Here is a 144,179-nt window from a genome sequence, read left to right as displayed (position 1 = left end):
GCGGGGCAGAGAGGGAAGTCTCTACTGCGCATTTGCGAGTGAGTACAGTCACTCGCCGTTTATATGTTTGATATTGGATTTGGACAACCTTATTCATGATGCCATATTTTTCAGGCACATGCATGCTGAAATATTGACAGATTTCACACCATCAATGTACAACACTTTTTTTTTTCTTTTTGCTGAATTGATGTAATGATTTAAAAATACATTGAAAACCATTCCAGGTTAGGTAAGCCTCAGTGGGGGGATTGATGCTAATGGCTACAGCAAAGACCAAATGTAGAAAAGATTTCACCTCTATAAAGGAGGATGGGAAAATAGCAAATGTAGCAAAATAGCCCCCAGTGGTACTCAGTGAGGTTGCAAAATCAAAGTACAAATGTCTTCCTTGAAAAGCACTTAAACATAATTGCACTAAAGTGTACAGAAGACTTTTAAAATTCTTCAAGTAAGCCTTGCTTTAAGCATAGGCCATCTGGTGATTTTTGACTCCTAGTGCTCGGTCCTTGGATACACACTAGTTTATGATACCTGTAAACGAGAGCACTCATTCACTCACACCTTCACAACTGACAAAGTGAGATCTTCTCTGTGTTTGCCTAGAATTATTTAAATTGCAGAAGCTCAGTATTAATTAAACTGCAGAAGTTCAGTATTAATTTTCGCCTTCACATAGCCCTTTCATTAGCCACTAACTTTCTGTTTAACTCTGCATGGCACAATACATGCACCACATGTTTTGATTTGACTTTTATAGCAGCACATTAGATGGAATATTCCAGTACTGACAGATTAAGGCTTATTTTCAAAGCACATAGACTTACAAAGTTACATAGGTTAATATTGGGCTCATTTTCAAAAGAGAAGGGCGTCCAAAAAGCGACACAAAAGGCACATGGGCATCCCTGTGAAAGAAAGTCATCCAAATCCAATAATCGAAACAGGTCCCTAAAGACGTCCTCAGCGAGAGGACGCCCATCTATGGACGTCCCCACAGGGGGCGTGTTAGAGGCATGCTATGGGCGGCGTTATGAGATGGGCGCCTCCATCGTATAACGGATAGCGAAATGGTCTCACGTGGGCAAGAACATGGGCGTCCTTAGTTAGACCTGAAATAAAAGCAACCAGGGTAAGGGGGAAGTCGTTTTTAGACCCATTAGCGATTTTGTGAAGTTGGAGAGTGGCGAGATCGTTTGAAGAGAAAGTTGAAAGTTTTTCAGTGCCCTCGTACCTTTGTCTGTGTCCCTGGTTTGCTGCTCTATCTGCCCTTCAGTATGCTGGGGCTGGTGCCCACTAAGACCAGCTTCTGTGTCTGACTGGTGTCATCACTAGCATAGCAAAAGGGGGGGGGGGGTGTTGCTCAAAATAACCCGGTTTTGTTTTGCACCATTCATATACATAGGCCCACATGTGATGATCCAGGAAACAGATGGTGAAGAATGGCATTAGCAGGCAATCACAGAACTGACTGTAGATGGTACAGAGCTGAAGACGAGGAGTACAGTGCACTTTAGAGACTGATGTGCAAGAGAGCCACACAGGCAGGTGAGTACACATAGAACTGTTGAAGGAGTGCAGAGGACACAGTGAAATTATCTTTGCGGGTGGGTGACTGTTTTGGTGCCATTCTGACAATAGGATGCAAAAGTTCGAAAATACTGAGAAGGACATCCCATGTAAGAGCGGGATGGGCATCCCCAAGATGGACATCCTAATTTCGATTATGGGCAAAATCCCTAAACGTCCCCAGCTGCTCTGGCAATTTGGGCATCCTCATTTCGCATATGGGTGGGAACTATGGACGTCCCCAGCTGCTCTGTGTTTTGCACGCCCTAAATTCCATTATGGGTAAAAATGATAAACGTCCCCAGCTGCTCTTCTGGTTTGGAAGTTTTCATTCTTTTTATTGGCGCCTCTTTAAAACGGCTTTCTCTGTGCTTGCACTTTAGAGGTTTTTCTTTAGATTATGGGGTGGTATTTCTAAGTGTTTTACCTTCAGTTATAGTAAACCTTGTTTTTGCCACTGTATGCTTTTGTACACCTGTTTGTTTTTTTCCGGGTTTTTTTTTTTGGGGGGGGGGGGACACCCTTTTGCCAATTCTTAAAAGATAATTGGTGTGTCGGCTGTGTACCTTTCCTTTCAAAAAGTTTCTGACTGGGTGTTAGCTGGCAGCTTAGCATATACTCTGCATTTTCTGCATCTGACCAACTCTCCATCCTTTACCCTCCAGGAGCTGCTTGCTGTGTTTGATGCAGTCCCTCACTGACCCCCATTCTCTCTGCTTAGTTGAGGCAGCCAGCCTCTGGCCCCTTGGAGCCAACAGATTGGTGTTCCTTTTGGCAATTTCTGGCACCACAAGTTCAAGGTAAGCTCATACCTCTCAGCCACCTCTTCTCCTTCTGCTATGCACTGCAGCTTGTCAACAGGATTACAAGGGACAGTGCATTGGACTTTAATACACTGGACTGATAGTAATGATTGTTTCTACCCAATTCATTGTACAAATGTCTTGTTCTCTATTGGACACACTCAGTTGTGTCTGCCTGTGGAGTGGGGGAGGGGAAGAGCACCTGAGAATGGATGTGTGATTCCCTCATGGTCAAGGGCTCACCATTTTCTGTATGTTCTCTGCATTCAAATCTTACCTCTATTTTCACCAGGTTTACTGGTAGTTGCTGTGCAGTGGTGGAAGGAGACACCACTTGTTCCTGCATCAGAGCTTTACTGTGTGCTTGCAGGTCACGCCGTAACCCCTCGATGCTGTGCTCCAGCTGTTGGAGCTGCTGTACCGCTTCCCGTTGGGCCTGTACCGCTCCCCAGTAGGTTCCATCCTTCTTTATGTGGTGAACCCCAGTCCCCTTTTATGAAGTGCCCACCCATTCTCAAGGTTGTTGGGGTGGGGAGGGGGGAAGCATATATGCACCGAATGTCTTTTCCACATTATTGAACACAGTTTTACAATCCTTCATAATTATGGAACAACAACTTTTTAAAATTCTATCCTGCAAACTATTTTCTAGGTGGCCACAGGTGCGTGCTTACCACAGCCTTGAGCCCTTAAGTCATGGTGAGGGAGAGAGGTTCTCGTTACAGTTCCCATTCTAAATTACCTGCAGGTGGCTACAGCCTGGTGCCTATATAATTCCCCTAGCCTGTGCCCTTCTGTACCTGATGTATTATATTGCAATTGTGATGAAGCAAACATCCATCTAATGCTTTTACTGCTGTTTTCCCTTTTCTCCTTAGCACTATAAACCATTGCTGATACATTGAATGTGGAAAGATGACCCAGCTGTTTGTAGCTCCTTCCTGGCCCTCACCAATGTGGTTTGGTTGTGGGCAAGGGTGTCTGCCGATCACAGAGCAAACAGTCTAGGTACTACCTATGGTAATCTGCAAGTTTGTACTTCGCAGATCACTAGTGCTAGACTACATACCTATTATTTACCAAACTCTGTGCTGTGGGGTTCTATGGTAAAAGGGGAGAGGCTGGATGAGCATTTCTGTTCCTGAACAGAAATGCCCCCCCAGCCTCCCTCCCCCCCCCACCAGCCATGCAGTTTGGAAGAAACAGGTTGCCTTCTATATGGCCATACTTTGACACATGTGTACCAAAGTTTCTCTGTCACAGTTGACCTGTCATGCCACCCAGATTGCTGACTCCTCTCACATCAACCCTGGCATTTGATAATACCACATATGTAGTGGACAAAGTACAGACACAGACCCTGGTAGTTGAAAAAAGTGTAACATTATATTATATATTAACAAAAAAAAAAAAAAACTATGTACAAGAATTCAATGCGACCTGTGCTCTCCCTCCATGACCCTTCTAACAAGTTCAATCAGCACCAGCACAAGACGGCTGTGCGTGTCTTGATGCTGTTCTACAGAGCACCACAGTGCTGCCACCTCCTGCAGCAACTGGTTTACTGCAGCAACCAGTTGCTGCAGGAGTTGCAGTACTGCGGCACTGTTGTCCATTGGTGCTGCTGGGGCTGATGGTGGTGTTGCTGGGGCTAGTGGGGCTGGTGGGTGCTGCTCCCGCTCCTCCTCTTCCTCCTCCTCCCCCTCCAGAGGAGGCATATCAGCCCATTGGTCGGGTGCCACCTCCCATTCCCCACCTTCCCCAACCTCCTCTTCCTCCTACTGCTGCACAGCCTTCTCCTGCTCCTCCTCTGTCTCTGGTGCTGCGGCCGCCACCTCCTCCTCCTCCTGCTGCTGCTGCCGCCCTGTGTATGTAAAAGGATTGTCCTTGAGATCAGCACATCTAACATGGCTTGCAAAGTGCAGGAGCTGGCTGGCATGAGGTGGGGGATGGGGAAAGATGTGGTCAGTGGTGAGCCCTGGGCTATACACCCGGGGTGTAAGATGCATGAGATGGCATGACAGGGAACCCTGGAAGCTGGTCTGACACAGAGTACAGAGGATGTTTTGGCAGGGCACACTCATTCCTCAGCAGCATGTTTGCATTTTGAGTTGTGACTATGGTTGGATGACCAGATTTTTTGGGGGGTGGGGGAGGGGGAAGCACTATTTGTTTACATTTCTTTAATATGATGCTATGACATCCACTAAGAGTAGGACCTCAGGCAAGAATACCATGAAACAGTATTCACCCCAGAAAGGGGGATACAGAAGTGAGGCATGTCATCTCATTCATCTCAGAGGAGGTTAGTTGGAAGTTGTAGCCACACTCATGGGAGGGTAGCTGCAACCTCAGGCCCTGATCTGAGACAGAAGTGTTATGACTTACTAGTTGCCTATTAGCCACATGGAAACTGAACATGAAATTTGCATTATTCAATAAATACATTTACAAAGGAGTACAGGTGCCCTGTTTATAATACTTACATCAAGCCCTGAGGTGCCGTTGCACACTCCTTATGATATCGGGGTGGTCCCACTGTATGCGGCGGTACCTTCGCCTCAGGGACTCGAGCTTCCTCCTAATGCCAAAACGTCTGTAAGATACAAGTTTGTACACCAGGAGTCAGGAGATGGCCCTTTTTGCCTTCACAACATAAAATCTTGTAGAGACACACAACACTGATGATGGGGGGGGGGGGGGGGGGGGGGGACATGACATTGGTACAGGTGATGTCATTGAGATGGTCATGAGTACTGTTTGAGTTCAGTATTGTTGGGAAGTGAGAATGTTTTTCCTTTCTAGTACATTGATTCTATTAATGAAAGTGCTTGTGCACATAATGATTACCCTTGAATGCAGACTACAGTTAGTGCTTACATTGCTGGGGGGAGCTCTTATATGTGTAGCTACAGGAGGGGGACCTGATAGGCCAAGACTGGGTGGGGAGGAGAAACAGTTACCTTTCCAACCTGTCTCTTATATGAGTCCAGGCTCGTATACAGACAGTCCTGGGGGGCAGGTGGTGGTGGTGCATGAAAAGTGAGCGATGGTGCCTCAGGCACAGCTCGATGAGGCATAGATTTTCAGTGATGCTGAAATTTGGCTCTCGGCGCAAAGACATGTTTCTCAGTGAATAACCGTTGGAAAACATGCATTGCCTTATATGGAAGTCCATGCATGATGGACGTCCTTAATGCACAGTTCCATATATGGATGACCATCCCATATATGGACAGGTCAGCACATGGACGTCCTGGCATATACAGTGGGGGAAATAAGTATTTGATCCCTTGCTGATTTTGTAAGTTTGCCCACTGACAAAGACATGAGCAGCCCATAATTGAAGGGTAGGTTATTGGTAACAGTGAGAGATAGCACATCACAAATTAAATCCGGAAAATCACATTGTGGAAAGTATATGAATTTATTTGCATTCTGCAGAGGGAAATAAGTATTTAATCCCTCTGGCAAACAAGACCTAATACTTGGTGGCAAAACGCTTGTTGGCAAGCACAGCGGTCAGACGTCTTCTGTAGTTGATGATGAGGTTTGCACACATGTCAGGAGGAATTTTGGTCCACTCCTCTTTGCAGATCATCTCTAAATCATTAAGAGTTCTGGGCTGTCGCTTGGCAACTCGCAGCTTCAGCTCCCTCCATAAGTTTTCAATGGGATTAAGGTCTGGTGACTGGCTAGGCCACTCCATGACCCTAATGTGCTTCTTCCTGAGCCACTCCTTTGTTGCCTTAGCTGTATGTTTTGGGTCATTGTCGTGCTGGAAGACCCAGCCACGACCCATTTTTAAGGCCCTGGCGGAGGGAAGGAGGTTGTCACTCAGAATTGTACGGTACATGGCCCCATCCATTCTCCCATTGATGCGGTGAAGTAGTCCTGTGCCCTTAGCAGAGAAACACCCCCAAAACATAACATTTCCACCTCCATGCTTGACAGTGGGGACGGTGTTCTTTGGGTCATAGGCAGCATTTCTCTTCCTCCAAACACGGCGAGTTGAGTTCATGCCAAAGAGCTCAATTTTTGTCTCATCTGACCACAGCACCTTCTCCCAATCACTCTCGGCATCATCCAGGTGTTCACTGGCAAACTTCAGACGGGCCGTCACATGTGCCTTCCGGAGCAGGGGGACCTTGCGGGCACTGCAGGATTGCAATCCGTTATGTCGTAATGTGTTACCAATGGTTTTCGTGGTGACAGTGGTCCCAGCTGCCTTGAGATCATTGACAAGTTCCCCCCTTGTAGTTGTAGGCTGATTTCTAACCTTCCTCATGATCAAGGATACCCCACGAGGTGAGATTTTGCGTGGAGCCCCAGATCTTTGTCGATTGACAGTCATTTTGTACTTCTTCCATTTTCTTACTATGGCACCAACAGTTGTCTCCTTCTCGCCCAGCGTCTTACTGATGGTTTTGTAGCCCATTCCAGCCTTGTGCAGGTGTATGATCTTGTCCCTGACATCCTTAGACAGCTCCTTGCTCTTGGCCATTTTGTAGAGGTTAGAGTCTGACTGATTCACTGAGTCTGTGGACAGGTGTCTTTCATACAGGTGACCATTGCCGACAGCTGTCTGTCATGCAGGTAACGAGTTGATTTGGAGCATCTACCTGGTCTGTAGGGGCCAGATCTCTTACTGGTTGGTGGGGGATCAAATACTTATTTCCCTCTGCAGAATGCAAATAAATTCATATACTTTCCACAATGTGATTTTCCGGATTTAATTTGTGATGTGCTATCTCTCACTGTTACCAATAACCTACCCTTCAATTATGGGCTGCTCATGTCTTTGTCAGTGGGCAAACTTACAAAATCAGCAAGGGATCAAATACTTATTTCCCCCACTGTATATAATGGGTCCGCACGTGGATGACTGTCATGCATGGACATCCATGATGTGCATGGACCGTCGTCACACGTGCGGGGCCTTATATGGATGAATACGTGTTCCATATATGGATTATTATCAAGTGTGCGAACCTCTTCATATATACACAATAAAATATGTATGTTCCCTATATTTCCCATAGCTGCATGTTCCGCAAATACAGTACATGTAGTTGTGGACATCCAGGTACAGGAAATATAAGGAAAATTCATAGCGATAAGTACAGTAAGAAGGACGTGTTTCTCACAGAACTACCGAAGGACGTCTATCTTACATGCCCGCCATCCTTTGGCGGGCCTGTAAGATGGACGTCCTTCGGCAGTTCTGCAAGAAACACGTCCTTCTTACTGTACTTATGAATGTTCCTTATATTTCCCGTACCTGGATGTCTACAACTAAATGCACTATACTTGCAGAACAACCAGGTACATCAGAGAAGTCCAAAGTATAGTAATAAGGATGTCTTTCTTGTAGAACCGCCGAAAGATGTTCATATGACAAATGTTGGCAAGTACAGTGAATGTCTTGGGAATGTTCTTTGGCGGTTCTGAAAGATGGGCGTCCTTTTTTACTATACTTTGGACGTCCCTGATTTGGACGTTTCACACTGCGATAATGAAATGTCTAAGGCCGTCCATACTATTTTTCGATTATACCTACATGATTTTGGACAACTTCTTGAGGACGTCCTAATTCAGACTTGGACAACCTTTTGAAAATGCCCCTCTATTTAACTTTGTAAGTCTATGTGCTTTGAAAATGAGCACCAAACATTTCTATCCCATAAGATTGCTCAGTATTCAATCAGTCTGGATTTGTAATCATACTCAGGTCCTATAAGACCAGCCTGATGCTCCATTGCAGCCTTTACACTGGGGAAAATTATCAAGAACAAGAAAACTCCAATGAGATTTTTTTTTAAAATGCAAGTATGGGGACATTAAGGGGATAATTATTAACCTGGGTTAAGGGAATATCACACAATATTTGACTCAACATGCATTTAACAGCAATACTGCGTATTATTTTTCTGTAATGCTCATATAAGGTAGTGGGCTATAAGTATGCAAATGCATGCAAAGCATCTTATTATTATGCAAATCAAATAACAAGGTTGTGTTGAAATCACAAGTTGCATTATTCAAAGCAAAGTCATGCCAGTATTAAGCTGCCATTCATTTTATTCACTGGAGTATTAGGCTACTAATATGTAGAGAGCATTTTTAAGGGAACAATGCTGAGGTATTTATCTATGAATGTGTTTGGACCACTCCATTCCCTAGCCCTAAAGGCATCACTCATTGCCAATCAAGCACCTCATGCCAAGCCCCCGAAGATATCACTCACCCCCCAATCAAGCCTCCTAATCCCTACTACCCCCTCCTCACTCAACTTTCTATCGGGGTGTTGTCTGATGTCTAGAGGTTAAGGGCAGAAGTGAACCCCAGTCACCCCTGCCCACTCCAGTGTTGGGCTCAAAAATGGTACCAGTTAACCCTTATAGGTAGGCATCAAACAGAAAAATATGGAGAAAATGTCCTTATTTGGCAACTTAACCTCTAGTTGTAGTACCATAACACTACTTATAGGGACTATTTTGAACCTAGTATTGCAGCAGGTAGGAGAGACAAGGAGTTGGGAGGGGGCTGAGTGATGCCTTTGGGAAAAAGGTGGCTTTACTAGGGGTGAGGAATTCTTTAGAACATAAGAACATAAGCATGGAATATTGTCACTATTTGTGTTTCTGCCAGGTACTTGAAATCTGGCTTGGCCACTGTTAGAAACAGGATACTGGGCTAGATGGACCTTTGGTCTGACCCAATATGGCTATTCTTATGTCCTTCAGGAATGGAGAGTGGGGGATTGAATGGAAGGTAAGTGATGCCGTTGGGGAGCATGACTAAGGGATAAATGATGCCTTTTGGAGGTGGAGGTGGGTGGGAGCTTGACTGGTAGTATGAGCAATGCCTTCATGGTGGGGGATATATTTCTTGACTAAGGGGATGAGTGACATATTTGAGGGGGTGAAGATAGGAGGCTTGACTGGGTGGAGTGAGTAATGCTTTGGGGGTGGGAGAGGGGGTGGCCTATGAACCTGTACAATATACCTTGACAATGACTCCTTTGAGAATACTCTCTGGAGTACTGGACTGCATGTTAGCTGCTCAGTGCTCCAGGAAGAAAAATAATGCAGCTTGCAATGTTGATCTCAAGCTATGTTATTTATGTATTGTGGAAATTACTAAGCTAGGATACAGTGCAAACCTTTACCACAGCTTATTTACAAGCCCCTAAATCTAATGCTGTAGGTACTGTAGCAAGGTACAGGGAGAAGTAATAGTTATTGTTATATAGTCCTCTAGTCTGTCACTACCTTTACAGTTTAAGGTCGATTACACACAAGAAAAAGACCGGCTCAAAATATCCGATAGTTATAATATCAGAACATAATAGTAAATTATTGTTGGACAATCCTGCATTTTAGTAATGGTTATAATGTCTTCATAAAAGTAATCAAGTTTTTCTTTCACTTAATGCAAATTTTCAATAACTAGGCCTCTGAGAGCAGCAGCTGTTCAGCAGTGTTAAATACACCACCTTTGTATCACAACTTTCTGAATCTGAAGAAAACCTTACTTCAGCTTGTACACTCATGAAATAAGCTTTCTGTCTTCAGTACTTTTTAATCACCAGCATTGATTTTTTTTTCCCTTTTACCCACTGTATAACTTTTCTCAACTTATTGGCAGATGTAGGCATTCACTACTTGACATGTTATGAACAGTATCTACTCTATTCACCTACTCTTTAATTGGCTCAGTGCCTTCCTTATATGCTCTTGCTTTCAGCCTTGATGATTGACACTACAGCTCACAAAGTTTCAAGCTTGCTTTATATGTCTGTTATCATGCACCCAAAATATGCACACACATTTTTCTGAACAACTTGCCCATGAATAATGCTAGGCATCAAGCGAGAATTAAAGTACATTAAAAAACTTAGACTTTAGGCCCAGGAAGAACAAAACTGAAATAAAGGTCACAGTTCAATTCAATTATGCAAAAGGACTAGGGGGCCAATTTGACCAATGAATATCTCTATTTAGATGCCCTGATAATGCGGGGTGAGAGTCTGTTCTGTATGGACACTTGCAGGCTCATTTTTGAAAGAGAAGGACGTCCATCTTTTGACATAAAACGGAAAATGGACGTCATTCTCCAAGAGACGTCCAAATCGGTATAATCGAAACCCAATTTTGGACATCTCCAACTAAAGTCCGTCACAAGGATGTCCAAAGTTCAAGGGGGCATGGTGGAGGCGTTGCAAAGGCGGGACTTGGGCGTGCCTAACACTTGGACGTCTTTGACCCATAATCGAAAAAAACAAGGACATCCCTGATGAACACTTGGACGTTTTACCCTGGACCTGTTTTTCTTACGACTAAGGCACAAAAAGGTGCCTGAAATGACCAGATGACCACCGGAGAGAATCGGGGATGACCTCCCGTTACTCCCCCAGTGGTCATTAACCCCCTCCCATCCTCAAAAAACATCTTTTTTTTTTTTAATTTTTAGAAGTCTTTATTGAACATTAATAATACAGAACAAAAAGTACTCAGCACAATTCAGCACAGAATGGCACAATTATCCTAACTGTAACACAGAGTACCTTCCTAAACAAATATTTTGAGTAATTATCCATGCCAATTATATTTTTAAGTCACTTCAAAACTTTTTAATTTTTAATTGTTAAACTTCCAACACAAGGTACCTAACCCCTAATCCTACAGTTCCCTCCCTTCTAAACCCAAAGCCACCCCTCCATAACCTTATACCTTTCATCCAACACACGCATTCAAAAATGGTTTCCAAGCCTTTTCCCACATTGGCACTGAGTTGTTTTTAATGGCTGTCAGTCTCTCCATCTCACAGATATACCGCACCTTCGTAATCCAATTCACAAGTGAGGGGACCCGCACCGCTTTCCACTGCTGAGCCAAGTTAATGCGGGCAGCATGTAGTGACCCCCTTACCAGGGCCCATTGGCTGGCTGTAAGACCCTCCGGTCTCCAGCCCAGAATGAAAATCAGAGGATGCCACTGCACAGTTCTTCCCGTCCAGGCCTGAAGCCGTGCATGCACACTTTTCCAGTATGCCTTCGCCTTGGGGCATGTCCACCAAATGTGCCCCATTGTTCCCATTCCCCCACAATTTCTCCAGCAATCTTTCGCCACATTAGCATACATGTGGTGTAATCTTATCGGCGTAAGGTACCATCTATAAAATATCTTAATTGCATTTTCCTTCATGGCTACAGCCCGAGAGGATTTCAAAATCATCCTCTCCAGCCTCCGCCATTCTACTTCTGACAATGTGAAATTTAATTCCTGTTCCCACCGCTTCCGGTGCAAAGTGTATGGCTTAAGACGGGCGGCCAGAAATTCATACAAATAGGTGATCATGCCTCGCGTAGACCTTGTGTCTATACACACCTCTTCTAGGGGGTGAATCTCTCTTTTCATACATTCTACGTAGGTTGGTCCCTGCAGGAAATGTTGTATTTGTGTATATGCATACCTGTCCTCAGTCCTAAGGCCATAGTCCTCTATTAGTCCATCAAATGGTATCATGTCTGTTCCCACATGCAGCTGCCCACACATATCTAGCCCCACTTCAGCCCACCTGCAAAATGTGGTATTCCCCACTCCCGGACCAAACCTCGGGTTATCTACTATGGGCACCAATCCGGACACAAGGGGCTGACACTCCTCAAACATATGGTCCCAGTAGTGGAATGTAACCTGTACCGCAGGAGGGAATTTGTCTATCTGTCCTCTATATTTGCTCGGTAACCACATCAAGTGTCCTAGTGTATGAGACCCGACCATAGCTTGTTCAATGTGCACCCATGTTTTATGGTCTTCCTTCCGGAACCATTTCACCGCTGCTCTCGACTGTGCAGCACAATAGTACCAATACAAGTTGGGGACCCCCAAGCCCCCCTCCCTCCTGCTTTTGTATAGTACCGTTCACGGTAAATGCGGTCTTTTGTTATTCCAGATAAAACAAATAAGACTGTTCTGCAGTCCCGACAAAAAGGTTCTAGGCAGTCGCAATGGAAGTACCTGGAATAGGTATAGAAGCCGAGGCAAAATATTCATCTTGACAGCCGCGACCCGTCCCATCCAGGATAGCCCCATTGGCATCCATCTCTCCAGGTCTCGCCGTATAGCCTTTTGAAGACCCGGGTAATTAACTGCAAAAACTTCTGACCAGTCTTTAGGAATCTTTACCCCCAAATATTTTAATTCCATCTCCTCCCATTTAAATGCAAAGGATGTTTTTAAAGTGTCCATAAGACCCCCAGGGACTCCAATAGCTAATCCAACCGACTTACTCGCATTAAGTTTATAACCTGACACTCTAGTGTATCCCCCAATCTCCCGCCTCACATTAGGCAAGGATATCAACGGCTTGGTCAACGACAACAGGCCATCATCTGCGAATAATGCGATTTTATGTTCTTGTCCACCCACCTTGACCCCTGTAATATCGACATTCTCCTGAATGACCTCCGCCAAGGGTTCTATTGCTAAGATGAACAAGAGGGGGGACAATGGGCACCCCACCTCGTACCTCGTCCCAGCTTAAATGTCCCAGAGATCCCTCCATTGACTCTCACACAGGCACTTGGGGATGAGTAGAACGCTCGAATCCAGGACCTATAAAACTGTCCAATCCCCACTCTCTGTAAGACCTTATCCAGATATCCCCAGTGAACCCGGTCGAAGGCCTTTTCCGTGTCTAGACCCAACAGCACCATCGGGCTGGCCTTCTTTCTTGCCTGAAACACTAGATCCAGCGTTCTTCTTATATTGTCTCCTGCTTGTCTTCTAGCCACAAATTCAACCTGATCCGGGTGTATCAAATGTGGGAGCACCTTTTCCAGACGATTCGCCAATACCTTTGCCAAAATTTTGACATCAGCATTAAGTATTGAGATTGGTCTGTACGCTGCACAGTCAGTGCTATCTTTACAGGGTTTCGGTATGACTGCTACCCATGCCTCCATCATGGTCTTTGGTAGAGGAGCTCCCTCTCTCACCGAGTTAATAACCAGCGTTAGGTAAGGGGCCAGTATCCCCCCGAATGTTTTAAAAAATTCGTTAGTGAAGCCATCTAGGCCCGGCACCTTTCCTGTTGGCAAAGTTTTAATAACCTGAGTCACTTCGTCTACCTGCACCGGGGCTTCCTGATCCCTCTTTTGCTGTTCCGTCAAAACTGACAGTCCTCTTTGCTGCAAATATCTGTCAATCTCCCCTGTCTGTACAGCAGCATCCTCCGAGTACAAGGATTCATAGTACTGTTCGAATCTTTCCCTAATCTGTGTTGAGGAGTGCAGCATAGTCCCCTTATCACCCTTCACTCTCAAAATGTGCCTGTCTGCTCTCATCTTTCGTAATTTGTTAGCCAATAACTTTCCAGGTTTATTTGTGGACTCATAATATACCTGTTTCAGACGAATTTCAAGCTCTCTTCATGCATATCTGCTATCTCCAGCCGCATCTCTTGAAGCTTTCGGTAGTCAGACACCGAACCTGTGGCCCTGTATCTGGCCTCCAAGGCTCCCAATCGCTCCATGCATTTAGCCATCCTTTCCTTATGTATTCTATTCCTCTGGCTAGCACATTTAATAAAATAACCTCTTGAGACCGCCTTAAAGGCATCCCACACTGTGTCAAGACTAGGCCCTGAGTCCATATTTAGCTCAAAGTATTCTTGTAGTATTGACATAAATTTAGCTACAATAGTTGGGTCTTGCAGTAAACAATTATTTAGAGTCCATCTCTTATCTCTTACTTCCTCTCTCAAAGAGGGGAGGACAATCCACGTCGGAGCACGGTCCGAGATAGTAATATGACCTATATGAGCTCCCCCTCCTCCCTCCGAGAGAGTTTTGTTGACAAACAGATAATCCAACCTGGAATAAGAAAGGTGCACATGAGAGTAATAAGTATAGTCCCTCCTTCTAGGATGCCCCACTCTCCACCCATTGCATAGCCCCATCTCATCCACAAAATTTTTCAAGGACCGAGATATTTTATAGTCCATTGGAGCTGGAGGAGCTGACCGGTCTAATCCAGGCTGCATGGTGGCGTTAAAGTCTCCGGCCACTAATAGCTTCCCTCTGGCAAAAGCCTGTAGCTCTCTCTGGAGTCACCCAAAAAAGCGCTCCCGTCGCTCATTGGGAGCATACACATTCACCAGAGTATATTCCTCCTGCTCCAAAAGAACATGCAAGAATAGATAGCGTCCCTCCGCATCCCTTCTCACATGTAATGTCTGGACCTGTACATCCCTGTCAAACATGATAGCCACCCCTCTCTTTTTAGCTCCTTTCGCATCTGAAGCCAAATACACTGTCGGATATTGCCTAAAAGAGAGGTATTTCTCATGTGTTTTTTTGGAAATGGGTTTCTTGCAAGAATACCACGTGTGGATGCATCATACGCAGTTCCCTCCCCAAGGCATGCCGTTTATATGGGGAGTTGAAGCCTTTTACATTATAAGTAAGAAATTTATAGTCAGCCATTCAACTCTTTTAATAAATAGCACTTTATTGATGAAAGGTTTGTGTTGTTCCCATAGTCCCTTTTCTCTTGCCTTCCCCTCTCCCCTCCCCACTACTCTATTTATCCCCTTAACCTTACCCCTATCACCTCCCTCTACCTGCTCCCCTCCTCCCCAGTCCCCATTCCCATACCCATCAACTAGTGCTATCCAGCACCACTTGGGATCCAAGAGAAAGCTAACCCCAGCTACCGAACCAAGATTGAATTAAGATTACTGAAAACCCCCCTGATCTTCCCACTTAATCCCCTCCCCCCGCCTCACTCCCCCCAAATTACATCATATTTCAATTAACTGCGAACCTCCCCCCACTCCAGTTACAACCCTTTTTTTATCCTCTCTCTTAGTTCTTACTCCCCACCAAACTTTTCAGGTAAGCAAAGACCAAGGTAATTTAACCAGTCCAGGTTACAGTCTGTCATGTCTGTTTCACACTCCTCTTGCCTGCTTTTTCCACCCGTTTCCACTTCTGCATCCGGATCTTTGTAGCGGATGCCATTCCCATAGGCACGGTCTCTGTCGGGGCCAGTCCCACCTCATACAATGATTTCCAAGCCATCTCCACCTTTCTGCATCTGATTTGTTCACCTTTAAGTTCAAAACACAGAGCGAATGGGAAATTCCATCTGTATGCTATTTTTTCTTTAAGCAGGATCTCTATAGCTGGTTTCATTGCTCTTCTCTGGGTAAGAGTAAATATAGATAAGTCCTGATAGATCCATACTCGTGCCCCATTAAACTCCAATGTGGGGTTCTGGCGTGCCTTCTGCCATATCTGCTTTTTACTGACATAGGAGGTGAATCTGACCACTATGTCCCGTGGTCTGTTTTCTCTGACTTTACCCAGCGCTCTGTGGGCTCTATCTATGCCCATTGCTGAAGCATCAAAGTTCTCTCCCATCAATTGCACACATATAGTTCTCACCACTGTCTGGACTTCCTCCGTGCCCCCACTCTCCGGGACACCGCGGAATCTGAGATTTTGTCTTCGCCCTCGATTTTCAATATCATCTATCTGGAACTGCAGCTCCTCTGCCCTGTCATCGAGTTTGTTCAATCTCCTCTCCACCACTTCGTTTTATTCCTCCTGTTCATCCGCTTTTTCCTCCAGCGCTTCCACCCTGCCCCCCAGCTCCCTCAAGTCCACACTCAGCGCATCAACGTGCTCTAGAATTTCATCTTTGGAAGCCCGAATTTCAGCACGGATTACCTCGATACATTTCGTCAGTTCAGCTGGAAGGGCTGGTGTTGGGGCAGGGTCACCACCCCCGTTGCAGGAACAGGTCGCATCCAACTCCGATGTCGATGAGCCTCGTGGCTTAGGAGAGGCTGGCTGCGACAGGCCCCACGCCAGCTGCCGTGTGGATAACCGATCGTTATCCTGTGAGGGAACAGAACTTTTTTTGCTCATGTTGGCGGGTAGGTATTCACCTTCACGATACTGCCGTTTCCAGCGGGAAGAGAGTTTATTACCGCAGTTGTTGCCTTTAAGCCAGTGGGGGATAGCGGAGCAAGCGGATCAGGTATCCATTCGGCTTCGTGACATCACTTCCTCCCTCCCTCAAAAAACATCTTTAAAAATATTTTGTGCCAGCATCTATGCCAGCCTCAGATGTCATACTCAGGTCCATGACAGCACATGAAGGTCCCAGGAGCAGTTTTAGTGGGTACTGCAGTGCACTTCAGACAGGTGGACCCAGGCACATACCCCCCTACCTGTTACATTTGTGGAGGAAACAGTGAGCTCTCCAAAACCCACCAGAAACCCACTGTACCCACATCTAGGTGCCCCCTTCACCCGCAAGGGCTATGGTAGTGGTGTACAGTTGTGGGTAGTGGGGTTTGGGGGGCTCCACACACATAAAGTAAGGAAGCTATGTTCCTGGGAGCATTTTATGAAGTCCACTGCAGTGCCCCCTAGGGTGCCCGATTGGCGTCCTGGCATGTCAGGGGGACCAGTGCACTACAAATGCTGGCTCCTCCCATGACCAAATGGCTTGCATTTGGATGTTTTTTGACATGGACATCTTTGGTTTTGAAAATCGTCGAAAGTCAGAAACGTCTATGTCTAGGGACGTCCAAATCTAGGGATGTCCAAAGGATTTGGACGTCTCTGACGGTATTTTCAAAATGAAAGATGGACGTCCATCTTTTTTCGAAAATACGGTTTTCCCCGCCCCTGGATTTCACCGTTTTGCAAGAATGTCCAAATCGCAACTTTGACATTTCTTTCAAAAATTCCCCTCTTGGACACCTAAGGGCTCCTTCTACTAAAGTGCGCTGAAAAATGGCCTGCACTAGTTTAAGCATGTGTTGTAGACACGTGCAGACCCATTTTTCAGTGCAATTGTAAAAATGCCTTTTAAAAATTTTGACCAAAAAAGGACGTTCGGAAAAATGAAAAGTGATGTAACTGCGCAAGAGAGGCTCCTGCTTAGTTAAATTGCCTGTACGGGGCTATCAAGAGATTCTCAGCATCACTTAACTGGATAGTGCCACTGAATATCCCTTCTGTCAAAGCCAAAGCAAGCTAGAGGCAGAGTCTGGGCAGAATGGTTAATTGTCAAGATTCAGCACTTAACCAGAAAATAACCAAACAAACTGGACTGCATAAAATGTCTGTTTTCCGTTATCTAGTTAAGGGATGCTGGCCATCTGCACATATTCAGATACTCAATGCCGGTGCCCAGACATAGCCCTGCACCGAATATCTGGGCAAAAAGCTGGTGACAGCTAAAAAAAATCGCTTCCCACTGTTGGTTGAATATGTACCCCAGGGAGATCCTGCAAGGCATAATTTTGGGAATCTTTTCCTACACAGGTTTATGACGGTGATTGAAGCGTAAATGCATGCGCACACATGCACACACCTTCTACAAATCTCTCATCAAGAACCTTCTCTCCATCTCTCAATCCCAAAAGTAAATCAAGAAGACCCTCCAACCCCCTGGAGACTACCCTGACATCCTCCCACTAGTTTTTTTTTCTGGTGCCTAAGATCAAAGGGCAGGGGTGATCCCCAGCTGTTTCTTGTCCTTTGCAGCTATAGGAGCCAACTTTTCAAGAACAATTGGGGGTGCTAAACTCCTGATCACTATCAAGGAGTTTGCTTAATATCAGGAGTGCTCAAGCACCTATAACACCCACAAAACTGACTCCTATGTTTCTAGCACTGGATATAAAATGGAGGCTATAACACTTAACACTAGCCCTGCAGTAGTACCACTAGGGGCAATCTGCCAAATAAGGCTTAATGCTCTTTAATTGCCACATTGAACCCCAGCAATAGCACTTGACAAACACTAGGAGTCATAGTTGCCATTTTGAACCTAGTACTGGAAAGAGCAGGAGTAACTGGGGATCATTCCTGCCTTTAGACCCTAGACATCAGGGAACCCCCTGGTAGGTACTTGGGGGGAAAAGGTGATCCTGATGCGCTTTGGAGTGGTGGGAGGAAGAGTGGGTTCTTGATGACATGCTTCAGGGAGGGTCTTGATGATGTGTTTTGGGGGCGAGATCAATTGATGTAAGGGGGTTGGGCAAGTTATTTTATTGCATATGGAGCAGTGGAATACATATCTCAGATGGTGCCAAATCACCTGTGCTATTTGCCAATGCATTTACCATGTGGTATGTGTCTGCACTGTGTGCTAAATGCAGAGCATATGCTTGCCATGCCCGCAACACTTACCATACAGGCTTTGCACTTCCCATACCTTGTTTTGCACTTAAAGGGGTGAATTCTTTATATGGTGAAAAAAAACCCATTGGCACTGAAAAACAAAATGTGCTTAGGACTATTCTATAAACTTCACCTAAAATTAGGCACAGTTTATAGAATTTGCAGAGCATCTGTTCTTGCGACTAAAATTTATGTATGACCATTTATGCCAACTAAAACCTGGTGTAAATGCCAGTGGCTAACTTGCTATGCTATGCTATTAAGGCCTTTCATCCCATAAAATTCCTATAAAAGCTGGTTCAGAGCGGGTTACAATCATAAAAAAAGACAAAATAACAAGAAACAAAAAGCATACAACACAATATTTTTAAGTGCATTCAAAAAGCCAGGTCTTCAAATTCTTCCTAAATACACTATAAGACAGGCTTTGATGAATACTCAGTGGTAAAGCATACCACAGAGTAGCCACAAAATAGCAATATGATCCAACATAAATGTCCTTAAACAGTATACCTCTACTATATGGAAAAAATAACAACAGACGCTCCTTACTATGGTAAACTTGAGTCCTAGACTGGGTGCCCAAAACATTGATCAATAAAGGAAAATTGTCAGGAACCTCACCAACCAGTGTTCTAAAAGCTAAACAACAGATTTTTAAATCTAATTTGAGCACCAACCATCAGCAAATGCAGCTCTGCCAGTAAAGGGGTCACATGATCAAACTGAGATTTATGATAAAAGAGTCTAGCTGCTGTATTTTGAATTATACACAATTTTCTTATAACCTTAGTGGACAACCCTGTATATAATGCATTTCCACAGTCCAGAATCAACAAGATCACCGCCTGAACCAACACCCTAAAATGTTCTTTATGAAAACTGGATTGAATTAATGACAATTGTTTCAAACTTAAAAAATACTTTCTAACTACTGAATTTACTTGAGGTTCAAAAGTCAAAGATGAATCCAATAAAACACCTAGTACTCTTAGGCACTGATCAGGCATATTCTATAAAAGTGCATGTAGTTTTTAGGAATGTCCATGACCCATGCATGCCCCTCCTATGACCACACCCCTTTTTGACATCCGCACATTAGAATTTATGCCACTACATTACAGAATATGCTTAGAAAGTTGCACATGTATTTTTTTTTTGTTACATTTGTACCCCGCGCTTTCCCACTCATGGCAGGCTCAATGCGGCTTACATGGGGCAATGGAGGGTTAAGTGACTTGCCCAGAGTCACAAGGAGCTGCCTGTGCCTGAAGTGGGAATCAAACTCAATTCCTCAGTTCCACAGGACCAAAGTCCACCACCCTAACCACTAGGCCACTCCTCCACCCCATTGCTTGTCAGTGCCATTTATCAGTGCTGATTGGCTTGTTAATCAATTATGTTGCATGCACATTTTGACCACACTGCCAAATTTGTGCACGGAACTTTAGGCGCTATATATAAAATCTGTGGGAAAGTGCAGTAAGTGCTGAAGCTTGCCACAGTTCATGAAACAGGTCCCTAAGGGGACTTTTACTAAGCTACAGTAAAAGGGAGCCTGCGCTAGCGTCAGCTCGTGTTTTTGATGCACGCTGAGCAGTGGCGTAGCCAGACTGCCAATTTTGGGTGGGCCTGAACCCAAAGTGGGTGGGCACAAAATTTTCTCTCTACCCCACCCCCCCAGCAAAATGTAGTCACACTCAGATGCATTTGTCACACAGGGTAAAGTGCTGTTCAGTGCATCAGATTTCAGACAATTTATTTAATAGCCTAATCCTTTTCAGTGAGCTTTCAGAGGCCAAAACCTCCTGCCTCAGGTCAGTATAATGCTGTTACGGTATCCTCTCCTGACCTAAGGAAGGAAGTATTGGTCTCTGAAACTTTATTAACACCATATTACTTTATCCCAAATTAAAAATAAAATTATTTTCTTTACCTTTGTTGTATGGCCATTTACTTTTTCTCATTGTGTTGCTCCCAGTCTCTAGATTCTGCTTTCCTTCGTTTTCGCTTAACTCTTCTGCCAGGGTTTCCTGTCCATTTGTCATTTTTCTCTCCTTTTTCTTTGCTTTCTTCAATATTTTTCTGCCTCTCTCTGTGTCCAGATTTAATTCATTCTTACTATCCATTCTTTAATTTCCTTCATCTACTTATGGCTTTTCATCTTTTTCTCACCCTTGTTCTCCCCATGCCCCTTCCTCTTATTCTCCAATCTTTCACTACTCCCCCTTTCCATGCAGCCTCTCCTCTTTCTCTCCCCATCCTTCCAGTGTCTCCCCTCTCTCTCCCCATCCTTCCAATAGTCTCCCCTCTTTCTTTCTGCATCCTTCCATCCAGTGTCACCTCTTTCTCCCTACCCTTCCATCCAGCGTCTTCCCTCTTTCTGTCCACATCCTTCCATTTTCCCTCTTTCTCTGCCATCCTCCCATCTGTTTTTCCTCTCTCTCCCCATCCTGCCATCTGTTTTCCCTCTTTCTCTCCCCATCCTTCCGTTTCCCCTCTTTCTCTGCCATCCTCCCATCTGTTTTCCCTCTTTCTCTCGCCATCCTTCCATTTTCCCTCTTTCTCCCCATCCTGCCATCTGTTTTCCCTCTTTCTCTCCCCATCCTTCCGTTTTCCCTCTTTCTCTGCCATCCTCCCATCTGTATTCCCTCTTTCTCTCCCCATCCTTCTGTTTTCCCTCTTTCTCTGCCATCCTCCCATCTGTTTTCCCTCTTTCTCTCCCCATCCTTCCATTTTCCCTCTTTCTCCCCATCCTGCCATCCATTTCCCATTCAGGCTCACCAGCCCCAGCTCCCATTGCCGGCCACTGCTGCTTTTCCTGATGAGCAGCAGGGCCGGCGCTACAAAAAGAAGAAGCGCTCAGCTGACTGAGCTGAGCGCCAACGCGTCGCTAACCCGACGAAGAAAAAATGTTTTAAAAAAACGCGGCACTGCACGCAGCCTCGAAGCATTGGCTGCTGGCTCTGCAGGCTCCTTCCGTCTCTTACGTCACTGCCCCTGCTTCGCTATAGGGGCAGTGATGTAAGAGACGGGAGGAGCCTGCACAGAGCCAGCAGCCAATGCTTCGAGGCTGCCTGCGGTGCCGCATTTTTTTAAAAACATTTTTTCCTCTTCCTTAGCGACGCGTTGGCGCTCAGCTCAGTCAGCTGAGCGCTTTTCTTTTTGTAGCGCCGGCCACTGCTGCTCATCAGGAAAAGCAGCAGTGGCCGGCAATGGGAGCTGGCGCTGGCGCTGGCGCTGGGCGGGCCTGGACTGAAATTGGGTGGGCCTGGGCCCACCCAGGCCCACCCGTAGCTACGCCCCTGACGCTGAGGCCCCCTTTTTCTGCAGCGGGTAAAAGGCTATCTTTTTTTTTAGGAAAAGAAATGGCCATGTAGTAAGTGAAACACTTACCATGCAGCCATTTTGGGGGGATCCCTTACCAGCACTCATTGAGATGGTGGTAAGGGCTCCCACGCTAACCTGGTAGTAACTGGGCAGTGCATGGCACTGTTCAATTACCACCAGTTAAGTTCTTGTGCTACAAAAATAGATCATATTTTTGTAGCCCCAGAAATGACACACACTAGAGGTGGGAACTACCATGATCTCCTGCGGTAATTCCGGATTGGCACGTGGTGAGCCCGCATTGGGCTTAACACTGCTTAGTAAAAGAGCCCCTAAGTGAATTTGTGTCCTTTTTCTGGAATTATTGTTTTTAGAGACAGGTAGAAGTCAATCCCTTTAAAATTGTTCTTTCCATTTGTTTGAAACCATAGAATTGGGATACATTGCTTCTCCTTTTGAGTCCAATGGAAACAATATATAGTAAAGGAACAACACACAATATACATGTTGCAAAAATTAACAAAATAAATGAATACAAAAGCACAAAACAACATTTTAGTGCATGCATATTTCTATCACCCAATATTCACTGCATCATGATGGTGATTGGGCGCTAGCATTGCTGAGCATGGAAAAGAGAAGTCCAGTAGAATGCTTGTGTGAAGAAACAGTGTGTTTTAGGCCTGTAAAATGTATTGGGTATTTTCCTGTCTGAAGTGTATTTCTACTGTTTGGCCAGCAGATGGTGCATGTTTGTGCTTAAAGCTGTTACAGAGGACTGACTTCTTTTTCTTTTATTTGGCACACAGATAATAGAAAGTGCTTGTAACCAGTTTTTATTTGAAACTTGACTATTCTAGGCTCTGAATGACCTGGAATTTTGACATTACCCAGCAGTGGCTGGTTGTTGCTTCAGTTTCAGCTCGGGAGGAAAGAGAGCCTTTTAGCTGAGGCTCGGTGAATTATATGTCCTGACCTTCCCAGGTACTGTTTAGACAGTATACAGATCTTTAGTTAGTGTTATAATTGATCTATATTTTAGTTACCTGTTATTGTTTGCTATTTACACTATTTTGTTCCACTGTTCAATATTTTTTAAGAGAATAAACATAATTGTTTATTCACCCTGTTTGTCTGGACTGATAAAGAATCCTGGTGGTTTGTATGTTGGGTCTGTGAGTGCTTTCTGAGAACTGTGAAAACACTGGGAGTGTGACTCCAGTAACCTAGAAACTCACCCAGAGGCGGTTGTGACACAGTTGGTGGGAGGAGGGTGCTAGTGTACAGTACGAGTGGCAGGTGCAGGTGGACTTGAGCTGTGCTGGGATAGACCCTCTAAGTAGCCACGGGGTAACCCCAGGTGGGTGGGTAGGTGTTTCGTGACAGCTTGAATGCAATTTTAAGCAGTCTGCAGCCTCTTCACACAGGCACTTTCTCACAAACTGAGGGAGAGATTTAGCAAACAAGTGAGCACATGTGTGCTGCCATCTGTTGATGAATTATGGAGGTAGAGGCATTACTTTACATTTAGCCCTTGTATTAAGGGAGCACACAGCCAAAAAAAAATATATGGTTAGTTGTCTTTTAAACAAAGTTTTTGTGATTTTTGTGTTTTCCTGTTTGTGTTTGCACAATTTGGGCCCAATTTAAGGGTGCTTTTTACCAAACAGTGGTAAAAAATGGCCTTAACATGCCCTTACATGGGTCTTTCCCACACACTAAGGCCAATTTTACCACTAGGGTAAATTGGCCGATTTGGGGGATTTTTCAATAATAGCCACATGCTAATGTTCCCATTAGCATATGGCCATTAGCGCGTGAGCCTCTAACTGCCACCTATTTTGTAGGCAGTAGGTACTCCACTAAACTTGTGCTAATTGGTTAGCGCAGAACATAGTCACTCTCCCCAAGACATACCCACTGCACTAAAAATAAAAAAGTATTTTTTTAGCATATAGGTAGCACATGCTTATGACAAAATTACCAGAGGACACCTCAGCGTGCCCCATGGTACGCCATTTTTTGCTACAGTAAGCACACATTAGTGATTACCATAGCTTTGTAGAAAGGGCCCCTATATTTTTTAGACAGTCATAAGAACCAACTGTGCACTCCCAAATGCTTTAGCGTGTATGAATGTATGTTATAAAGTATGCACGGTACTATCAATGTGTATAGTTATTTGTGCATATACAACTGCATGATTTTAGAAAAGCATCTTTTCTGTGTGTAAAAGAGGATTTGCATACTGCAAAGCCATTCTTAAATAACCTCCAGTAATTATGTGCAGTTCACCAATGGAACAAAAAATTAGCCAATCACCAGGACATAAGACTAGCCATACTGGGTCAGACCAATGGTCCATCTAGCCCAGTATCCTGTTTGCAGCAGTGGCCAAGCCAGGTCACAAGTACCTAGCAGAAACAAAGATCATGGCAACATGCCATGCGACAAATCCCAGGGCAAGCAGTTGCTTCCTCATGTCTGTCTCAATAGCAGACTATGGACTTTTCCTCCAGGAACTTGTCCAAACCTTTTTTATACCCAATTATTCTAACTGCTGTTACTACATCCTCCAGCAAAGAGTTCCAGAGCTTAACTATTTGTTGAGTGAAAAAATATTTGCTCCTATTTGTTTTAAAAGTATTTCCATGTAACTTCCTTGTGTGTCCTCTAGTCTTTGTACTTTTGGAATGAATAAAAAAATTGATTTACGTAAACTCATTCTACACCACTCAGGATTTTCTAGACCTCACTCATATCTCCTCTCATCCATCTCTTTTTCAAGCTGAGAAGCCATAACCTCTTTAGCCTTTCCTCATATGAGAGGAGTTCCATCCCCTTTATAATTTTGATTGCTCTTCTTTGAACCTTTTCTAATTTCACTATATCTTTTTTGAGATACAGAGACCAGAACTGAATGCAATACTCAAGGTGAGGTCGCACCATGGATCAATGCAGAGGCATTATAGTATTCTTAGTCTTATTCGCTATCCCTTTCCTAATAATTTCTAGCATCCTGTTTGCTTTTTTGGCCCCCACCTCATATTGAGCAGAAGATTTCAGCGTATTATCTACAACACCTTGATCATTTTCTTGAGTGCTGACCCCCAAGGTGGACACTAGCATCCGGTAACTATGAATCGGATTATTCTTTCCAATGTGCATTGTCTTGCCTTTGTCCACATTACATTTGATCTGCCATTTGGATGCCCAGTTTTCCAATTTCCTAAGGTCTTCCTCCAATATTTCACAGTCCACATGTGCTTTAACAACCCTGAATAGTTTTGTGCCATCTGCAAATTTAATCACCTCACTGGTTGTTGTGATAAACATCAGGCTTAGTCCAGGGCCAAGAAGAAATTTTAACTCAGAACTTGTTCCCCTGAAACGCAATAGAGCAGCATTACTAAGCAGCTAATTCAGCCTGTTTCAGAACCATGTCCCAGTCACACCTTACTTATGCCCATAGTAAAGAAGCAGGAGCTAGGAAAGGATCTCTGTCCAGCTGCTAACTACATAGTAAGTCAGTCATCATTCACTCAGAAGTGACCATGAAAAACTGGGAATGTGGGGGCTCAGACGGTAGGTGAGAATGGATAGCTGATTCATTCTGACTGTGGCTGCAGTCCAAGGCAATTGAAGGAGCAGTTTAGTGCTTTAGTTGACGAGATGGGGATGATGGATCATGACACATTGCAATACCCTATTCAGAACTCAACATAGCTAGAGATGTGGTGAAAGGCAAAGGGCAAAGCAAACATTCTGGGACTGATTTATAAGGCATTTTTCCCCCTGCATTCTGGATTTCCACAATAGCCATCAAATCTATCTGCCAGAATGTATGTAATTCAGCAAGAGGACTCCACACTGGTATAGATCAGGTCACATGTCAGAATAAGAAATTCATTAAAATTCCTAGTGCCTTTTAAAATGCTGAACAGTCTACATTGCATGCATGAATCAACACAATGAGGTAATTGTTGGCAAATGATAACTTTAATAAATGTATCAGATTTTAGGAACAAAAGACAATTATTTATATAGTTCTCATCTGACATACCAGCTGGTTACAGGTCAGAATTTCCTCCCTGTCTTCCAAGACTGAAGACATTTATACTTTTTGAAAGGGGAATCCTAAGTTCACCTCATTAGATGTGATAAGAAGTCAAGTTTCTGCTCATTGTTATAGCCTCATTATAGCATCTGAAGATTCTTCCATGCAATGCAAATGTTCCATTATAGGACACCTATAACAAAAAATAAGGAAGTCATTTTAGAATCATCTAGACAAGTAAATGGCAAGCTTTACATGCCTAGATTGCATACACCTGCAAAAAGTGAATTTTGAAAGCAGCTACCCACATGTATGTTTATATCCCATGTAGTGGTGTGCTGGTAAATGTTTACCAACAGGCTCTCTCTCTCTCTCTCTCTCTCTCTCTCTCTCTCTCTCTCTCTCTCTCTCTCTCTCTTTCCTTCTTTTTTTTTTTTAATTTCTCTTTATTGTTATCAGCAACATCAAAGATAAAACAAATACAAATTAAGTAAAATAAAACTGAATAAAAAGCACCTGTAGATATGTATGTAACTCTATTATACATTTTATCAGTGCAAATGATATGCGCTGGCATTATTTCTAGTAGCGTCATAGTTAACTTGATGAACTGATGGAATCTGGAGGCACTGGTCATTCATTGAGCACAGAACACGAGAGGGGCAGTAGGGATGAATAAGTGAGGAAAGGTAAGATGGGACAGCAGAGATGGATTTGTAAGTGAGGATCAGAATCTTGAATTGAATACAGGATGAAATGGGTTGCTAGTGGTATTGAATGAACAGGGGTGTGATTCTATTGAAGCGGTTGGCATATGAAAGAATGCAAATAGCAGTGTTCTGAAGAATCTACAGTCTTTGAAGTTGATATTGAGAAAGACCGGAGAAAATGCTATTGCAATAATAATTTGGACATGAGTAGTGAAGAATAGTCTTTTTTGAGATGCCTTATCCAGTGGCGTAGATATGTGGGGCCATGGGGGCCTGGGCTCCCCAAATTTCCTCTGGGCCCCTGGTTTGGTTGACGGGGATCCCCAACCCTTGCCAGCTGAAGCATTGTCCAGCACTGGTCTTCGGTGCTGCCACGTTGCCTGCCCTGCTCTGTCTTCCCCTCATGTTTGACAAGCTCCTTTTAGTGAAACTGAACATGCTTGATTTCACTAAAAGGGCGTGCAGGATTTGAGGGGAAGACAGAGCAGGGCAGGCAACGCAGCGACGCTGGAGACTGGCGCTGTACAACACTTCAGCTGGTGGGGGTTGAGGACCCCCACCAGCTAAGATATTTGCTGGCAGTGTGGGGGGGGGGGGAAGCAGCAGTGAGGCAGGGGGGGGCAGTGAGGTGGCGGGGGGCTACGGCAGGGCAGCAGACTAAAATGTGGCCCTCTCCCACCGCGACTTTGATGCTGGCTGGACCCATGGGAAGAAGGGAGAGGAGGAGGATGGGGACTGGAGGGAAAGGAGACAGGTGCTGGCTGGATCTATAGGAAGAGAGGGCAAGTCACATGATATAACTTCTGAACTTTAAAATGAGCTACATAGAGGGTGGCTACCAACGAGGCTATATTTTGCACAGTACAGGAGTAAATGCATTTCTTTCTATATCTGTGGTATTGTAGTAGATAACAATTTGAGGCTTGTGCAGATGGGGGTCAGGGTTTGCAATGTTGGAGACGGAGCAAGGACAGAGCTCATGGGGACAGGACGGGGATGGGGCAAACTATGTCCCCATGTCATTCTCTAATCCTTAACACAACACAATAGGGTGGAAGTAAAATCAAGTCCAAATTACCAGCCCAAATAGGAAGTAAGAGCATCAAAACAAGTTTATTGGGAATCTTACAAGTCCGTGTTTCGGCGACAAGCCTTCCTCAGTGGTCACAATGTTTAAAGGTACAACATCGACGCAGCGAGCTTAAGAGCCCTAGAGGCACAAACATAAAATTCGAAAGTGCATCACCTCTTTGAGCGAAGCTTCACTGACTCCCCATCAAATAAAGAATACATTTCATGATCACCACAATGACCCACAAGATCATACACGGTGAATCCCCCGGCTACATGAGTGATTTGATCAACCTCCCTTCCAGAAATAGATCTATTTCCTCACGAACTTATCTGAACCTACACCTTCCCAATTGCAGAGGAATTAAATACAAGACCTACTATGCATCCAGTTTCTCCTTTTTGGGCAGCCATCTTTGGAATGCTCTACCAAGACCTATACGATTAATTAACGACTACTTGCCCTTTAGAAAAATGTTGAAAGCTCACCTCTTTAAGCAAGCCTACTCTAATGTTCCAACCTAATCTTACCAAATTCCATTCTCAATTCTGTTCTGACTTAGATACTGACCTCATCATTGGTTTTACTTACCCCTCCTCCCCATTCCCCCTCTTCGCATCCCATCCTTCTCTTCTCCATCTCCCCTTTATTATATCCTTCCTTACCCCTTTTCCCCCAACTTATACTATCTCATCCTGTCTACCCTATTTTATCCTAATCATACATTATCAAACTCAACTTATCATATATTATTCAAGCTCAACTTCATAATGTTTCACTACCGTTTTGAAATTTCTATTATAAGACTTTGTATTTTGAATTACTATGTAAGCCGCATTGAGCCTGCATTGTGTGGGAAAGCGCGGGGTACAAATGTAATAAATAAATAAAGAGCTGCGATGACAAAGTAAACGGTCTCATACACCTATGTAAGGAGAAGTGATTTGAATGTCACCCATTAACTACTAATGAGATCAGAGGTTTCCAATACATGGCTTCAATCCTTCCCAAATAATTCTTCCCAAATTCAAATTGTACACAGAAAGGATGTCCTATGTGAATACACCAGACCTCAGTCTTAAAAGTAAATGATCAACAACTCAGTCAGCAGTTACACAGACTGCCATATCTGGTCTATGACCAGTAAATACTGTTGTGACATACTGTTTTTCTACTGGTCTCAGGGGCCCTTTTACCAAAGGGTTGCCGCTCGGCAACCTGGAACTACTGCTGGCCCAGTGCGTGCCATTTTCAGCGCTAGTGGGAATATTTTAAAAATGTTTCCACAGGGGTTTACCCGGTGGTAATCAGGCAGTGTCACATGCTGCCCAGTTACTGCCAGGTTAGCGCTGGAGCCCTCAATGGGTGGCAGTAAATGCTCCTTCCAAAATGGCTGCACGGCAAGTGTGAACTTACCACACAGCCATTTCTTTATTTGGCCTTTTTCCTTCTGTGGTAAAAAGGGCCCTGGTGCATGGAAAAAATGGCCACCACTGCTAGTGCAGGACTCCTTTTACCACAGCTTAGTAAAAGGGCCCCTTTGTGTCCTCATACTTCAAGACTGTTCTTCACTTGGGAGTCCCTCCCTACCTTTCTACTTCTGTTGTTTCATACACACCAGCATGCACTCTGCACTCACTGGATTCAAATAGATTAGTTCTACCTAATCGAGACAAGCTCATCTGGAATCTATGTGTGGCAGGCAGCTTTTTATTTCTTTAGCTCCTAAGGTGTGGAACAACCTACCCCTTCATCTTCTTTAAGTATTTGGGTGTTATTTTAAGGAAAGGGGATGGGACTTATATACCACCTTTCTGTTGTTTTTTGCAACTACATTCAAAGCGGTTTACCATCCTATATAATAAAACTCACCCTCAACGTTCTGAGGACACTGACGTCAGTGTCACTTCCTTCGGGTTCAAAGTGGCGAAGCCACCGAAATCAATGCCTCTGGGCCCCGCCCTCGCGTCAAACGTGATGACATCAAGGGCAGAGCAATGGCGTCAGTGGTTTCACGACTCAGGAGATGAAGGTGGCATGCGTTGACAAGGTGCGGAGCAATGGCGGTCAGTGGCTTCACAACGCCAAAGGAGTGTGGGGGGGGGGGGGGGTTCGGGAGGAAAACCTTGCTAGCGCCCATTTCATTTGCTCCAGAAACGGGCATATTTTACTAGTAGTCTATAAGGTACTTACTTGTACCTGGAGCAATGGAGGGTTAAGTGACTTGCCCAGAGTCACAAGGAGCTGTAGTGGGAATTGAACTCAGTTCGCCAGGATCAGAGTCTGCTGCACTAACCACTAGGCTACTCCTCCACTCCAAGATCAATAGCTTTCTTTTGAGCAGAAAATCTCTGTTTTAGTAAAATCCTCCTTTTTCAATCTGAGATAGTTTAGGGCAATCTATTCTCTTCTCGCCTTTCCTTCCATCCCCTTCTCCCATGGGTCCAGCCAGTAATTTCTCCCTTCCTGTCCTCCTCCCTGTGCTAATACTGGTTAGAGTGTTGATAACCACAGATTTACCATGGTTTACTATAGTATATCCACAGTAACTGTAACCGTGTCATTCTCTAGCAAGGATGCCCACTCCCCTCTGTGCTCTTCACTCTTGCTATCAACCCCATAGCTATGGAAATTGGGTGGTTGGATACTATTCAGGGAATTGCACTGGTGGATGAAAAACATTCAGTGTCTTTATACACTGATCTCTTATTTTTCTAAAAAAAATCCCAGCTAGTCTATCTCTTCCCTTATGAGACTACTTGGTGAATATAGCAATTTGTTAGGCTTTTCCTAAATCACTGTTTATACCTTGTAATGTTGCTTCCAGACAAATTGGTGAAATGGAGAATCAAAGGCTTAAAGTGGAAACTATGAAGGCAATTCTACAATTGGTCATATTTGTAACATAGAAACGTAGAAACGTGACGGCAGATAAGGGCCAAATGGCCCATCCAGGCTCCCCATCCTCAGTAACCACTAATTCTTCCTTTTTCTTAGGGATCCCACATGCTTGTCCCACACTTTTTTAAATTCTGACACAGTCCTCATCTCCACAGCCTCTACTGGTAGGCCATTCCACGCATCCACCACCCTTTTTGTGAAAGAGTATTTTCTTACATTCCTCCTAATCCAATTTCCTCTTAACTTCATTGTATGCCCCCTCATTCTAGAGTTTTCCTTCATTTGAAAAAGGCTCGCCTCTTGTACATTAATGCCACTGAGTTATTTAAATATCTCTATCATATCCCCTCTCTCCCGTCTCTCTTCCAGTATATGCATGTTGAGGTTCATAAGCCTGTCCCTATATGTTTTATGACCGAGACCACTTACCAGTTTTGTAGCCGTCCTCTGGACCGACTCCATCCTGTTTATATCCTTCTGTAGTGCGGTCTCCAGAACTGCACACAGTACTCTAAATGGGGCCTCACCAGAGATTTAAACAAGGGCACTATTACCTCTTTTTTTCTTCTGGTCATCTGTCTCCTTATGCACACAAGCATCCTTCTGGCTTTGAGCATCGCTTTTTCTACCTGTTTGGAGACCTTCAGGTCATCAGTCATAATCACACCCAAGTCTTGCTCTTCTTTCATATATAGAAGCACTTCACCCATATTATACCGTTCCCTTGGATTCTTGTAACCCAAGTGCATGACCCTGCATTTGTTAGCATTCAGTCTTAGTTGCAAATTATTGGATCATTCTTTAGGTTTTGCTAGATCCCTCCTCATGCCATCCATACCCTCCAGGGTGTCCACCCTACTACAGTGTTTGGTATCATTCATAAACAGACAAACCTTGCTAAACAGCTCTTCCGCAATATCACTCACAAAGATGTTAAAAAGAGCTGGCCTGAGGACCAACCCCTGCGGTACACCACTGATAACATCCCTTTCCTCAGAGCAAGCTCCACTTACCACTACCCTCTGTCTCCTTCCATTTACCCAATTTTTAACCCAATCACTTGAGGTCCCATACCAAAGGCACTCAATTTATTTATCAGTCGCCTGTGCAGAATCGTGTCAAAGTGCTCCTCCCACGTCCAACTGTTTGGTCACCCAGTCAAAGAAATCAATCAGATTTGTCTGACACAATCTGCCTCTAGTGAAGCTATGCTGCCTCGGGGCCTGCAGTCCATTTGATTCGAGAAACCTCACGATCCTCCGCTTTAGAAGCATTTCAATTAGTTTACTGACCACCGAGGTCAGATTGACAGGTCTGTAATTCCCAACCTCCTCCTTACTTCTACTGTTGTGCAGAGGGACCACATCCACCCTTCTCCAGTACTCTGGGACCACTCCAGGCTCTAAGGAAACATTGGGGTGCACACAGGGGCAGAGCATAGACAAAACAAAGGATATAGTTTCTCACACTTACACCAGTTCTAAGGTTTGCATAAGTGTGAGCACCTGTATGTTAGGTGCATCGATACTGGTTTATGTTAATATTCTATAATGGAACCTAGAAAAGGCTCTAAACCATATACCATCGGGGCACCTAAATGGAGGCATCCCTTTATATGATTCACCCGCACAGAGCAGATGTGTCTCAGAGAGCAAAACTCCCCTTTGCTAAATCATTATTTGAGCAGACCAATCTGAAAGACCTATTAGCCTATCACTTAATTAATCTAACATTAGATCCCACACCTCATACATATGTCACCCAATGGCATAGTGATTTAGGTCCATTAGATTGAGAGCTGTTTAATATCTCCAGTGCTTTGTTGAGTATGCAAGTCAAATTGCTTATGAGGTATTATGTTGCATCATTACAACTTAAACCTTGAGGTCTATCTACCTAAATTATGCAGTCCCTGGCTAAATATCGGACTGGGACCTGCATCATTAAAAAAAAAAATTGAGCCTCTTCAAGCTTTTTCCAGGCCTCTCCCTGACAAAGCCCCTTCCCCCGCAGACAACAAGAAGGTTCAACACCCTCTGTCCCCAACCCCCCAGCCATTCAGGTAGGCTGTCCTAAATATCCCAGCATATCCCTGGGCTCCCTCTGTGCTGCCCCCAGTGCTGCCTCTGACCTGTCCACTTTTCAGTTGGATGGTCTATAGAGATATTCAGCAGCACTCTCTGGTTAAGTACTGCTGAATATCCCCACTTACACAGCTCCTGCCTACTTAAATCACTTTGAAAATCAGCTGGAGTGTGGCCAGATAGGTAACTTTCTACATCTATGGTGGAATTGTCCAAATAATTAGCCTTTTTGAAAACAGGTATCAACCTGCCTTTCACACATTATGGGAATAGATATCCCGCATACTACTACAAGCATTTTACTCAGTGATAATCATGTAGCCATCATACCACATGAATATGTTTAGGTAGAAAGGGGTTGTTGTTGTTAACTGCCAAAAATATAGTAGCTAGATTCTGAAGGAGATCTACTCCTCCTTACAGGCTATAAAAATCATAGAAAATATATAATATAAAATGGAAAATACAACATATGAAATAGAAGACCAAGTCCTGCAATTTGTCTTGGATTGGGTCCACTTTCTAGAATAGGTGAAACACCTGTAGGACTTATATGCAACTTCTCTAAGTACAGCCAGACCTCTTCTTATTTACCTATAACAAGCGGTGTTGGAATGTCTAGTTGATAATTTGATAATCTGGACTCATAAAATTCAGTGGGGGGGGGGGGGGGGGGAGAGAAGGGATATGAAAGAATAGGAAGAGAGAAATGTTGGGGGCACTTTATGCATTTTGTTAGAACTTGTATTGTCTAAATGGTATTTATTTATTATGTATTTATATTTTGTTCACACCTTTTTCAGTAGTAGCTCAAGGTGAGTTACATTCAGGTACTCTGGATATTTCTCTGTTCCAGGAGGGCTCACAATCTAAGTTTGCACCTGAAGCAATGGAGGGTTAAGTGACTTGCCCAAGATCACAAGGAGGAGCAGTGGGATTTGAACTGGCCATTTCTGGATTGCAAGACTGGTACTTTAACCACTAGGCCACTCCTTGCAATGTTAATCTCTTTCAGTGGTGTGCTGGAGCCGCTTGTTAAATTTTGACAGGTTTGCGAGCCAGTTGTTGTTAAGGGCAAGCCGGCTCCATTGCGGGAGGTAAGCATGGCAGGAGGGCCCATCACAGGCCATGCTTACCTCCCCTGCCGCTCCGAAGCATATCCAACCATGTCCTTCACTCCCACCCTCCCCTCCCGCTCCCCTCCGTCTTTTTTAAATTACCTCCATCAAAGCGTGCGCCATTTAAAGCCCTGCTGCATGCTGGCCGTCTCCAGGCTTCCCCTGCTTGCTTCGGATAATGTTCGTGCCTTAGTCCCACCTTCGCAAAAAAAGGAAATGACATCAGAATGAAGGCGGGACTAAGACACGAACATCATCCGAAGCAAGCAGGGGAAGCCTGGAGACAGCCAGCACACAGCAGGGCTTTAAATGGCGCGCGCTTCGATGGAGGTAATTAAAAAAAGATGGAGGGGAACGGGAGGGGAGGGTGGGAGCGAAGGACATCTTTGGACATGTTTCGGAGCGGCAGGGGAGGGAGGAGAATCGCTGGATTGGTAGAGGGGGGCAGGGGAGAGACCTGCTGGGCATGAGTGGGTAGAGGAGGGCAGGGGAGAGAATTGCTGGGCATGGGTGGGTAGAGGGAGGCAGGGGAGAGAAGAGAATTGCTGGGTATGGATGGATAGAGAGGGGCAGGGGAGAGAGGAGAGTTTCAGGACATGGATGGAGGGGAGAGCAAGAGACATTCTGGACATGGATGGAGGGGAGGGAAGGGAGAGAGAAGAAATGATGGACATGGAGGGAAGATAGAGGAAGGAGATTAGATGAGGGAAAAGGAAGTGAGGAGAGAAACTGCACATGGATGGAGAAAATAGGTAGAAGCTGGATCCACTGTACAATCAAGTATGCGGAGGACCAGAAATGAAGAAGAAAGGAAGAAAGAAAAGAAATAAATGGAAAGGAAGCCCTGGAAACGGAGTCAAGGGAACAGATAGAGAGCAGCAGAATCAGATACTAGACCAGCATGATCAGAGAAACAAAGTCACCAGACAACAAAGGTAGAAAAAAAATAATTTTATTTTCATTATAGTGTTTGGAATATGTCCACTTTGAGAATCAGGTGCTGAACGTTAAAAGTTTATATTTATTTACTTATTTATGGCATTTTATCCCATATTAAACATGAATTAGATTGGAACCTGGGATAATTTAATTTTTTTTTCCTGGAGAGAGTAATGTGTTGCCCCCCCCCCCCCCGGGTATAGCCAGCTGTGCAATTTTTTTGGGGGGGGGGCCGCAGAGGTGGGTGGGGGCGCAGGGGTGGACGGGGGGGGTGCACAGGTGGATGGGGGGGGGCGCAGAGGTGGGTGGGGGGGGGCGCCAAGGTGGACCAGGGAGAGAGCATGTTGTTAAAAATTTACCAGCACACCACTGATCTCTTTGCAAGACTCATATTTCTATTTAGTTCACTGTCTACTTTACAAATGATCTATAATTAGAGTATATCTTCCTCTAGGCTTATTGTTGGCTGATGTGTTTACTTTGTTCCTTTCTATAATTTAAAAACTTAATAAGCAGACTGTTTGTAATGTCTATGGATACAGTTAAATCCACTGAGACTCTTCTGGTTTACATTTATTTTAGAGCAAGATAAAGTATGGATTATCCAAGTTCTCTTTAGCAATTTGTCTAAAACATTATGGAATGTAAAGTTCCATTGTACTCTAATGTTTCTAAAGTGACCCATTGTGGTAGGAATGCTTTTTTTTTTTTTTAGAGCTAAAAAGTCACATTTATCAAAAATGGGAGCGTCTTTTATTTTGAGATATCCTACTAATTCTAATGTTTTGCATCATGAGGCTGAATATGTATTTTGGGAGCAGAGTTTATTTCTAAAAGGTCGATTAAAAATCCCTCTTCAAATGAGATCTCTCTCTGTTAAGCTCAGCTCTGCACCCTGACTATTGTATCTCTATATGGTTCTACTACAGATTCTGATGCTGTTTCCCCATGTCAATGCCATAGCAGGCTGTGAATGTGATGATGTTAGTTCTGCCCACTCCATACCTGCTACTGCTAGTATTTGATAAAGGCGTAGTGAAGGCAGGACTGGGGCATGCCTAACAGATGGGCGTCCTCAAGCGATAATGAAAAAAAAGAAGGGCGTCTATGATGAACACTTGGCTGACTTTACTTGGTCCTTTTTTTTTTTAGGACCAAGCCACAAAAATGTGCCCTAAATGACCACCGGAGGGAATTGGGGATGACCTCCCCTGACTCCCCCAGTGGACACTAACCACCTCCCACCCTGAAAATTTTTTTTGTCTTTTTTGTTTTTAGAGTATGGGTGAAGGATATCCTTCGCTATGCCTCTGTCCTGCGATGACAGTTGAGGATGTCCAAAATGTGGATGTTTCTGTGAGAAGGACATCCATGGTTTTGCTATGCCTCCAGCACTCCCTTTATTTATTTGGATTTTGGATCACAAGTAGCAGTGGAGTTTGAACTGGCCACCTCTGGATTGCAAGATCAGTGTTCTATCCACTAGGCCACTCTGTTATATTCCCTTGAAATTTGGCCTTCCCTTGAGGGGGGCAGTATGCAGGTCCCTGGGGGGGAGATATGTGTGTATCAGCGGAGGCATAATGAAGGCATGGACGTCCTTCTTTCAAATATTTAGGATGTCTCAACTGCCCCCCCCCCCCCCCAGGGACAGCCAAATTTCAAGGGAATGGAGTGGAGGAGTGGCCGAGTGCTTACAGCACTGGTCTTGTAATCCAGAGGTGGCTAGTTCAAATCCCATTACTGCTACTTGTGATCCAAAATCCAAATACATAAAGGGGGTACCAGAGGCAAAGGTATGGACATCCTTCTCACAGAAACATCTACATTTTAGACATCCTCAACTGCCGTTGCAGAGAAGGAGGCATAGGAAGTGCCGTCGCAGGGAAGGAGGCATAGGAAGGACGTCCTCAACTGCTGTCGCAGGGACGGAGGCCTAGTGAAGGATGTCCTTCACCCATACTCTTAAAAAAAAAAAAAAAAGATGCCCCTGACGAGCACTTGGATATTTTCACCTGGACTTGTGTTTTTCTAAGGTTGTAGACCACTATTATACACGCAGCTTGTCTGCATGTATGAAGCCATCTTTGGCATGCACAGAGCAGCCACACTTAATGTTTGGCTGCTCTGCACTGGCTTCCCCTCCTTAGGAAGGAAATCATGTGCAAATAATCTAACAGAGAGCAGCTCATTTGCATGCGATTTTCTTCATGCATGCCCATTCCTTTCCTAATCACTAAGGGATCGGTAAGGGAAGGGCATTTTCCGTTCAGTTAGTGGGACCAGTGCACTACAAATGCTGGCTCCTCCCATGACCAAATGGCTTGGATTTGGACGTTTCTGAGATGGGCATCATCGCTTTCCATTATCGCCAAAAATCAGAAATGACCAAGTCCTGGGGATGGCCATCTCTGCTGGGGACAACCATCTCTAAGGTCGACCTAAATTTGCTGATTTGGGCGTTCCCAACCGTATTATCGAAAGGAAAGATGGATGCCCATCTTGTTTCGATAATACGGGTTTCTCCACCCCTGCGAGGACAGCCCCAGGAAAACTTGGGCGCCCTGTTTGATTATGCCCCTCCGTCTAAATTATAATCCCCCTTCTTTTACCTAGTCTTATTTATTTTTTCTCAGAACACATGGAACCTCCCCATGCCATCCCAGTAAACTGATGCCATAGACCCATCCATTTCACCAATGTTGTGACTCCTCAGGTGAAAATTTTAGAAACAATTCAGACTGTTCCATTTGCTTCCCACAGCAGAGGTCTCCTCAGTATTTGCTTATTTAATTACACATTTAGTGAAGAACTATTTTCTCCAGTTTGTTTTAAATGCAATACTTAGTAGCTTCATTGTATGCCCCTTAGTCCTAGTATTTTTTAAAAAAAGTAAACTAGTGATTTACATCTACCCATTCCACTCTACTCAGTATTTTATAGACCTCTATCATATCTCCTCTCAGCCATATCTTCTGCAAGCTGAAGAGCCCTAGCCACTTTAGCCTTTCTTCATAGGGAAGTCATCCCATCCCCTTTATCCTTTGCTCCTTCTGCCCTATTTAGATACTCGATATCAAGAAAGCAAATTTGTGTTTCTGAAAAAGTCTTATTATGCCCCATGCATATTATAATGAAATTGATAATGTGTTACATGCTGTAGTTAGTTGGTCAGTCCAAAAACCTCATTAAAGAGGATTTATTTAGCTGGTTTCACCTCTTAGTTGCTTTTCTGAAACAATTTTTTTTCACCTCTTAGTCGATTTTTGTAAAAAATTATATATATTTTTTGCTAGGCATTTTTCAAAGTTATGGAGATAAATGCAGTCCTAAGTAAGTTTGGAAAAAAATAATAGAACATCAGTAGTATATGTGTGTAACCCTGACCCTAGTGAGAAATTTACATGGGCTTTATTTTGAGGCCCTGTCAAGCATGAGGGAGGGGGGGGGGGGGGGGGCAGGTCCATAATTCCATTTGTAGTTCAGGGCTTGGATCGGAGCTGAAGTAGCCTCAGGTAGGTCAGAGATGCACAGTATCTGTAATTGTATATGGTCCACGCCACACCAGCAGGTTATGAAATAAATGCAACTTTTACTGAACAATCCAATATTTAACCACTACTCAGGAATGCTTACAAGGGAGAAACTTAGTACATATTTACAGTTTGAGCCTCAGAGATGCTGGTATTTTCTCACAGTAACTCTTTACTCTGGCTCATTCATTCAGTATTCTCCTCAGCTCACATGATTAACATAGAGGGGCATAATCGAACGGGGCCAGCCATCTATAAGGGCGGCCATCTGTAATGACGGCCCCGTAAAGTGGCGTACCCTACCGTATTATTGAAACAAGATGGCCGGCCATTTTTTGTTTTGATAATATGGTTGGGGCTGGCCAAATCTCAGCATTTGGGCCGGCCTTAGAGATGGCCACAATAGGTTTTCGCTGATAATGGAAACTAATGGCGGGCATCTCAAACCCGGCCAAATCCAAGCCATTTGGTTATGAGAGGAGCCAGCATTTGTAGTGCACTGGTCCTCCTCACATGCCAGGACACCAACCGGGCACCCTAGTTGGGCACTGCAGTGGACATCACAAATTGCTCCCAGCTGCATAGCTCTGTTACCTTGGGTGCTAAGTGTCCCGTCCCGGAGCCTTACCTGGGCTCCCGCGGCGGGGAGCGATGGTCAACGGAGCCTGCGGGACCCAGTGCGGCGAAGCTGAGCCGCAGACGGGGCCGGCGCTGCCGCAGGTCGGTCCGAGGCCGGCGATCCGCTGGAGCGAACGCCGGCCTCGGAGAAGAGAATACGCCGGCCAAGATGGCGGCGCCGGCGTCGTCGCTTCCCTGCCCCGGAGCGGACCAGCGAGCAAGCTCTGCCTACTTGCGCCGGATTGGGGCATTGATGTGGAGACTCCGCCTGCAAGGCAGGCTGGCCAATTCAGGCGTCCCTTGCCTGCCAAGGCCGGGGGGATTGGCTCCTGCTGTTGAGAGGGGATGGACTGGCGGGAGATTTAAACCACGGAACGGGAAGGGTCCAGGGCTTCCGTTTCAGATGTCAGAAGCCGACACAGTGGATCTCGGAGTGTTGCACCTTCAGAGACTGTGTTCCTCTTCCAGCTAGCCGTCCTTGCTAGCCACCTTCAGAGACTGTGTTCCTCTTCCAGCTAGCCGTCCTTGCTAGCCACCTTCAGAGTCTGTGTTCCTCTTCCAGCTAGCCGTCCTTGCTAGCCACCTTCAGAGACTGTGTTCTTCTTCAAGCTTGCCATCCTTGCTAGCCACCTTCAGAGACTGTGTTCCTCTTCAAGCTAGCCGTCCTTGCTAGCCACCTTCAGAGACTGTGTTCCTCTTCCAGCTAGCCTTCCTTGCTAGCCACCTTCAGAGACTGTGTTCCTCTTCAAGCTAGCCGTCCTTGCTAGCCACCTTCAGAGACTGTGTTCTTCTTCAAGCTAGCCATCCTTGCTAGCCACCTTCAGAGACTGTGTTCCTCTTCCAGCTAGCCGTCCTTGCTAGCCACCTTCAGAGACTGTGTTCCTCTTCAAGCTAGCCGTCCTTGCTAGCCCCCTTCAGTGACTGTGTTCCCTTTCAGTGCTAGCCGTCCTTGCTAGCTGTCTGCAGAGACTGTGTTCCTCCTCAGTGCTAGCCGTCCTTGCTAGCTGCCCTTCAGAGACTGTGTTGCTGACTACCAGCCAGGCCGGCCGTCACCCCGCGGTTCCAGCAGTCCCGCTGGCCGCCTGCAGCTGGGGGCTCAACCCTTGGTGAACGGCGGTCGCCGCGGGTGAAGATTCGGGGTGCGCGGCTGTCCTCTGAGGTCTTGCGGGACCTCAGGGAACTTAAGGGCCCACCAATAACCGAGACAGGACACTAAGCCCCCCAAATCCCCCCCAAAACCCATTCCCCACAACTGTACCATAGTCCTTAGGGATGAAGGGGGGCACCTACATGTGGGGAGTGGGTTTTGGGGGGTGGGGGGGTTGCAGAGTTCCCATTTACCATCACAAGTGTAACAGGTAGGGGGGGATGGGCCTGGGTCCGCCTGCCTGAAGTGCACTGCACCCACTAATAACTGCTCCAGGGACCTGCATACTGCTGTGATGGAGCTGGGTATGACATTTGAGGCTGGCATAGAGGCTGGCAAAAAAATGTATTTATATTTTTTGGGGGTGGGAGGGGGTTGGTGACCACTGGGGGAGTAAGGGGAGATGATCCCCGATTCCCTCCGGTGGTCATCTGGTCAGTTCGGGCACCTTTTCAAGGCTTGGTCATGAACAAAAAGGGACCAAGTAAAGTCAGCCAAATGCTTGTCAGGGCTGGCCTTCTTTTTTCCATTATCGGCCGAGGCCGGCCATCTCTTAACCACGCCCATCCCACCTTCGGTACACTGCCGACACGCCCCCTTCAACTTTGGCCAGCCCTGCGATGGAAAGCAGTTGAAGCCGGCCAAAATCGGCTTTCGATTATGCCGATTTGGCCGGCTTTAGGAGAAGGCTGGTCATCTCCCGATTTGCTTCGGAAGATGGCCGCCCTTCTCCTTCAAAAATAAGTAGGCTAGTAACATAGTAAATGATGGCAGATAAAGACCTGTATGGTCCATCCAGTCTGCCCAACAAGATAAACTCATTGACCCATCCCAGAACTCAGAAACCTTCAGTACTCATAACTTAGAACCCTTCAAAGTTATTCTTCACATCCCGTCCTTTCAGAGGGGTCCATTTTAGCCCTTCTATCTGTTTCTTTCTGTTCTCAAGAGCAGGGCTCTTCTGTCTCCTGTTCTCCATCCTGGGTTGTCATTTTCCTATGGGATTTCACCACCACCACTTCCCCCCCTTCCTGTTTGGAAGCAGGTCATCTATTGTCACCTGTACTGTGAAGGAAAAGTCTTATACCACATTTTCTCCGTTGATTTTATTTCTCAAGTTCTGGGACCCTTCCTCATTTACCTTGGCAGTGGTGGGAGCTCAGATAACCTAAGACTCCTTTAGTTATTTACTCGCTACTCCCCCCCCCCCTTGTCTCACTGTTCTTTTAATACTTTCCCTGGCTCCTCTTTCTGCAAACCTCCTCTTGAAACAGTTGATGTCACAGAAGACCCTCTATCCCTTCTCAGTTTCTAGTGACACACAGGAAATTCCCACTTTCAAAATCCAGCGGGTGAAGAATTTGCTGGGTATTACATGTGGAACATTCTTACTGATTCTCTGCTACCTCATTGTAAGATCTCGGTACTGAAATGTCAGGTCTGTGTGTACTATGACATTAAACTGACGTGTGAGGCAGAAAAGGAGGGAGAAGAGATAATGGGGCCTTTTTACTAAAGCTTAGCATGTGCTAATGGACATTAGCACGTGCTAAGTGCCTGGTGGTCCATAGGTATAAAACAGGATCGACAGCATTTATTTCCATTAACACATGCTAAGCTTTAGTAAAAGGTCCCCTTTGTGAATCTGTAACTCTTGGGCCAGATGCACTAAACTTAACGAGCCATTAACGAGCAAGTAGTAAACCCTGGCATGCACTAAAGACTTTTTTCTGACGATGGTAGCAGCTAACAAAAACAGAATGCAGATGAGCAAATTGTGTAGAAATCCTATTGTAATGAGATGCACTAACCTTTTCCGATTGCCTTAAATCTGGAAAATCTAATGAGAGGTCTGTACCTCTCGTTGGGGCTCCGCGGGTTAAAACTTGGCCCAAAGTTAAAAAAAACGTCCTTCACTCGAAAGAACGCCCAAGTGCTCGTCAAACCCCCTCCCCCCAAAAATAGCACTCCGTTTAAAAAAAAACGTCTATTTTGGGCATCATTCGATGCAGGGCAGTTGAGGCTGCCCATCCATAAAGACGCCCATTTTGGCCGTCATTCCCCCCCCCCCCCCCGCAGTCTTTAACCCTGCTGCTGAACCCTGAAGAAGAAGAGTTTTCCCTACTCATCCCTCCCCCCACACAATAATAAAAATGGCCTTTTTGGACGTGCTTCACTCAGCTGAGAGACCCAGAAGTCTCTAAGCCAATCGCAACATGTTTAGCTAAACGCATTGCGATTGGCTCAGAGTCTTCCGGGTCTCTCAGCTGAATGAAGCACGTCCAAAAAGGCCGTTTTAATTATTGCCGGGGGGGGGGGGAAAGACGGCCAAAATGGGCGTCTTTATGGATGGGCGGCCTCAACTGCCCTGCATCGAGTGGAGTGCGGCGTGAAAGGCAGCCAAAGTAAGCAGCACAAAGGTGAGCCGATCACACACAGAGGGAGGGAGCGATCCAGGACACCGGGGGCAGGAGGAAGGGAGGGATCACGAGAGAAAGAGATTGGCATGCGCAGAGCAGCCAGCATAACACTTGGCTGCTCTGCGTATGCTCGACCGGCTGACTGGCCGACTGTTTAACGATGGAATAAATGCAAGTGAGCTACAACGAGCAGCTCATTTGCATTCCTTTTCCATGATGCATGCTCGTTCCTTACCCATTCGATAAGGGAATCGGTAAGGGAAGGGCTTTAACGAGTCTTTAGTGCATCTTGGCCTTGGTTAGGATTGGGGATTATTAAAAGAAACCCCCGGTGGGAGGGAGCATAGCCCAGGGAGGGGTATGCAATCATTACAGTAAAGGAGTGCCCTGATTTGCAGAGCTACAGATTTAGAGGAGTTTGGTAGTAATAAATGAGGAGAGAAAATGCGTGAAAGTGCCCTTGGTTGCCTAGAGCATTAACTGTTACAATCCCACTACCAAGTGACCCTTAGAAGATTAAAGGGGATCCTGAATTGCCAACTCCAGTTAAACTGATCGTTTGTAGAAGCTGGTACAGGAGCTAAACCTCGAGCGGTTTGGGGAGTGTGGCCCATAACCAGGGCTCAGGACATGATGTGCTGTGCTCAGAGCTGGGTGTTAACCATATGGTAAGAGAGCCACATAAGGGGCCCACCCCGGCGGGTGTAAGGAGTTTACTGGGAGGAGGAATTAGCCCTGGTGTTCTATCTAGCTGCAAAATTCCTGCTTGGTGCAGAAAAGAAGTGCCCATTGATGACTGAGGTTGATTTGGAGCTACTTGAACTATCTCTTTTTACTGAATGTGCTGAAGAAAGATCATTGATACAGAATTGCCATTTGATACAGTTTCAAATAAGGTTCCAGTAATCCTTAAACCTACTGGAGTGTTGTGTTGTTCCTGGACATAGGAGCTTCAGGGAACCAGACTATAAACAGTGCCTACCCAAAGACCCCCACAACTATCTGGACCAGTGCCCAATCCTATTCATTTGAGAAAGACAAAGTTGGGTGTGCATGAGAGCATTCCTATGTGCTGTAGCTCAGGAGTTAATCCGGGTGAGACTCAGGTTACAAATTATTGTGTAGCGCTTTAGAAATGTTAAATAGTAGTAGTAGTAGTAAGGAGCCACCTAGTTTTAATCAGCAGGAAAGTGAGTAAATGTTCTTATATAATACTAACTAGCAGACTAGAACACATCATGATTTGATAGTGTATGCTCTGCCTGTGAGTGGGAAGAGTGCATAAATTCATTTATGCAGGTTCACAGCCGCAGGGCGGCTATGAAATTAGTAAGCGGTCTTGAATGCAAAAATTATAGGGACAGGCTTATAAACCTCAACATGTATATGCTGGAAGAGAGGAGGGAGAGAGGAGACATGATAGAAATGTTTAAATATCTCAAGGACATTTATGTACAGGAAGAGAACCTTTTTCAAATGAAGGAGAGCTCTGGAATGAGGGGGCATACGACAAAGTTGAGAGGGAATAGGCTTAGGAGCAACCTGAGGAAGTATTATTTCACAGGAAGGGTGGTGTAGGCGTGGAATGGCCTCCCGGTGGAGGTGGTGGAGTCGAGGACTGTTCCAGAGTTTAAAAAGGCATGGGATAAGCATGTGGGATTGCTTAGGAACAGGAAGAATTAGGGGTTATAGAGGATGGGCAGACTGAATGGGTCATATGGCCTTTATCTGCCGTCATGTTTCTATGTTTCTATCTAGGCATGGCATTTTAAGTGATCATGCCTTAAATGTAAGCAAGTTCTCGATCACTTGTACTAGTATTCATAAAGAAAAAGCAGATGCCTTCTTTGTGTATCTGATAGAAGCCTGTATTGCTGCTTTAACATTTATTGCATACAGTTGACTTTGTATCCCCTTATGCACAGATGAATCTCTCTCTAATATTAGACACATGGGAACTGATTCCATCTCTTTAAGCAGTTTTTATATTTAGTGTATTCACTAGAAAATCCTGATCCAGATCCATATGGATATCATCCCAGGTTGCAGCCACACAAAAAGCTTGACTCTGTGCCTTTACATTGATAAAAACATTAAGACATGCTTCAGTAGCCAGGGGTAGAAGCAATCAGCAGAAGCTATATGGCACTCTCGTTTCCTTAGTGGTATCCTTCTTACCGTATATCATTGTCATGATTTAATAAAGATTTATAATATGCTTACAAGCTAAAGCCCAAGGGTTTAGCAAAGTAAGAGGGGAACAGAAGCAGCTAATAGAAAGGTAACAGTACTATATGGTAATTTGTATAAATTGCATTATGTCTGAAGATTTTTATAAATGGAGTATCTGTTTTAATTGTTCCTGCTAAGTCTGTAACAGCAATGCATGAGACAGGTACATTTAATTGGGAAATAAATGGTAAGCTATGTCATAATTTTTATTTATTTATTTATTTTTGCTACATGGAAAACTTCTCCATTCAATTTTAAATTTTCAAGTTTGTTCTGTAATTTAGAAACATATAAATCAATGGCATATTTTATTAGAAAACCATCTCTATCTAAGCCCAGTTTTGATGGATTAATGATTTGGCACTTTTAATGCTGTTGTTTAATTTGAAAATAATGTTTCAGTGGCAGCATATGATACAAAACACAAAACATAAGATCCATAAACAGGAATCGCCAAACAATTTTTGAGAGTGAACCCTCCATCCCCCCTTAACTAATAGGGATTGCTGTTGCCTACGCATTCAAGATCCTGCTGCATGCCATAGATGTTAAAGTGTCTTTAAATGGTGCCCACATTTGCAAAAAGCAACCCCCCTTCAGTGAGCACAAGTCTGAAATCCCCTTGCGTTCCAGACCACAGACCTAAATCATGGGATACCATGGGAGAATCTGAAAAATGCCAGGCTTGCAAAATTGTCTTTTTCACCATTAACACCTTGTACCTCAGGAAAGACTTCATTCCAGCTGGTCACTTCCCTCAGACAAAGGAAAAGTCAATAGCTAAAGTGACGCTGGTTGGTTGCCACTTTTGGTTTCAGCTGCATCCGAAAACGAGTGGCAAATTTCAGTTTTGGCTGGCCTGTAAGGTGCCCTATCTAAACATTTTCAGTGGCACTATACAGATAGAGGGCAATTCTATGAAGGTCACCCAAATTTGGGTGTCCAAATGCTCAGTGTCACTGCTGAGTACAAATTCTATAACAGTATCTGGGCACCCAGATTCCATTATAGAACAGAGTGTAAGTCAGCATTTGCACATCAATATTTAGGTGCTATTACTTATGCTATGTAAAAGGCAGGTGTAAATGTTACCCTTTACCATATAACTTATAGTGTTCTGTAAGTTACATGCAGCCACCCATTCACCCCACCCCCCTGTGAATGCCTCCTTGCACTTATGTGTTATGCACCTGCACATTCACATTCTAGAATATTGCTGAAAGTGCACAGTAAGTTTATGCAGAAATAGATGTACATGTCCCCTTTTACAATAGGAACATATGTCCTTTTGAAATAATTTCTACACTGGCATTTACAATTGCCTTGAGGCACATGCAAGTGTCAATAAACAGGCAAGTGCAGATCAGTACTGCCTCACTCCCCTTTGTACCTCCCTAGCAGCAGCAGCAGCAACAACAACAACAAAAACAAACAAAAAAACCTACTCTACCCCTTTAATCCAATCCCTTTCTCCTGTAGGGTGCTTCCCTTGGGGACTGGTATGATCTCTGACAATCTTTCCCCCTGGGTGCCAGTGTTCAAAAATGGTACAGGTCAACCTTTAGTGATAGTATCATGGTGCTACCGCTTGAAGTCAAGTTGTCATCATTTGGCAGCTTGAACCCTAGCTGTACTACCATGAGGCTACCACTAGGTATTGACCAGTGTCATTTTGAACCCTGATGCCCTTGAGGAAGGAACATCTGGGTATCACTCCTGACCACCAGCCACCAAGGAAAGCCCCAGGAAAGCCAGGGACTGAGGCAGGTAGGGCAAGAACAACAATAATAATAATAATAATAATAATAATAAAAACACAGAAATGCACACTTGGTGGTGCAGAATGCTCTTTTTTCCCTCACATAGAGCTTTTATAAATTGCCGCTTCCAAAGGATGTCTCAATTCCCATGCCAACATACTATCTGCAAAGGGCTTATTGTCTTCTAAAATAGGCTTAAACTAGGTAGCTTTTTGGACTTCTCACATGGACATCAGGATAAAATTAGGCCCATATGCAGCAGACTCTGCTACCTACATGGCCGCTTGTAAAAAAATAAAAATCAAAACTGCATGTACAAAGTGAGCCAATAAAACATATTTATGTAATGACAGTGATTTTCAGTGCCAGTTAGTTAAAACCACATCTTTCTTCAAGCTCTTTCTTCTGAGTTGGGGCATTGGCTGTGTGCTTGTTTCCTGTTTGATACATGTTCCTTTTCATGGCATAAGTGTAATAAGGATGAAACTCCACTGGCTTGCTTTATTACATTTCAGGAGGTTATATGTTCTTCCTACCATCTTCTGGGCCTTTGACTTATCCAGGACTTCACAAAATCCCTTCCTCTGCTTCAGAGAACTTTCCCAGTTGTATAAAGTGGCAGGGTAGCCATGTTAGCCAATATTTAAAGGTAATAAATAGAAATAAACAAGACAAAGAAAAAAGAAAAGAAGATGATACCTTTTTTTATTAGACTAACAGTACTTTTTTTTTTAATGAGATATCAAAGATAACCATTCTTCAGGTCAGAAATTCAGAAATGAGCAAATGACATATATCAGAATATATCTATGAAACATAAAAACATTCCAATGGCAGTCTCATGGGGAAGGTAGGGGTGGGTGTGGTTGGGGTTAGAAAAAGGGAGAGATGGATGGGTGATCAGATGGTGACAAAGCAGTATAATTTTATGGTTTATAACACTCAGAGAAAACTTACTGCAGTACAAACAAAGGAAAATCACAGAGAGTGCCCCTTGTAGACATATAATCCAGAGTTAGAAAAACTGAGAAGAATCATAAAAGATCTACAGCAAATAATCCAGAAGAAAGAATTATTCAAAGAGATATTCCCAGTTCCACCTATGCTGGCCTTCCGACAGCAAAAATCAGTGAAAACAAAACTCCCAATAGAAACTGAAAAAGAGAATGACACACTTTGCTACAAGATATTATGTTGCAAACTGTGCCAACCATATCACAGGACCCCACAGTCACTCACGTGGGAAAAAGGATGCAATGTTGGAGAGACAGGCCAAATGTGTAAGACAAGATTGAATCTACACAGATACCACATTAGAAACTATAGTGACAGCTCTGTAGGATAGCTTTTTGCCAGACCAGAGCACTACACTAATGACTTTCTGGTGAGAATACTAAAAGGAAATTTCAAAACCATCCAGAAATGTAAAACCTTTGAAGCTAAAATGATGAAATATTTTGACACCCATCAAGATCTGGGTTTCCTATCAGATTATAAAAACCATAAAATTATACTGCTTTGTCACCCTCTGATCACCCATACATCTCTCCCCGTTTTTCAGCCCCTCAACCCACCCCTACCTTCCTCTATGAGTCTGTCACTGGAATGCTTTTATGTTTCCCAGATCTATTCTGATATATGTCATCATTTACTCATTTCTGAATTTCTGATCCTAAGAAGAAGGTGTTACCTTTGAAAGCTCATCAAAAACAAATGTGTTGTTAGTTCAATAAAAACAAGGTTACATCTTATTTTCTTTAATCTGACTTGTTTTGTTTCTATTTATTACCACTTGTATGAAAAAAAGTGTATCAGGCAGCAGTGAAAGACATGGCTGAGGCAGTGAAGATGGACATTTCGTCATTCCTCCACATATCTCTAGATCCTCTTTATCTTGTTTAGGCTATCTGGACACACTATATTCTCCGTAGGCTGGCTTAATGGTGTTCATAATAATTGATGGGAACAGAATTTATCCTAAAATTCTCAGACATGAGCTTGACATCAGCTCTTCCTGTTCTCCATTTGCTTTATTGATTTTCAGGTGAGAGGGATTAAAGAAAGTCATTCATGCATTCACTCTTTGTAGTTTCCATTATACTGACATAGATAGGCTTCATTTACTTAGCTAAATGGACATCAAGAACATATTGATCAGGGTTATATCACAAACACACTGTAATTCTAAGTACCTATGCATTTTTTGGTTTTGGAAATTATTCTTTCAAATTAAATTCCTATTTAGTGATGACATAAAAAGAAAGATCTATAAAAGTTTGACAGTGGATAAGGAGCGCATGATCTGCCCAATCTGCCTATTTGCACCCTTTCATTGTTCTGCCATTGATCCTATTTGATCTCTTGTCTCCTTTCTTCAACCCCTCTCCTCCCACCAAGGCTCCTTTATGTCTCTCTGCCACTGTTTTGACCTCTACCACCTCCACTTCACTCTGTTCTAGATGGCAATTGATCCCCCCCCCCCCCCCCCCCTGCAAAACGTAGTCTGTTGCATTTCTTTTAATATTCTGAAAGTTGGCTGGCTTAAATAGTGAAAATAAAAAGCATTTACCTGGTATTGGCCTATTTCACTTACAGTACAATACAAAGCTAGGCATGATTGAAAAAAACATCTATCTTCAGGGTCCCCCCCCCCCTCCTAACATTCAGTCAGTCAGCTATTATGCAGACTATTGTAAGCATTTAATCTTGAGCATTCTAGGCTAAGAGGATTTTGTCACTGTATTCAGTGTATTCGAGTTGAAAAGGAAATGTAGTGTGTAATGTAAAAGGAGAAAATCATTATTGTGATCTATCTAGAAGTACTGAAATACTGATGCAAATATTGTGGGCATTTTTGTCTGTGGAGTTTGTACCAACCATAAAAGCAAAAGACTGCTAGGAAATGTCCTTCTAATCTATATTATATGTGCTCCAACTCCGATATACTTCTGGCACCTGTAGGTCCAGAAACTTTTCATCTCTAATCCACTGGTTCAAATTTATTTCAACTTAGTAGTAACCAAAAATCATTAAATGGCCAATGTCAAGTTAACTGGTGATCTTGATGTAGTTCTCTCAGATATCCATCCTTATCACACCCATATTCATACACCCCTAAAATAGTCGGTGGGGGGAGAGGAAATAATTTTATAAAGTTTTTCCCATGTGATATCTTATTTAGGCTATCTGCTTTTATTTATCTCAAACTCCAGTCTAACCAGTGGCGTACCTAGGGTAGCTGACACCCGGGGCAGGTCATTTTTAACCCCACCCCCCCAAAAAAAATCCAGTACTAGGCATGCCGAGAATACAAAACACTCAGGACCTTTAGAGCAATTCTACCATACCATAAGCAGTCATTTCTACGAGTCACACAAGGAAAAGGAAAGCATCTTAAACACTACAGTGAGCACTAGAACATCAATTCACCTATTGTAAAACGAAACCAGACAGAATAGTACAGATCGTAGATCCTGCACAGTCAATGCCAACTGAAAGCCATGTCTTTTTCACAAACACAGATACACCCTAATCCACTATAGGATAAGTAATCATAAACTTTCTATTTAGACAAAAATTAAACTGAACCCCCAATGCCAGACTCTGCATACAATGCAACACCACAGAAACAGAAACTGTCCCCTAGTACTGTGCAAAATATAAAGACAGCAGATGTAAATTTGAAAAAAACTAACAAGTACCAATCACCACTTTACAAATTAACAAATAGAAATAAAACAAATATAGAAAGTAAAATAATACCATTTTATTGGACTAATACATTTAGCTTTCAGAGGCCAAAACCTCCGTCCTCGGGTCAGTACAGTATAGTGCTTTTACAGTATCCTATCCTGACCTGAGGAAGGGGGTTTTGTTCTCCGAAAGTTAGTCAAAATGTATTAAAATTAGTCCAATAAAAAGATTACCTTGTTTACATGTTCTATTATAATCATTTATTAACACAGCTACAATACTACTTTATCCTAAAGCAAAAAACAAAAATATATATTTTATTTACAGTTTGTTGTCTCTGGTTTCTGCTTTCCTCATCTTCTTTTCACCATCTTCCTTCCATCCAGCATCTGTCTTCGTTCTCTGCCATCCAGTGTCAGCCCTCTCTGCTTTCCCCTCCATCCAATGTCTGCCCTCTCTCCCTATACCTTCCATCCACATCTGCCCTCTATCTCTGCCCCTTCCATTCACTGTCTGCCCTTTCCCTTCCATCCACTCCACTGTCTGCCCTTTCTCTCTGCCCCTTCAATCCACCATTTGCCCTCCCTCTCCCATCCATCCAGGGTCTGCCCTCCCTCTCGCTCCCCCTTCCATCTAGGATCTGTCCCCTCTCTCTCTCTCCGCCCCTTTTTTCAACCCCCAGTTCCAGCCCCCTTCTCCCCTCTGAACACCCCCACCCCAGTCCCCTTCTCCTGTGTGTGACCCCCACCCCAGTCCTCTTCTCCCCTCTGAACACCCCACCCCAGTCCCCTTCTCCCCTCCCCGTCTCCCATCTGAGATCCCCAACCCAGTCCCCTTCTCCCCTCCCCTGTCTGAGATCCCCACCCCAGTCCCCTTCTCCCCTCCCCTTTTCCCCTCTGAACACCCCCACCCCAGTCCCCTTCTCCCCTCCCCTTCTCCCGTCTGAGACCACCACCCCAGTCCCCTTCTCCCTTCCCCTGTCTGAGACCCCCACCCTAGTCCCCTTCTCCCTTCCCCTGTCTGAGACCCCCACCCCAGTCCCCTTCTCCCCTCCCCTTTTCCCTCTGAACACCCCCACCCCAGTCCCCTTCTCCCCTCCCCTTCCTTCTCCCGTCTGAGATCCCCACTCCAGTCCCCTTCTCCCCTCCCCTGTCTGAGACCCCCACCCCAGTCCCCTTCTCCCCTCCCATCTCCCATCTGAGATCCCCAACCCAGTCCCCTTCTCCCATCCCCTTTTCCCCTCTGAACACCCCAGTCCCCTTCTCCCCTCCCCTTCTCCCGTCTGAGATCCCCACTCCAGTCCCCTTCTCCCCTCCCCCTCCCCTGTCTGAGACCCCCACCCCAGTCCCCTTCTCCCCTCCCCGTCTCCCATCTGAGATCCCCAACCCAGTCCCCTTCTCCCCTCCCTCTGTCTGAGATCCCCACCCCAGTCCCCTTCTCCCCTCCCCTTCTCCCGTCTGAGACCCCCACCCCAGTCCCCTTCTTCCCTCCCCTTTCCCCTCTGAACACCCCCACCCCAGTCCCCTTCTCCCCTCCCCTTCCCTTCTCCTGTCTGAGATCCCCACTCCAGTCCCCTTCTCCCCTCCCCCTCCCCTGTCTGAGATCCCCACCCCAGTCCCTTTCTCCCCTCCCCTTTTCCCCTCTGAACACCCCCACCCAAGTCCCTTTCACCCCTCTCCTTCCCCACCTCAGTCCCGTTCTCACTACTGTCTGAATCGGCGAAGCAGCATCGCAGGCAGCACCTTGTCTGCCTGCTTGTAAAAATCAAATCTCCTTCTCCTCGTCTTGACGTCTTGACTCGACTCGGGCCTTCCCATCAATCACTATGTCCCGCCCGTCCTCGCGGAATTTACCTTAGAGGAGGGCGGGACATAGTGATTGATTGGAAGGCCCGAGTCGACGTCAAGACATCAAGATGAGGAGAAGGAGATTTGATTTTTTCACAAGCAGGGCAGGCGAGGCACTGCCTGCGACGCTGCTTCGCCGATTTTTGTTTAAAGGAGGCGGCAGGAGCGGAGCACCCCCCACCCACTGGCACCCGGGGCGGACCGCCCCCACCGCCCCCCCCCCTTGGTACGCCACTGAGTCTAACTAACCCCAACATCCTGATAATAGGAGACATTGAGCTACACTTGGAGACACATGATTCCAAAAGCACCAAAGGCTATATAGAATTCCTACTCCTCTGGGACTTACAGCGATCATAAGTATCCACAACACATATCAAAGGCAACGCAGTAAACCTGATAGCACACAGACTGTCGACAAACCAGGATTTTGAAATACAGAAGCAGAAATGGACAGAAACTCCCTGGTCTGTCTACTTCAGACTGAACATGACCCTTTACTGGTGCTACTTAACATATTTATAAATGATGTCGAAAACGGAATGAGTGAGGTGATTAAATTTGCAGATGACACAAAACTATTCAAAGTTTTCAAAACATGCCAATTGTGAAAAATTGCAGGAAGACCTTAGGAAACTGGAAGACTGGGCATTCAAATGGCAGATTAAATTTAATGTAGACAAATGCAAAGTGATGCTACAATATGAATCATAGTTACCTGATGCTAGGGCCCACCTTAGGAGTCAGCACTCAAGAAAAAGATTTAGGTGCCATTGCAGACAATATACTGAAATCTGTCCAGTGTGCAGCAGTAGCGAAGAAAACAAACAGGATGCTAGGAATTATTAGGAAAGTGATGCAAAATAAGACCAAGAATATTATAATGCCTCTGCATCGCTCCATGGTGCAACCTCACCTTGAGTACTGTGTTCAATTCTTGTCACCGTATCTCAAAAAAGATATAGCAGAATTAGAAAAGGTTCAAAGAAGAGCAATCAAAATGATAGGATGGAATTTCTCCCATATATGGAAAGTCTAAAGAGGTTAGGGCTCTTCAGCTTGGAAAAAGATGGCTGAGGGGGGATATGATTGAGGTCTATAAAATCCTGAGTGGTGTAGAATGAGTAGAAGTGGATCCCCTTCCTGCAGCTCCTTGTGACTGTGGGCAAGTCACTTAACCCTCATTGCCCCAGGTACAAAATAAGTACCTGTATATATGTAAACTGCTTTGAATGTAGTTGCAAAATACCACAGAAAGGCGGAACATCAAGTCCCATTTCCCTTTCCCTCTTACTCCTATTCCTTTTTCCTATATTAATGCTAGATCTCCTATTAATATAACCTACGTAGGTTACCGACGTCAGAAAGGGGCGGGCCCAGCAGGAGAAAGACGCGCCATCGAAGCTGGGCAAAGGCAGGCATCAGGCTTTCTTCTTGCCCGTGCAGCGCCTTCGGACAGAGGAGAGAGGCGCTGCACGGGCCCGGTAAGAGGGAGGGGGGCCCGATGGAGGAGGGGAATGGCGGCGACGACCCCAAAAGGGGCGGGGCACAGGACGGAGAATGTCGGGAGGCGGAGCTGAGGTGAGAGTAGTGAGGAAGGGAGGGGGGCAGGGGCTGCTTGAATTTTGCTTTTTCGGGGTGGGGGGAGCGGCGGAAAGTGGGGAGCAGCGGGGGGGGGGGGGGCAAGGCCGTCCGTACAGGACGCTCCTGATGAGCGCCCTTGCCCCCTCCCGATCCTTTTTTTATTTTTATTTTGATTTGGGAGCCATGTGCTTGTGATTTGACTGTGTTTTGACTGTTTGTGGCATGCGCAGAGCAGCTAACATAACGCTTGGCTGCTCTGCGCATGATTTGGGGGCCGATTAACGATGTGTATTGTGATTCTTTGATACATTGTACGTTTCAATACCGATCTCAGCATGTGTGACTTTTTTTTTTGGTGCATTTTTCGTTATTTTAAAATCGTTAGGGACTTTAACGATTTAGATTTTTTTACGTTTGGTTGCTGCATCTGCCTCTAAGAGAGAAAGATCAACTGGATACATCTAAACTGTTTAAATTAGTATGTTTATTGACTTCAGTAACCAACTGAATTAATAATGTTTTAAAGTGGGGAAAAAAAACAAATAGTTGTTTTTTCTAAATGAACTCCTATATTTATTTTTCTGGATTGCAGTACACATAAGTTTCATCTGGATCTCTTTGGTTTCCTGCTCAATCAGAATACTTCTCTATTGGGCAGTATCACCATATGCCTTCATCCACAGATGCCTGAGCTTTTTTTTCTACATTTTACCCCGGATTCTATATAGGTCACCCAAAGTTGGGTGGCAGAATTTATATGCGGATCCAAGATCTGTAAATAACTGAATTGATTAATGCGTAATAACAAGCATAATTAGGCATTTAATTGGTGTTAACAACAGAGGCATAGCCAGACCTCAAGGTGGGAGGGGCAAAGCCCAAGGTAGGAGGGCACATTTTGGTCCACTGCCCCCCTCTGCCACCTCACTGCCCTGCCACTCCCCACCCACTGCCGCCGGTGTACATCTTGGCTGGCGGGGTGTCCCCAACCCTCACCAGCTGAAGCCTTCATCCAGCACTGGTCTCTGGCATCACACCGCCATCACATTGCCTGCCCTGGTCTCTCTTCCCCTCACGTCCGGCACGCTCCTTTTAGTGAAACTGAGCATGCCAGACTTGAGGGGAAGGGAAAGCAGGGCAGGCAATGTGGCAGAGCTTGAGATCAGCTTGGACAAAGGCTTCAGCTGGTGGGGGTTGGGGATCCCCGCCATCCAAACCAGGGGCCCAGGGCTCCGTGGCCCCACGTAGCTATGCCACTGGTTAACAAACACTTAATTGGAGTTGCATGAGCATCTCCTCTGAGTGCTATTTTATACCATGGTGTCTAACTTTTCCTGCATGCAACCCAAAGGGGGCATGCCCACCGGAGGGGCCTGAGTGGATCATGGGCATTCCCAAAAGATAGGTGCCATTTGATAGAATAATGCCTATCCCCACCTAATTTTGGGTGCTGGACATACACTTGATAGAACCAGGCATAAGTCCAGCAGCCCAACGTTAAAGTGTGACCTATGTGCTATGTTACTGTTCTATAAAGATCAGGCACCATTTACAGAATATGGGCTTCACATGGATCTTCCTGGCACCTAACTTTCAGTGAAAAAAACCAACGGAGTGGAGGAACAGGACAACCACTATGGAGAAATCAAGGAGAGTAAAGAAGACTAGGTCGATGAGTCTTCCAACAATAAACACAGTCATAGGTAGATAAAATCAAGAATATTCATTTGTCAAATCGCCACTGTTTCAGGAGTCCGCCAGCATAGATTAACAGGATTGCTTTACCTTGTATGGTAAAAGCAGTAAATAAATGCTTTATATACTACCTCTGTGGAGTGCTATCAAGCTGTCACGTCTGTGGCCGTGACAACCCTCAGACTTACCCTGTTTTTGGGAGTCAGTGGCTGAGCTGGCTTCTGCTTGTCTCTGTGTCTGTGTCTGTCTTAGTTTCTCTCTGGCTTTGTGTGCTGATTGCCCTACTGAACCTCACCTGTGTGGGCCATGCCTCTTCCAAGATGGCTGCCGCCTTCTCCTCTTTGCCAGTATCCAAGATGGCTCCCGCTGTTGCTTCCTATGGGCTGCCTTCTGTGTGTGTCAAGCCTCTGTTTGGATGCAAGGTGATTGCTGCAGCTGTGCCTCTGGTGTTGAAGGGCTTTATTAATCACTTAGAGACTACAGCCCTGGCCTTTGCATCTCATCTAAGGGCCCTGGTGTATAGCGTGCTCTGTACACTGTTTCAGTGTTTGCTCTGTGTGAGTTTCTATGTTTGTCTAGCTAGCTTAGGCACCGTGTGGCTTGTTAGCCTGTGTATAGCTTTGCTAGTTCTCTGTGTTTGTTCCTAGTATTAGACTAGCCAGCTTAGGCACCGTGTGGCTTGTTAGCCTGTGTATAGCTTTGCTAGTTCTCTGTGTTTGTTCCTAGTGTTAGACTAGCCAGCTTAGGCACCGTGTGGCTTGTTAGCCTGTGCATAGCTCTGCTAGTGCTCAGTGTTTGTTCCTAGTGTTTGACTAGCTAGCGTAGGCACCGCTTGGCTTGTTAGCCTGTGTATAGCTTTGCTAGTTCTCTGTGTATGTTTCCAGTGTATTACTTGTTAGCTTGGGCACAGCTTTGGTTGTTAGCTGGTGTATAGCCTTACTAGTCTCCTGCGTTTGCTCTGTGTATGTTTCCTGTGTATGACTTGTTAGCTTTCCTACTAGCTTGTATAGTTGACTAGTCTTCTGGTATTTGCCTGCTGGTGTTCCGTGTATGTTTCTTTTGTTGCTGGAGCTTCTGCCCTTGTTCAGTCTGTTGCCAGTACTCCGTGATACTGAAGCTCCAGCCGTAGTCTTGTTCCTTGACTTGACCATTGCTTTGAACCTGCCTGCTGCCGGAACCCGGACATTCCCTGCCGGTCTGCCCTGCCTTCGCCTAGGTGCCTGGGGGCACTCCTGGATCCTGATTCCTGCTGTTCCTGATTACAAGTTCCAGTTCCGGTCTTTCCTGTAAGCCCTGCCAGCCGCCCGAACCTGAGGGCTCAACCCTCGGGGTAAGGTGGTCAAACGTAGGTGAAGCCTAGGTCCAGTGTGTTCCAGTCCAGTGGGTTCCGGTCCCGTGGGTTCCGCTCCTGTATGTTCCAGTCCAGTGGGGCCCTCCAGTGTGTTCCAGTCCAGCGGGCTCCACTCCAGTGCGCACCCGTCCGGTGCGTTCCAGTTCCGTGTATTCCTGTGTAGAACTCCAGTCCGGGGTTCCGGTCCAGTCTTGTCTCATCTCTACCTGGAAGGTGATCTTGCCTGCCACTGCCGCTCCACGGTAGTGGCCCATGGACTCACAAACCCAGTGCTCCGGCCAAGGTCCTCGAGCATGCGACACAAGCATAGAAGTGTGTATTTCCTTCAGATTCCCAAAAAACACAGCTTCATGTCGAGCCTCAGTGACAATTTGAGAGATATATACTCTTGATGCTATCTACCTATGACTAACTGTTTATTGTTGGAAGACTCATCGATATCCCTACTTTTCTTTACTTGCCTAACTTTCAGTGCCATATACAGAATCCAGCCATTTATAACCATCCATTCATTTACCAATTATTGCAGTAACACTCCATACCCAGGGGCCACAGACCACACCTTCTTCCTGAATCTAACTTGTATTATATACATCCTGAGACTGGACACAATGCATCACCATTACAAAATTACTAAGACTCCTGTCCCCACAAATACCTCAGCATTCCTATTCTGGCAGAGCATAACCACTGAGCAACTGGGTTGGTCCACTAAATAGAACTTTTTTCAACTGTTTATATTCAGCAGTCTTTGAATATCTGCAGTTCACTAAGTGGAAGTAAAAGAAAATCCAGGAATGAATCAACCCCAATAGAGAGAAAATTATTTTTTCAATACTGTAAGTGGTTTGCTCCACAACAGAGCTAGCAGGGGGAATGAGGGGAAATTCATACTCTTGTATTCTTTGGCTATATGGAGAACTTCACTTCCAGGTCTGTCAATCTGGTATTTTTCATGATTGCTAAAATTTACTAGTAAAAAAGCAATAGGTTTAGGCATGAAATTCATGTATCTGTATAGGCATACAATGAGAGATATAAATTCTACATTTTTCCATTCTATGGGCATGGTATATTTATTTACAAAAGAAGCAATCAATCCTGTCCTAGAGGAAACATTAATCATTATGACAATGTAAATCAGAACAGCAAGGGGCATGGAAGAAAAAAAAAATCTGAGCCACAAATCATTGTATTTTAGATTTTCTTTTTTGCATGGCAAAAAGCATACATCTTCAGATAAAATTGCAAGAATATTGAAGCATGAGTGAATCAGGCCACGGCAAGTGGATACACAAATTTGAAAACTACAGTACAGATATTACTTATGAGCTCTCAGCTTCAGCAGGTTGACACATACCATATAGAGAGATGCAATATTATATACAGAATATGCTATATTATAATGCTAAATACTTGAACATATGCTTATAAAAGCAATCTTTACCCTATATCTAAATAGCAATTTTTGTAGGTGCTATTATATATGCCAATAGACACATGTACAAGAGAGACACAAAAAAGCCCACATAGGTGCCCTTTTACTAAGCCGCGTAGGCACCTATATGCGCCCAACATGTACCTATTCAGAACTACCGCATGGCTACCGTGTGGCCTGGGCGGTAATTTCATTTTTTATGTGCATCCAGTATAAGCGTGCGGCACTAACCAGGCAGTAATTGGCAGTGCCTTTTTTCTGGCACGCTAAACAATTGACCTGTGCACATCCAAAATATGCGCCCTCACCAGGACAGGCCACTTCTAGGCACGCCTTACGAAAAGGGACCCTTAAAGAGATAGGAAGCAATGGAATGACACATAAGGAAACTAGGTTACAAATTCACAATTATAAGTTAGGGGGCAGGGGATAGGGATCCAATTAACCCTAAGTAAAAGACAAAAGGAAGGAAGGAAGCGAGAGAAAGGAAATGGACAAATTAACAGGGCCTCAATGTTCAGCAAGTAAGTTATGCTACAGGATCCACAGATCAGATTGGACAATACCAAAGGTTTACTGAAGAAATATGTTTTCAAGGCAGCCCTAAAATTCAAAAGAGAAAGCTCAGAGTGGAGATCCAAAGGTATAAGATTTCATTGGGTAGCGGCGAACACCGAAAAACAGATAGAACTGGCGTGATGTAAATGAATCTGCAAGTAAGAAGGGACTACAAGTAAACGCTGAATAGATGAGCAGAGCAAGCGAGTGATTCGGTACATAGGGAAGGAGTGGTCTAAACAAAAATGTTGGTATCCCAGAATGGAGAATTTGATGTGATAGCACTGGAACCTTAAATATAATCTGGTATTGGATGGGGAGCCAGAGCTTGGACTTCAAAAGGGGAGTAACACTATTAAATTTTCTTGCCCCACAATGATTAAGGGGCTCATTTTCAAATCAGAAAAACATCCAAAAAGTGACACAGAGTAGAATTTGGATGTTTTATTTGCCAAAACGTGTAAATTGCTATTTTTGAAACACATTTTAAGACGTTCTTTTAATGCAGTTTGTCTGCAGTGCATCCAAATTACAAGGGGGTGTGTCTGGGTTATTCTGGGGGTAGAATATGGACATTCTCAAAACTTGGAAGTTTTTCTGCCATAATGGAACAAAACAAAAACATTCTGGGCTACAGTTTAGATTTTTTTGGTCTAGATCTGGTTCAATCACAACTAAGTCACAAAAAAGTGCCCTAAATGACCAGATGACCACTGGAGGGATTAACAAATGACCACCTTTACTCCCCTGGTGTCACTGACTCCTTCCCATCCCCACCCTCCAAACATGTGAAAAAAACAATCTCCTATGACACCAGTCCTATTAAAGCCTCAAACAGGTCCCTGGAGTAGCCTAGTGGTCGGTACAGTGCATTGTAGAGAAGGGGACCCAGGCCCATTTCCTATTCTAACTTATTATACTTCTGGAGGAAAGTGTGAGTCATCCAAAACCCACCAAAAATCTATTGTATCTACATATGGGTGATACCTGCAGCCAAAAGGGCTATTGTAGTGGTGTATAGTGAGGTACAGTAGGTGTCTGGTGGGTTTGAGAGGACTCCCCATACAATATAAAGGGGTAATGATGAGATTAACACCTTGGACCTTTTGTGAAGTTCACTGCAGTGCCCCCTAGTGTGCCCCACTGCTCAGCTAGGATGTCTGTGTGGCCAGACTACTAAAAATGATGGCTCCTCCTACATCTTAATGGCTTGATTTTGTGCATTTTTCACTTGGATTTTTTTTTTAATCTAACAAATGGCCATTTTCAAAACAAAAGGACCCTTTTCTGTCAAAAATGTTAATACACAGTCAGTTTTGAGAGTTAAAAGGGACACATACCTTTGAAAGGATCATGTTTTAACTCTTAAAAGTGACTTTGAGTTTTATTTAGATATCATTTGGATTTTAATGATCAGATGTTTATGATTTAATTAACATATTCTTTGTTTATTGCTATATTTTTATTTTGTGCCTTTAAAATTATGTGTTGAGTGTTTGTGCTTTGTAATATTATTAATATCAATGATTATGTATTAACATTTTTTAATTGTATCAATTATTAGTATGTCTGTATTGTAAATTGATATGTTGTCTTTTTTGTGTATGTTAATTTTGGGACAGTAATTTTATGATTTTTAGTTATTATTCATTTTTAATAAATGTATGTTTTTAGTGTTTCGCCAAACAGTTGATAATCCCTGACGCAGCCTCTAGAGAGGCAAAATGTGGCCACATTGGGTTATGTTTTAAAGTGGCAAGAATAAAAACCTTTTTAACTGTCAGAAGATGTGTATTCTGCTTTTGTGGACTGTACTGCTCTTTCCGCAGAACTTTTGTTTTGCTCTTCTGGATTTTCTCTAAAAGTACTTGCACACAGGGTATTGCAGCTTTATTAAACGTGTGTACATTTCTGTTGGAGATTTCAAAGAACTTCTTTGAAGGAGAGGTCAGTTCTACAATGAACATTATGCAGACTAGATACTGCCTTAAGTAAATGAATAATGCATTTGTAATTTCAGTAGCTGCAACGCTTTGTCTGACTCCTCTTTTTTTGTTCAATGAAGAAAACTCTGGAAAAAGGATTTTTGTCATCTTTAATACTCAGCAGAACACAATTCTCTAGATATGGAAATCTGCACATTTGACTTATAAATTCACTTTAGGATACATTTTTTTTTAATTCATAAAATGTACATAAACTAGATAGATGTGCAAGAATTATCATCCTCATTTCAGCAGTCTGTTCAAGATCAAAAACCTATCTTTTTTCCTTTTTCCAAGCACAAGAATAGAGTAAAACATAGTTCTTTGGTAGGTTGGAAACTAAAGGGAACAGTTGTGTGCTATTTTCCATCACCCTGCATTTTGCATATCAATAATAATAATAATAATAGTAATAATAATAATAATAAACTAATTTCAGGCATACATGGTGCAATTAATGTGGAAGGCTGATTGTTAGATGAGAAACAGTATATTCTTATCGGTGGCTTTAAACAGCTATTCATCATTTCTAAAGGGCAATTATTTGGATTCCATTAAAGTAGAATTCATAATACTCCTGCATGCTGAATTTTAAATAGAAATCTGTATTTAGATGAAGGAATACATTAGTATAAGTCACTCAAGCACTGAAAACCCAAGGCTTCTTCATTTTTCACTCATTTTTTTCCAACAATCTGAAGCAGCAAGACTTTGTCAATGCTTTTATGAGACAAGAAAAAGTCTTTCTATGGTGGTTGTATGTGCTAATTGTGTTTTTGCCTTCTATTTATCACCTTGTGCCAGTTATCTCAAATTATCTATCAGGGAATGAACCATTCATGTCTGAAACCTTCACAGTCAAGGATTAATACAAAATAGCTAAGCATGAGCACCTAACATTATGAATATTTTCAGTTCATTTTGGTTTCTCAAACCATTTACTTAATAGACAAAATATTTCAATATAAAAGAAAAGAAGAAAGAAAAAGAAAGAAAGAAAGAAATGCTTTACCCAAATGGATCAGTCCTGTTTGCTTTAAAAATGCATCGTGCAATTGTAAACGAGAGCCTGAAGAGCTGCACATCATCAACCACACCAATAAACCAGCAAAAACCACAGATATATGCATGTGGATTGTGAAAAATTGCAGAAAGACCTTAGGAAACCGAAAGACTGGGCATCCAAATTGCAGATTAATGTGGACAAATGTAAAGTGATGCACATTGGGAAGAATAATCCAAATCAAAGTTATCTGAGGCTAGAGTCCACTTTAGCAGTCAGCACTCAAGAAAAGATCTAGGTGTCATTGTAGACACAAGGATAACACAAGGATTTTACAGCCTGGACATTGATTATACTCTTGTTGTTAAGCATTTCCGCTATAGCATCAGAGATTCATCAGACCCCTGAGGTAGGCCTTTGGGCCGAAACACGGCCATGTCGGGTCGTCTTGTAGCTGTTTTCAATAAGGAGACCCTACAATTTAGACTGTTGGGGCAATAACATTGAGTGAGTCAGAAGGAAGGGAGAGAAATAGTTAATAGAGGTAAGGGTAGGAAAAAAAGAGAGAATGGTATGAAAGAAGGAGTTTAGAGGGTTAATGTTGAAGTGTGGGTAGGGTAGTAACAGGAGAGGAAGGGTGATTGGATGATAAGGGGAGGTGAGGATTGGTGGTTGTCATAGGAACGGTTGTGGGTAAACAGAAGGCTTTTTTGTTGGGATAAATTCATTATTTGGGTGGGCAGGAGCGGGTGAGGGTGGATGAGGGGTTAGGATTTTGTGCCCTTCCCAACCTGCCCTGTGTTGTGTGGTTTGAATTTAATTACAATGGATAGTTGGTGACATGTTGTGGGTTTATTGTATAATGATTTTGGTGGGATGGTTATGGTGGGTGTGTGAGTTTGGGTGGGAGAATGGGAGGTCGGTAGCAGCATTTGAGTCAGCCGGATATGCAGTTAAGTGGATATTGGTTAAAAGATATTTTGATGGAAAAAGTAACTTGTGGGCGGAACCACCACGAGTGAGATGTGGCTTGACCGCACCGTGAGTCACATATAATAAAGGGGGTAATTTTGGACAAGTCAGAAAGTCAATTTCATTACTGAATGGCTCTGAACTGTTAAACCGCTCTGGGAATGCTAACATTAGTTGGAAGAATTTAATGCATTGGGTAAAGGTTAACTTATAGAATTGAGTATATATATTGTAAAGAGGAGGTGGAACGGTCTAGGGGACAAGAAGAGAAAAGGAGAGAAAGAGACTACAACTCCCAACATGCACTAAAGGAACCCAGTGGTAGGAGAGGGTACGTGCATTCCCGAGAGTCACCAGAGGAGGGCTGCAGGGAAAGGAGTAAGGCCGAGTCTCCAACCTGGTGGAGGAGGTGGTGGGACAAGTGGGCGGAGAAAGAAAAGATACAAAAGATCCTTAATGAAGAAAAGGGGAGGCAGCTGAGGGAAGGGCGGGGTGAAGAGAATATGGACTGGGCTCCTGAAAAGGGGGAGGAGGAGGCGGATCCATGCCCTATGGAACTGACTGAACCGGAGAACGCCCAGGAAGAGCCGATGGACTTCTCAGCGCTGGCTCAGCGAAAGCCCGGGAGATAACGGATGCCAAAGTGGGTCCATGCGGGAGGAGGTCAGGTGAGAGTGTGACTGACCAAGAGGGTGGAGGCCCTTGGCTTTGTTCCCGCGCAGAGCCAGAGCAAGAGAGAGAGAGAGGTACGGCGTGAAGGACTTGTTACGTGTTTGAAAAGCTAAAGAAGGACTGGGCTGCGGCTCATGGGTTTTTGTTTCACAAGAGCCACTTACCTGTGAAGAGAGAACAGGCCAGAAGTTTAATGTGGGGGTGTTTTTTTTGTTTTTTTTTTAACTGCAACTCTCCAGGAGAGGGAGAGGGGAAGCAGCCGAGAAATACGGGACTGTATTATTGATTTGTTTTTTGTGGCAAATTTTCCTCTTCTAAGAGGTAGAGGGGAAGTAGCTGCTGAAGCCTGGGCTGTGTATCGCCCGGCTTGAAGAGAGTAAAAGTGTTGAGGGCTGGGACTTGAATAAAAAGCCAGGCCAAACGAGAGACTCTCTTCCTATCCCCTGAACAGTTTTCTTTGTGTTTTTTTTTTTTAATTGAACTGTACCTGAATTTGTTTGTGATTTTTGGAGCTGCGACGGATGAGCTAAGGAGGAGCGAGCTTACAATTGGTGTCAGAAGTGGGATCTCAAGGTTGTTTCTTGACCTGTCGCTCGAGGAGGCCAGGACATACAAGGTGGAGAAGCCCGACAGAGGGGCCAACGCTGAGAAAAGCGCAGACCCAGCTTGGGTTCCGGTAAGCGGGGCCCAAATAGGGGAATAGAGGGTTCCTAGGATAAGGGAGAACTTAAGTGGTGAAATCGCACTTGGAGTTTTTGTCTTCTGCTTTCTGTTCCGCAGGAGTAGCTGTTCCCAAAGCCAGGATGGACCCCAAAGAGATCTTCGCCTGGATGACTATGCAGTTCCAGAAACAGCAAGAACTGGCCGCGAAGATGGTGGAGGAGTCCTTGACGGCCGCACGAGAGCAACAACAGCTGGTGTTGAATCTGCTCCAGGACTTTTTTCAGAGGGGGATCAGTACCCCAAGGGATTTTGGACCCGGAGGGACCGAACAGGGCCCAGGAGGAAGCGGTGCGGTAGGACCTTTATCCATGAACTCACTTACCTGGGGAAAGTTGTCTGAGCAAGATAATGTAGATGATTTCCTGACCGCATTTGAGAGGGTGGCGGTAGCCGCAGGATGGCCGCAAGAGCAGTGGGCCATGCGGATAGCGCCTTCCTTGTCCGGGGAGGCTCTGGCAGCCTTTAGAGACTTGGCACCGGGGGATGCGGCCCACTATGGGCGGTTGAGAGAGGCCATTAAGGACCGATATGGACTAAGTACCCAGGCTTACAGGCGAAAGTTCCGGGCCACTAAATGGGAAAAAGGGGAAACCCCTAAAGCCATGGCCAATAAACTGATGGACTTAGTAAAAAGATGGTTGGAACCAGATCACCACACCATTGCAGAAATTCTTCAAGAACTGGTAGTGGAACAATACCTGCAGGGCTTACCCGGGGAGATTAGGGCAGGGCTGATCCAAAGGGGCTGTAAGACGGTGGAGGGCGTGGTAGCTGGGTTGGAGTGTTACCTGGAAGCCCAACATTGGGGCGGACCCGACCAGGGGGGGGGGGGGGGGGAAGCCCCGATCTCAAGAAGGCTGGGGGCCCACAGTTCCTGGCCTTAAGAATGACCCCCAGAAAGGGAAGGCCGGTACAAGTTGGGTTGGTAAAAGGCCAGTAGGGCTAGAAGGCCATAAAAAAAAAACACCCCCACATTAAACTTCTGGCCTGTTCTCTCTTCACAGGTAAGTGGCTCTTGTGAAACAAAAACCCATGAGCCGCAGCCCAGTCCTTCTTTAGCTTTTCAAACACGTAACAAGTCCTTCATGCCGTACCTCTCTCTCTCTCTTGCTCTGGCTCTGCGCGGGAACAAAGCCAAGGGCCTCCACCCTCTTGGTCAGTCACACTCTCACCTGACCTCCTCCCGCATGGACCCACTTTGGCATCCGTTATCTCCCGGGCTTTCGCTGAGCCAGCGCTGAGAAGTCCATCGGCTCTTCCTGGGCGTTCTCCGGTTCAGTCAGTTCCATAGGGCATGGGTCCGCCTCCTCCTCCCCCTTTTCAGGAGCCCAGTCCATATTCTCTTCACCCCGCCCTTCCCTCAGCTGCCTCCCCTTTTCTTCATTAAGGATCTTTTGTATCTTTTCTTTCTCCGCCCACTTGTCCCACCACCTCCTCCACCAGGTTGGAGACTCGGCCTTACTCCTTTCCCTGCAGCCCTCCTCTGGTGACTCTCGGGAATGCACGTACCCTCTCCTACCACTGGGTTCCTTTAGTGCATGTTGGGAGTTGTAGTCTCTTTCTCTCCTTTTCTCTTCTTGTCCCCTAGACCGTTCCACCTCCTCTTTACAATATATTTACAATATATATTATATATATATATAACTATATAAATGAGAGGTGACTGACTCACCCGCAAATGCGCAGTAGAGAGCAGCTGTCATCAACGTTCTGCGCATGAAGGGGAGAGACTCTGTAAATAGGAAGGGGGAGGCCTTGCGGGTCTCCAGATGGAGCGTATGACACATCGCAGGGGGCACAAAGCCAGTTACCAACCACCCCAGTGGTGGGAATAAAAGTAAATGATACATAAGTGCATGAAGAGGAGACGGGGAGGCCAAGCAGTCTTCGGCAGTGGCTCAGAGAAATGGAAGTGCGCGGCACATCATGCCCGATGTTCCTGGGCGGAGCCGCTGCGGTGAGCTGGGCGAGGCTAACCTCCGGAGACAAGCAGACACTCTGCCACTTCTTTAATGAACACCTCTCCGGTTGCCCTTTTACAAAGGAGCTCGTCCTAAATGCACCACTATCAAGATGTAACCCCGAACTGCCGGTCTGTCCTCACCTCAGTATTCCCACCTCCGACACAGGCACAGTGAAAGAAGAGTCCACTGGTCCCCACCCACTTCTCACCTAATGTGATCAAGCAGGGCTCCCACTATGTTCTCAGCCCAAGGGCGACAGGTAAAGATGTGCACCAACTCTGCATTCTCCCCTGTCCTCTCTCGCTCGCTTGCTCTCTCTCTCACACATACACACACTCAAACAACTGCCTATAAGGAGCCACTGACCCTCTCTCACTCTCTCTCTCTCTCACACACACACACACACAATATTACAACAAGGGGGGAGGGGGCAGACAAATGAAAAACGAGCCCTGCTTTGCTGTCTCAAACAACTGGCTATAAGGAGCAACTGATACTCTCTCTCTCAAAAAAACTCACCCATTTTAAGGGGCTTAACAGCTAATATATATATATATATATAGTTAATAAAGCTGCGGCCAAAATTTAATTCCAATGATGACTTGTTGTATTATTATTTATAAATTAATTAGATTGTAAGATGAGGACTGGATGATGTGCGAATGTCAATGTCAAGACTATTTTGTTATCCTCCTCGGATCTACCTCACTGTTTTGTTCGTTGCTCACGGTCACGTGAGGTTCATTCCTCCTTTTTGCTTGTCTGGTAAGGTGTTCCACCGTTTGGTTCCTAGGTAACTGAAGTCTGCAGAGTGGACAGTTTTGTACATCACTTTTTTGCAATTTGGGAGATGTAGGCTGAGATATTTTCTTGCCTCATATTTAGTGTTTGTTTGAGGTAAGTTTATTAATGGTACCATATAGTCTGGAGCTGTGCCATTTAGTATTTGAAAGACAAAGGTACATAATTTGAAGATGATTCTCGCTTTGATGGGAAGCCAGTGTAATTTGATTAATAAAGGGGAGGCACTTTCAAAAGGAGAGATTTTATATATGAACCTAGATGCAGTGTTTTGAGCTGTTTGGAGTTTTTTCAACAGGTACTCCTTACAGCCAGGATATTTGGCATTACAATAATCGAATTGAGATGTTAATAATTGTACCAATAGTCTGAATGTTTCTGATGAGAAATAGGGTCTGATCCTTTTTAGTTTCCAAAGAGATCTGAAAGATTTTGTGATTACTGAGGAAACTTGAGCATCAAATGTTAAATGTTTGTCTATAATTATACTTCGAATTTTCAGATTATTCTCAATGGGGAATGAAGTGTTGTCAATTGTGAAACTGTTGTAGTCGTTTTGGTCACATCGGTTGGTAATGACCATGAATTTAGTTTTTTCTTTATTTAGATTTAGATTGGATTCTGAGGCCCAGGTGTCCATCAAATTTAAGCCAAGTTTTGCCTGTTGTAAGATGTCTTTAATGTTCTTTTTGAAGACTCTATATATGGCAACATTGTCAGCATATATGAATGTTTTGAATCCTGCTGTTTCTAGTCTGTTGCCTAGTGGAGACAGCATTACATTAAACAGAATGGGCAGGAGACGAGTGGCCTAGTGGTTAGGGTGGTGGACTCTGGTCCTGGGGAACTGAGTTCAATTCCCACTTCAGGCACAGGCAGCTCCTTGTGACTCTGGGCAAGTCACCCAACCCTCCACTGCCCAGGTACAAATAAGTACCTGTATATGTAAGCCACATTGTGCCTACCATGAGTGGGAAAGCACAGGATATAAATGTAACAAAAAAATAAAATAATGGAGAACTGTGAGGGACACCACAGTCCAGTGACAAAGGAGAGGATAAGGTTCCTTTCATTTTCACTTTGTAAGATCTTGATTTCAGGAATCCTTGAAACCATTTGTGGAGTGTGCCACATATACCAAAATTGACTAGTATGTTTAGTAGGCTATTATGATCTACTACATCGAATGAGCTAGACATATTGAACTGCACTAATAAGATCTTAAACCCTATGCTAATTTCTTTTCTGAGATTTGATACTAGGGTAGTAAGGACAGTCTTGGTGTTATAGCATGGTCTGAAACCTGATTGCGATTTGTGTAGTAGGGAGAAATGTGAAAGGTATTCCATAGTTTGTGCTGCTACCATTCCTTCCATCACATTTATCATCAAAGGAATCAAGGCTACTGGTCAGTAGTTTGTTACATCAGTTATGGTGATTGAATTGTTTTTTTGGTATTGGTGTTAAGATAATAGAACCTTTATTATCAGGGAAAGTGTCATGGAATAGTAGGAAGGAGATATGCTGCTGAAGCAAATTGATGAATATATTAGGGGCATCCTTCATAAGGTAACTAGAACAAGGATCTAGTATGCATTGTGAGTTTGAATATTTTAGGAGGTAATGTTTTACTGTGTCATGGGTTGGTAGACCAGATTCTGTTGGTTGCTATTTCTGTATGTGTGTCTGACTGTTTTTCGTAAATATCTTGATGGTTGACTTTTAATTTGAGGACTCCTGTGGTTGTGGTTATTTCTTTTGTAGATAATAGGCTTTTTAGCAGATTGAAAAGTTTACTGGTATTAAGGAAATTACCACCAATTATTTTGTTATAGTATTGAGCTTTTGCAATTTTGATCTCATTTTTATATATTTTGATGGCAATTTTCCAAGTTAATTTGTTTTCGATTGATTTGTCTTTAGCCCATTTTCTTTCCAGTTTTGTACATTTTCTTTTCAAAAGAAGGATACATTGATTAAACCAAGGTGAAATTTTCTGGGTTGGTTTGGATGTAGATTTGAGGGGAGCTATGTTATTTAAGACATTTTCACATAGGTCATCCCATTTAATCATGAAGTTATTATTGTATGCTGGAGGAAGAGCAGGATTTTTCAAGATGTTAGACCAGAACGTTGTGGTATTTATTTTCCCTCTAGTTTTGTGAGGAATTGTAGTATGTTGAAATCTTCTGCCCAGTGTGTTGTGGTGGGCAAAAAAAGCAAATAGGATGCTAAGAGTGATTAGGAAAGGAATGGTAAAAAAGACTGAGAATACTTTAATGCTTCTCTATTGCTCCATGGTGCAGCCTCACCTTGGGTATTGCATTCAATTCTGGTTGCCATATCTAAAAAAAAGCAGAATTAGAAAAGGTTCAAAGAAGAGTGACCAAAATGATAGAGGGGATGGAACTGCTCCCATATGTGGAAAGGATAAAGAAGGTAGGACTCTTCAGCTTGAAAAAGAGATGGCTGAGGGAGATTTGATTGAGGTCTACAGAATCCTGAGTGGTGTGGAGCAGGTGGAAGTGAATCAAGTTTACACTCATTCAAAAAGTACAAAGACCAGAAGATACTCAAAGAAATTACATGAAAATACTTTTAAAGCAAATAGGAGGCAATATTTTTTTCTCTTAAAGAATAGGTAAGCTCTGGAAATAGTTGACGGAGGATGTGGTAACAGTGGTTAACGTATCTGGGTTTAAAAAAGGTTTGGACAAGTTCCCGGAGGAAAGGTCCATAGTCTGTTATTGAGATGGACATAGGGGAAGCCACTTCTTGCCCCAGGATTGTAGCATGGAACGTTGCTACTAACTGGGTTTCTGTCAAGTACTTGTGACCAGGATTGGCCACTGCTGGAAGCAGGATACTGGGCTAGATGGGCCATTGGTCTGACCCAGCAATAAATCTCATAATAGCACTGGCCGGACTGCAGTTAAGGATGAAACAGTACTTATACAGTGATGGGAGTAATTTTATAAAACTTTTATCCCCATGTAAAGCCTCTTTTACACAAAGAAATGGGTTTTTTTTAAATCGCATAGCTACATATATGCAGAAAAAGCAGGTGAAAGGAAGGTGTGATCTGCATTGTAAAAATTCTCAGGGATGTAGTTTGGGAGGAGCAGAGGTCAAACTGAGATATGTGTGCGTATTTTATCCAATACATGAGTACATGCAGAGAGTGAATGCACACAGGTACGCCTTTTTTGAAGCAGATATACATTTCTGTTTATTATGTGGGCTGTTTCTGGAAGCCTATTTTATAAAAACACACAAGTTCATATGTTGCCTTTATAAAATAATCCCCTAGTATGATTTTTGCTACAAAAATTGCAGTACTCTTCAGAAGAGTCAACCTCACAAAATATAAAATGAGACCCAGTGTGTCTCAGTTTAAATTAATGGAAACTCTCAGGGGTTCTTTTACTAAACTGTGGTAAAAGGGGGTCTGTACTACTGTCAGCTCATGTTTTTGATGTACGCTGAGTCCTCCTTTTACCGCAGCTGGTAAAAGGCTGTCTTTTTCTCAAAAAGAAATGGCCATAGGGTAAGTGAACCACTTATTGTGCGGCCGTTTCAGAGGGGAGCTATTACCGCCACCCATTGAGGTGGCAGTAAGGGCTTCCATGCTAACCTGATGGTAACCGGGCAGTGCATGGTGTAACCCAATTACTGCTGGGTAAGCACCAGCAATACAAAAATAAAAAATATTTTTGTAGCACCGGAAATGGTGCACGCTGGGGATTGGAACTACCCCCGGGCTCCTGCACTAGCTCGGCTGTAGTTCTGGATTGGCGTGTGGCGAGCCTGTTGCCCCGCAGCAACCCTTTAGTAAAAGTGCTCCTCAGTTAGGCCCATCGACCTCCCTAATTATAAGAGAAGACTCTGAGGGCATCACTATGCCCGCTAGGGCTTATCTCAAAATTGTTTCCAAAGCGAGTGTCTCAACTCAAAAGTAGTGCTGAATGGTCGCTCAAATTAATCAAAATTTTGTGTCACTGTGAACTTTAATAGTCTTAGCAATTCTCTCAAATTCAAAAACATGTGGAAAAAAAACACTTATCTTCAAGCTGCCATAATTATTCAACTGCATTGCCATGTTTGTTAATTCCAGGGCCCAACAGAGCTCCTTTTCGTTTGCTCAAACCTTCCTCAGGAACCCACAACTCTGTGGCGTTTGGCTCAAACAATGAAACTCATGATTTAAAGTGGTGAAAATCATACTAGGGGATTATTAAAAATTTTTCTCTACTTGAGGTTTCTATAGTGCCTTCATAAAATAGGCTTAAAATAGAAACATTTTGGGGGGTTCTCAAATTCCCGTCTTCTTATAGAACTATCCCCCTTCCCCATATCTTAAAAGGTGAAATACAAAAAGCTTTAAATGACTTGAAGACAAAAACAAAACATCATAGAGCTCTAGTAAGCCAGCAAACCAGGAAACTTATCTAAAGGGAACATATGTCCAACAATTAGGAGGAAATAAGGATTGCACTGAAGATGATGATCAAAATACTGATACTCATGTAAGGAACCACCTGCGGGGGAGGGGAAGAAATGGAGGGCACTATTCTAAGAGATTATTTGTCACCTGGGGCTGCATTTTTCAAATCATAGGACTGCTTGGATGGTAAGACTATCAGATAAATCACCAGCAGCCCCAGGTTGCCTTGGATTGCCTGCTGTAAAAGAGGATTCTACTAGTTACATTTGAAGAGGGCTATATTGAGGGCTGTGCCAGTAGTGCAGCTACTTGGGGCACAAGTGGGCAGGGGCACCACATTTTTCCTCATTCATTGTCACATCTTCTTGCCTGTGGTGCAGTGGGAGTGTTACATAGGGCATGATTCCAGCTTGGTGTGGCCCTGTATCTGAACATGAGGGCTGTGATGGATCAGGACCTTAAAATGGGTCCTCCAGATGGCAGAGGATCAAAGCTTCCTGATTTAGGGAAGGTAAGAGATGACTTCACTTGCAGAGGAAAGAAGCATACAGTCTTACAAAATGATTTGCTCCTTTCTATCCTGACTTAAGATTAATTAGATTGTAGCTCTTTCAAGCAGGGACTGTCTCTTCATGTTCAAGTGTACAGCACTGCGTACGTCTAGTAGTGCTATAGAAATGATAAGTAGTAGTAGTAGTAGTAATATAGAGGCTGGGGAGTCAATCCAAGTCTACTCTATCATTTCAAATACTCCAATGAAGTGGGGATATACAGTTTTCTATTTTGCTATCAAAATTGCAGTTTCATGGAAGATTCCAGAAAAGCTGTCCACAAGGGTGCTATAGAGACATCTAAGGGGGGAGCAGAAACATCTTTGTGTTTCCCTATTCACTGAGGGAGGAAACAAATCATGCTTTTCAGTGATGGGAGCAAGGAAGAAAAAGACGAAAATTAATTTCCACTTAGAGATGTTCCATTTGTTTAGAAATCCAGTAGTTTGTCCTGTTTCTGTGTAGTGCTGAGTAAATAAAGGTTAAAAACAAACAAACAAAAAGCATTGTTTCCAGAGGGATTAGAACCAGACACCTCTGGTTAGTAGTGCTTTAACTGCTAAATTAATCCTCCACTCTAAGGTGCAAACTATTTAGCACTGTCCTAGGGTACGAAACATTTAGTACAACGAGTTTTATATCTGGAATCAGTGCTAAATGTTTTACATTGCTAAACATTTTGCACCTCAAAATGTTTTGCACTGCCCTGGTGTGCTTTTGCATCTTAGACCAGTGCTAAATATTTTGCACCTGGGACTGAAGGGGAAGAATAGCTTAATAGTGAGAGCATAGGGCTTGACATCCATTAAACTTTTCTGGTGCTCTTACTCCTTATGGTTTTTTCTGGTCTGTTTTGGTTCATCTTCCGCCATTTTTTGTGGTTTATGGTTCAATAATTTTTATTGATGAACAGCATAGTGAACACAACTAACAACATTGATACTTCCATTTCCATCTACTTTACATAAGTAGTGCCATACTGGGAAAGACCAAAGGTCCATCTAGCCCAGCATCCTGTCACCGACAGTGGCCAATCCAGGTCAAGGGCACCTGGCACGCTCCCCAAACGTAAAAACATTCCAGACAAGTTATACCTAAAAATGCGGAATTTTTCCAAGTCCATTTAATAGCGGTCTATGGACTTGTCCTTTAGGAATCTATCTAACCCCTTTTTAAACTCCGTCAAGCTAACCGCCCGTACCACGTTCTCCGGCAACGAATTCCAGAGTCTAATTACACGTTGGGTGAAGAAACATTTTCTCCGATTCGTTTTAAATTTACCACACTGTAGCTTCAACTCATGCCCTCTAGTCCTAGTATTTTTGGATAGCGTGAACAGTCGCTTCACATCCACCCGATCCATTCCACTCATTATTTTATACACTTCTATCATATCTCCCCTCAGCCATCTCTTCTCCAAGCTGAAAAGCCCTAGCCTTCTCAGCCTCTCTTCATAGGAAAGTCGTCCCATCCCCACTATCATTTTCGTCGCCCTTCGCTGTACCTTTTCCAATTCTACTATATCTTTTTTGAGATACGGAGACCAGTACTGAACACAATACTCCAGGTGCGGTCGCACCATGGAGCGATACAACGGCATTATAACATCCGCACACCTGGACTCCATACCCTTCCTAATAACACCCAACATTCTATTCGCTTTCCTAGCCGCAGCAGCACACTGAGCAGAAGGTTTCAGCGTATCATCGACGACGACACCCAGATCCCTTTCTTGATCCGTAACTCCTAACGCGGAACCTTGCAAGACGTAGCTATAATTCGGGTTCCTCTTACCCACATGCATCACTTTGCACTTGTCAACATTGAACTTCATCTGCCACTTGCACGCCCATTCTCCCAGTCTCGCAAGGTCCTCCTGTAATCGTTCACATTCCTCCTGCGACTTGACGACCCTGAATAATTTTGTGTCATCGGCGAATTTAATTACCTCACTAGTTATTCCCATCTCTAGGTCATTTATAAATACATTAAAAAGCAACGGACCCAGCACAGACCCCTGCGGGACCCCACTAACTACCCTCCTCCACTGAGAATACTGGCCACGCAATCCTACTCTCTGCTTCCTATCTTTCAACCAGTTCTTAATCCATAATAATACCCTACCTCCGATTCCATGACTCTGCAATTTCTTCAGGAGTCTTTCGTGCGGCACTTTGTCAAACGCCTTCTGAAAATCCAGATATACAATATCAACCGGCTCCCCATTGTCCACATGTTTGCTTACCCCCTCAAAAAAATGCATTAGATTGGTGAGGCAAGACTTCCCTTCACTAAATCCGTGCTGACTTTGTCTCATCAGTCCATGTTTTTGTATATGCTCTGCAATTTTATTCTTAATAATAGCCTCCACCATCTTGCCCGGCACCGACGTCAGACTCACCGGTCTATAATTTCCCGGATCTCCTCTGGAACCCTTCTTAAAAATCGGAGTAACATTGGCTACCCTCCAGTCTTCCGGTACTACACTCGATTTTAGGGACAGATTGCATATTTCTAACAGTAGCTCCGCAAGTTCATTTTTTAGTTCTATTAATACTCTGGGATGAATACCATCAGGTCCCGGTGATTTACTACTCTTCAGCTTGCTGAACTGACCCATTACATCCTCCAAGGTTACAGAGAATTTGTTTAGTTTCTCCGACTCCCCCGCTTCAAATATTCTCTCGTCCACTGTAACACCAATATTTTATGTTTTCTCCCTCCCATCCCCCCTCCCTCAACGTCCAACAGGTAATAATGGTTCCTTATCTTATCATTGTAAATAGTTACCTCTCTACCCAATTAGCTAGAGAGACAGTTTACCAAACCTGTGAATTTGCATCATTAAAGAGTCACAATTCTATACTCTAATCAATACAATGAAGATATATTATAACATAGTCTGGTGACTCCCAACCCCAGGTGAGCCACTCCCACAATCAATATACATTCCGTCGCATCTCCATAACATATGTGTGCTCTCTTATTAATCCCAAGCCTCCCCCCCAGCCCATACCCTTCCCCTCCCCCCTTAAATTATTCCGATGATACCCAGAGTCAAAAGGAGTCTCCTCTCAGTTAATTTTAACAACACAATGAAATTTGTCTATGCATCCCATAGGTCTTAATCCTACTTCTTAAGCAGGTTGCTTCCCTGTCTTGCTTCCCCCCTTGTAACCTAATAGATATAAGGCAAAAATACTCAATTTTTTTTTTTTTTTTTTTAAATAAATTCAACAGGAAGCTTCTCCCTCTGGGGGTCAGAGTATCCCATAAGGGTTCCCATTGTGCCTGAAACTTCCTATTTTGTGGTTTATATATCTAAACAACTTCATGATACAATGCTTAAAGATCTTGGAAGCATGTGCTTTAGGTTGGAAAGTTTACGAAATAGTACTAGAAGTGTCAAAAATACATTTGTGTTGCTTTTCTCAACCATGACAATCTATCTTGGATATATGTAAACATAATTTACATGGAAGGATTCAGGGTAGGGCCTCAAGCATCACAGGTACCAATTATGGAAAATCCTTAAAGGATAGGATCCTTTTGCACCAGCAGACACTGAAGTCATTTCTTCCAGAAAAATAGCAGCTGAAATATCAATGTAACTCAATTGTGAAAATAATTACCTCAACTGGGGGTCTGAGGTCCTCAATGAGGCCTACAAAAGTGATGCACAAATTAAATGAAACTTGATAAAATGACCAAACTACCTAAGGGGCCCATTTACTAAAGCTTATTGCGTATGTGACCCATAGTTATAAAATAAGACACAGGGCATGACATTCAGGGCCTGCCTGTATCCCTGGTGGTCCAGTAGTGGTCACTGGGGACAAGAACACAGCTTCCTCACTTCTGCTCCTTGCAACACCCTTTCAAAATGGCTGCTGCAACCTCTCATGACAACTCGTGGTACTTTGTTCTGGATTGAGGGGACTAGTTTCTTACCACGGGCTGGGAAGGGGCAGAGAAGGAGGGTAAGAGGGGGCTCAAGGGACAAGATTTAAAAAAGAAAAAAGGTATTTGGGTGCCAGCCCAGTATTCACCTGAGGCCCACATAACTGTTTTATCCTGCTCCAGCTGATTTTCTAACCATTATTTTCATCAACTTCTAAGTAGCTTGTAGATGCGAGGAAAATAACACAATTGGTTTCAACAATGGTGAGAGGAAGGCAGGAGTGTTTAAGGAGAGAGTGGGGTAAAGAATGTACATTATCCTCATCAACTTCTAAGCAGCTAAACAAAAAACACAATTTGAAGTGCTTGTATATAAATGCTAGAAGCCTAAAAAATAAGATGGGAAAGTTAGTGTGTATAACACTAAATGATGAGGTAGATATAATAGGCATCTCAGAGACTTGGTGGAAGGAGGATAAACAATGGGCCACTGCATTGCAGTAATCCAGTCTTGATGTTATCATGGCAAGCACAACTGGGATAAGATTTACCTTCTCGATGTAAGGAGAGAGGCAGCGTAGCTGTTGCAAATGGTAGAAGCTGCTCTTGAAGGTTGTTTGGATTTGGGGAATCAGAGTAAGTGTTCAATCTAACTGTATTCCAAGGTTCCTGACTTGTGATCTGAGGGGGTGTTCGTACTTCCCAAAAGGGATTTTGATATCAGGTATGTATCCATTTGTGTTAGGGACCCAGAGAAGCCGGTTTTACTTGGGTTCAGGCAAAGTTTGTTGTTTTTAGCTCATTCTTGAACTGATGTTGGACAGCTAGTCAGTTTATTCAAGGCTGTCGGTAAGTCTGGTTCAATGGGTATGAGTAGCTGAACATCATCCGCATAGATGTAGAACTGAGTGCCCATTGACTGAATCAGCTCAGCTAGTGGTTTGAGGTAGATATTGAACAGAATAGGTGACAGTATCGATCCTTGTGGTACCCTGCAGGTCAGTGTCCATGGTGGTGATGAGTTGCTGCCAAACATTATGGATTGTTGCCTGTCTGATAGATAGGATCTGAACCAGGCAAGTACTGTTCCACAGATACCTGTTTTTGTCAGTCGTGCTAGCATGATGTCATGATCCACAGTGTCAAAAGCTGCTGAGAAATCTAGCAGTACTAACATCGAGGTGAAACCCTTGTCTCAGTTTCTGTGAAGATCATCTAGTAGGGATATATTAGGAAAGTTAGATGCAAATCATTGATAAACAAGGCTAAGAGAGAATATGAAGAGAATCTTGCCGCAGAGGCAAAAACTCACAGTAATATCATCAGAAGCAGAAAGCCTGCAAGGGAATCTGTGGAATCATTAGATCATGAAGGAGCTAAAGGGGCACTCAGGGAGGACATGGCCATAGCAGAGTGACTGAATGAATTCTTTGCTTTGTTTTTTACGGAAGAAAATGTAAGATATCTACCTGTTTTCAATGGTGATGATGCGGAGGAACTGGAAGAAATCTCAGTGAACCTGAAAGATGTACTGCCAAATCGACAAATTAAAGAATAGTAAACTACCTGTACTGGATGGTATGCATCCAAGGGCACTGAAAGAATGCAAACATGAAATTTCTGATCTGCTGTTAGTAATGTGTAACCTGTGTCATTAAAATCTTCTGTAGTATCTGTAGATTGGAGGGTGGTCAATGTAACACTGACTTTTTAAAAGGGTTCCATGGGTAATCTGGGAAATTATAGACAGGTAAACCTGATGTCAGTACTGGGTAAGATAGTGGAAATTATTCTGAAGAATAAAATTACTGAACACACAGATAAACTTGGTTTAATGGGACAGCGTCATCATGGTTTTAGTCAAGGGAAGTCTTGCCTCACCAATTTGCTTCATTTCTTTGAAGGAGTGAATAAACATGTGGATAAAGGTGAGTTGATTGATGTAGTTTATCTAGATTTTCAGAAAAATGTTAACAAAGTTCCTCATAAGAAACTCCTGAAAACAGGTCATGGGATAGGAGGCAATGTTCTGTTATGGATTAGGAATTGGTTATTGGACAGCAAACAGAGGATAGGGTCAAATTGACATTTCATTCAGTGGAGGAGAGTGAATAATGGAGGGCCACAAGGATTTGTATTGGGACCAGTGCTATTTAACATATTTATAAATGATCTGGAAATTAGAACGACGAGTGAGGTGCAGGGGCTTAGCCAAACAGCAGATTTTGGGTGGGCTTAAGCAAGAAGTGGGTGGGCAGCAAGTGTTCTCCACCCCACCAAAAAAATATCTCAGCTGGTGCAAAAATGCTTCTCTCCACCTTGGCAGTCTGCAGCAGGCAGGCGCTAAAAACTGAGAATGTGCAGGTGCCGGTACCGTGGAGTGTAGCGTTTTCATTACCATCAAGGGGAAGTCTTTAACTAGCAGAGATTGGGATCCCCACCAGCTACTACTAAATGTGTACTACTGTTGGGTGGGCCTGAGCCCTATGTGGGTGGGCCCTGGCCCACCCCAGCCCACCTGTGGCTACGCCACTGGTGAGGTGATTAAATTTGCAGATGACACTAAACGATTCAAGGTTGTTAAAACAGATGCAGATTGTGAAAATTTGCAGGAAGACCTTAGGAAAATGAAAGACTGGGCATCCAAATGGCAGATGAAAATTTAATATGGAGAAATTCAAAGTACTGCACATTGGGAATAATAATCCAAATCATAGTTACCTGATGCTAGGGTCAAACTTGGGGGGGGTCAGCACCCAAGAAAATGATCTAGGTTTCATTGCAGATAATACGCTGAAATGTTCTGTCTAGGGTGCAGCAGCTGCCAAAAAAGCAAACAAGATGCTTGGAATTATTATGAGAGAGATGGTAAATAAGACCATGAATACTATTTTCCCTCTGTATCGCTTTATGGTGTGATCTCACCTAGAGTACTGCATTCAGTTCTGGTTGCTGTATTTTAAAAATGATATAGCAGAATTAGAAAATGTTCAAAGAGGAGCAACCAAAATGATAAAGGGGATGGAACTCCTCTCGTATGAGGAAAGGCTAAAGAGGTTAGGACTCTTCAGCTTGGAAAAGAGACGGCAGAGGGGAGATTTGATTGAGGTCTAGAAAATACTGCGTGATGTAGAATGAGTAGAATTGATTTTCACTCAAAAAAGTACAAAGACCAGGGGACACTCAATGAAGTTACATGGAAATACTTTTAAAACAAAGTGGATGAAATATTTTTTCACTCAAAGAATAGTTAAGCTCTGGAACTCTTTGCCGGAAGGTATAATAATAGCAGTTAGCGTATCTGGGTTTAAAAAACATTTGGACTAGTTCCTAGAGGAAAAGTCCATACTCTGCTTCTGAGACATACATGGGGAAGTCATTGTCTGCCCTAGGACTGGTAGCATGGAATGTTGCTACTATTTGGGTTTCTGCCAGGTACTCATGACAGGGCTTGGCCACTGTTCGAAACAGGATACTGGGCTAGATGGACCATTGGTTTGACCCAGTATGTCTATTTTTATTTTCTTCAGCTCCAGGCAGCCAGGCCACCTCAAAATTATCCCCTGATATTCAGTACTGGTGCCCAAACATGGTGTGGCACTGAATATCAGGGGCTAATTTAGCCAGTGACAGTCAGCATTTAAAAAAAATGCTGACCTCCCTTGACTGAACATCATTAGCATGTGCTAAGCTTTAGTTAAAAGGCCACTAAGATGCTATTGGGAATAAAATGCTACATGATAGTGACAGGGCATGAGAAAATTTAGAAAAAGCAAAATTTTAATAGAAAAATATCATCTTGGGGCAAGCACTTCTGGCACACGTCCAACAAGCTCCATGGGAAAGCAAAGACTGAGGTAGTCCCTGTACAACAGCAGTAGGTGGGAAGTGGGGTGCATGTGTGGCATTCGCAGCTGGAGAAGTTTCTTGCATACCTCCTTTGGTAGTATATAACCCATGATGTGAGGATGTGATCTTTTGCTTCTTCTTGGAGAGAATTCAAGTCTCAGAGCAAGATGATTCAGAGTATGGGAGAAAAAAAAAAGATTTTACATCTAGGCAAGCTTGTTGGAGACACAGTGGATATTCCACAGGGCACATGAGAAGGAGGGAGAAAAGGGAGAAAAGAGAAGGACAGGATTAACACTGTAGGGGCTATGTGATATGAGTTGCCTGAAGGCCAGGATTGAGATTGATATCCCCAGCTGAGAGGAGAAGAAAGAGCAGGAGAATATTGAAATGGAGGCAGTGATGAGGATGAGATGTTGTCTTGCGGTATGTAGACTGTGGAAAGTTTGTATGAGAAAGAGAAGGTATACTTGAGCCAAAGGATACGGGATGTGGAAATGAGATGATATAATGACAGCAAACACTTTCTGGGAAGTGACTGGATGGAGTGCAGAGTAGCAGGTGGAAAGCTGAAGTAGGTCAGGGTGGATCTGGAAGTCACCTCCAGAACAATGCTTAACCCAATCCTTGTAGTATACACAGAGGGGCATTTTCGAAAGGGACGTCCAAGTTGCGTTTTGGACGTCCTTGCAAAACGGTGAAATCCCAGGGCGGGGAAACCCGTATTTTCGAAACAAGATGGACATCCATCTTTCGTTTCAAAAATACTGTCAGAGATGTCCTAGATTTGGACGTTTCTGACTTTCAGCGATTTTCAAAACCAAAGACGTCCATGTCAAAACGGCCAAATGCAAGCCATTTGGTCATGGGAGGAGCCACCATTGTAGTGCACTGGTCCCCCTGACATGCCAGGACAGCAACCAGGCATCCTAGGGGGCACTGCAGTGGACTTCATAAATTGCTCCCAGGAACATAGCTCCTTTACCTTGTGTGCTGAGCCCCCCCAAAACCCACTACCCACAACTGTACACCACTACCATAGCCCTTACGCGTGAAGGGGGGCACCTATATATGGGTACAGTGGGTTTGTGGTGGGTTTTGGAGAGCTTGCTGTTTCCTCCACAAATGTAACAGGTAGATGGGGTATAGGCCTGAGTCCGCCTGTCTGAAGTGCACTGCAGTCAGTGGTGTGCTGGAGCCAGCTCGCACCAGCTCGCAAGAGCCGGTTGTTAAATTTATTTGCATCTTGCGAGCCGGTTGTTGCGAGCCGGCTTGCCTCTCCTCCCCCCCACCCCGGGAGCTGCAGGCTCCCCCGCTCCACAGGTCGTCTATCATCTCCTGTCTGCCCTCAGCTCCCCGATAGCCCTCGTTTCCTTGCTGCCACCGCCCTGCCGGCATTGAAAGCAGCGGGCTTGGCTCCAGCCTTCCCTCACATGGTTCCACCCTCGCGGAAACAGGAAATACATCAGAAGAGGGTGGAACCCTGTGAGGTAAGGCTGGAGCCAAGCCTGCTGGTTTCAATGCCGGCGCCGCAACTCGAGAAAAAATACAATATTTAAAGGCAGGGCAGCGGCAGGAAGGAAATGAGGGCTATCAGGGAGCTGAGGGCAGACAGGAGATGATGGATGACCTGGGGAGCGGGAATCGGGGGGGGCTGGAAGAAGACAGGAAATGTCTGGCGTTGAGTAGGGGAGGGACTAGAAGGGAGATGGTTGACATGGGCTGCTGGGGGGGGGAGGCTGGAAGGAGATGGTTAACATGGGTGGATGGAGGGGAGGGCAGGGGAGAGGAGGGTTGCTGGACATGGATGGAGGAGAGGGAAGAGAGAGAAGAAATGCTGGACATGGATGGAGGGGAGGAAAGAGTGAAGAAGGAGATGAGATGAGGGAAAAGGAAGAGAGGAGAAAAACTGCACATGGGTGAAGAAAATAGGCAGAAACTGGATCCACTGGACAGTCAAGTCTACGGAGGACCCAGCTTTTACTTACGGATGTAGTGCAAGAAATGAAGAAGAAAGGCGGAAAGTAAAGATATAAATGGAAAGGAAGCCCTGGAAACTGAGTTAAGAGGACAGATAGCAGCAGAATCGGAGACTGGGTGTCAGGTTCTCAGGTTCAGAGCCCGCGGGGCCAGGCTCTGGAGCAAACGTGAGCCCTTGGGCTGCTGACGAGGAGCGACAGCAGCAGGCAAAACCCACCAACCAACACTGGGTAAGCACACCGGCAGGGACTGCAGGCACTGCCCAGCGAACCGGAACACATGGACTGGAATCCCCCGGACTGGAGGACACAGGACTGGAACACACACCGGACCGGAACACACTGGACTGGAGCACACCAGACTGGAACACCCTGGACTGGTCCCCCGGACTGGAGGACACAGGACCGGAACACGGGACTGGAGCACACTGGACTGGTCCAACAGCTTCACCTGTACTTAGCTACTAAGCCCCCCAAGAGTTGAGCTCCTGGGTTCGAGTAGCCGACAGGACTTACTGGATACCGGATGACATAGGGACCAGGACTGGAAACAGAAGTGCTCCTAACCCTAAACTGATCTACGTGCTCCCAAGCCCTAAACCAGCAGGAGTGTTCCTAACCGTAAACTGACAAAAGGACTTCCTCAGCCCTATACTAAACAGGAGCTCCTAATCCCTGCTCAAGAAAGGGACTTCCTCAGCCCTAGACTAACAGAGCAGGGAACTAAACACAAAGCTAACACAGGTGCTACTAAGCACCAAGCTACAAGCAGAGCTTACACTAATAAGCTAAACACAGAACTAACCAGCTACCTAAGCACTGCTCTAGCAAGCTAGATACAACTAACAAGGTGCTTCCTAAGCACTACTCTGGCAAGCAACCAGAAGAGCTCCTAGCACTAAAAGGGAAGACAGGGGAGCCACAAGGAAAAAGCAGTGAAGCTAACACATAAGCCAATAGTGATTCTAAATCACCAAACACCAACAGCAAAGACTGCAATGCTCCCAATAGCACAAACACCAGAAGTACTTCTAACAGCAAACTCTGCAGTGTTCCTAACAACACCAAACCCAGGAGTACTTCTAATAGCAACAGAGCTTCCAAAGCCCTACACATAGCAATGCTTCCAAAACCAAGAGGGAAAAGCAGGGGAACCAAAGGGAAAAGCAGGAAAGCTAAACACATAGTCACCAGTGCACACTGCACTAACACTAACCTGGCCCTTAGCAAAAGCAAGCAGGGAAACTAGACACAATGTCAGAAGTGCACACTGCACCACCCTACCTAAAGCAAACACAACTGTTGCAAAGGCCCTGAAGGAAAGAACCCACTTCCTTATCAAGGCCCTCCCTGATGATGTCACACTCCCTAGACCTAGGCAAAAGCACATTGACCCAGAGAGGCCCAACCCACACCAATGCAAAACCGTGAAACACTTGAAGCCAGTACACCCAAAGAGAGTTAGAGCAACTCAGACTACACCCACAGCTGCAGTGAAGAGACAATTAGAGCCTTGCTGCTGGAAGCTGCCAGCACAGAGACACAGAGCCAGCTCAGAAAGGACAGAGAAAAGAAACAGAAGCCAGCTAAGAAGCTGACCCCCAGGAAAGAGGTAAGTTTGAGAGGGGTTCAGACCCCAATCATAACACTGGGCCAGCATGATCAGAAAAACAAAGTCACCACACAACAAAGGTAGAAAAAAATCATTTTATTTTCATTATAGTGTTTGGAATATGTCCACTTTGAGAATCAGGTGCCCAACATTAAAAGTTTATATTTATTTACTTATTTATGGCATTTTATCCCACTTTAAACATGAATTAGATTGGAACCTGGGATCATTTTAATTTTTTTTTTCCTGGAGTAATGCATTGCTGCCCCCCGCCCCCCCCCCCCCCCCCCCCCCCCCCCCCAGGCTCACTCCCCGGCTATAGCCAGCTCTGCAATTTTTTTTGGGGGGGGGAGCAGAGGTGGATGAGGGGGGTGCAGAGGAGGATGAGGGGAGGGGGCGCAGATGTTGTCCGGGGAGAGAGCCTGTTGTTGAACATTTACCAGCACACCACTGACTGCAGTACCCACTAAAACTGCTCCTGGACCTGCATGCGCTGTCATGGACCTGAGTATGACATCTGAGGCTGGCACAAAATGTTTTTAAAGATGTTTTTTGAGGGTGGGATGGGGTTAGTGACCACTGGGGGAGTAACGGGAGGTCATCCCCAATTCTCTCTGGTGGTCATCTGGTCATTTCGGGCACCTTTTTGTGCCTTAGTCATAAGAAAAACAGATCCGGGTGAAAATGTCCAAGTGTTTGTCAGGGACTTCCTTGTTTTTCTCGATTATGGGTTAAAGACATTCAAGTGTTAGGCACGCCCAAGTCCTGCCTTCGCTACACCTCCGACATGCCCCCCTGAACTTTGGCCGTCTTTGCAACAGAGTGCAGTTGGAGACATTCTAAATTGGGTTTCAATTATACTGATTTTGGACGTCCCTGGGAGAAGGACATCCATCTTCCGATTTATGTCGAAAGATGGACATCCTTCTCTTTCAAAAATGAGCCCAACAGCCAGTCAGGTTTTCAGGATATCCACAATGAATGTGTATGAGATACTGTAGATATAGTTGCACTTCCCCCTTAGCATGCAAATCTGGGAGGCAGCTATGTAGAGCATAGTATAGCAGGAGTGGAAGCCTGAGTGGGTCTTCATGAACTTGAAAACCATCCTGGAGGACATTGGAAGGAATAAACAGATGAGCTGCAAACCTCCCCAGCCTATTACTGTTCAATATCTATTACTGTCTCCTCCCCCTATTCAGGGAAACATATGTTCAATGTCTATGTGCTCATAAGTTCCCTGCAGACAAAAATACTGCAGTCAGAAATAACAATAAGACAGACTCAGTAAAATCTGTGTGGGCATTTCTTTACCCTACAAATGATGTACTTGCGAAGTACACTTTCTAAAGCGTCCCCAGAACATAGGCCCACGACTGGATTTTCCAAATGAAATTTCACACCTGCATGCATCATAGGCAACATTAAAATTATCCTTCTTGTGTCCAATTTCATCTTATTTATCCCTATTCAGTTGTCCTCCCAACCTACTGCTTCAGTTTTGAATAGCAAATATTATGATTTTTCAGCCTGCATGCATAAGCCATCTGGCCCGAGTGTGCTGACACAGACATGGTAAACATGAGGTTAATCAATCTGGCTTCCATGCTATGTTTAGCAATGCATACTGCCTTCATATCATTTTAGCTAAAAGATATTAATGATACCTTACATTTATACTGAAGTGCATGGTGGCATTTAGTATTTATTTCTGGAGCTATGCATTATGCTAAATAATGGATTGTTTGCATCAGTTTCACAATTTGAAGTACCCAGTTTTCTTCACTATCGCAGTTGATGAGGTTGGCTTCTGAAAAGGTATAGTATAACTCTATAGTTTGTATATAAGCTAGCATTCCCTGTAGAATTAAAGGAGGTCACTATTTTTAAAACAGCGGGTAAATCTAAAACACTTCTTTCATATTAGAAGGACAATCAATATATTAGTAGCCAACTTGCCCTCTTTTTGCTAATGTTTTATTAGGGCACCTTTTGTTGCCCTACATGCACACAGAACTTTTAAAAATGTTGCACAGGTCTAAAAAAGAAGAATAAATCTGAGTGGTGGCTATTTTAACAGGCGTTGTAAATATGGAAGGCATATGGCACATTCAGGTTTTTCTGTCGCACAGTCAGCATAGGTCAAGAGAAGAAAAAGTGTGTGTAGCACTGGGAAACCCATCTCGAAGCCTTGAGAGTTCAAAGAGAATCAAGGTGGTCTAAAGCTTTAAAGATGCAATAAAACACAAGTGTGTTATTTATTTATTTTGCTAGTTTCCAATTTATTTGTATTGATATTGTGATTATATCATGAGGAAAAACAATGCAAATTTGGACTATAAAATATGAATATGACACACTGAATATGAATTACTACTAAATGTAATAGAGGCTCATTTATCCATGCACAGCTATGGCAAACCAAATATAATTTAATTTCATGAATACTGCATTGCCCTAAGTAGTGTGTAAATTATGCTAATTATAAGAATATAGAGATGAGGAGAACTACAACAATAATCATTTTGCAATTTATAGAAACAGATTGCGCAGTTTTGCCTGGAATTATGTTGTACTAGATAGCCTTCTATTATCTAGAAAAAGCATAGCACACCACCTAGACTAGAGGATTTAAAGTCATTTTTAATACTTCTGAAAATTAAAGTGACTCTGCTTCTTACTAGATGTATTACAGTGTTCAGATTCACTATTGTTTAGCATTTTATATAGACAGAAGTGCCTCAAGGATATCTAACACTCTAGGCAAACCTTGCACTGGGCCACATTGTCCAGCACCTCCCCTTTCCTTACATTCCCAGGTGTCCAGCATCTCTTCTTCCCTCCCTCACTCTCACTGTGTCCAGAATCTCTTATTCCTGACCCCCCCCCCCCCCCCCCCCATTATAATCAACATATCTTTTTTCCCCTTTCTCTGCTGTGTCCACCATCCTGCCTTCCCTTTCTCCATGCGGTGTCCAGTTTCTTCTTTTTGCTTCTGCCATTGTCACTACCACCACCCCTACCTCTCTCTTCCAAAAATGCATTATGGAATCTTTAAGAACCATGCATTTCTAGACCTGTAGAATCCTGCTCCCTCCAATACAAATTTTCATTTGGAGGGTCAATATGTGGATACTCAAAAGGCCTGCTGCTGCTCTCCAGTTTGTCTTCTTGGCCTTGCCTGTGCTTTGCTGCTGCCCCTTAAATGCTGCCATGCTAGGTAGTTACCTAGTTTGCCTAGTGGCAAGACTGGCTTTGCATATAGATACGAGTCTCTACTCTAATAAGCTTGCCGTTTAAGTGAGAAGTTGAGGCTGAAACTGAAAAAAGCAGTATTGGTCGGCCTCTAATCAACAGATAGTGTGGTTTAATATTAAGACAGGTGTGGAGAGGGTTCATTCAAAAATGAGGGATCGAAACTAAAACAACAACAACTTTATTTGGATGGTGGATTACCTTAAGGAGTTGTTTGGATGGGAACATCTGGAAGAAGTAGGAAAGCAGTGGGCAACTTTGAAAGGAGCTATTGTAAGGGCAGTAAACCTTTTTGTAAGGGAAATATATAAAAGTAAGAGGAAAAGAAGGCCATTTTGATTCTCAAAAGTAGTAGCTAAAAAGGTAAGAAAAAAGAAGTTATCCTTCCCAAACTACAATAGATCTCAGAAAAGGAAAGACAGGTGACTATAATATCTGTTAAAGCTAAGAGAAGCTGGTAGAGTAGTAAGGAAAACAAAATTATAAATGGAATAAAATATAGCCAACATTGTAAAATGAGGGACAAGACATTTTTTTTAGATAGGTTAGCAATAAAAAGAAGTATGCAAGTGGCAATGTGAGACTCAAAGGTGAAGGAGAGGAATATGTAGACGCTGATAATGATAATGAGGAATTGCTTAACAAATATTTCTGATTTGTGTTCATAGCTGAAGAGGTGGAAGTAGGATCACAGAAGACAAACACAAATAGGAATGGAAGGATGGTAAACCCTAAACAATTTTCAGACAACTGTGTCCGAAGAGTTGCTAGTTAAACTAAAGGTGGAGAAAACAACAGGGCCAGATGGCATACATTCAAGAGTACCAAAGGAAATTAGGGCAGTTTTGGCAGCTCCACTGGCTAAACTTTTCAATGCTTCTCTAGAGTTGGGAGTGGTCCCGGAGGACTGGAGAAGGGCAGATGCAATCCCTCTCCACAAAAGTGGAAGTAAGGAAGAGGTTAGGAACTACAGGCCAGTAAGTCTGCAATCTGTAGTAAATAAATTAATGGAAATGTTTTAAAAACTAAGAATAGTGAAGTTTCTTAAATTTAATGGATTACAAGACCAGAAGCAACATGGTTTCACTAGAAGCAGGTCTTGTCAGACAAATCTGATTAATTTCATTGGGTGACCAGAGAGTTGGATTGAGGAAGAACTCTAGATGTTATCTATTTAGATTTTAGCAAAGTCTTTGACATGGTTTTGCATGACTAATAAATAAACCAAGTGCCTTTGGTATGGGCCCTAAAGTGACTGACTGGGTTAGGAACTGGTTGAGGGAAGGTGACAGAGGGTAATGGTAAATGGAGCTCACTCTGAAGAAAGGGATGCTGCCAGTGGTATGCTGCACTGTTTGGCTCTTGGTGTCATTAAAAAAAACAAAACAATTTTGTAAGCAAAATTGATGAAAGTCTATCTGGTAAGGTTTGCCTCTTTGTGGATAATAACAAAACCTGCAATAAGACAGACACCACTGATGATATGGAGAACATGAGGAAGGACGTATCGAAGCTTAAGGAATGGTCTGGAATTTGGCAGCCAAGATTTAATGCTAAAACATACAGGATCATGTACTTGGGCTGGAAAATCCTGAGGGAATGGTACAGTTTAGTGAATGAAAAACTTTTGTGTATAAAAGAGAAGTGGGACTTGGGTGTTATATGTAGAAAATGTGATGGCACAAGCTAGAAGGATGCTTGGGTACATGGGGAGAGGAATGACCAGCAGGAAAAAGGACGTGATGATACTCCTGTATAAGACTCTGGTGAGACCTCAATGTGTACAATTCTGGAAACGACATCTTCAAAAAGATATAAACAGCATGGAATTGGTCCAGAATCAGCTACTAAAATGATCAGTGGTCTTTGTCATAAAGTGTACGGGGACTTAATAATCTCAATATGTATATTCTGGAAGAAAGGTGGAAGAGAGGATATACAGTATGGTAGAGACATTTAAATACCTATGTGGCATAAATACACAGGAAGTGAGTCTCTTTCAATTGAAAGGAAGCTTTGGAATGAGGGGGTCATAGGATGAAAGGGATGAAGGTGAAAGGGGATAGAATCATAAGTAACATGAGGAAATATTTCATGGAAATTGGTGAGTTCATGGAACGGCCTCCTGATGGAGGTTGTGAAGATTAAAACTGCATCTGAATTTTTAAATATAATTATCTCTAAGGGAGAGGAAGGGATAGTAGATAAGATGGATGAGCAGACTGGATAAGTCGTATGCAGAAAAGGCCAATTGACTCGTCAGTCTGTCCAGTTATTTCTATTTATGCTACATGGACATATTTTCATTATCAGTTGGCTACTTGCAGAATATCACTCCTTATTCAGTTTGTTTTCTTTTACATTGTTTTCTTTTTGTACCATTCTGAATACACAGGTCAAACCTACAAGATCCAATGCTTAAATCGAATCCCAGCCCTCTTATAGCTTGCCATCATGTTTTATACTAATCCAAACCAAATCTTGTGAATTTATTGCCAATAAATGTATAGTTCTATGGCTCCAAGATTCTGTTGGACAATATCAGGCCACTACCAACCTGCCAGTATAGCAAAGATTTCAAAAATAAGAAGAAACTTGAGGTCTGTTGAATGATTATACTGATTTTTTTTATTTCCTGACATGCTATACTAAACTAGCATTCAGCTTTGCTTGTTTTGTGGAGCTGCCATTATGAGAATTAAAAAGGTGTTGTCTGCATGCAATTGTTTACTCCACTTGTAGGTGAACCCTCTTGATGTAGAGGTGGATTTGTGGGGCTATAGAACAAGTTTTTGCTTTTTGTGGGACATGAGGGAATTGGGGGGGGGGGGGGCGGGGGGATTATTCTTCAAGGCCCTTTAGTATTACCTCCTCACTCGGCTCCTCACTGGACTTTGACAACTGGAGGTTATCCTAGGGAAAAGCCTTCCTCTTTACAGTTTCTCTCATGGATCTTCTTGATCAGATAACATGTGACTTGCCTCCCCCACTCCCCACCCCTAGAGTATACTCCTAGTGGTTCCCTTAATCATGGTCCCTTCTATCTCTGGGTTCAACGGTGTCCCCTTTCACAAGCACTACAGTTTTCTTTCCTGGTCACAGCCCACACTGCTTCTAGACAGGAATATGGGCTTTGCCACACTCTCTCCTAAAGATGCATCATCTATTTCTTATGCATCAAGACTGTGGTGGTTCTCAGAGCATTCCGTACATGAAACAATGCTGTCTGTATCCAATCAAACCATGTTTATTTATGTATTCTGTAATTTTTATTCTTTATAATAGTTTCCACTATTTTACTTAGCACTGAAGTCAAGCTTACTGGTCTGTAATTTCCCGGATCACCCCTCAAACCCTTTTTAAAAATTGAAGTCACACTTTCTGCTTCTGATGTACCTGAAAAAGTTGTTCCTGTGAGTTTTTGCTTCTGCGGCAAATTTCTCTTCAAATTCTCTTTTAGCTTTCTTTATCAGTGCTTTGCATCTAACTTGCCAGTACTTATGTTGTTTCTTATTCTCTTCATTGGGTTCTTTTTCTATTCTTTTGGCACTAATAGCCCCTTTCACTTCATCTTTTAACTATACTTGCTGTAATTTTCTCTCCTTTTCACCATTTTAAATGCATGGAATGCATCTGGTCTTGTCTTCCAATATGGTATTTCTAAACAACGCCCATGCCTGATTTAATATTCCAACCTTTGCAGCCGATCCTTTTAGCTTCTTTTTAATAATTTTCCTAATTTTATCATAGCCGTCCTTTTGAAAATTAAATGCTGCTATAGTAGATTTCCTTTGTGGCTTCTTTCCAGATAGTAGCTCAAACCTGATCATGTTGTGATCACTGTTTTCCAGTGGACCCAACACTGTTACCTCTCACACTATGCTCTGCACTTCACTAAGGACTACATCTAAAATGGCTTCCCCTCTTTGTTGGTTTCTGGACCAGTTGCTCCAAGAAGCAGTCATTTATTACATCTAGGAATTTAATTTATCCAGTCAATATTTGGAAGTTTGTTGGAAATTGAAATCACCCATTATTATATTCTTGCCCAATTTGCCAGCTTTTCTAATTTCTGTAAACATTTCTTCATCCCTCTGTTCAGTCTGTCCTGGCGGACGATAGTACAGCCGTGAAAGACTACTCTTTTCCTTCACACATTGAATTTCTATCCATAAGGATTCCACACTGCTATCTGTTTCATATAGAATGTTTATTTTGTGTGACTCAATTCCATCTTTAATTTATAGCACAACCTTACCTCCAATTTGATCCCCTCTGTTATTATTATTATTATCCATGACATTTTCAATGCTGACAAAAACGGACTCTACTGGCGAGTGATTCCTGATGGAACACTTGCATTCAAACAAGCCGAAACTACAGGAAGTAAAACGTCGAAGGACCGACTGACAATCCTCCTTTGCTGCAATATGGATGGGAGTGAGAAGTTGGAACCACTCGTCATTGGAAAGAGCAAACAGCCCCATTGCTTCAAGAATGTTAAGCAACTTCCTGTGTCATACGAGGCTAACGCAAATTTATGGATGACTGGGGAAATTTGGAAGCAGTGGCTAAAGAAGTTAGACACTAGAATGTGGGCACAAAAGCGTCAGATTTTGTTGCTTTGTGATAATTGTGCTGCACACAGTGATGATGTCAGGCTGTCTAATGTCAAGGTGGTCTTCCTGCCACCAAACACTACCTCTCTGATCCAACCTATGGATCAGGGCATAATAGCCAATTTCAAACAACATTATCGGGCTTTTGTGCTACGTCGTCTGATGAGCATTATGGATGACCAGACTGGCAAGGATAAACGTGCTGTTGAACTGGCTCATAATCTATCACTGTTGGATTCCCTACATATGCAGAAAGAAGTCTGGAATCATATTACACAGGCAACCATTGTGAACTGCTACAAGCGGGCAAGCTTTGTTAGGGATGTGGAGAGGGATGAAACAGATGCACTGTTGCAAACGCATCAGATGAACAGGCTATTGACATCCCAGCCGGTGTTACTGAAGAGGAGTTTCATCACTACGTAGCTGTTGATTACGATCTACAAACAGCTGACGACAGCACTGATATCCAGATATGCGCCTACACATAGGCAACGGCTGATGATTAAACAGATGATGAAATGAGCAGCAAGGCACATGCTGATGAAATTCAACAACCTCCTGTCACTTTTGCAAGAGCGCTGGAGAGTCTCAACACCGTGCGGGCCTATCTGGAGGCCACTGGATGTCAGTGCTATGACAGTTTTTACTGTCTGGCAGATGTAGTCTATGGAACTCACAGACACAAGAGTGTACAGAGGACTATGACTGATTACTTCAAGTAAGCCTAACGTCAGTTAACGGAGACTGTATACTGTACGTATAATAAACAATACTGTACATATGTTTACCAGATGTCAAGCTTCTTTTTTGGGTCACAACAGTTAAGTGCATGCTCCGGTTAACTGCATGTATTTCTTTGGTCCCATACCCTTGCACTTAAGCGGATTGCACTGTATATAAAACAGAGATATTCTTCCGGATTCTATATATCACACCTAAATCTAAGCATATTTCCATAACAATACACATAACTTAATTGCCTTAAAGAACAAATCAGCTTGGTTAACAGCACTTAACAATCAATAATAAGCACTAATTGGCAATAATTAGAATTTACGCACATAACTCGCTAACCATATGCAGTAACTCACTGTGCCTAAATTCTAATGTGCACATCCAAAAAGGGGCATGGTTATGGGTAGGGAAATGAGCATTTCATGGGTGTTTACAAACTTGCACGCATTGTTATAGAATATGACCCAGTCTGTGTAAATCTATATGCAGGAATTTACACCATGTTTTCGTTGGTGTAAATGGATGCACATAGTTTTAGGAGCTGGGATATTATCTAGGCATATTCTATATACCACATTTAAATCTTATAGAATACGCTTAAGTAAAAATGATTTCCGTGCAGAATTTCCAGGCACCATATATAGAATCTACCCCATTATTAGTAAAAAAAAATAATAAAAGTGATAAAAGCCATGTGAAAGATGTAATAAATAGATGCTGAAAAAACCCTAATAAAATACAAAGAGGAACATCAAAATTACCTGTAAATGTAACAAATCAACTTTTATCTGAAACACTTATCACCCAAAGTTCAATACATAAAAAAAATATTAAAAATGTGTATGCCTGATTAGTATGACCACTATTGCTTTTTACATAGCAAAAAATTGATACATGGGCATAATGACACTAAAAGAAATAAACTAACATGCCGTGATGTGAGTAACATAGTAACATAGTAGATGATGGCAGAAAAAGACCTGCATGGTCCATCCAGTCTGCCCAAGATAAACTCATATGTGTGTACCTTACCTTGAATTTGTACCTGTCTTTTTCAGGGCACAGACCGTATAAGTCTGCCCAGCAGTATTTCCCGCCTCCCAACCACCAGTCCCGCCTCCCATCACCGGCTCTGGTACAGACCGTATAAGTCTGCCCTCCCCTATCCTAGCCTCCCAACCACCAACCCCTCTTCCCCCCACCTGCTCCGCCATCTACTGTGAAACAAACAAGTCTTTCACCTATTATTTTTTGGCATAGTATTTGTGAATAAGGGACACTGCTGGTACCAATTGACACTACTACTATAACATGTTGTACAGCTTCCCACTGCAGAGCAGAGCAGAATGCTGGAAGAACATGAGCTCATAGAAATGCTAGGGTCTCATTTTTGAATCAGAAAAACATTGAAAAATGGCATAACTGGCAGATATATGTATTTCTGAACCTCTTGACCCTCACATTTTCTGCCTTGTCTCCTCTGTGTCTCACTGCCTCAAGTCTTTGCCCACACCTGCTAGCCCCCCCCCCAGTCACACTCTGTATCTTACCCCTTTCCCTCACCAAACCTTCACTGTTCCCAAACCCCCACACCTCCCATTAGTGCCGCAGCTGTGTGTGTCATGCCTGTTTGTTAGTGGTGAGAGAGTGAATGTTTTCAGCAGCTGATGTGTATCTCATGAATGTGTACTGGTGCAGGTGCTGGGTCTCACGAGATGCAGTAGGTGTATACAGTGGTGTCTCTGGGTTCAGTGGGTTGCAACTGTGCTGGTGGGACACCTTCATGTCAATCATGGATGAGCTGAATACAATTGTGGCTCATGCCTTGCTGGATGAGAGTTTGGAAGAGAATCCCCACAAGAAATATCCCTATCAGACAGTCTTCAGGCCCCATACCCACTTCCTAGACCTCACTGACCAGGAATGCCTTACTGGGCTCCCCTTTGACAGGGCTGCCATACAGCATCTTTGTGACCAGCTACAACCCCTCCTCCAGCCCAGGACATACAGGAATAATTCTGTGCCAGTCCACCTTAAGGTCACTGCCTCCCTCACCTTTCTGGCCACTGGTACTTTCCAGTCAGTGGTAGCAGTCAATGCAAGCCTCACCCAGTCAGCCATCTCTACCTTGCCCAGTTCCTCAATGCCTTCCTCACCCAAACCTCATACTATATTATCTTCTTTATTGCCCAGGCACTACAGATCAACATGGCTCAGTTCTACGCCATAGACCATTTCCCCTTGGTCATAGGCATCATTGACAGCACACACATCACACTCAGACCACCCCAGGCATATGAGGATACCTACAGGAATAGAAAATCATATCACTCCATGAACATACAGTTCATCTGTGATGCCCAGGGGAAGAATGTGCATGTGTATGCCTGCTACCCAGGATCCCTGTATGATGCCTTCATCCTACAGCATTCAGGAATCTACCGCAAGTTTTACCAAGGGGAGATCACCGGTGCTGGCTCCTAGGTAAGCAGTACTAGTATTTCCAAACCCCATATCCCCTCTTCCCTCCTAACTCCCTCCTTCTAGATTCTCCCAAAACCCACAATCATTACCCCACCTCTACAAGTTCACCATACAAGCAAAAACACCCTTGTCTGTAATTCTTCTTCCACTATAGGTGACAGAGGCTACCCCCAATGAACCTGGCTCCTGACTCTCATAGTACACCCCAAAAATAAGGTGGAGGAGAAGTACAACAAGAGCACCCACACTATGATAGAATGGACCTTTGGCCAGCTCAAGAATCAATTCAGATGTCTGGATCATTCCTGAGGTGAGCTCCTCTACAGCCCTGAACAGTTTGCCAGATTTTTCATGGCCTACTGCATGCTGCACAATCTGGCTTTCTGAAGAGGACAGGCAGTTTCCAGGCATCAATGTGGGAAACCTAGGTTTGGAGGCATCTATCTGTGGGGACTCCTGCTAGCTGTTTTAGGGCCCTCACTGTTGGCAGTGGCTGCAGATCAGCCCATTACTCATGCCTATACTTTAGGGGTGCCCAGGGGGAAGGGAAGTATACATATAGGTGGGAGTTTCCATAAGGGGTTGTTGGGGGTCCATTATAATGTAGAAATTTCAGGGGTCTTCAGCTTGGGCCTTGAGGTCAGGGCTGTTCAGCTTGGAATACAGACGGCTGAGGGGAGATATGATTGAGGTCTAAAAAAGTCCTGAGTGGTGTAGAATGAGTAAACGATAATCAATTTTTTACTCTTTCAAAAAGTACAAAGACTAGGGGATACTCAATGAAGTTACATGGAAATACTTTTAAAATGAATAGGAGGAAATATTTTTTCATTCAACAAATAATTAAACTCTGGAACTCGTTGCCAGAGGAAGTTGTAATAGTGGTTAGCTTATCTAGGTATAAAAAAGGTTTGGACAAGTTCCTGCAGTAAATGTCCATAGTCTGCTATTGAGAGAAACATGGGGGAGCCACTGCTTGCCCTGGGATTGGTAGCATGGAATGTTGCTACTATTTGGGTTTCTTCCAGGTACTTGTGATCTGGATTGGCCACTGTTGAAAACAGGATACTGGGCTAGATGGAGCATTGGTCTGACCCAGTATGGCTTTTGTTATGGTCTTATGTTTATTTCACCATTTGAACATCATATCAAAATGCTTCTCCATGTCCTTTTTATTGCTTTTAAGTATACAATCGATCACTTTGAAAATGAAACAAATAAGAAAACAAGGTAATAATACATCCAGGAAAATGGAATATAGTAATACAACATTAGGATTATAGATCACATTACAGACAGATAAGTGTCAGAAAAAACCATAAGAAGATGGTATGTTTACAGAAAAAAAAAAAAGAAAACAAATTAATGGAGTAGAAAATTAACCCCCTCTTACAAGTAATAATTAAGTCCAGATGTAACGTGAGAAGACTATCTGCATTATATCATCAGAAAGATACACCTTTACCTTCCAAAAAAACAAAAAAATTATAATTGAGAAGCCTCAAAAAAATCATAATGAGTGTTTTGAAAAGATAGTACAACAAAAAGGAGTGAAGACTCTGAAGAATGAGTTCCAAGAAGACCAAAAGTCCAAGGTCTTAAAAACGTAGAAAGCTTTATTCTCCAATTGAACAATGCTGGATGCGCCAACAATTCTGACACAACATGGGCTGTGTTTCGGCAGTAAGCCTTCCTCTGGGGTCCAAATTGTAGGTAACACAATTAAAAATAGCGAGAATAGCCTTAATACAGACAGCAGGACAGAGCTTCAGTGACAGACTTGTACACTACTCTGTTGCTGAAGGTAAGCCCCAGGTGCAAAAATTTGTTTTTAAATATGACATGCTGGAAATGGTGCGTACTGTCCGGTTACCTTCAGAATAGCATGGGAGCCATTACCACCTCCTAAATAGGTGGTAGTATGGGCTTCCCTGGGAAATGTCAAATGACATGTTGGGGGCAGGCACTACTGCCCAGCTCCTGCAGGAACCCAGAGGTAGTGCTGGATTGTTGCATCGTAAAGCTGTAGTACATGTACCACCGCTTTGTAAAAAGGGCGCAGTGATAGGACAGATTTTTATATGGTCCCATTTATATGCTAAACCTGGCTGCTTTAGAGCTAAGTGTCAACACTTAAGCAGCCAAGTGTTGACTCCACCCCAGAATGCCTCCAACATAGCTGGCTTTGTGATAGATACTAACTGAATTTCAGCAGCACTTAGCTGGTTAAGTGCTGCTGAAAATTAGCAGTTAGCCATGACCAAGTGATTTTAGTGGTCAGCGACCAGCTAAATCGCTTTGAATATTGGCCAGAACATTCTTAAAGTTTGAATATCGGCTGGATATCAGCCAGAACAATAGTAAACTTTTAATGTATGCTGAGCTAGCTAAAATGCAATAATTTATAGGTTAACGTGTTAAATTGATTTAGCATGCATCTAGTTTTTTTTAAGGCACATTAATTAACAGAACATGCACTAACAACTGTACATTCCCAGCCCCAATCATCTCCACTAGTGGCTTTCTGAAATCATCATTTACACATCATTTATTTACATGTGTAAACTCTGCTGTTTACACATAGAGATGATTTTAAAATGACCTCCATAGTGACATTAATTAAAAAATGGTGTAAAGCTACACAACTTATAACATATTAGCACAGATGTCAAAGTTGGAGGATTATCTTGTGGGCCCCAGCCATGTCTAAATCCAGCTCTGGCAGATGTACATTCCAAAAACTGACATATTCAGATCTGTCAAGTCTCCTACATTCAGTGAGAGATTTCTGCTTTTGCAGATCATCTCCTACACTCCCTGTGGGAACCTTGAGTTCCCTCCTTTCATGCATTGGCTTCCTGCCCTCTCCCTTGCAGTCTGCCATTTGTCTCTCTCTCTCTCTCTGTCTCTCTCTCTGTCTCTCTTCTCTCATCCCACAATCTTACATCTACTACTACCACTTAACATTTCTAGAGCGCTACTAGGGTTACGCAGCACTGTACAGATTAACAAAAAAGGACAGTCCCTGCTCCAAGGAGCTTACATCTCTCACTACCTGTGCACTGCTGCCCCCCCCCCCCCCCCCCCCATCCAGCCATGTCTCACTCTCTCCACACTGCTCCTCCCTCCTGTCTGGTCATCTCTCACTTCCTCTGATCTCTACTCTCCAAAGTTGCCTTAGATTGCTGGCAGTGATAGCATACCACTCAGGCTGTCTTCGACTGGCATGTGGGGTGTTTACTTTGCCAGATCCCACTTCTCTGATGCAACTTCCTGTTTCAGCAGGTGGGACCTGGCATAGGAAAGGCCCCATAGGCTGGCTGGAGGCAGCCTGGTTGGAGCACTGCCACTGCTTGTAATCTAAAGCAAGTTTTGTGGGGGATGGGGGTGGGGGGGCTCAGATTAAGCGAAATGTGGAGGGGTTGCATTGTATATTAACGAGAGCCTTGACTCAGATAGATTACAAATTCAGCAGGACACAAATCACACCTTTGAATCATTGCGGGTTGAAATTCCATGTATAAAAGGGAAAAAAACGGTGATAGGAGTGTACTACCGTCCGCCTCGCCAGGATGAGCAGGTAGACACAGAAATGATAAAAGAAATCAGAGACACGAACAAAATGGGCACTGTGATAATAATGGGTGACTTCAATTATCCAAATATAGACTGGGTAAATGTAACATCGGGACACGCTACAGAGATACAATTCCTTGATAAAATCAAGAACAGCTTTATGGAGCAACTGGTGCAGGAGCCGACAAGAGAAGGAAAAATTCTAGACTTGGTCCTTAGTGGAGCGCATGATCTGGTGAGGGACATTATGGTACTGGGGTCGCTTGATAACAGTGAACATAATATGATCAGTTTTGATATCGACCTTGAAGTAACTGTACACAGAAAGTCAAATACGTTAGCGTTTAACTTTAAAAAAGGAGACTATGATAAAATGAGAAGAACGGTAAAAAAAAAAAACTTAGGGGGACAACTGAGAGAGTAAAAACTGTACAACAGGTGTGGACGCTGTTCAAAAATACCATCCTGGAGGCCCAGGCCATACATATTACGCGAATTAGAAAAGAAAGACGGAATTCCAAAAGACAGCCAGCGTGGTTGAAAAGTGAGGTGAAGGAAGCTATTAGGGCTAAAAGAAACGCCTTCAGAAAATGGAAGAAGGAACCGTCTGAAAATAACAAAAAGCAGCATAAGGAGTGTCAAAGCAAATGCAAGGCACAGATAAAGAAGGCCAAGAGGGATTACGAAAAAAAGATAGCATTAGAAGCAAAAAAAATAGTAAAAAAATTTTTTCGGTATATTAAAAGCAGGAAGCCGGCAAAAGAATCGGTTGGGCCGCTGGATGACCGAGGGGTAAAAGGGGCGATTAAGGAAGACAAAGACGTAGCGGAGAGGCTGAATGAATTCTTTGCTTCGGTCTTCACCAAGGAAGATTTGGGTGGGATACCGGTGTCAGAAATGGTATTTCAAGCGGACGAGTCGGAGAAACTTACTGACTTCACCGTAAACCTGGAGGACGTAATGGGGCAGTTCGGCAAACTGAAGAGTAGCAAATCTCCTGGACCGGATGGTATTCATCCTAGAGTACTGATAAAACTGAAAAATGAGCTTGCGGAGCTACTGCTAGTGATATGCAACTTATCCTTAAAATCGAGTGTGGTACCGGAAGATTGGAGGGTGGCCAATGTAACGCCCATTTTTTAAAAAGGCTCCAGGGGAGATCCGGGAAATTATAGACCGGTGAGTCTGACGTCGGTGCCGGGGAAAATGGTAGAGGCTATTATTAAAAACAAAATTACAGAGCACATCCAAGGACATGGATTACTGAGAATGAGTGAGCACGGCTTTTGTGTGGGGAAATCTTGCCTGACCAATTTACTTCAATTCTTTGAAGGAGTAAACAAACATGTGGACAAAGGGGAGCCGGTTGATATTGTGTATCTGGATTTTCAAAAGGCGTTTGACAAGGTACCTCATGAAAGGCTACAGAGGAAATTGGAGGGTCATGGGATAGGAGGAAATGTCCTATTGTGGATTAAAAACTGGTTGAAGGATAGGAAACAGAGAGTGGGGTTAAATGGGCAGTATTCACAATGGAGAAGGGTAGTTAGTGGGGTTCCTCAGGGGTCTGTGCTAGGAACGCTGCTTTTTAATATATTTATAAATGATTTAGAGATGGGAGTAACTAGCGAGGTAATTAAATTTGCTGATGACACAAAGTTATTCAAAGTCGTTAACTCACGACAGGATTGTGAAAAATTACAAGAGGACCTTACGAGACTGGGAGACTGGGCGGCTAAATGGCAGATGACGTTTAATGTGAGCAAGTGCAAGGTGATGCATGTGGGAAAAAAGAACCCGAATTATAGCTACGTCATGCAAGGTTCCACGTTAGGAGTTACGGACCAAGAAAGGGATCTGGGTAGTAGTAGTAGTAGTGTCGTCGTCGATAACACACTGAAACCTTCTGCTCAGTGTGCTGCTGCGGCTAGGAAAGCGAATAGGATGTTGGGTATTATTAGGAAAGGTATGGAAAACAGGTGTGAGGATGTTATAATGCCGTTGTATCGCTCCATGGTGCGACCGCACCTTGAGTATTGTGTTCAATTCTGGTCGCCACATCTCAAGAAAGATATAGTGGAATTGTAAAAGGTGCAGCGAAGGGCGACTAAAATGATAGCGGGGATGGGACGACTTCCCTATGAAGAAAGACTAAGGAGGCTAGGGCTATTCAGCTTGGAGAAGAGACGGCTGAGGGGAGACATGATAGAGGTATATAAAATAATGAGTGGAGTGGAACAGGTGGATGTGAAGCGTCTGTTCACGCTTTCCAAAAAATACTAGGACTAGGGGGCATGCGATGAAACTACAGTGTAGTAAATTTAAAACAAATCAGAGAAAATTTTTCTTCATCCAACGTGTAATTAAACTCTGGAATTCATTGCCGGAAAATGTGGTGAAGGCGGTTAGCTTAGCAGAGTTTAAAAAGGGGTTGGACGGTTTCCTAAAGGACAAGTCCATAAACCGCTACTAAACGGACTTGGAAAAATCCAAAATTCCAGGAATAACATGTATAGAATGTTTGTACGTTTGGGAAGCTTGCCAGGTGCCCTTGGCCTGGATTGGCCGCTGTCATGGACAAGATGCTGGGCTCGATGGACCCTTGGTCTTTTCCCAGTATGGCATTACTTATGTACTTATCCTGGGTGGAGGAGCAAAGTAGAGACAGTGAGACATGACTGGATCTCAGAAAGGGGGAGGAAATTGTTCTGGGACCTGCAGAGGAGATGCTAAACTTGCAGAGGGTAGGAAGGTGGGAATAGGAGAGATAAGATGGAGGAATATTTACTGGATTCCTGGCAAGGTGAGGCAGGAGAGATAGAAAGATACTGAATCTCAGAGAGGGGGCAAGAGGCAGGGAAGAGAGAAGGAGCCATGCTGGCCCTGGGAGGAGGAGGAAGAAGATAGAAGGATTCATGCTGGCTCAGAAGAAGGGAGGAAAATAGATACACAGATGGGGTGGTATAGGAGAATTTTGGAAAAGTGAGGGGAAAATCTGGATGTGAGGAGGGATAAGGGACACAGAGGGGCAATGTTCAACATGGGGAGGGGTAAGGTATAAAGAGGGGCAATGCTGGACATGTGGGGGAGGAATAGAGACATAGAGAGGTGATGCTGACCACATGAGGGGGACAGGGGCACAGAAATGCAATGCTGAACAGGACACAAATAGGGACAGAGAGAGTGGAAATACTGAACATGGTGGGAGGATAGGGGCAAGGACACAGGGGAGATGCTAGACAGAGTGGATAGGAGGGAAGATTAATGATGGACATGGAGAGAGAAGAAATGTCTAAATGGATAAGAAGACCATGGCAAGAAAGTTAAGAGAAAAGCAGAAACCAGAGACTGGGAAAACAGAATTGTTATGATTCTACTGGATAGGCAGGGGAATGTTTGGGACTCACTCCTGATTGGCTTGTCAGGAGCTGAGCCAGCAGACGTCAGAAGCCTGATCCATTTAAGCCTGCCTTTCCCCTGCAATCATTGCTTTAGCGTTGATTGCTTTGTTTGCTCAGCTGAAGCCAGCCTGCGCTTGGGCGCTTGTGTTCACATTGGAGTTTTGCCTTTCTCCTCGTGCTTGTTTATTCTGTGTATGTGTGTGTGTGTGCTGGGTATTCCCAGCATGAGCCTGATTGCATGACGTACCTTGTTTGCTGGTGGGGGTCCCCAAACCCCACCAGCTGAAGAATCTACTTCAGCGCCGGAGTTAGTAGACTCCGGCGCCTTCATTCAACGAAGTTCATGTGAAGAAGATCAGCTGGTTTTGACGCCTTACGTCCTGCACCGTGCATGTAGCCCCGTCCAAAACTGGCGGCAGTAGCGGGCGCGCGGGGGGAGGGGGGCGGCGGATGGGGGAGGTGGCCAAACAGTGCCCCCCCCCCACCTCGGGCTCTGGCCTCCCCTCCCGGCGAGGTCTGGCTATGCCCCTGCCTCATACAGCTGAGCTACCATCTTGAGCCTATTCCCTCTTTCCCCACAGATCCTGCATAGTTCTCCTTCTCCCATCATGGTATGGCATCTCTCACTCTCTTCCCTCCTCCCCCTCCCAGTTCAGCATCTCTCTCTCCCACCTCCCTCCTTTCTTCCTCCCTGGTTCAGTATCTCTCACCTGCTTCCTTCCCTCTCCCCCAATTAGGCATCTATCACTCACTCCTCCCTCTGGGAGTTCTTTAAACTTGCCCTCAGTCCTCACCAGTGACTGCGTGTGGGCAGTCCTTGGGGGTGTTCCATTCTAGTCTTGCCCCTCTGGAAACAAGAATTAGAATCAAAGGAAGTGGGATTAACAGAGGGAAGGCCCCATGGACCACACACAGGCAAACTACTTTCAGAGCTTTGGCTGCTGCTGCTGGAGTTGGCAAGGATCAAGGGCAAAATTAGAAGGACTGGGGGGAGGGGGGGAAAGGAGGCATCAGGAGAAAGATGCTGAACTGGGGGGGGGGGAGGGAGGAGGAGGAGACGGAAAGAACCCAATGCTGGAGGGAAAGGGCTTTAGCATGTGAGCTGGAGAAGGATGAAAAATGCATGTGTTACACACGTGGAGGGGCATAATTGAACGAAAATGTCTATTTCCATGGGCATTTATCTCCGAGAACGGGTCCGTAAAGGGGCGGACCGAACCGTATTTTCGAAAAAAATAGACGTCCATGTTTTATTCGACAATTTGTGAGTTGGGCGTTTTTGTTTTTCAGTGATAATGGAAAATGAAAGCGCCCAGCTCAAAAACGAATAAATCCAAGGCATTTGTTCGTGGGAGGGGCCAGGATTCGTAGTGCATTGGTCCCCCTCACATGCCAGGACACCAACCGGGCACCCTAGGGGGCACTTTTACAAAAACAAAAAAAAAGGTAAAAGAGCTCCCAGGTGCATAACACCCTTCCCTTGTGTGTTGAGCCCCCCAAATCCCCCTCAAAACCCACTGCCCACAAGTCTACACCATTACTATAGCCCTAAGGGGTGAAGGGGGGGCAACTACATGTGGGTACAGTGGGTTTGGGGGGGTTGGACGACTAAGCATTAAGCAGCACAATTGTAACAGGTAGGGGGGGATGGGCCTGGGTCTACCTGCCTGAAGTCCACTGCACCCCCTAACAACTGCTCCAGGGACCTGCATACTGCTGCCAGGGAGGTGGGTATGACATTTGAGGGTGAAAATAAAAAGTTGTGAAACATCATGTTTTGTGGTGGGAGGGGGTTAGTGACCACTGGGGGAGTCAGGGGAGGTCATCCCCGATTCCCTCTGGTGGTAATCTGGTCATTTAGGGCACTTTTTGGGGCCTTATTCGTGAAAAAACAGGGTCCAGGAAAAGTGCCCTAAATTCTAGCTACAAACGCATACTTTTTTTCCATTATCGGCGAAAGGCGCCCATCTCTCCTTGGCCGATAACCACGCCCCAGTTCCACCTTCACCACGCCTCCGACACGCCCCCGTCAACTTTGTACGCTTCCGCGATGGAGTGCAGTTGAAAACGTCCAAAATCGGCTTTCCATTATACCAATTTATTCGTTTTTGTGAGATAAACGTCTATCTCCCGATTTGGGTCGAAATCTAGGCGTTTTTCTCTTTCATTTATAAGGTGGTTAATGTGCTTGACTTGGCATGTCTGTATTAGGGGAGGGGGAAGAAAAGACAAAGGATTGCAATCAATATGGAAATAATAGAGACATAAGGAGGGTATTTTTATAACAGACTGCCTCGGAAAGGAGCACCCCAGAACTCCCACACAGTATTACACCTGCTCCAAGGAAGGAGTGACGTGTGTAAATGTGTAGTAATCTGCTCATATGCATGTATTTTATAAAATATAAGACAAGATTAAGGAGGGGGGGGGGGGGGGGAGGAATTTATCAATATAGGCTACCATTAAGCTAAGCTATTTTACCACAAGTCATAGTCTATAGCCACTTCTGACCTGCTCAACCCATTCTCTACCCCTGGGAACACTTATGCATATATCAGAATGAGGTAGATGCCGTATTTTCTGAACGGCTACTTTTATACGTGTATAGTCTCAGGAGATAGTGTAATCATCTGCTTGAACATGTAAAGATCTTTGTTTCCACATACTAAAGTCAGTAAAAAAATTACTCATAAAGAACAAAGTCAATGTTTTGAACAATTTAGGTAGCAATTTTTAAATTAACGGGTCTTTTTATTAAGGCGCGCCAAAAAATGGCCTGCACTGGTCTAGGCGTATGTTTTGGAAGCGTGCAGGTCCTTTTTTTCACCGCACTTGCAAAAAAAGGCCTTTAATTTTGTGGACGAAAATGGATGTGCAGTAATATTAAAACCAGCGTGCATCCGTTTTCGGCATGAGACCTTACCACCACCTCTTCATTAATAAACATCTTGCTGAAAGATTTGGACCTTTAAGGATTACAAAAATGTGTATTCAGCAGAAATAGCTTCCAAACTAGAATTCTTCAGTTAGTAAGTTTAGTGAATGCAATTTGATTCTTTACATATTGAGCTGGCATTCTCTCAGATGCCCCCAATTAACTTCAGTACATTAAGAGAATGTTAGATAATGTGCCCAATGTCATAATTATTATATTAATCATTTCAGCCATCTACAGATGTACTGGGACAGAAGATTATTAAATCACCCATGCTAAGAAGTATTTTAGATGTTATTAAACATTGCATAATGAACATGAAAGATTTTTCCTTATCTTGTATAAGCATTCATTAAAGTTTTAGTATGAATTAAGTAATCCATGCGGTGCTTAAAAATGTGAGAATCAGTCATTTTTTCCAGCAAAAAAGATGCTGGTACTCAAATGGCAGGTCACCCTTCAGGGATGGTGTGATCAATGAGGGACCTACAATAGCCAGGCCCCCTGCAACCAGTCACAGAGGGGTGCTTTTACAAAGGTGCGCTAAAAATGTCTTGTGGTAGTGTAGGCACGGGGATTTTTGCCTGCGTCGACCCATTTTTTTAGCGCGCCTGTAAAAAAGGCCTTTTTAAAATTTCTGCCAAACATGGACGTGCGGCAAAATGAAAATGGACGTGCATCCTTTTGGGTCTGAGACCTTACCGCCAGCCATTGAACTAGCGGTAAAGACTCACACGGTAACTAAGCGGTAATGACCTACGTACACCAAATGCCACTTGGCGTGTGCTTGTTACACACGCCAGAGAATAAAAAATATTTTTCAGACACGCTTATCGGATGTGCACCAAAAGTAAAATTACCTCAAGAGCCACGCGGTAGTCGGGCGGTAACTCTATTTTGGTGCACGTTGGGCGCACGTAGACACTTACGCGGCATAGTAAAAGGACCCCGCAATCTAAGACAAGGCAGAATTGTTGTGTAAAGCTTGTGCTCTTTCATTAAAACTTAGGGACCACGGGTCAGTTTTAGCAGATGATGGAAAAGGTGCAGGTACTCAGTACCCCCTCAAAAAAAAGGCCCGGTGAGAATACATACTGTTCAAATCCAGAAACAACAGTTGATAACACACATGTTCTTCCATGAATTAAACAGCTGTGTTTTTTTGGGGGGGGGGGGGGAGGAAGGGGTGGTATTTCTAAAGAAAGAAAAGAAGAATGAGAGGTAAGCAATTTTAGGGCCCTTTTACTAAAGATTGGTAGGGCTACTGCCACGTTGATGCGTGGAAAATCAGGCCTACTGCCGGACTACTTCAGGAGTTTGGCATTAGTCCCAGCCTCTGGTGCGTGCCAACTCCATCACTAGAAAGTGCAGGGCCATTTCCCTTAAAAAAATCTTTTATCTGCTGCGGTAAAAGTGGGCCTTGGCGCGCGACAAATCCATGCTCTGATGTTAGTGTTGGGATCATTTTTTACTTATCTTATTAGAAATATTAGCTAAGGGAGGAAGTTATCGATATGGGCTACTGTTAAGTTGGGTTATTGTAACAGGGGGTTAAAATAAAAAGAAGAAAAGTTTTTTTATTTTTACCTGGGAAGGTCCGGGTATGCAAGGAGCTTGCTGGCTGGCGAGGGAAGGCAGCGCTGCGATTTGCGGGATTGCAGAGGTTTTGGGCCCGAAGTGAATGCCGTTTAAGTCGGCGAAGAAATGGAGGGGAGCGTCGGAGGAGCGCTCTGGGGGGAGCGGCGCCGTCATTTTTAGATTCCCCCGGGTCGGGTGTTTAGAGGCCCGTGGTGCAGAGACGCGAGAAGTCTGTTTTGGGGCCGGTCTGCGCTGAAGAGATGAGGAGGTGGAGAGGAAACGCGACGAGTTGGCGTGCGCGCGCGTGCACGAGCGGGCGCGTTTTCCCGTGTGGGCCGAAGCCGGGGCCTAGATTTTGGGCCGGCTTCGGAGCTTTTTTTGTTTTGGCTCCGTTTTGGCGTAGGGACGTCGTGGACCAGAACGGAGGGAAGCCATCGAGTGAGGAGAAAATCCCGGATCAGGTAAGGGGTCACTTGACCAAAAATGTTAATCGGGTGATTTTAAATTTTTTTTTAGGATTTTTGTGGTGATTTAGTTTTTCAATTTTTAATTTTTAAATAGGGGTTTTGGGCGAGCGTGGGTTTAACCGGGTTAGGAAAGGGTTAAATTGATAAATTCGATAGGGCAGGTTAAGGAAGTATTTATTGAATTTTTGGAATGGTTTTTATTGAGTTTGGGATTTTTGGAAGGGGTTTAGGTGGAATAATGGCGGGCGGACGTTAAATTGTGGTATATTTAAATTCTAAAAATACGGTTTAGTAGGGAAGGGGAAGTTTAGTGGGCATAGTAAATTTGGGGTGATTTAACATAAATTTATTGTCATTTTTAAATAATTTAGGAATTTCCCATAGATTTCTATGGGGATTTCTTATTTAAAATGGAGATTTAGTTGTGCTGCTCAGCATTCCGTTTGTCAGCAGGCAGCTGCGGAATGTTGAGCAGGACGTAGGATTGGCTACTAGGGTTTGGAACCCCAAGCTGAAGGGTCCGTTTCCTAGGAAACGGCTTGGTGGACAGTTGGTCAGAGTGGTTTTGACCTTCAGAGAGTGAAGAAGCGCTGTGGTGTTGTGAGTGTGGAAAAGTGATTTTGAGTGAAAAGAGGAGAACAAATAATTTTAGGGTAACAGAATTATTAAGGGTAGTTAGGAAGTATGTATGTGTGATTAAAATTTAGAGTGTTAAGTGTTATATTAAGGTTATTTTGAGTTTGAATGTCCTGGGTGAGTAAAAGGTGATTGAGAGTGAAACTTAGGTTAGATAAGGTGGGGGCGAGAGGTTAAGTGGTTGAGTTAAGTATTTGTTAGGTTGGGTTTTGGGGTTTTAGGTGAGGGTAAAGGAAAGAATATTGAAAGGCTGTATGAGTGCAGGGAAGGTGAAGGAGCGGAATGTTGGGAAGTAAGGCTGGCATGGAATGTTGAGCTGCACTGCTCTGCTGCAAGTGATCAGACACTCTGTGTAGCCTAGGGCATATATAAAAGAAAGCCTAGAATTGACATAGAAGGGTGTTTAAATTAATTTTTGTTTAATTTTAGCTAGTGTGCCCAGTTTAATATTATAAATTCCCAGAAATAGAATATTCTAAAAGATTTAAAATAAGAAGGTAGGGTTTTGCTCCCATTTTATTTATTAAGAGAGAGGTGTAGCACACAGACGTCACAGAGGAAAGAGTGGATATCCGAAGTTGGGCCCCACCGCAAGAAAGATCCTGTGTACAAGTTTGGCGACAGCTAAGTACAATTGAATAACAAAGAGAGTTAAAGAATACAGATAACAGAAATAGACAAAAGTTATTACTTACCTTAAGTCTCCCGGGTGTGAAGATCCTTGACACCTGTAAAGAAAAGAATAACAAAGAATCAAATTCTAAAAAGGGGTGGGTCACTGATTATAGGGGTTTTTCTTAAACATATACATTTTCTTGTCTAAAAAGGGGTAGGGTGAATGTTCTAGTACTTATCTGATTTGTTCTTGTCTGCAATGGTAAAGTTGAGAAACCTGTAAAGAAAGGAAAAGTTAAAAGGTTAATGTTGTGTAAATGTATTGATTCAACTAAGGAAACTAATAATAGAAATTATAGTTCAATTATTACAAAACTGTTTACCATTTTCATGCACTGAAACTGTTGATGTTATTGAATAAATATCAAATTATTACATCTTACAAACTAGTCTGGTTTTCCTCAGAATCAGGAGTAATCCAATTTTTAGTTTTTTTCCCCCTTTAATTCTAGGAAGTAAAGGGCGGGGTTAGTGACCTGTGCAGCTTTCTGACGCTCAGTGTGGTGAAAGCTGGGAGTTGGCCACGACTAATACCATCAGACTTCCAGCCTAACACTGTTAACTGAGTGTGAGCAAGGCTGATTACATTATTTTACCACAATTCTGGTTATTTTAGCACAGGGAATCACTGCAGAAAATGGGATCCTGTGCTAAAATAATTCAACTTAACAGTAGCCCACATTGATATCTTCATCCCCAACTGGCCCTTTTACCAAGCTGCAGAAGAAAAGTGGTCTTAGCATGCCCTTATGTAGGTCTTTCCTGCGGGCTAAGGTCATTTCTGCTGCAGCTTGGAAAATGGCCGATTTTCCATTTTCCAATTTAAAGGCAATGCACTAATGCTTCCATTAGTACATGGCCATTAACAAAAATTAGTGTGTGAGCCCTTACTGCCACATCCTATATAATAATTCTCACCTCCAACGTTCTGACTTGCTGCCTGGGACCGTGGCTCATTCCGAGTTGGTCTGCTAGGCTCTGTAGATCAGGCTGACATCACCGTAGCCATTATGATGTCAACAGGTGTGAGGATGTTATAATGCCGTTGTATCGCTCCATGGTGCGACCGCACCTTGAGTATTGTGTTCAATTCTGGTCGCCGCATCTCAAGAAAGATATAGTAGAATTGGAAAAGGTGCAGCGAAGGGCGACTAAAATGATAGCGGGGATGGGACGACTTCCCTATGAAGAAAGACTAAGGAGGCTAGGGCTATACAGCTTGGAGAAGAGACCACTGAGGGGAGACATGATAGAGGTATATAAAATAATGAGTGGAGTGGAACAGGTGGATGTGAAGCGTCTGTTCACGCTTTCCAAAAATACTAGGACTAGGGGGCATGCGATGAAACTACAGTGTAGTAAATTTAAAACAAATCGGAGAAAATTTTCTTCACCCAACGCATAATTAAACTCTGGAATTCGTTGCCGGAGAACGTGGTGAAGGCGGTTAGCTTGGCAGAGTTTAAGAAGGGGTTGGACGTTTCCTAAAGGACAAGTCCATAAACCGCTACTAAACGGAGTTGGAAAAATCCAAAATTCCAGGAATAACATGTATAGAATGTTTGTACGTTTGGGAAGCTTGCCAGGTGCCCTTGGCCTGGATTGGCCGCTGTCGTTGACAGGATGCTGGGCTCGATGGACCCTTGGTCTTTTCCCAGTATGGCATTACTTATGTACTTATGTAACTTCAGAACTTGGGGGAAAAAACATGCCTCACAGCTGATCCATGTCCAGAGTAGGGTCGCTGGACATGGGTGGCTGGAGGGGAGCAGGGGAGAGAGGAGGGTCGCTGGACATGGGTGGCTGCAGGGTGGCAGGGGGTCGCTGGACATGGTTGGCTGGAGGGCGGAAGGGGAGAGAGGAGGTTCGCTGGACATGGGTGGCTGCAGTAGGCGCAGGGGGAGAGGAGTGTTGCTGGACATGGGTGGCTGCAGGGGAGCCGAGGAAAACCTTGCTAGCGCCAGTTTCATTTGTGTCAGAAACGGGCCTTTTTTTCTAGTATTTTATAAATGGTCACGTCTTACATGCTAATCCTGCACTAATCAGTTAGCTTGCGACAGTGTGACTGTGCTAACTGATTAACTCAGAAATGCCCCCTCTCTGATGCAAACATGCCCCCTCAACTAAAAAATATTTTTGTGAGTAGAGCACGCGCACATGCACCTTACCATAGGATGCCTCAGCACGCTCTGTGTTAAGCCTTTTTAAGCTGCAGTAAGTACACATTAGTGAACACAGCTTTGTAAAATGGCCCCTAAATGTGCTATATTAGAGGTACAATCTCAAATACACATTTATTTCCCCCCCCCCCCCCGTTTACTAAGCCATGATAGTGGCTGCCGCATGGCATGGCAGCCACTAGCGTGACTTAATAAACAGGGGTTAAATATCTTGACTAGGACAGGTAGGAGAATTTTCACTGTGTTCTTACAAATAAGCTTTGTGCTTATGTTCTTGAGGGCTTACTATTTATTTTTATTTATTTAAAACTTTTAAATAATGCAGTTGCTAATGAAAACAATTAAAGCAATTTACAGAACAGGTTTGCCAAAATTAAAACATGTTACCAAAAAGTAAAATAAATAAACAAACAAACCAATATATATCTGTGAAAGTGTATGTGTGTGTGCATTATTTGCAGAATTTGCTTCAAGTATTGACTAGACTAAATTTCATAAGGTATTTATATATTAACATAAAGCCCGTCCACACTGATATCTGAGTTTCAAACTTTGCACCTACAGCTTATACATAAGTAAGTACAAAGTATTGCCATACTGGGACAGATGAAAGGTTCGTCAAGCCCAGCATCCTGTTTCCAACAGTGGCCAATCCATGTCACAAATACCTGGCAAGATCCCAGAAAAGTACAAAACATTTTATACTGCTTATCCCAGAAATAGTGAATTTTCCTCAAGTCTAATTTAATAATGGTCTATGCACTTTTCCTTAAGTTAGCCGTCCAAACCTTTTTTAAACTCTGCTAAGCTAACTGCCTTTATCATATTCTCTGGCAATGAATTCCAGAGTTTAATTACTCGTTGCGTGAAGAAACATTTTTTCTGATTCATTTTAAAATTACTACTTTGTAGCTTCATCGCATGCTCCCTAGTCCTTGTATATTTGGAAGTGTAAACAGATGCTTCACTGCTACCCGTTCCAACTCCACTCATTATTTTATAGACCTCCATATTATCTTCCCTCAGTCACCTTTTCTCCAAGCTGAAGAACCCTAGCCACTTTAGCCTTTCCTCATAGGGAAGTCATCCCATCCCCTTTATCATTTTCGTCAGCCTTCTCTGCACCTTTTCTAATTCCACTATATATTTTTTGAGATGCGGCAACCAGAATTGAACACAATATTCGAGATGCAGTTGCACCATGGAGCGATAAAAAGGCATTATAACTCCTCATTTTTGTTTTCCATTCCATTCCTAATAATACCTAACATTCTATTTGCTTTCTTAGCTGCAGCAGCACACTGAGCGGGAGGTTTCAACGTATCATCAATGACAACACCTAGATCCCTTTCTTGGTCTGTGACTCCTAACATGGAGCCTGCTGTCCGAAAGCAAAAAAAAAAAAGTTGCGCGTGTCTGTGCCTAACATTGACATCCTTCAAGGACGTCCCTGACAAGCACTGCTTTCTTTTTTCCCTTCCGACGCCCCCCCCCCCCCCACCCGAGGCTGCCACTCCCCCTCCCCCCTGCATTGAAAGAGCAACGAGCAACTCATTTGCATTCCCTTTCTTTGATGCATAGCCATTCCCTACCGATTCACTATGGAATTTGGTAGGGAACGGCTCTGACAACTTTAGTGCATCTGGCTCTCAGAGTGGCCAAACAGCAGGCCTAATGTTATCTGGAAATACAGCAAATAATAAGAGACGATGATCCACACTAAGAGTAGCAGTACACAACAAGCAGATAAGCATTCTGAAGAGATGTGCAGTTTTATTTAAACCATCACCCAACGTGGCCATGTTTTGCCCAAAGGCTGCATCAGGGATAAAAACTAATACATAAACAATTTAATTAAAATCATACAAATCATAAATAATATGTCCAAATAAAAAACATAATATAGAAATATCAAGATAAATAATAAAATCATAAAGTTAAAATAAAAAAAAAAATCAGTGACAAACATAATTAAAAGTGCATAAAACAACTAAAGGCAAATCATTTTACACAGAAAATGTGCAATATCTTTAAACAAAATACACCATGTCATACAAGTGCACAGTAAAAGCCAAATCCAGCAGATGTGAATCCAAATTGTGCAATACAATAATAAAGCTAATTCAAAGAGAACAACACTAAAAGTGGAATTTGGTGCCCAATGCTATTCTATAAAGAGCGCTTATCTGGGATCGCCCTTTATAATAGCGCTGGTGTTTCTGTTGCTCATATTGGGGTATCATATATTGAAACTAGCCCTTTATGTACAAAATTTGTGATTCACAGTTAGAAGGGTAGATACAAATATGCCATCCAATTCAAAGTGATTTAACCGGACAGGAGAGGCTCCTACCCGCTTAGATCATCTGTTGATACCTAATCTCCAATACTCAGCAGCTCAAAACCAGGCAGTGCTGCTGAATATCATCTCTGACTTGCTCCAGAAATAGTGGGTAGGTCAGGGGCAGTATTCGCAGTGGCATTGGGGAGTTGCTAGGGGCTATGCAGGTGCAAGTAGAATTCAGTACTGGCACCCTCATATCTGAGCAGGTGAATTTGAGCAGCCCTAAATCCACCCGCTTAACTATGCCAGTGCTGGCACTGAATATTGGCCAGTACCCAGATAATTATTTTTCTTTAAAAATGCTCCCCGATTCCCCTCCTGGCCCCACCATGCAGACCCCCCATATCTAAGAAGACCCCAACCTCCACCCACTTTCTAGGTAGGCCCCTGGCCTACCTGATAGCCCTGGTGGTTCTAATGGGGTCAATAGCGGCAGAAACAAAGCCTCCTCACTCCTATCCCTTGTGGCTGCTTTCTAAAAATGTCTGCAATGGCCTCTCATGGAAGCCTCATGATAATACACAATTTCGATGAACTGTCATGAGAAGTCATGGTAGCAATTTTCAGGATGGCAATCACAAGGGGCAGGAATAAGGAGGCTTTGCTCCTGCCCCCATTGACCCCACTAAGACCATTGGGACCGAATATTGGCCAGGACCCACATAGCCCTGGCAGCCACAGTCGGGCAAATTAGCTTTCAATATTCAGTGCATGTGCCCATTCATGGTCCGGCACTTAATATCCAGGGTTAATCTAGCTGGCAACATTTAGCTTTTAAAAAGATGCTGACCGCCACCCACTGAATAGCGGCAGATGGAATTTGGGAGATACACACAGGCAGACAATTACTGCATTTTCCACCCTAACCTCAGCTCTGAGAATGCCTCTACTCAATGTGAGCAAAAGTATGTATGATGTAGGATGAACATCTTTTTACTCACTGGTAGAACAGACAATTTTCATTTGACCTGCTTGTGTAAACAGTCATTTCCCTAAGTAACTAGCCCTCAGTATGAACAGTGATAATGTTAAATATCCTCTAAATCCAGGATATGTTTTTGTTCTTTCTGTATTTTGCAATTTAAGTGTATTGTTATAATTTGTATTATATACTAGCAGAAACCACAAAATATTGGAAGGTCAAACACTAGTAATACTACTTATACAAAAATGATAGTAACCCCTTCCCAATCAGGTTTTGACTATGTTGGAAATGTATACAGAAATTATTAAATAGAAAAGGCCTCAACTGTCCAGGGCATGATTATTTACAATAATCATGACAATACATACTCCTTAATGAACATCTCAAGAGGTATGTATTGTCATAATTATTGTAAATAATCTTGCCCTGGACTGTTGAGGCCTGTTTTACTTAATAATTTCTGTGTAAGTTTCCAACGTAACCTCATCCCAATCAGGTTTTGGCTAACATCATTTTTGTATAAGTAGTATTATATACTACCCAATTTTTAAAATCATTTTTAGAGTAACTTTCAATAGTTCATGTCACTGAAATCTATATGAGTGCTTTTGTACCAATCAACCTTTTAGTTAATTTTCAAAGGCCAAGGTGAGTGGTTGTCCACATGTGATGTATGTACTATTCTCAAATCTATACACACCTCTGGGAATACAGTGTGATAGCCTGCACATAATTCAAGATAGTGTGAGGGGGCAATTTTCAACCAGGACAATCTAATTGGATAATACTTTGCTTACTTGGCTAAATTAGTTTGAAAATCATCTCTGTCTGTGACGTTGGCAACACATGTACAAATTGCTAGACCAAAACAAATTGTCTGAGTCTATGGATTTTTGTTTGAGTATTGTGAGGGGGTTTATAGAACATTGCTCTTCACCCTTAAAAAAAGTCCCTGTCTAACTAGCCTGGGCCACCTTAAGAGCACTGGTCCCGCCCCAGGAAGAAGTATGAAAGGAGGGGTGGAGCACCTACCTGGATGTTTAAAAGACTGTTCCAGGCTGGGGTTAAGGAGGCCCAGGGAAGGAAGACTTGAATCCCCACTGCAAGCTTCTGTTCCAGTACCATGACCTGGCTGAGGTAAGCCATTGTTACTGTTGGACTGAATCATGCAGATGTTGCTTTGTCTGGTTGGAGTCAGACCCGGACCTCGGTTGAAACCCAAGAACACATAGGCTGTGTTTGGGGCATGACAACCCTGACAGTCAGAGACTGTGTTAGGCCTTCCGCTGGAGGCCTCCTTAATATCGTGTTCTTCTGAACTGAAGAGGTTTTCCTACCCTATGTCTCGGCCCTGGAAGAAAGAGGCTCAAGGATGCTTTTGAATAAATACTTATTTTTATGTTCATCCCTTTCGTCCGGCTGTGTTTTTTCACCGGCCCACTCCCAATCCTTGCTCAGGTTGTCACAAGTATAAAGAACAATGGTGGACTGAAATAAACAAAGTACACATTTTTCCACCAACATTAGCTTCTAGCTAGATTAAGAAGACTACTAATTGACACATGTAAGTTATCAAAGATAAATAGCAGCTCATTTGTAGGCACACAGGACTGTGTTGTTTAGCACTTCTGAGACAGGCTCACTACTGCTCAGAGTCTTGTCAAATTAAATCAACCTGCACATATATAATTGTGACATATCTTGTTCTAGTTGGTACAGTGCACATTTGTAGTCATTATTCTTACAGCTCTTTCATTCAGAGGCACATCAGTGTTTAATTATACTTGTGCATGAGGTCTCATTTGGCTTTTTATGGTAGGCTATGCAGAGTAAACTGGGTCATTATTTTAGAGATTGTCAATAAGCAATGCTGAACATAGAGTCTCTGTGCACTGGGCGTTGGAGAGATCAAGTTTATGTTGTATCCTTTTTTTCTTTTTTTAGAGATGAACCAAGAGTGGAATGCTTTTATATCACATTCTACAATATGCATTCTTTCAGGAATAAGTAAAACTAGAAAAAAAGAAGAAGCATTTTATATAATACACTTCTCTAAATGTGCTGCTAAATTTATTTCTAGTGGGATGTTGTATAGATAAAGCAGGTCATTATTTCATAATCCTTCATATTAACTGCATTCTCATGCTACTGTTTAAGCAAACCAAAGGTAATCATTTGCATATAATTATAGTATGCACACAAATTGGATTTTTCATCCTAGAACACTTATATGTCACTGGTCCCTAAGCCTGTCCCAGAGGCACCCCAGCCAGTCAGGTTTTCAGGATATCCACAATGAATAGAAGGAAGGAGGGCAGGAGAATCCTTCCATAGCAGACATACAAGCAAAGAGCCGGGTTGAAGGATGTTCCAACAAACGAACAGGAGTCAAATATCTTTCAAAAGGTTTATTCTCCTAAAATGTCACATGTATCACCTGAACCCAACATGGTCTGTGTTTCAGCTGTATACCTTCGTAAGGGGTCACCGCTCAGAATATGTAACCATGGGTACTTGGAGAAAGCAACTCATCGAGGAGGGAGGGGAGGAGGTATGTGTGTGTCAGCGGAGGCATAACGAAGGCGTGGACGTCCTTCTTTCAAACATTTTGAATGTTCTCAACTGCCCCCCACAGGGACAGCCAAATTTCAAGGGAGTGGAGTGGAGGAGTGGCCTAGTGGTTAGAGCACTGGTCTTGCAATCCAGAGGTGGCTGGCTCAAATCCCACTGTTGCTACTTGTGATCCAAAGTCCAAATAAAGAAAGGGGGTGTCAGAGGCATATCAGGCATGGATGTCCTTCTCACAAACATCCACATTTTGGACATCCTCAACTGCCATTGCAGGGACAGAGGCATTGCTTGAAGGACATGCTCAACTGCTGTTGCAGGGACGGAGGCATAGAAATATCCAGTGTACCTGAATGTAACTCACCTTGAGCTACTACTGAAAAAGGTGTGAGCAAAATCTAAATAAATAGCGAAGTTTTTAAAGTTGTTTTTTTCGGAGTGGGAGGTGGTTAGTGACCACTGCATGCCTTTTTCCATTCAGTTAGTGCATCAGTTAGTCTACTGCAGTGCCTCCTAGGTGCCCGGTTGGTGTCAGGGGGACATTATGAATGCTGGCTCCTCCCACAACCCAATGACTTGGATTTGGTCATTTTTGAGATGGGCGTCCTCGGTTTCCATTATCGCTGAAAACTGGGGACGACCATCTCTAGGGATGACCATCTCTAAGGTCGACCTAAATGTTGAGATTTGGGCGTCCCTGACCGTATTATCGAAACTAAAGATGGACGCCCATCTTGTTTCAATAATACGGGTTTCCCCGCCCCTTCGCGGGGACGTCCTGCGAGGATGCCCTCAGGAAAACTTGGGTGCCCCGTTCAATTATGACCCTCTTTGTGCCAGCATGTGAGAGATATTTTTGAGGTTATTTAGCTGGTAGAAAGTGAAACAGCAATTATAACCTCTGGAGTTTGTGCCCATTTTTCTTCATTGTTCTTCTATATAATACAAAATGGCCAGATTTCAGTGAGGATATCCTGTTTCCTATTGGGTTCATCTTCTTAACTGTTGTAATCTGCGCACCCACATTTTCCTCCCAAATTTGGGGGGAAAGTCCTTTTAGTAGTGGTTTATGGACTTGTCCTTTAGGAAACCGTCTAACCCCTTTTTAAACTCTGCCAAGCTAACCGCCTTCACCACGTTCTCCGGCAACGAATTCCAGAGTTTAATTATGCGTTGGGTGAAGAAACTTTTCTCCGATTTGTTTTAAATTTACTACACTGTAGTTTCATCGCATGCCCCCTAGTCCTAGTATTTTTGGAAAGCGTGAACAGACGCTTCACATCCACCTGTTCCACTCCACTCATTATTTTATATGCCTCTATCATGTCTCCCCTCAGCCGTCTCTTCTCCAAGTTGAAAAGCCCTAGCCTCCTTAGTCTTTCTTCACAGGGAAGTCGTCCCATCCCTGCTATCATTTTAGTCGCCCTTCGCTGCACCTTTTCTAATTCTACTTTATCTTTCTTGAGATGCGGCGACCAGAATTGAACACAATACTCAAGGTGTGGTCGCACTATGGAGCGATACAATGGAATTATAACATCCTCACACCTGTTTTCCAAACCTTTCCTAATAATACCCAACATTCTATTCGCTTTCCTAGCCGCAGCAGCACACTGAGCAGAAGGTTTCAGTGTATTCCTCTGATTCCAAGCCAATAAATCCAAAATCCTTGCGAAATCCATCCCAAATGTGCTTCTATTCTTGACTTCTCAGCATGTTTCTATGTCCAGAAAACATAAGAATCACCACAAATCCAAACCACAATCTCTTCTGTCTGCAGCAAAGGCATCATAACTACAAAGAAACATTCACTTGATTAACATATTTCAATGCTAGCACATTTGGAGGGGCATTTTTTCGATAGAACGTCTAAATGCCACTAGAGACATTTATCACAAAATGTCCAAAATCAGAGGGGTATAATCGAACTGAAATAGAAACATTTCCAGAGATTCAAAAATAGGCAAAATATACAACTTGAATCATTATGTCCTAAAAAAAGCGGCAAAAACCATGTCTGCTGTTTGAAAATACACCACTTGAACCGTATCACTGGGAACATCAGTAAGAGCATAGAGATATTCCTGTGGCAGCATGTAGATGTTCCTGTATATATAGCTTTGCACATGGAGGAACAGCCCATACTATGTAAAGATGTCCCTACGTAGAGAGACCAATTACACAGAAGAGGAGACATAGCTCCTGATCCTCCTATGCCAGAGGCATAGGAGGATTCTATTTAAGTACCACCACCACCTGCCCCCCCCCCCCCCTAGAGCTGGGAGACAGATTAGAAACATTCTGGCAAGGTAAGTGTCCAGTATTGCCCCCCAGGATCAAAGCAGCATTCATGTACTGAATACTGGTTGTAATACATGCCATAGCTGTCTCATCAATGCAATGAGTTTCAGTATTACCCAACTCAGCAGTAATCATGTTTCTAAATACGCCAATATAGAAATAAAGAATTTTTTTTTTTTTTGGGGGGGGGGGGCATTGCTGAAATCAGCCAACATCCAGAAATTATGGGCTCCCTCCCAACAACCATGCCAAGCTATAATGAGGTGCCACATAGATCTATACCCCTCCCCATCTATCCTGGTCCCTACCTTCATAGTGATGGGACCATTTCTATGCTGCCACCAGACATTGGGGGTGAACACGGGGGTCAATGGGGCAGCAGGGTCTGTGACAGAATCTTTAGCTGACAACTGGCATGTGATTCCCCAAGTCCAGCTCAATGCTGGAGGCTGGAACCTGGGTCACCTCACAGGTGTCCTTATCAAAGGTGATAGGTACATAGGTACCCTGCTGGGCCAAAGTTGAGCTGCACATGTACTGCTGTGGCCAAAATTTGCCTGCTCGAAGGTTTCCCCTGTCTGTTCCTTACAGCTTGCATCAGGAGACCAACCCCCGAAGACCCTGAATACCAAAACTCTTTGGGCACACGGAATAGGGCTGCTCATAGTAAAGGTATGTTGTCTCACACTAGCAACCTGCCTGGCAGCAATCAGCAGATATGTATAGGCAATATGGTTTAATCTTTGTTCCGCATGCTTCCTTACCCAAAAGCAACATGACTGAGGGCCTTGAAATACATGCAAACATCTGTGTCATATTTACATATTAACATTTGTACAGCAATGGTATACATTGATGAGTAGGAAAGGGAAATAAGCAATGTACAACTGCAGGGGATATTTACATGAGTCAGGAGCAAATGAACCATCAGACACATGTTTATTTTATCAGAATTACACTCAGTCAGGCACTAAACAGCAGGGAAGCTTGCACATAGGAGCAATAGCCTCAATCTGGGATCAGCAGGGCACAAACCAGGGGAATAGTGTAGTCACCAGGCTTGAGCCACATGCAGGGGATGAAAAACAAGAACTGCAACTGAATGCCCCCGGAATATCCTTGAGGGCAGTGAGGGGCCCCACTTCTTGACAGATTGAAAAAGGGTTGCAGGACTGGAGAGAAGGTTCAAAATGGCATAATTATGGAGGAATTTTTTTTTTTTTTTTTACATTTGTACCCCGCGCTTTCCCACTCATGGCAGGCTCAATGTGGCTATAGGAGTGTATTCACTGCTCTGGAAAGGACAATAAATGCATACAATGGACCCCCCGACCCTTAAGTTGCTCCACTGCGGAATTGATGCACTGTATCGGGGGGGGGGGGGGGGGGGGCAGGCACAGCAGGATATGGTGGAGCAGCAGTAACTCATGTGACTGGAACAGCAACAGGTCACAGAGAACATCTGGTGGCAGCTCCTGGGGATCTGTCAGGATCTCCAGGCCTACACTGCTATCTTGTCAGCTGCTGAGGGCACCGTTGCTACACCACCAACTCCCTGCAGCAGGCCTGCTCCATCTACAGGCCAACCACCAGCCAAACATACGCTTTCCAAAAATATTAGGACTAGGGGGCATGCGATGAAGCTACAATGTAGTAAATTTAAAATGAATAGGAGAAAATGTTTCTTTACTCAACGTGTAATTAAACTCTGGAATTCATTGCCAGAGAATGTGGTAAAGGCGGTTAGCTTAGCAGATTTTTAAAAAGGTTTGGACGGCTTCCTAAATTAGAAGTCCATAGACCTTTATTAAATGGACTTGGGGAAAATCCGCTATTTCTAAGATAAGCAGTATAAAATGTTTTGTACTTTTTTGGAATCTTGCCAGGTATTTGTGACCTGGATGGCCACTGTTGAAAACCAGGATGCTAGGCTTGATGGATCTTTGGTCTTTCCCAGTATGGCAATACTTATGTACCTGCAAGGACACCCCAGTACATATGCCACAGCCACCAACCCTGAGAGCTGGTGTCTCCCAGAAGGCCCACATGCCCTTGCCAGGTGCAGGCCCACTTCAAACTCAGAATCCCAGTCAGCCAAATGGCCATATTCTTGAGTAGCAGCTGAGGCAGCCGACATATCAAGTGGAGATGAGAATGAGGACACTGTGAGCCACACAGGGGGTGGATGAAGACTCTCCATCTGCATATGGGAGGGACAGCATGGCGAAAGAATGTCTTGGACAAGGAGGACAAGGCACATTCCAGAAGGTATGGGGACAGAAATGAGGGAGAGGGGGAGGAGGAAAAGGCGGTAAGAGGGGTCGGCTGCTACAGGGCTAGCTGGGTACTGGGGGATGGAGGTGTGTGTGTGTGTGATGGGGAGGGGTGAGTGGGGTATGAGGGGAGGAAGAGGATCTGATGTGGGAGGGGAGGGAAGGGGTGTGATTGGTGTGTGCACAGAGAGGGTAGTGGTGGTGGGAATGCTATTTTCCTGCACTAGAAATTTGGCTTGGACTAGTTTTTCCCTGGCTCAGATCTTCAGCTGGTGGGCACTCCATCTTTGTTGGTGGTGTGGGGGGGGGGGGGGGTGCCTCATCCTCGGTATCTTTGGCCTGCTGCTGGGGTTGCTGTCCATCTTCTGGCAGTGCTTGTCTTCTCAGAGCCAGGTTGTGCAGCATGGAGCAAGTCATGAAAATTTTGGCTGCCTTTTCTGACCTGTAGAGGAGCTCCCCTCAGGAATGAGCCAGATATCGGAACCTATTCTTAAGCTGTCCAAATGTCTTCTCAATGATGCTGCAAGTGGTCCAATATCTATTATTTTAGTCTTCCTCCACTGCAGTTTGGGAGTGGACACTGGGGGTCATGAGCCAGGTTCATTGGAGGTATCCTATGTCACCTGTAGGGGAAAGAAGAATGGGAAACAAGGGTGTGTATAGGCTAGTCTGCTGATGTTTTGGAGTGAGGAATTGTGTAGGCACCTAGAGGGAGGGAGTGTAATCGTTGGAGGGGGGGATCCTGTAGCACTTACCTTGGATCCAGCCACCAGAGATTTCCCCTCAGCTGAACCTCTGGTAGATCCCAGAATAATTGAGGATGTAGGATTTGTAAATTGAGCTTGGGTACCATGCACACACATCCCCAATCTCCCTCGGGCATCACACACAAACTACATATTCATTCATGGAGTGGAAAGCTTTGTGATTTATGTAGGAAACCTCATGTACCCAGGGGGGGGGGGGGGGGAGAAGGGGCTCTGAGTGGGACAGGTGTGCAGTCAATGATGCCTATGACCGAGGGGAAGAGATCTATAGTGTGAAACTCTGCTATGTTGTTCTGGAGGACCTGGGAAAGCTGATATAGTCAGAGGTATGGGTAAGGAAGGCATCAAGGAACTGGGTGAGGCAGGTTGAGATGGCGGGCTGGGTGAGACCCACATTGACTTCTGGCATAGACTGGAATGTGCCAGTGGTTAGAAATGCAAGAGAGGTGATGCTCTCGAGGTGGATGGGGTGGAATTGTGTCTTTATGTCCTGGTGGGGGAGAGGTTGGAGCTGCTCACAGAGGTGCTGTATGGCAGCACTATTAAAATGCGCGTATTGGACAGGTGCCAAAAATGAAATTACCTCAAGAGCCATGTGGTAGCTGGATGGTAACTCCATTTTGGCGCATGTTGGGAGCATGTAGATGCTTATGCGGCTTAGGTCGAGAAACTCAAGTTTCTATTCTTAACACTGCTTTTGTGTCTGTTATAACGGATTCTCATGTTATTCATACAAATATAGAGTTGATGGAAAATGCCAGAAGAGCATGTAACTTGCGTTGTTTTAAAATTTCCTTAAATTTATTTGCTTTTACCAGAGATTCTCTTGAGGAAGTACTTAGATCTGACTACAGTTTTAGAAGATACATATTTTAGATGTTACTTGTTGATCAGCTTCTTGCTGAACCGATTGGAGTTTCTTTTTATCAGGCAAATAATAGTAATTAAGTAAGGAATTAGTCTCAGGTGTAGGCAAACAGAACTTCCTTGAAGTTCCTTTCACCACAGATTCTCTTGTTCAAAACAGTATTTAAAAAAAATAGACATTTTTTTAATGAACTTCTTTCCTATTGTTAAGTGGAGTTTAATATTGATATTAGTACCAAATTGTGGGTGACTAACCTTGATTATTGCACATATTTGCCTTTCTTTTTAGATTTGCACCTTCTTTTCTCTTGATGGGGGCTTGATAGTATTACATTATTATATATCATTTACTATGTCCTTTGTACTTGTTATATTTATATTACCATTCTTATATTTTCTATATAAGTACATAAGTAATGCCACACTGGGAAAAGACCAAGGGTCCATCGAGCCCAGCATTCTGTCCACGACAGCAGCCAATCCAGGCCAAGGGCACCTGGCGAGCTTCCCAAATGTACAAACATTCTATACATGTTATTCCTGGAATTGTGGATTTTTCCCAAGTCCATTTAGTAGTGGTTTATGGACTTGTTCTTTAGGAAACCGTCTAACCCCTTTTTAAACTCTGCTAAGCTAACCGCCTTCACCACGTTCTCCGGCAACGAATTCCAGAGTTTAATTACGCGTTGGGTGAAGAAACATTTTCTCCGATTTGTTTTAAATTTACTACACTGTAGTTTCATCGCATGTCCCCTAGTCCTAATATTTTTGGAAAGCGTGAACAGACACTTCACATCCACCTGTTCCACTCCACTCTATCATGTCTCCCCTCAGCCATCTCTACTCCAAGCTGAAAAGCCCTAGCCTCCCTAGTCTTTCTTCATAGGGAAGTAGTCCCATCCCTGCTATCATTTTAGTCGCCCTTCGCTGCACCTTTTCCAATTCTACTATATCTTTCTTGAGATGCGGCGACCAGAATTGAACACAATATTCAAGGTGCGGTCACACCATGGAGCGATACAACGGCATTATAACATCCTCACACCTGTTTTCCATACCTTTCCTAATAATACCTAACATTCTATTCGCTTTCCTAGCTGCAGCAGCACACTGAGCAGAAGGTTTCAGTGTATTATCGACGACGACACCCAGATCCCTTTCTTGGTCCATAACTCCTAATGTGGAACCTTGCATGACGTAGCTATAATTGGGTTTCTTTTTTCCCACATGCATCACCTTGCACTTGCTCACATAAAACGTCATCTGCCATTTAGCCGCCCAGTCTCCCAGTCTCGTAAGGCCCTTCTATTATTTTTCACAATCCTGTCGCGAGTTAACAACTTTGAATAACTTTGTGTCATCAGCAAATTTAATTACCTCGCTAGTTACTCCCATCTCTAAATCATTTATAAATATATTAAAAAGCAGTGATCCTAGCACAGACCCCTGAGGAACCCCACTAACTACCCTTCTCCATTGTGAATACTGCCCATTTAACCCCACTCTCTTGTTTCCTATCCTTCAACCAGTTTTTAATCCACAATAGGACATTTCCTCCTATCACATGACCCTCCAATTTCCTCTGTAGCCTTTCATGAGGTACCTTGTCAAATGCCTTTTGAAAATCCAGATACATGATATCAACTGGCTCCCCTTTGTCCACATGTTTGTTTACTCCTTCAAAGAATTGAAGTAAATTGGTCATGCAAGATTTCCCCACACAAAATCCGTGCTGGCTTGGTCTCAGTAATCCATGTCCTTGGATGTGCTCTGTAATTTTGTTTTTGATAATAGCCTCTACCATTTTCCCCGGCACCGACGTCAGACTCACTGGTCTATAATTTCCCGGATCTGCCTTGGAACCTTTTTTAAAAATCGGCGTTACATTGGCCACTCTCCAATCTTCCGGTACCACACTCGATTTTAAGGATAAATTGTATGTCACTAACAGTAGCTCCGCAAGCTAATTTTTCAGTTCTATCAGTACTCTAGGATGAATACCATCTGGTCCAGGAGATTTGCTACTCTTCAGTTTGCTGAACTGCCCCATTACGTCCTCCAGGTTTACCGTGAAGTCAGTAAGTTTCTCTGATTCGTCCGTTTGAAATCCCATTTCCGACACCGGTATCCCACCGAAATCTTCCTCGGTGAAGACCGAAGCAAAGAATTCATTCAATCTCTCCACTACATCTTTATCTTCCTTGATCGCCCCTTTTATCCCTCTGTCATCCAGCGGCCCAACTTATTCTTTTGCCGGCTTCCTGCTTTTAATATACCCCAAAAAAAAGTTTTGCTATGTTTTTTTGCCTCTAATGCTATCTTTTTTTCGTAATCCCTCTTGGACTTCTTTATCTGCGCCTTGCATTTGCTTTGACACTCTTTATGCTGTTTCTTGTTATTTTCAGATGGTTCCTTCTTCCATTTTCTGAAGGCGTTTCTTTTAGCCCTAATAGCTTCTTTCACCTCACTTTTTAACCACGCCGGCTGTCTTTTGGACTTCTGTCTTTCTTTTCTAATTCGTGGAATATGTTTGGCCTGGGTCTTCAGGATGGTATTTTTGAACAGCGTCCATGCCTGTTGTACAGTGTTTACCCTCTCAGTTGCCCCCCTAAGTTTTTTTTCACCATTCTCATTTTAACATAGTCTCTTTACTGAGGTGTAGTGTAGAAGAGCTGGTAAGTGAAAATCTGTTTTTGTTTGGTGTTTGTTTTTATATAAAAATTCTCCTTGGATAGGAAGAGATATGTGAAAATATATTTTGCTTTAATGAAATTGCTAAACTTTAGAGTCAGAGACTTATCAATGATCAGAAAAAGAAAGTCACCAAACAACAAAGGTAGAGAAAAATCATTTTATTTTCATTTTAGTGTTTGGAATATGTCCACTTTGAGAATTTACATCTGCTATCTTATTTTGCAATGTATAGCAATTTGTTTCTAAGAATATTGCTGACAATTCCTGTCAGTGTGGCAAGTGGTGAGAGATCATTTTCACGGTTAAAAATCATAAAAAACTAGTAAAAAATGCCCGTTTCAAAAGGGAAGGAAACGGGCGCTAGCAAGGCCATCCCCCACCCTCCCTCCCTCCCTCGCTGTTCCAGACTCTGCCGTCCCTCTGTTTTCACTCCCCCTTTCTGCGACCCAGTCGACCCCCCCTTCTCGGCGAAAGCTGTCCCCCGCTGCCGTCCAGTACCTGTGCTGACGGGGGACCCCAACCCACGTCAGCAGAAGTCCTGTGCTGTCCTTCGAGGCGTTGCTTCTTCAATGATTTTGTGTCCAAGTTGCTCTGCATGCGTCTGACGTCAGATGCACGCAGAGGAACTTGAACCGAAGATCATTGAAGAAGCAACGGCACGAAGGCCAGCACAGGACTTCAGCTGATGGGGTTGGGGTCCCCCGTCAGCACAGGTACTGGATGGCGGCGGGGGACAGTTTTCGCCGAGAAGGGGGGTCGACTGGGTCGCGGAAGGGAGGTGCAGTGGGCTGTAACACAGGGAGAGGAGCCTTGCTTTGGTATCAGCTGTCACTGACGTCAGTGCGTGCCTGCCTAGCAGACCACCTCCGAGGGAGACACGGTCCCAGGCACATCCTGTTGGAGGTGAGAATTATTATATAGGATTATTTGCGATCAAGTATTTCGCAATAAAGGCTTGTAAGCCTTGCCATGATTGCTATTGAGAATGATATATGTGCCCAGTTAGATATCAAAGATTTAATTACTAATTTTGTGAACATGAAAGCACGAAAAGCTAAGTGGTTGTAAACCCTCTATTTGTTCAGCAATCCCACAAAGATGCACTCCATCTTTCAGCTCCTATTTCCTTTGCATCTAGTGCCACGAGGGGGGGACACCAACTGATAGTCTGCAGGGGGGCACCAGAGACCCTAGGCACGGCCCTGTAAGTAATGCCACACTGGGAAAAGATGAAGGGTCCATCGAACCCAGCATCCTGTCCACGACAGCAGTCAATCCAGGCCAAGGGCTCCTGGCAAGCTTCCCAAATGTACAAGCATTCTATACGTTATTCCTGGAATTGTGGATTTTTCCCAAGTCCATTTAGTAGTGGTTTATGGACTTGTCCTTTAGTGCTAAAACTAAGTGTAAAAAGGCAAAAAAAAAGGGGGAGCTAATATGACAGAAGAAAGACCGTGCAAGACGGAACTGGTACATACCTGTGGAAACAGTCAAACACATGAGAAAAAAGTGCCAGCAATGTTTTTAATCACATTTTTTGGGGGTGGGAGGGGGTTATTGACCACTGGGGGAGTAAGGGACGGTCATGCCTGATTCCCTCCAGTGGTCATCTAGTCATTTTGTGTCTTATTCATAATAAAAACAGGTCTAGCTCAAAACATCTAAATTTTAGTCCTGGACGTTTTTGTTTTGTTCCATTATGGCTGAAAAACGTCTAAGTCTTAGGAACACCTAAGTACCGCCCTGAACACGCCCCTGAAATGCCTCCGTGAGATTTGGACGTACTTCTGACTGACTTCATAGAAAAATGTCTAAAAATTGGTTTCAAAAATACTGATTTGGAAGTTTTTGTGAGAAAAATGTCCAAATGCAGACTTATGTCACTTCTTAGACGTTTTTTTTTCTTTTGAAAATTAGCCTGCAAGTCTCTCAGCCACAGTATTTATACTTTTTGCTTATCAGATACCTTGTGAGTGTAGTAGTGGAAGCTTTTCTTTTATGTGTGATTTTAAAATGAAAATCTGAACATTTTCTAGTGGATCTGAATCACTTTAATTCTGTATCAGTCAGTTATAGCTAGTACACAACTGATCCTGCACAGGGCAAAAACCTGGATCATTGTTATTTCATTTGTGATTAACATTGTTCACAAAGAGGGGCATAATCGAACGTGGATGCCCATCTCCATGGGTGACTATCTCCGAGGACGGGTCCACGAAGGGGCAGGACAGACCATATTTTTGAAAAAAGATGGGTGTCCATCTTTTGTTTAGATAATACGGTTGGTGCCGGGCAAATGCATCGGATTTGGGCAGATTTGAGATGGGCGGTATCGGTTATCAGTCATAATGGAAACTGAAGCCGCCCAGCTCAAAAACGAACAACTCCAAGGCATTTGGTTGTGGGAGGGGCCAGGATTAGTAGTGCACTGGTCCCCTTCACATGCCAGGACACCAACCGGGCACCCTAGGGGGCACTGCAGTGAACTTCACAAATTGCTTCCAGGTGCATAGCTCCCTTACCTTGGGTGCTGAGCCCCCCCAACCCCCCCTCCCAAAACCCACTCTCCACAACTGTATACCACTACCATAGCCCTAAGGGGTGAAGGGGAGGCACCTACATGTGGGCACAGTGGGTTTCGGGTGGGTTTTGGAGGGCTCACATTTACCACCACAGGTGTAACAGGTAGGGGGGGATGGGCCTGGGTCCACCTGCCTGAAGTCCATTGCACCCACTAACAACTGCTCCAGGGACCTGCATACTGCTGTCATGGAGCTGGGTATGACATTTCAGGCTGGCAAAAAAAAGTTTTTAAAGTTATTTTTTTGGGTGGGAGGGGGTTAGTGACCACTGGGGGAGTCAGGGGAGGTCATCCCCGATTCTCTCCGGTGGTCATCTGGGCAGTTGGGTCACTTTTTGGGGACTTGTTTGTGAAAAAAAAAAGGTTCAAGAAAAAGCGGCCCAAATTCTCGCTACTGCCGCCCTTCTTTTTTCCATTATCGGCCAAGGACGCCCATCTCTCCTCGGCCGATAAACACGCTCCAGTCCCGCCTTCACCAAGCCTCCGACATGCCCCCATCAACTTTGTTCATTCCCGCGACAGACTGCAGTTGGAGACGCCCAATATTGGCTTTCGATTATACCGATTTGGGCGCCCATGAGAGAAAGGCGCCCATCTCCCGATGTGGGTCGAAATATGTGCGTCTTTCTCTTTCAAAAATAAGCCTGCTAGTTTTCAAAACAAAAGATGTTTGCTTCTTGTACAGAGTGTATGAACTGGGGTGAAAACTTGTGAAAGATGATATAATAGCTGTACTTATTATATCTAACAAGTCTTACTCCTCACAAGTTGAGAGATAATTTCTTTAGAGGTTCATATACTTCGGAAATGATTTATCAACTTGGACTCCATCCTATATCCACCTGGAGGAGTTTACTGGTCTTAATTTCTTGGCCAAGAGTTATATTTATTCATGCCTTTACTAAAATCTCAGATCCACCCCTTGTCTACCCTGCTGGCTTGAATAAACAGACAAGAATAGGTTTGTTCAAGATAATTCTGAAGGTTGCCACATACCAGCACAAAAGATCTTTGCACTTTTTTTTCTGACAAAAGAGAATTTAAATATGGACAGATGGGTTGGCAAATGTTCCAACCTTTATATTAATGGACTTAGAACTGAAAAGTTATAGCTTACTTATGATTTATCAAGGAACTCAAGTGTTTTATTATAAAAAAAAATCTGTCACTCTGCTTCCCCACCCCCATCCTGCTCAGCTTGATTAGATATCTCCCTCTCTATTCTCTTGCTAATATCGCTGTATGTATATTCAGGGAAAATTCTTTTCACACAAGCCTTAACAAATATGGCCTTAATGTGGAGGGATGGCTCAAATGAATAACAGAGCATACCTGACAGCTCAAAACAATTGTGAACAAGTAAATTTCTCACCTTATCCATACTAATAAATCTCTTTAGGGGGAGCTTGGATTGCATTGATATTTTCACAAGAAATAAAGCTCCACATCATGAGATCTAAGGGTAATTTTATAACAAGGTGCCATGAATAGGCACCTAGGGATCCTGTATGCCTAACTGCTCAGGGTGATAGAAGTCCAATGAGGTAGAAAATTAAAACTGATCTGGATAAAAAATGGATAATCGACAAGCAGTCAAGCTGCTGGCAGTTGGACAGCATATTTACAGTGTAAATAGGAGAAGTCAGTTTGGTCTTTACCTGCGTCTATTTGTGTTATTATGCTTGCTATAGGCTATTGCAAAGCTGTGATCTGCAATCCTATATTTCCAGTCTCCAAGTATAGATACTGTAATACTTTTTTTTTTTTAGTTTCAGCCACTGATAATAAGTTCTATTATAGCTTTGAATTCAAGAGTAGGCTTTTCCTTTTGCTCTCATACTTCCAGACAATCCTATTTCCCTACAAATCTCGCATCCTTATCGATATTTAAATATCTTAATGGGAATTCTTAAGGAGCTCAGAATCATCATATGCATCACTTTTTATTGATCTAAGCGTAAAATGAGTGAATGAAAGGTATCCTAATTGATTTTTTTCCTATTTTCTTAATGATAATTGCATAATGAGTGCTAATGGAAGAGTTTATAAATGTACAACAGACAGGGTTTACACTTTGACAGTTGGATCTGTGGCTCTCAGGTTTCAACTTTGTGTGTTGCATTACAATATGTTCAAGATATATGCACATATTTTACCTGCATCAAAGAGAAAACTATCAGGCTTATTTTCGAAAGAGAAGGGCGTCCCTGACGAGCACTTGGGCAACTTTACTTGGTCCATTGTTTTTACAACCAAGCCTCGAAAAGTTGCCCGAACTGACCAGATGACCACCGGAGGGAAATGGGGATGACCTCCCCTTATTCCCCCAGAGGTCACAACCTCCTCCCACCCTAAAAAAACTCACACTCCACACAACTGTACACCACTACCATAGCCCTAAGGGGTGAAGGGGGCACCTACATGTGGGTACAGTGGGTTTCTGGTGGGTTTTGAAGGGCTCACATTTACCACCACAAGTGTAACAGGTAGGGGGGGATGAGACTTCACCCCTTAGGGCTATAGTAGTGGTGTACAGTTGTAGGGAGTGGGGTTTGGGTTTTTTGGGGGGGCTCAGCACACAAGGTAAGGGAGCTATGCACCTGGAAGCAATTTGTGAAGTCCACTGCAGTGCCCCCTAGGGTGCCCGGTTGGTGTCCTGGCATGTGAGGGGGACCAGTGCACTACGAATGCTGGCTCCTCCCATGACCAAAGGGCTTGGATTTGGTCGTTTCTGAGATTGGTGTCCTCGGTTTCCATTATGGCCGAAAATCGGGGACGACCATCTCTAAGGACAACCATCTCTAAGGTCGACCATCTCTTAGGTCGACCTACATTTCGCGATTTGAGCGTCCCTGACCATATTATCGAAATGAAAGATGGATGCCCATCTTGTTTCGATAATACGGGTTTCCCCGCCCCTTCGCCAGGACGTCCTGCAAGGACGTCCTCAGGAAAACTTGGGCACCCCTTTCAATTACGCCCCTCTATGTGACCATATTATAGAAAACTAATTTGATTACTGAAGCCAGTATTTTAAAATGAACAATATAAATGTAAGCTGAAGATACTTAAAAACAGATGGGGCGGGTGGGTATAAACCTGCAAAAAAATGCTGAAATTACGTTATCTAGTGCTGGTATGAAGTGAATCATAAATGGATGGGGGTGGGTCAGGTGATGCTCTAAGGAGGTTGCGGGTGGCCATCAGGGTACAGGTTGTGAAGGGAAGGGATGGGAGTTGGGGTGATTTGTCATGATATGCTTTTGGGGGGGGGGGGGATTGGGCAGGAGCCACAGCAATCTCTGGGGGGGGCATTTTACAAAGGCACGCTAGTGGTTTCAGTGCATGCTAATCATTAGCGTGCACTAAATGCTAGTGATACTCATATATTTATGTATGTGCTTATTTTTAGCGCAAGATAAGTTTGCTCCTTTTCATTCATATGGAATCCCATAGAATTTTTCACAATCCCAATTTAACATAATAAAATATAAAATGTAGTATATGTGTTTGATAAAAAAGCAATAAATTAAGGGACATAAAACATTTGGAGTATCAATGATGTATAGAGCTTTCAAGTGAGCCGATTTCGGCTAAACTCACTGATATTAAGCTCGGCTGTGGTCACAGCCTATACTGAATTCTCCCTGGCTCCCTTTTCAAACAAAGTTATACAGGGTTGTATAATTCACTGGGTATCTGATATTTTCACATTTTGGGCTTGACTATATTTGAGTTTTGTTTATATTTTTTTTCTCTCCCTTGGGATTTTTGTTTTTGACAGTTCACCAATGGAAGCTGCAGCACCCTTCCTCCAGCCATGCTGCTCTTTGGCCTCTGATGCCCTGAAGTTCCACCCCAGATTGCTAGCACTGGCTGAGGAGCAAGCCTATTAGCAGAGGCTGTAATTCCTATCACAATACCCTGGCACTTTCTGTCCTCTTATTAAGAACAAAATTACAGAGCATATTCAAAAGCATGGATTAATGAGACAAAGTCAACATAGATTTAGTGACGGGAAATCTTGCCTCACCAATCTACTACATTTTTTTGAAGGGGTGAACAAACATGTGGATAAAGGGGAGCCTGTTGATACTGTGTATCTGGATTTTCAGAAGGCGTTTGCAAAGTACCTCATGAAAGACTCCAGAGGAAATCGGAGAGTCATGGGATAGGAGGTAGTGTTCTATTGTGGATTAAAAACTGGTTAAAAGATAGAAAACAGAGAGTAGGGTTAAATGGTCAGTATTCTCAATGGAGAAGGGTAGTTAGTGGGGTTCCCCAAGGGTCTGTGCTGAGACCACTGCTTTTTAACATATTTATAAATGACCTAGAGATGGGAGTAACTAGTGAGGTAATTAAATTTGCTGATGACACAAAGTTATTCAAAGTCGTTAAATCGCGGGAGGATTCTGAAAAATTACAAGAGGACCTTACGAGACTGGGAGACTGGGCGTCTAAGTGGCAGATGATGTTTAATGTGAGCAAGTGCAAAGTGATGCATTGGGAAATAGGAACCCGAATTATAGCTATGTCATGCAAGGTTTCACGTTAGGCGTCACGGACCAAGAAAGGGATCTAGGTGTCGTCGTTGATGATACATTGAAACTTTCTGCTCAGTGTGGTGCTGCGGCTAAGAAAGCAAATAGAATGTTAGGTATTATTAGGAAAGGAATGGAAAACAAAAGTGAGTATGTTATAATGCCTTTGTATCGCTCCATGGTGCGACCGCACCTCGAATATTGTGTTCAATTCTGGTTGCCGCATCTAAAAAAAGATATAGTGGAATTAGAAACGGTGCAGAGAAGGGCGACGAAAATGATAAAGGGGATGGGATGACTTCCCTATGAGGAAAGGCTATGCTAGGGCTCTTCAGCTTGGAGAAAAGGCGGCTGAGGGGAGATATGATATAGGTCTATAATGAGTGGAGTTGAACGGGTAGATGTGAAGCATCTGTTCATGCTTTCAAAAAAATACTAGGACTAGGGGGCATGCAATGAAGCTACAATGTAGTAAATTTAAAATGAATCGGAGAAACATTTTCTTCACTCAATGTGTAATTAAACTCTGGAATTCATTGCCAGAGAATGTGGTAAAGGCGGTTAGCTTAGTGGAGTTTAAAAAAGGTTTGGACAGCTTCCTAAAGGAAAAGTCCATAGACCGTTATTAAATGGACTTGGGGAAAATCCACTATTTCTGGGATAAGCAGTATAAAATGTTTTGTACATTTTTGGGATCTTGCCGGGTATTTGTGACCTGGATTGGCCACTGTTGGAAACAGGATGCTGGGCTCGATGGTCTTTCCCAGAATGGCAATACTTATGTACTTATGTACTCTTCTCACTTGCGGCCAGGGGGCAGAAGCAACCTGAGTTCTGCAATGACAGAGACCATGCAAAGTGGAGGTGTCTGTGGCAGGTAGGGTGTGAATGTGCACAGTTTACACTGATTTGATGGAGGGGCATTGCTCCCTCCGCAAAAACAAAACAAAACTACCTTGATGTTTCATAGGCCAGGCTTTTACTGTTTTAGTCCTGGGAGTTAGTGCTTGTTATGGCGGGTTTGATGTGTAACATAGTAGATGATGGCAGATAAAGACCTGCATGGTCCAGCCAGTCTGTCCAAAATGATGAACTCCTAATTGAGGATTTTTTTTTTTGTTACATTTGTACCCCACACTTTCAATGCGGCAGGCAATGGAGGGTTAAGTGACTTGCCAGAGTCACAAGGAGCTGCCTGTGCCGGGAATTGAACTCAGTTCCTCAGAACCAAAGTCCACCACCCTAACCACTAGGCCACTCCTCCCTAACATGATAACATATGCATACTTGATCTTGAGCTGTCCTTGCCATTTTCAGGGCACAGACCATAGCAGCCTGCCCAGCACTGGCTTAATTTTCAATGACTGGATCTGACACATAAGCATGGTTTAGTTGTTTTGATTCAATTCACTTCCCATATAGGAATCCTTTATGTTTATCCCACATATGCTTCAATTCCGTTACCATTTCTGACTTCACCACCTCTTGTGGGAGGGCATTCCAGGCATCAACCACCCTCTCTATGAAAAATTACTTCCTGACATTATTCCTATGTTGACCTCATTTCATGTCCTCTAGTTTTATTGGTTATTTTATTTATTTATTGCATTTGTATCCCACATTATCCCATCTATTTGCAGGCTCAATGTGGCTTACATAGTTTTGTTAACATAGTCATTGCGGGTTTAATGTGGCTTACATATTTTGTTAGCAAAGTCATTGCAGGGTGACAGATACATTTAATATTGTGTCGAGGTTAGGTAAGGGTAGAAGGAAGATGAAAGGGGTGATTAGGTAGTTATAGTGGTGAGTTATCTTGGCTGAGTGGGTTGTCAGGCGGATTTGTGTGGCCGTTAGTTCTCATTGTATGTCTTGTTGAAGAGATATGTCTTTAGAAATCTGCGAAAAATAGTTTTGTTGATTGTTCTCAGGTCTGTAGGCAGTGCATTCCACAATTTCATGCCCAAGTATGAGAATGTAGTATCGTGCATCTGCTTGTACTTTAGTCCTTTACAACTGGGGAAGTGCAGGTCGAGGAACTTGCAGGATGCTCTTGTGGCGTTTCTTGGAGGTAAGTCTACAAGGTTTAGCATGTAGATTGGGGCGTCTGCGTGAATGATTTTGTGTATAATCGTGTAGATCTTGAACGTAATGCGCTCCCTAAGTGGGAGCCAGTGGAGCTTCTCTCTTAAGGGTGTTGCATTTTCATATTTAGTTTTTCCAAATATGAGTCTGGCAGCAGTATTCTGGGCAGTTTGTAGTTTTTTGATAGTTTGTTCTTTGCATCCAGCGTATAGTGCGTTGCAGTAGTCCAGATGACTTATTACCATTGACTGTACCAGGGTGCGGAATACGTACCTCGGGAAGAAAGGTTTTACTCTTTTAAGCTTCCACATGGAGTTACCCTTCTCTAGAAAAGATTTGTTTGCGTATTAATACTTTTCAAATATTTAAACATCTGTATCATATCACCCCTATTCCTCCTATCCTGAAGAGTATACATATTCAAATTCTCAAGTCTTTAGTTCTGAGTATCTGTTTTGCAGTCTATTTTGTTACTTCATAAAGTGCCTGATTATGGGGAGAATCTGTGGTGTTACTGCTACTGTATTATAATGCCCTAGAATGCCTCCTATTGGAAAAAAAAAAGAGTATGTTGGACTGTTATAGCTCTCTATACAGAAGTTGTATGCTAACATAACACCTCAGAGAAAAAACACAGTCAGACCTTCACCAAATATAAAATAAGGGTCTACAAATTAGAAAAAGAAGCACTTGTACAAAAACTGAATTGGGGTGCGTAACAAATCAAACGCTTTTATCCGTGGAGCACTGAAAAAAAGAGAAACGGAAATGCATATTGTCCTGTACTGAGTCAAATACAGGAGTAGTTTTCAGGAGGTGAAAGATTATAAACAACCACAATTCAGAGACAGTTTATGAAATCATTTATCTCCTCAGTAGGAAATAAGTTGGAATTCAGCGTACTGCTTGGCTGGGTAAAGGTTTTCATTGAATCATTCATTTCTCAGTGCTGAACACATTCTTTTCCTACTCGCCATTCACAGCAAGGACTTTCAGGGTCAAATGATATACATGTTTATAAAATATGTTTCCCAGCTGGGTGGATAAAAGTAGAACATGCAAAAGAGATCAGACATTTACAGTTTATCAAACAGGGACTTTTTTTTAACAGCTAAGCTGTATTTGCTGTTGTTGTTGTAGCAATTAATGGATTCTAACAGATATTCAGGGCTGGTTCAAGGGGAATGTGATGCTCTAGGTAAACCATCAGCTACGTGCCACCTCTCCACCACTCAAAATCCAGCATTTCCCCTCGCTTTCTCTACCCTCCAGTCTCCATCATCTCCTTTTCCCTACTGTTTATAGTGGAGTCTGTTCTTACATGGCCCCCTCTGACAACCTGGTATCAGTGAGGGCTGTAATTATGTGGGAATTATTTCTCTGATATATCTACTTACCATGAGAAATATACAATTTGGAAATGTGGGGCAAATAAGGTTTCTACCTCCTTACATCCGCCCCAAGATACCGTGATAGAAAAGGCAGAAAGGACAGAAGCTATGTTCCTTTTATAGGGATAGTCTTTATTCCAATATAGATGATAACAAAGCAATCAGGCAATAAAGCAATTAGACAAAGTAATCAGGCAAAGTAATTAGGCAAAGTAAGTAGGCCGTAAAGCATTTGTTACGAGAGGGAGAGAGAGAGAGAGAGACCACTGTGATAAAGAGTCATTCAGTTGATCATCTCACCCCTCTGACTACATAGAATACAACAGCCACTTATATTCTCTTTTGCACAATGCATTGGTCAGCAATTCCCTTCCAAATCATACAACCTTGCAAACTGAGCTAATTCCAGCTAATTTCTTTGTTACATCAGCTAATTCCTGGAAAAACACTATCTGAATGTTTATGGAACACAGCATCTTATAATAAGTCCAAGGTTGTTTCACAGGAGTTTATAGTGCTATTTCGTTACAGGAATTTCCCTAGGACCCAGGTCTTATCATAGTGTTATCTAAAATCTCAACACTTCTTCGCCTTCAAACCTTGTGAAGTAGTCTCAGTGGCACCGACTCTGTCAGGGAGGGTGGAATACTGCTCTTAAGAGTCAGCCTGACCCAGAATTCACAGTTTCAGCAGAAAGTATAGGAATAGCTACACAGAATGCTGAAGTCAGAGCTTTTAGCAAGTAAGATGCAGCTGTCAGGCTTCTTAAGTTTGAGCCTTTAGACATGCAGTTCATGGGTCATAATCTGACTTGTCAGTGTCAGAAAAGAGCAAATCAATTCACTACCCCAGAGGTCCAGTATCCTCTCTTCCTTACTGTAAGCCCCCCCCAGCCCCCAAGAGCATATCCTGTCTTACTCTCTACTAGATTTTTTTTTTTTTGTTACATTTGTACCCCATGCTTTCCCACTCATGGCAGGTTCAATGTGGCTTACATGGGGCAATGGAGGGTTAAGTGACTTGCCCAGAGTCACAAGGAGCTGTCTGTGCTTGAAGTGGGAATTGAACTCAGTTCCCCAGGACCAGAGTCCACCACCCTAACCACTAGGCCATTCCTCCAGTGACCCAGATGATACTTCACACCAGGCATCTTTATTAGAAAAAACTACCCTGTTCACAATTTCTCAAAGAAACTGAGAGGAAAATATGTACTAATTATTAATGGGCCCTTTTACTAAGCTGTGGTAAGCACTAACATATATTTACCACAGGGTAAAAGGCACTACCATGGAGCATGTTCAGGTGTTCTATGGTAGTTTTGTGTTCGGCACATGCTAGCCACAAGGTAAAAAATAGGGTGTGGGGGTGGAGAGTAGGCATGCCCTGCACTAATCAGCATAGCTACTTCGCCACTTGCTAACTGATTAGTGCAAGGTTAACGCAGGTACCCTCACTGCCTACTTAATGGGTGGTGGTAAGGGCTACTTCTACAATAATTTATTCTGTATCTGGAGGTTTGCCTTATACTATTTAATGCCAAAAAATAGAGGAGAAAAAGACCTCAGTATGACTCAGAGACACCTCAATTTGAAAGGTACACCTTCATTTACAAAGAGGGCTTCTTTTAATCATTAGTCTATACCTGAATACCTCAAGATGAAGCCCTGCATGTTTTGGAAAAGGTGTTAGATGGAAGACAACATCCTCATTTAGTTCTTACGGATTTTTTGTTAGCTCTTACCCAAATAACTTTGACACAGAATTAATTTACTTGCAATCACAAGTATTATTTTCAGAAGGTTGGGGTGTCCATGCGGGTTGCTTGTTCTCCCACGATTGCCAATCTATTTATGACTGCATTTGAAACCAAATGGTTTGTATGCTTGTGAATGGTTTTCTCTAGTCATTTGCTGGTGGCGCTATATTGATGCTATTTTCCTGTTATGGAAAGGTACTCAATTTCAATTAGAACAGTTTGTGGACTATCTTAACAACTGTCATAATACTATCAAGTTAGAGACAGGGCATCCTGCTTCATAGCCAAACAGATTTTTCTTCACATTTCAATTTGTCTTGTTACTTCTGGGTACATCCATATCTTTTGCCCTTAGAATAAAGCTTGAGCATTACAAAAGAATACCTTCATCACAGCATTTAAATCCTGATCAAAAACAAACGAGACTATGGAGACTGTTCAGAATTTTCTTCAAGAGATGATTCCAGGATTTCATATATATATAATACATGATTTTTTGACTCTTGATTCCTTGTCCCTTTAATTTCCTCTAACGATTTTTTTTAACAAGAATATAATAAATTTGGTTCAGAGAAGGAATAGTCTCAGGGGTAAATTTCAATATTTCAACAAGGTATTACTTAATAGCATCCAAAGGAGATATGCCAAGGGCCTTAGGAAAGATAACTCCAGAGATTTGAGTAGTAATTTCCACCTTAGTCCCTTGCAGACTCTTAGTCAAAGAATCAACAGTTCATACAAGCATAGCCGGTGGGGGGAAGAGGGGTTGGTGGTTGGGAGGTGAAGATAGTGGTGGGCAGACTTATACGGTCTGTGCCAGATCCGGTGGTGGGAGGCGGGACTGGTGGTTGGGAGGCGGGGAATAGTGCTGGGGAGACTTATACGGTATGTGCCAGAGCCGGTGATGGGAGGCGGCGCTGGTGGTTGGGAGGAGGGGATAGTGCTGGGCAGACTTATACGGTCTGTGCCCTGAAAAAGACAGGTACAAATCAAGGTAAGGTATACACATGAGTTCATCTTGTTGGGCAGACTGGATGGACCGTGCAGATCTTTTTCTGCCGTCATCTACTATGTTACCATGTTCTTGTATTGATTTAGTAACTGTTATGTCCAACTTCTGAAAAGCGTTATACCCTCAAGAGTCACTACCATTGACTTGCCACTCTCCATAGCAGTAGAAGAAGAGTCTCCACTTCTGTTACTTACTGGACTATAAGCAAGGCCTCCCATCCAGCAACTCCAACAGCAGGAAGCTCATCGAATATCGTCAGGTAAAGTGGACATGGCGGTGGGTTGCGCTCCAGAGGAGACAAGGTGACATCTATCCCCAAGGCCACAGATTATTCTCTGCCAGAGGCTACTGCCAGAGAACTCTTTCATATTCCTGCTAAGGGGTCCCGGTGGTGTACTTCATTTATTAACCGCTGTACAGGGAATGAGGTCCTTACTGTTGGGGTAGTAGTTTTGACCACACCTTTTCAGTAGGAAACTCAGAAACCTCAGCAGGTAGGAGCACAGCAGAAAAGCTGCTGGGTTATGCCGCCACCTTGACCACACCCCCATAATAACATTTCTAACTTATTCATTATCTTTACAGATAATTGTCAGCTTGTTCACAATAATGAACTTCTTTTTAAAAATATTTTCCAGAGTATAACAGCAATATCAGAGAAGTATCTCTTAGCAATGTATAGCTCTTAAAAATTCTCAAAATGTTATTAATTTACAATGTTAATATTAAAGAATTGATCTTTTTTTCCCAGTCAAGAGCTGTGTTCCTGTTTCTATAAATATTTAGATATATTTTTTTCTTTCTGATTCTTCTTTCTCAATGAGGCATGTTGGGGCATTTTAAGGATGGGATTTGGGCATTCCTAAGGCTTGGATGTATTTCAATCATAATGGAACAAAATGAAATGTCCAGGAGTAAAACTAAGACATTTTGAGCTAGACCTGTTTTAATAATGACAAACCCACAGAAAAGTGCCCTAAATGACCAGATGGCACCTGGAAGAACAAAGGAATGACCCCCTTACTCCCCCAGTGGTCACTCCCCCTCCCATCCCCCAAAGATGTGAAACAAACAGTACATACCAGCCTCTATGACAGCCTCAGATGTTATAGCCAGTCCTATTAGAGCAGCAAGTAGGTCCCTGGAGTCCCCTAGTGGTCAGTGCACTGTGGAGAAGAGAACACAGACCAATAATCCACTCTAACTGTTACACGTATGGTAGAAAGTGTGAGCCCTCCAAAACTCATCAAAAAGCTACTATACCCACATATAGGTGACAACTGCAACCATAAGGGCTATTATACTGGTGTACAGTTGGGTACAATAGGTTTTGGTGGGTTTTGGAGGGCTCACTGTTCAATATAAGGGAGCAACAATGAAATGTGTACCTGTGAGCTTTTAGATGAAGTCCACTGCGATGCCCCCTAGGGTGCCCCACTGCTCTGCTGGGATGTCTGTGTGGGCAGTCTATTAAGAATGATGGCTCCTCCTACATCCCTATGGCTTGATTTTGTGAACTCTTCTCTTGGATGTTTGTTGGTTTGTTTTTTTTATGGACCAAAAAGATAAATGCACAGAACACAAAAACATCTAGCAAGTGGCCATTTTTAAAAAATGTAATCTTTGGTTACAATCGTGTGACCTTAAAAACAAATGTTGCCCTCAACATTTCCCTTTCCATTCCTAAGTTTTATGCCACCTCAATATATACATCACATAATTAATTCCCTATACTACACAGGGGTACTGGCATAGATAGACTCATTTGGAAGGTCTCTATGCCTTCCTGTGGTATGCCGACAATAATTTATAGGCTTTCATATGGCACATCCTGAAAACATAGGAGCTGGTACCCCAACTGGAATCCCATGTACTCAGGTGTGCAGGACTCACAAAATTTCCAGTTCACAACACACTTGGGCAAATTTTTTTTTAACCTGGTCTGTCATACAGGTATATAGAGAAAGGAGACATCACATCTCAATACAACCAACTGTGAAAGCCAAATTAATTTTTGGGCCATCCCTAGCTAGATTCTCAGATTTTCCAGATACAACTCCCCACCCCCATTCCCATCTTACCCACAGAGTTCCCACAGAGTTGAACTGTTAATCACAATTTGCTAATCCAGCATTTCTAACATTTGAAATGTGTGTGCTCAAGGTACTAGAGCATAACTTTCATTGGTGAAATTCCAAAAAAACAAATCATCCATCTTCATCTCCAGCTTAGTTACCTCATGACTGAGCTATGAAGTACCCAACTTCGGAATGTTTGACAGGAAATTCACAAAAGTCATAATCATTATTCAACAAACACATTCATTCTAAAACAAAGTTTTCCCATAGAAAAATAGAACAGACACCCTTATTAGCTCTAGATGATCTCTGCACACTTTCTTCATCTGACACCCACACATTCATTACATAGAAACCATGTCTAACAATAATCTCAGTTTGAATAATGTACCAAAGGCATTTGTATTCATCAGGATTTTGTAACTCAGATGTTTTATCTTTTACAAACTTTATTTGACACAATTTGACAGAACTCTGGATCTTCCAAGTTTAATTCAAAGCGTTTTAGAAGATTTCTGTGTACCATTTTAATTTCTTCAGCCTTATTTGGGATCTTTATGGCACTTAAGTTACTTCCCAACATATCAATTATATGGTTTGAATTTTTAAATACCTTCAATCTTGTGATGCCTCAGAAACCTCTGTTGAAAAAGCTGCACCCAGTCATTCTCCCAAAGAACTCTAGAATGTTAATAATGTTTTTTTTTAATTTGAGTCTTCCCTCTGCCCTTTTATCACTCCCATTTGATGTTCTTCCAGAACCAAGCACTTACACACTTCATGCTGCTTGCTAGTTGGATTTCCTTTAGCTTTACTTTTCACTGTATTCAAAGAACAACCCAGTCTTAAAAATATTTCTCAGCAGCATCATCCTCCTGCACCTTGGCTGTTTCCAAATATTTCAATGGATTGTGATAAAGCCTGACTATGAGCGTTTTATAAATTAAATATTCCCTACATCTTTCAGTAATGGCCCACTTTAAGGATGGTAGCTCTAACTTGATAACTGCTACTAGCAAATGCAATAAAATTTTCTTCCCCTTGTTGAATTTGGCTAAGTATAGATCCAAGACCCTTGTAGCTAGCATCTGTTGTCAGGATAGACAGCTTTGTGAACACCAGAAAGGATAAAACAGGCATGGAAGTAAGCTTCTCCTTCAGTGTATCAAATACAGCTTGGCATTTTTCTGTCCATACAAATTCAGTCTCTTTTTCACCTTTGACTGATTTTCTTGTCAATTTCTGCAAAGTTTGCCACAAATCATTGGTAAAAGCTGGTGCATTCCATGAAGCTGTGTACTTCAGTCTTGTTCTCTGGAATTTTTTATTTTTGTAGGACTTTGACCTTTTCTTGATCCATAGACACCCTTTTTTTGGATACAATCTAGCTTATTTTCGAAAGGGAAGGACGCCCATCTTCCGACACAAATTGGGAGATGGACGTCCTTCTATCAGGGTCGCCCAAATTGGCATAATTGAAACCCGATTTTGGGTCCCCAACTGCTTCCCATCACGGGGATGACCAAGAGGCATATTTTCAAAGCACTTTGGGAGGCTAAGTTCCATAGGTTTCTATGGAACTTTGGGAGGCTAAGTGCTTTGAAAATGAGCCTCCAAAGCTCCCAGGGGTATGTCGGAAGCGTAGCGAAGGCAGGACTGGGGCGTGCCTAACAGAGGGGCGTCCTCAAGCAATAATGGAAAAAAGAAAGGTGTCCCTGATGAACACTTGGCTGATTTTACATGGTCCTTTTTTTTATGACCAAGCCACAAAAATGACCAGATGACCACCAGAAGGAATTGGGGATGACCTCCCCTGACTACCCCAGTGGTCACTAACTACCTCCCACCCTGAAAAAAACAACTTTAAAAACTTTTGTCTTTTTTAGAGTATGGGTGAAGGACCTCCTTTGCTATGCCTCCGTCCCTGTGACAGCAGTTAAGGAGGTCCTTCGCTATTTATTTATTTAGATTTTGCTCACACCTTTTTCAGTAGTAGCTCAAGGTGAGTTACATTCAAGTACACTGGATATTTCTATGTCTCCGTCCCTGCAATGGCAGTTGAGGACGTCCAAAATGTGGATGTTTGTGAGAAGGACATCCATGCCTGGATGTTTTTGTGAGAAGGATGTCCATCCCTGCTGTGTTGGACATCCATGCCTGGATGTTTCTGTAAGAAGGATGTCCATGCCTGCTATGCCTCTAACACCCACTTCATTTATTTGGATTATAAGGAGCAGTAGTGGGACTTGAACCAGCCACCGCCGGATTGCAAGACTGGTGCTCTAACCACTAGGCCACACCTCCACTCCATTCTCTTGGAATTTGGCCATTCCTGTGGGGGGCAGTATGCAGGTCCCTGGGGGTGGGAGGTATGTTTGTGTCAGTGGAGGCATAATGAGGGTGTGGACATCCTTCTTTCAAACATTTTGGACATCCTCAACTGCCCCCCCCCCCCACAGGGATGGCCAAATGTCAAGGGAGTGGAGTGGAGTGAAGTGAAGTAAACTGAAAAGCAATGGAGTGGAAGAGTGGCCTAGTGGTTAGAGCACTGGTCTTGTAATCCAGAGGTGGCTGGTTCAAATCCCACTGTTACTACTTGTAATCCAAATAAATAAAGGGGGTGTGGGAGGCACAGCAGGCATGGACATCCTTATCACAGGGACATCAACTGCCGTTGCAGGGACAGAGGCATAGAGATATCCAGTGTATTTGAATATAACTCACCTTGAGCTACTACTGAAAAAGGTGTGAGCAAAATCTAAATAAATAAATAGCAAAGGACATCCTCAATTGGCATAGCAAAGGACGTCCTTCACCCATACTCTTAAAAAAAAAAAGACAAAAGTTTTTAAAGTTGTTTTTTTCGGGGTGGGAGTTGGTTAGTGACCACTGCATGCTTTTTTCCATTGAGTTAGTGCATCAGTTAGTCCACTGCAGTGCCCCCTAGGGTGCTCGGTTGGTGTCCTGGCATGTCAGGGGGACCAGTGCACTACGAATGCTGGCTCCTCCCATGACCAAATGACTTGGATTTGGTCATTTTTGAGATGGGCGTCCTCGGTTTCCATTATCGCTGAAAACTGGGGATGACCATCTCTAAGTTTGACCTAAATGTTGAGATTTAGGTGTCCCCGACCGTATTATCGAAACGAAAGATGGACGGCCATCTTGGTTCCATATTACGGGTTTCCCCACCCCTTCACTGGGACATCCTTAGAGATGGTTGTCCCCGTTCGATTATGCCCCTCAATGTATCCCAGGAATTGTACTTTGTGGCACAGGAGCTTGCACATCTACTGGTTTCAATTGTAAGTCACAGTCACTCAGTCTCTGGAACATGGTATCCAGACATTCTAGGTGCTTCTCACAAGTAGATGATTATATCAGTATATTGTCAAGTAATAGTAAAAAGATTTCAAACCATTTCCATTAATATCTAGATACTCACGGGTGCATTGGGTGCATTATAGAGACCAAAAGGCATATGTGTCCACTCAAATAAACCAACTAGGGTCATGACTGCAGTCTTTTCAATATTTCTTTGACTCATCCCCATCTGAAAATATCCAGAAGTCAAATCCAAAAGATGTAAATCATTTTGAGCTAAACAAAGCATCAAGGGACTCATCTATATGAGTCAGTGGGCATGCATCCTTTATTGTCATTGAGTAAACGTTTTAGTAGTCACAACAAAGAGGTGGGTTTCCATCCTTCCTTTGAATCACAACATCTGGTGAAGCCCATGGCTTGTTACTTTTTCTAAGAATTCCTTGTTTCACTCATGTCATTCACATGGCTCTTAAGCTGTTCATATATATGAAGAAAAACCCTAAGGTAAGGTTGTTTGATTGGTGCCACATTTCTAGTATTGATTTCATAAGTAACTAAACTGGAAAATCCTATGTATCTGTGTTTCCAAAGGGGTCTTTGAAGAAGCTTTGTTTGTTCCAGTTGCAAGGCATCTCATTTGACCTTCACTTTAGGTATTTGAGACTTCCAATCTTCAACTAACTCCAGATGGGTGGTAGACGTTTCCCGATCTCTCTCGATATCTGTAGTGATGATCTTGAAATGTCTGCTTACCTTGGCTATATGAGTTCTTACTGGAATTGTGATGTCTCACTCCTCACATGAATTAATCTGATAACTTTTGTTACCAAAGTATTTGCTACCATCAATTTCCAAGGTAGATTTATTCTATAAGCTGTCACCACCAATATTTCAGGGACAATACTCTGGACACTATGATATTTTCCAACAACTAACCTTTCATATTTACCAGCAGTTTAACAAATCCTAAACACTTGTCAGACTTAGTCGTCTTCTTC

Source organism: Microcaecilia unicolor, chromosome 1 (genome assembly GCF_901765095.1).
Source record: "Microcaecilia unicolor chromosome 1, aMicUni1.1, whole genome shotgun sequence".
NCBI classification, from domain to species: Eukaryota; Metazoa; Chordata; class Amphibia; order Gymnophiona; family Siphonopidae; genus Microcaecilia; species Microcaecilia unicolor.
This window is presented reverse-complemented; position numbering follows the sequence as displayed.